This window comes from Strongylocentrotus purpuratus, unplaced genomic scaffold (assembly GCF_000002235.5).
Source record: "Strongylocentrotus purpuratus isolate Spur 01 unplaced genomic scaffold, Spur_5.0 spur5_scaffold_5, whole genome shotgun sequence".
Taxonomy (NCBI): domain Eukaryota; kingdom Metazoa; phylum Echinodermata; class Echinoidea; order Camarodonta; family Strongylocentrotidae; genus Strongylocentrotus; species Strongylocentrotus purpuratus.
Window position 1 is genome coordinate 37,905,522 of NW_022145611.1, and position 144,179 is coordinate 38,049,700.

General features: G+C 37.5%; 2 protein-coding genes and 1 long non-coding RNA gene across 3 annotated transcripts; all 3 read right to left on the reverse strand.

The window, feature by feature from the left end:
• Nucleotides 1–11,947: 11,947 nt before the first annotated feature.
• Nucleotides 11,948–13,629, reverse strand: LOC115929565. The gene is made up of 3 exons (XR_004066547.1): nucleotides 13,530–13,629; nucleotides 12,736–12,846; nucleotides 11,948–12,052 (listed from the first exon to the last, which is right to left on the reverse strand). It is a non-coding gene; the product is annotated as an uncharacterized LOC115929565 (long non-coding RNA).
• A 1,591-nt stretch (nucleotides 13,630–15,220) lies between these two features.
• On the reverse strand, nucleotides 15,221–20,266 carry LOC105436524 (fibropellin-3-like). The gene is made up of 4 exons (XM_030999192.1): nucleotides 20,159–20,266; nucleotides 17,248–17,358; nucleotides 15,600–15,704; nucleotides 15,221–15,279 (listed from the first exon to the last, which is right to left on the reverse strand). Exons 1-4 carry the CDS (start codon nucleotides 20,238–20,240, stop codon nucleotides 15,221–15,223), a joined length of 357 nt encoding a protein of 118 aa, XP_030855052.1. The 5' UTR covers nucleotides 20,241–20,266.
• Nucleotides 20,267–54,632: 34,366 nt separating this feature from the next.
• Nucleotides 54,633–99,854, reverse strand: LOC105436526 (neurogenic locus notch homolog protein 1-like). Its single transcript, XM_030999194.1, has 46 exons — nucleotides 99,840–99,854; nucleotides 96,125–96,342; nucleotides 95,718–96,060; nucleotides 94,956–94,989; nucleotides 94,261–94,362; nucleotides 93,868–93,969; nucleotides 92,665–92,766; nucleotides 92,272–92,373; nucleotides 91,879–91,980; nucleotides 90,677–90,778; nucleotides 90,284–90,385; nucleotides 89,891–89,992; nucleotides 88,689–88,790; nucleotides 88,296–88,397; nucleotides 87,103–87,204; nucleotides 86,710–86,811; nucleotides 85,517–85,618; nucleotides 85,124–85,225; nucleotides 83,922–84,023; nucleotides 83,529–83,630; nucleotides 82,336–82,437; nucleotides 81,943–82,044; nucleotides 80,742–80,843; nucleotides 80,349–80,450; nucleotides 79,148–79,249; nucleotides 78,755–78,856; nucleotides 77,553–77,654; nucleotides 77,160–77,261; nucleotides 75,967–76,068; nucleotides 75,574–75,675; nucleotides 74,373–74,474; nucleotides 73,980–74,081; nucleotides 72,779–72,880; nucleotides 72,386–72,487; nucleotides 70,797–70,898; nucleotides 69,597–69,698; nucleotides 69,204–69,305; nucleotides 67,611–67,712; nucleotides 66,411–66,512; nucleotides 66,018–66,119; nucleotides 64,833–64,934; nucleotides 64,443–64,544; nucleotides 63,175–63,276; nucleotides 58,103–58,131; nucleotides 57,483–57,602; nucleotides 54,633–56,938 (listed from the first exon to the last, which is right to left on the reverse strand). The coding sequence occupies exons 1-46, from the start codon at nucleotides 99,852–99,854 to the stop codon at nucleotides 56,687–56,689; spliced, it is 4,989 nt and encodes a 1,662-aa protein (XP_030855054.1). The 3' UTR covers nucleotides 54,633–56,686.
• Between the last annotated feature and the right edge of the window lie 44,325 nt (nucleotides 99,855–144,179).

A 144,179-nucleotide genomic window follows, 5' to 3' on the forward strand; every position in this document is an offset into this window, starting at 1 on the left:
ACTGTTTGCCACAGAGTGCGCATACATTAGTCCAAACAGAAACTGGGAGAATTCACCCCAATGCAACAAACTGTTCTTGCTTGCTTGCTTGCAGATTATCATGAAATCGATACAAGCAAGAGGCCTTCCGGAATCAGCTCAATCCATTATATTGGTGTCATGGAGGTAATCTACCGGAAAACAGTACATCTCCTATATTAGGCGATGGATTTACTTTTGTCACAGACGTTCGACTGATCCGTTGCAGACGTATGTCGGTGAGGTGTTAGATTTTCTTAACAAATGTGATGGAGAGAGGAATTGGATATAGTGCTATAAACACCGCTAAAATTGTGATATTGGTAGTTATATGCTCTTTTTCAAGGAGGGCAATCATTGAAGGACAACCTAATGGTGGCAAGGTTCTTGAGGGAAGTGTTTAAACTAAAATCCTGTATGCCGATATTTTTGTTATCAGCACAGCGCGTACAGACGCTTTACCTCTTGAGAACAGACAACTTAGCTTGCAAGAAGGTAGTGCAAGACTGTAACAGATTTGAAGGAATACCCGCTTAACAAGCGACTATGTGTAGTACAGACTTTAAGGCTGTATTTGACAAAGATAGGATCGCTTCGGGGAGAAGAAAAACGCCTCTTCAAAAGTTACAAGAGACCTCACTGTGCAGTATCAAAAGACACGATTCCCGTTGGGCAAGAGAGGTTTTGTCGCGTTCAGGATTTGAAGCTTCAACGTCCGCAGCCGAAGCGAGACATGTGCCCATCTGTGATATTATGTTGATGGCCTGATGGTCGTCAGAGAACACCTTTGTACTTACTATAACAAGCATATAGTGTACAAACATGTTGATAGTTTCCAAAGGGCTGCATTGGAAGCTTGACTTTGTCGTTCATTGAGCAAGGTTAAGAATCCGGATATACAAATTTGGGCCTCAGATTGGGCCAATTTATGCAACTAATACTTGGTTAAGTGAATTATTCTACCTTTCTAGCATGAAATTCTATTTTCTAAGATTTATTACTGGTAGGCCAAAGTGGCTAAGTTTTCGTTTTCATGCTTTTTTGATATGTTTACAGAAACGGGATAGTTTTTCCGAGTGCCCGTCTTTTAAAACAGTTCACACTGGCAAGTATTTTATGTTCATACACACTGGTGCAGTTTTTCTAAATGAAATGTTCTGTTTTCTTGAAGAAATCATGTTTTTCTTCGTGGCAAATGTCAATCTGTGCAAAAGCACATAAAATTGTTGACCTATGATATCTTCTTTCATATATGAGTATATTATGTTTACTAGTGGATCCAGAGTGGCTTTCAATATCTCACAGAATCCCGCAACTTGGAGTTACGAGATAAAATGTATAGATTAAACGAGAACTTACCTAAGTTTGAAGTTTGATCTTCATTTTATGAAGTAACGGAGAATCTAGGGATTATGTGCCCTACCCACCCTCCCGTTGCTTCGAGAATTAAACCAACTTAAGGCGTATTACATTATTCTGGATGAGGTGAAGGACAGAATCTCTGTTTAATCATATAGTTTTCACTCTGGCCTCACTATTTTTTCAAGACTGATTGGCGCACGCGCAGCTCGTGTCTCACATAATCCCTACTCTCTCCGTTACTTCATAAAATGAAGATCAAACTTCAAACTTAGGTAAGTTCTCGTTTAATCTATCAACATGACATAAATTCCATGTCACAGTGTTAACCCCTTGAAAGCGAGCCCGCGCATTGCGATTGTTACCCCTGTGACGGAGCGATTTCGGTTACATCGCCATAGTAATGGAAAATTTGGCGGTGCTTTATACTTTCATTGCTTATTGCGCCTCATTCGGTCATTTTCATGATATTTTGTAAATATAAAAATGAAAGATCAGCAAATAGCTCCGTTTAGTCTTATTTCACAACGCCCCCTATCGTCAGAGTCAGCAGCCATACATGTTAGCCTATGGACGTTTTTTTAAAAAAATCGTTAAAAATTCATTTTTTGTTTAAACGAAAAGCACATCCACCCGACGTACGTTATCACTAGCTCTTTCATTGGAGCCCTCATGTTTCATTGACTTTTGAAAGTTCACCCACCGTAATTTTTCAAAATAGGTGGCAAGCTCGCCATTGCCTATAATACACATGTGAATCAAGTCGAACTTTGGACCCAGTCTGCCAAGTGATTGTGAGATTATAGGTCAAGCACACGAAGGATAAGAAGCATGAATTATCAATTATCACTTCTGCTATGTTCATTATGTCCATTTCATCCAACCCCCACCGTAAATTTGTCCATTTAGTAAAAGCAAACATTTTGCCGAGTTTAGCAAAAACATATATATATTAATGAACGGTCAGACAATACAGCCTTTTAGTACGTAACGTATAGTGAATGGGAACGGGCGATGATCCACCCAGGAGGTAGAGGTCAGTGTTTTGTGCTGGCAATGTTCACGCGAGCGAAAATAAGACAATCGGAGCAATAAGACTTTTTTTTTCTTCAAAAATATAAGTTTTGTTCATCAATACGACGTAATTTCGTACCATTTTTTTATGCAATACAGTGTAGTTTCTAGCTCGGATATTTACCGTGCTATTATGTTCTTATTATTTCATTTCTTCAGTACTCACTTCTTGATTTTCTTCTATTTCCATAGTGCTTAAAGACTCATTTGTAATTTACGCTATATAAAAACTGAATATTATTCTATAAATATCTTACTTGTGTCAGCGCATGTAGCTCCATAATACCCCGAAGCACATGTACATACATTGTTGTCACAGGTACCTGTGTTCATACACGGGATGTCCGCAGAACAGACCACGACTGAAAGTAGAGAAAATATACTAAAATAAATAACGAATTTCACATTTATCGTTAAGGACCAAACTGCTCCAAAAGCGTGGAATTTAAGAATGGTGTACTTAAAATTGTTAATTTAGAAAGTGGGTATTAACTTGTTTACCTTCTTAATGGAAATCTTGGGGGAGGGGGTAAATTACAATGAAGACCATGCAATGTTTATTAAAGGTTAGAGTCAGGATATGTGTCATCAATGTAGGTTCTTTATTCATAGGATTATCGCATATGTTCTATCTCAATTAAATATGATTTTGTTGTTGTTGCATATATGGCTTGTAACAGGTGGGTGTTCTGAAGAGATAGGATATTCTAAAAACAAGGGTAACTTTCATTTGAAGCAAAAAGAAAACTTCCGGTAAGGTTGTTGGAGTATTTCCTGTAAGGTAAGACGGCGTACGCTGGTCAAATATCACAGTTGTACTGTGTAAGAGTTGTTGAGATTACCCCTGACAAGATAGCTTTATTCACATATCAGGTGAAGGAAATAGCTTACATTAATAAAGGTTCATTTAACCTAATATTATTATCTGTGTAAATTAGTAAGATCCCAGTCTAAGGTGTTTCTCGATTCCCGCCTTGTGACAATATGCACTTGGTTTTCGTATGTGAGCAAAGATTATTCGAAGAAAAGAAAAAATCAGCTGGCAGTCTCACCTTTTTCAGAGTTAATTTCGTACCATTCTTTATGCAATACAATGTAGTTTTTAGTTTGGATATTTACCGTGCTACTATGTTCTTATTATTTCATTTCTTGATTTTCTTCTATTTCCATAGCGCTTAGAGACTCAATTGTAAATTACAATGAAGACCATGCAATGTTTATTAAAGGTTAAAGTCACGATATATGTCATCAAAGCAGGTTCTTTATTCATAGGATTATCGCATATTTTCTATCTCAAATACATATGATTTTGTTGTTGTTCCATATATAGCTTGTAACAGGTGGGTGTTCTGAAGAGATAGGATATTCTTTTCATAACATGCAGGGGCGAATCTAGCTTTTTGCTAAGGGGGGGGGGGTTTGACCAAAATAATGACGATGCGGAGCATCGTCCACGAGCCGCGAAGCGGCAAGCCGATTTTTTTTGGGGTGTTTATTTGAACCCCGTAAGTGATGTTTTCCTGGCATCTATTAACACAATGGAGACCATAAAAAGCAGTGCATGATAACGTCTTTTTAAATCAAGTAACAGTTTAATACACAGTTATATCCAGAGTTATCATGTGTTTGGTTAAGTTACCAGATGAGTTGAATATCTTCTCACAATATTTGCACTTGAAAGGGTTTCTCTCCAGCGTGCGTTCTTTTTTCTTTCTTTTTTTCTTTCTTCTTTTTCTTTCTTTTTTTCTTTTTTTTCCCTTTTTTTCTTCTTTTTTTTCTGGGCCGCCCAAGGGGGGGGGGGGGGGGGTTTAAACCCCCTAAACCCCCCCCCCCCGTAGATCCGCGCCTGACATGAACTAACTATCTCTTTAAAATAATGTTTAATGTGTTCTCTATTTTGTAATAGGAATATTAATTTTCATTCGTCAGGTGAAACAAAACTATATTCTAGTCTGGATATTGTGAAGAAACACAGTGTTTTGGACAACATCAACACGGTGTTTGGAGACTTGATAACGAATACTTGGTATGTATTACAATATCATTGAACATCGAAACATAGTAAACAGTCACCTACTAATCTTGTTTCACTGAAAGGGTATCTATTCTAAACTAATTAGCAAGTACCATCAATTTTAAAAGTATCGTATAATAAAAATGAAAGCTTTGTTTTGCACGTTTGTTGCAATAAACGAAAATAAGGGTTCATTTTTTCAAAATTGTTCATAAAGTTATGGATGTAGATTGTTAATAAATTGCAGTTTGGAGTACGTTTTCAGCGACTTGTCTCATGAAAATCAAGGTGCCGGTGTGACCGCGTAGAATGTAACCCGCACCGATCGTCCGACTATTAGAGATCGATCGAGAGCGGACGATCGGTGCGGATTTTATCCGCGCAGAATGTCCGTGTCGGACATTCCGTGCGCGCCTCAAATGTCTGACAGACGATCCGTGCGGAAGAGGTCTCGCACCAGTAGTCCGCCTGCCGCACCGAATGTCCGTACTCTAGTCCACACATATATATAGTCAATATAGTGGAGGCTGTTAGGGCTAAATAGGGGTTGTTTGGTGCAGATTCTTCTAAAAGCACCAAATTTGGCCCAGAGGTAGATTATACCATACTTTTACGATTTCTTCCGGCCGCCAAGAGGGCACCCTCTGGGTATGCCATATTGGGCAAATCCAAAATGGCCGCCATCTGAGTTAAAGGTCAAGCGTAGTTCCAAAAGGAAAAGCGGTTGTATGATAATAGTTTACATATTTATGGGGTTTTGGGGGTCAGAGAATCTGATTTTGATGTTCTTTCATCGATTTGAGGTCTCCTAGGGTCTGCCATACTGGTCATATTTGTCAAATCCAAAATGGCCGCCATCTGATAGTTACACATCAAGTGTAGTTACGAAAGGAAATGGGCTAGTATGATAAAAGTTTATATATCTACGGGGTTTTTGGGGTCAGAGAATCTGATTATGATAATTCTTTCATCAATTTGAGATCTCCTTGGGGCTGCCATACTGGTCATATTGGTCAAATCCAAAATGGCCGCCATCTGATAGTTACAGGTCAAGTGTAGTTACGAAAGAAAATGGAAAATGATAAAAGTTGATGAATTCATGGGGTTTCCGGGGTCGGATAATCTGATTATGATGTTCTTTTTATCAATTTTATTTCACCATCCTGTCCTAAGGCTACAATGAAGTCCATTTCCTGGTTGAAGAAGATGAGGGAAGATGCGCCAAATTCATACTTGAGTGGGTTTAAATCTTGGCCTGTGCCCATATGTTTCATCAATATGCAAACTTTCCTCTGTGAATTTTGTTTTTTATCATTCTTCTTTACATTTCGAAGCGTTACATGGGATCATAATCATTTTTTTCTACATACATCAATGCCCCCATTTAAGCATACTTTCAATCTGGTCACGCTTCGAAAAGTTCGTGGCCTAGCATTTTGCTTCTGTTGATGATCAAATAGAGAAAGCACCCTTTATAGAACAGGAAGAGTGTGAACAAAGCACGAAATAGGAGCAGTGCAATTTAAATATCAAGGGATGGATTAGAGTTTATTTCTAAAATGAAATGAAAGGGCTATTTTATTTTCAAGATTCCTTTCACTTCACTGAAGAAATAATCTCTCTTTATATCCTAGAGACACTAGCTCTTTAAAGTCAAATTAACTCTAGAGTATCCTGGGGCTCCGCCCCGGAACCCCCGGTGGGGGCTCTCCCAGGCCCATAAAGCTGTGCCATATTTTACGGATCCATTAGAAAGCATAGTTCTCCTATGCAAACTTCCTCTGTGAAATGCATAATAAATTCGTTTTCGATGGTTGGCAATTAAAATAGATAAACAGTAGAAACAAACCATGAATAAAGAAATAAACAGCTTGTTCGATTTGTTTTGAAGCATTATCTTTAAAAACCCAGACAGCTTTATCTTTATTATCCTTAAAAAATAACGTCTATAATCACTCTGAGATGGAATAAAATACCAATACGAATTGCATTATGCAACGTCTAGACATAAAGGTCGAGTCCCTGGGGACTTGGATCACGATAATGCCGATAATACTTTACCGATGACCAGATTTCAAGTAAAGTTTACTAAAAAGAACCAATTCCGACATTCAGAAATGATTTTCGGTGACTGATGTGATCATTCACAAAGGAAAGGCCAGCACACACAAAAAAATACAGTTCCTCTCTCAGCTCTCTTTATGTTCATGTGACCTTTGTAAAAGTTCGTTCCCGATTTTGGCGCATGCGGAATGTGCAATTACGAACTCGCTTATGGATAAAAGAACATCATAATCAGATTATTCAGATGTTGCCTCACCCCCCCGCAAAACAAGAGAGAAGGAAGGAAAGGGTAAGAAACAAAAGAAGAAAAGAAAAGAAGGGATATCAGTTGCAATTTTTCTGCAAACAAGATGTGGATCGCGGAGAAAGGCCTTTGTCTCTGCCCCCCTCCCCGACCACCCCACCACCTCCCCGCCAAAAAAAGAGAGAAAGAAGGGAAAGGGAAAGAGGAGAGCTAAAATGGAACACAAAAGAGGAAGAAGAAAAGAAAAGGGTAAAAAGAAGCAGAGATCAGTTGCGATTAATCCCACCAAAATCGTGTGGATCGGGGGGAGGGGGCGAAAGGCCCCTGCCTCCCTCAGCAAACTTAAATGTGTGTGAGAGAGAGAGAGAGAGAGAGAGAAGTGAGGGAAGGGAAAGGGGGGGAAAAGAGGAAGAAGAAAGGTAGGGGAGATCAGTTGCAATTTGTCCCGATTTGTACCCCTCCCCCCCCCCCTTAGCAAAGAGAGAGAGAGAAGGAAGGAAAAGAAGGGAAAGGGAAAGAAGAGAAAAGGAAGAAGAAGAGAAAAAGGCGAAAAGAATGAGATTGGGGGGCCGGAAGGGCCTTGCCGCCCATGCTGTTGCCCCCCCCCGCGCAAAACAAGAGAGAAGGAAGGAAAGGGAAAGAAACAAAAGAGGAAAAGAAAAGAAGGAATATCAGTTGCAATTTTTCTGCAAACAAGATGTGGATCGCGGAGAAAGGCCTTTGCCTCTGCCCCCTCCCCGACTTCCCCACCCTTCCCCGCAAAAAAAAGAAAGAAAGAAGGGAAAGGGAAAGAGGAGAGCTAAAATGGAACACAAAAGAGGAAGAAGAAAAGAAAAGGGTGAAAAGAAGCAGAGATCAGTTGCGATTAATCTCACCAAAGTCGCGTGGATCGGCGGGAGGGGGCGAAGGGCCCCTGCCACCCTCAGCAAACTTAAATGAGAAAGAGAGAGAGAGAGAGAGAGAGAAGTAAGGGAAGTGAAAGGGAAAGAGGAGAGAAAGGGACAGAAAACAAAGAGGAAGAAAAGAAAAGGAATTAGGGAAGATCAGTTGCGATTTTCATTGGTTCTTCTATCATCATTTTACAATTATCATTGTACAAATGTATTTATATATTCATTTATTTATTCCTGTTTGATAACAAAAATATGAATATAAACTCATAAACTCATAACAGCAACAAAATTAAATGTAGGAGGAAACTATCTTTCTGGGAGCAAGAAGCGCAAAAATGATCATGCATTTGCATGTACATGTAAGTGTGTCATTAATATAATTCATATTGTTTAATTACATCTTGTGAAATAGTATGCATTCAAGCTTTAGGGATTTTTTGTTGGTGTATTTGTATGAAAGAAAGCGTTTGGAGCTTACAATGCACATGTTGCAATTTCAGGTGCAACTTAATGTTCAAATATGGAACACGCACGACCAGGCACTAGTGTAGGAAATCTTCAAATGTTAATCAGGTATATGACTAAATTACTTGTCTGTTGCCTTACGAAAAAGTTTATATTTAGTCAGGCCTGAATTGAGTCGCAAAACAATTATTATGTTGAAAGGAAAAAAACATATTTGATGACATTCGAAATTCCCCAATAACCAATACGATTGGAGAGCGAGTACTCGTTTTTGTTTTTCTTCAAAACTTACTCAACTATAAATAGCTGGCCCGGATACTTGAGCCTCTCACAAAACGCAAGTATAGGCCTGATGTGTCGTCAGTGGCGTCGCTAGTCCTTTTTCATTGTGGGGGGGGGGGGGGGGGGTATAGAGGCCAACGATTCCCGACAAAACAAGCCACCAATTAATTACCAACAAAATTAAATGTTCCAATATCTACAAATTTAACCCTATAAATCCGGGGCCAAAGGCTAAATTGTTATGCGCAAATGATCATTTTCGTCGACGACATAGATATACAAATTATTTCGTCAACTTAGTAAGCATCATAGCTATATATTTTAATGCAGGCGCGTAGCTAGGATCTTATTTTAGGGAGGGGCGGTATTGAGCAAGCGAATCACTTAAAGCGCTCCCTAGGTGGGGGAGGGGACGTTTCATTAAATTATTAGAAAAAGAAGACGATTCATTGAACCGGACATATTTAAAAACTGAAATGTGGCACCACCCAAAAATATAATTCTGAGATCCTTCTTTGTCTTTAATTTGCACCTGAAAATAAATTCTTTGTTCCTCGTCTATGTCATCGCGGCGAAAAATTTCAGACTTTTCTTCTTTTCATGCATCCTCAGACAAATGTGCCAAAGAAGTTTTGTCTTCTTGTGTTCCTGGAAACAAAGTTTGGGCACTAGTTTTCAAGTTCAGTTTATCTTTACGAGATGTGTAATGTTAAGCTTTGGTTGAGCTTTCTTTGGGTCATTGTACTTATCAGAGAAGTTTTGATCCGTTTTAAGACAGAGAATGTTCTCTCGCAATTTGCCGTTGTAACCGGGATTGTAAGGTAAATGAGAAGAAGGATGTGCACCTCTGAGAATGATCTCTTATAGACTGTTATGGACTGTTGTTGAAAATCTCACAGATTGTTTTAATGTATATTTGATAGGTTTACTCTCATCGTCACACACGTCTTGGAGGCTTGTTAGCTGCCGAGTTAATGCTACAAAGTCAATATCTCCGGCATACACTTCCCTCAACTCATCAGCACGAACAAAATATTGGGGAGGGGGCTCATGATAACCGAGCCCGGCCGAAATATTTTTTTTTTGGGGGGTGGCTCAATGATATCCGTGCCCCTCAAAAATATCGGGGGGCTCCATGATGTTATCTGAGCCCCACATAAATATCGGGGGGGGGGGGGGGGGGCTACGTGATGTTATCCGAGCCCCACCAAAAACACTTGAGGGGGGGGGGGCTTATGATATCTGAGCCCCACCAACAAATGTGGCTCAATGATATCAGAGTCCCTCCAAAATATTTGGGGGTTTAATATATTTTGTGGGTCAATGATATGCGAGATCCGATGTCTGAGCCCCCCTCCCTCCTCCCTAAGTAAATATTTATAAAATGTTTATATTTGAATGGTACGTCTGTAGATTATAGGTATACATGAGTTTCATGCCTAGAATATAATCATTGGGGAGGAGGGCGGCTCAATGATATCTGAGCCCCTAAGGACTCAATTATCTAAGCCCCACCAAAAGATTGAGGGGCTCAATTAATGATATCTATAAGCCCCGCCAAAAATATTGGGGGGGGGGGGGGGCTCAATGATCTCTGAGCCCCCCTAATATATATATATATATATATTTTTTTTTGGGGGGGGGCTGTGTCCCCCAATCCCCCTCCCCGGTTCCTAAGCCTAATTACAGTTCAATGAAGTCTACTTTTTTAAACTTAAAGGGATTGGGTAACTTTGCCTTAGGTTCTGAAACAAATGATAGTTAGGGCTAGTTCTGATCGGAAAACGACCCAAATATCGGAGTATGGCTAGCTGCCCCAGGGCCTTGTCCTATATACGGATCAAAGAAAAATACTTAAAACATTTCGGGGGTTACTTTTATGACTTTCGGGGGCTCTTTTTGGCATTTCGGGGGCTAATTCACCCCGAGCCCCCGTGTATTTTTCCTCCTTATACGGATAAGTGAGTGCCCTGATGGGTCTTCTTCTAACTCGTGTTTTTAGCCCTTCTTTCTTTACTTTTTCCTTTTCTTTCTTTTTTCTTTCCTTTCCTTTCTTATTTTTTCAAAGAGGGGGGGGGGGGGGGCGGGAGCGGCGGCTCCATCGCCCCCCGTATATCTGCGCCTGAGTGACACCCACACAAACTAAGCTTATTTACATTACAAAAAAATGAAGAAAGAGCCCCTCGACACCATAGGTGTAAGTATTCAGCCAGTTCCTACCCCCCCCCCACCAATATAAACTTTAAAAGTTTTTTTTTTCTAATTTGATACCAGTGATATACAGATCTTGCTGAAATGGCCTAATTTTCCGGGATTTTTCCTCGCTTTTTAGTAAATTATACTTTTTATGCGTTTGTTGGAGAATGACATATATCACAATTTACAGTCATGTAAGAAATGTGCTTATTTACTATTTAGAGGCCGTCATGTCAGGTCCCCCTCCCACCCCCACACTTTTGAAAAAGTATATTAAAGAAAATTAAATAGAAAGAAATAGAAAAGAAAGTATGCTCATGTAACCGTAATTAAATGCCCATACCCCTGAGCTAATTCCGGGGGCTCTGCCCCCCTGGACCCCATCTTTGGCCCTAAGGCTGGCTCCTGGATGCTAATCTGACCTTAATTGTAATGCCTAAAACCCAGGCGCTTCCGGGGGCTCCGCCCCTTGGAGCATACGCCAATTAGTGACCTGCCAGTGTCATGATATGCTCATCTGACCGTAAGTACGAAGCCACGTACAATCGATTACAACAGTAATTGTGGGGCCGATATCACGTGTATGCCTTCATAGAATAAAGGTTTTAAAGAAAATACTCACTTCTTCTTTCAAAAAGACTGGCCCATTTGCTTTAAAAAATTGTAGAGAGTTATTATTATGTAATTTCTAGAAAAAATGCCAACCACATGATTTACAACAGGCCTAACTACATTGATTTGCCGAGTTTCTTCCTTTTATCAAATATACACGTAAAACAATGGGGGGACAGACTGCGCGGATAGCAATTCGCACGGATCGTCCCTCGGACGATACGTGCGAGCAGAAAACCCGTATATTATGTCCGACGGACAAACGAAACTGGTAGGACAAACGGCGCGGTCACACCGGAATAATAGTGCTGATTTCATTGAATAGCGCCATCTTGTGTTGTAAAAGAAAGAGTGAAAAATAATTTTGTGACGGAATGGACTATTTTTAGCGAAAGGACCCGGGGTAGCCTAACAATTTGTCAACCTTCTCATTTATGTTTGACACTGTAGCTTGATTCACACTTTTGTAATTTTGGAAGATAAAATGATTCATTAACTTTTTACGTCAGGCCGTCGCTGGGTCAACTAAAAAAAAGCTATTTAAATTAATTAACATTGTGACTTTTCACTGTTGATTGAGTGGAGATGCAAACCGTGAATTAAATTTGACTCTGATACGAAGCATGAAAGCCTAGGTATCTATAATGTCTTGATGAGAAAGGAGCATTTGCTTTATGTAATAGGTGTTTGTATGTAATCTGGTTAGACTTGATATCTTACCTGCACACGGAGTCCCAGTATAACCAGCAGAGCACGCACAAGTATACATGTTCACTGCATCAATACAATCTTCATTAGCCATACACGGAGTGGAAGCACATTCGTCGATATCTGTGCAAATTGAGTTTCAGTGATAATCATTGGAATGAAAGTGACAAGAAAAATAATTCCCCTTTTGACCACTTTATCTTTTTTTGACGGATGAAAGGGAAATTAATATAAAACTGGCATTTTAAATAAGACAGTTAATGAATTGACAACCTCATTCGTAAAACTACAACAATTCATAACTTAAACAAAGTAAATGAACTAAATATCTCTTTTAATGTTTAATGTGTATATATTATTTTGTAATGGGAATATTAATGTTCAGTCGTCAGGTGAAAAATAAAACTATATTCTAGTCTGGATATTGTGAAGAAACACAGTGTTTTGGACAAAAACAACACGGTATTTGGAGACTAGATAACAAATACTTGGTATGGATTACAATATCGTTGAACATCGAACTATAGTTACAGTCAACTACTTAAACATTTGTTTCACTGAAAGGTTTATATTCTAAACAAATTAGTAAGTAGCCGTCGCAGGTAATCAAATAAAAAAGGTCATTAAAATGAATTAACATTGTGACATTTTACTGTTGATCGAGAGGAGATGCAAACTGTGAGTTGAATTTGACTCTGATACGAAGCATGAAAGCCTAGGTATATATATAATGTCTTGATGAGAAAAAAGCATTTGATTTATGTAATAGGTGTTTGTGTGTAATCTGCTTTGACTTGATAGCTTACCTGCACACGGAGTCCCAGCATAACCAGCAGAGCACGTACAAGTATACATGTTCACTGCATCAATACAATCTTCATTAGCCATACACGGAGTGGAAGCACATTCGTCGATATCTGTGCAAATTGAGTTTCAATGATAATCATTGGAATGAAAGTGACAAGAAAAATAATTCCCCTTTTGACCACTTTATCTTGTTTTGACGGATGATAGGAAAATTAATTTAAAACTGGCATTTTAAATAAGACAGTCAAGGAATGCACAACCTCCTTCGTAAAACTACATCATTACATAACTTAAACGAAATAAATGAACTAAATATCTCTTTTAATGTTTAATGTGTTTTCTATTATTTTTATAATGGGAATATTAATGTTCAGTCGTCAGGTGAAAAAAACAGGACTATATTCTAGTCTGGATATTGTGAAGAAACACAGTGTTTTGGACAATAACAACACGGTGCTTGAAGACTAGATAACACATACTTGGTATGGATTACAATGTCATTGAACATCGAAATATAGTTACAGTCAACTACTTAAACATTTGTTTCACTGAAAGGTTTATATTCTAAACAAATTAGTAAGTAGCCGTCGCCGGTAAACAAATAAAAAAGGCCGGAAACTAAATTAACATTGTGACTTTCACTGTTGATCGAGTGGAGATGCAAACCGTGAGTTGAATTCGACTCTGATACGAAGCATGAACGCCTAGGTATCTATAATGTCTTGATGAGAAAGGAGCATTTGCTGTATGTAATAGGTGTTTGTATGTAATCTGCTTTGACTTGATAGCTTACCTGCACACGGAGTCCCAGCATAACCAGCAGAGCACGCACAAGTATACATGTTCACTGCATCAATACAATCTTCATTAGCCATACACGGAGTGGAAGCACATTCGTTGATATCTGTGCAAATTGAGTTTCAGTGATAATCATTGGAATAAAAGCGACTAGAAAATAATTTCACTTTTGACCACATTATCTTTTTTTTGACGGATCATAGGAAAATTAATTTAAAACTGGCATTTTAAATAACACAGTTAAGGAATAGATAACCTCCTTCGTAAAACTACATCAATACATAACTTAAACGAATTAAATGAACTAAATATCTCTTTTAATGTTTAATGTGTTTTCTATTATTTTTATAATGGGAATATTAATGTTCAGTCGTCAGGTGAAAAAAACAGAACTATATTCTAGTCTGGATATTGTGAAGAAACACAGTGTTTTGGACAACAACAACACGGTGTTTGAAGTCTATATAACAAATACTTGGTATGGATTACAATATCATTGAACATAGAAATATAGTTACAGTCAACTACTTAAACATTTGTTTCACTGAAAGGTTTATATTCTAAACAAATTAGTAAGTAGCCGTCGCAGGTAATCAAATAAAAAAGGCCGCAAAATAAATTAACATTGTGACTTTTCAATGTTGATCGAGTGGAGATGCAAACCGTGAGTTGAATTCGACTCTGATACGAAGCATGAAAGCCTAGGTATCTATAATGTCTTGATGAGAAAGGAGCATTTGCTTTATGTAATAGGTGTTTGTATGTAATCTGCTTTGACTTGATAGCTTACCTACACACGGAGTCCCAGCATAACCAGCAGAGCACGCACAAGTATACATGTTCACTGCATCAATACAATCTTCATTAGCCATACACGGAGTGGAAGCACATTCGTCGATATCTGTGCAAATTGAGTTCCAAAGACAATGAATGAAATAAAAGCGATTAGAAAAATAATTCCCCTTTTGACCACTTTATCTTCTTTTGACGGATGAAAGGGAAATTAATTTAAAACTGGCATTTTAAATAAGACAGTAAAGGAATGGACAACCTCCTTCGTAAAACTACATCATTACATAACTTAAACGAAGTAAATGAACTAAATATCTCTTTTAATGTTTAATGTGTTTTCTATTATTTTTATAATGGGAATATTAATGTTCAGTCGTCAGGTGAAAAAAACAGAACTATATTCTAGTCTGGGTATTGTGAAGAAACACAGTGTTTTGGACAACAACAACACGGTGTTTGGAGACTAGATAACAAATACTTGGTATGGATTACAATATCGTTGAAGATCGAAATATAGTTACAGTCAACTACTTAAACATTTGTTTCACTGAAAGGTTTATATTCTAAACAAATCAGTAAGTAGCCGTCGCCAGTAATCAACTAAAAAAAGGCCGCAAACTAAATTAACATTGTGACTTCGTCGATGTCTGTGCAAATTGAGTTTCAATGATAATCATTGGAATGAAAGTAACAAGAAAATAATTTCCATGTTGCCAGATTTGTCTATATTTAGCGATTAACAGGAAAATCAATTACAAATTGTTTTTAAATGCAAATTAATGACAATTGAGAACAAATCTACTTAATTTATAAAACTATTAATCAAAAAATAAAATAAAGTAAACAAACTAACTCTATCTTGAATTCGTCCGATTTTTTTCCGAATTCATGGACTTAGAAGAAGTAAAAATCTCGAAAACAAGTTTCGTTGTCTGACAATCCTTGAAGAGGCCCTCGAAGAAAAAGAGAATAACAGGAAAATTAAGTAAAAACTGACATTTTAAATAATGACAGGTAGGTTTTTTAGGTAGGCTTTCCCCAAACTTTAGCCCACTCCATTTTCGGGAAGAAGGGGGGGGGGGGGGGGGGGGGGGGGTGGCAGTGTATGAAAGTTAAAATGTTGATTTTGACATAATTATATGAAGGGGTTAAGTGCACGATATTAGCGTATATCATGGCTTAAATCATCGTTATCATTAAGTGTTAATTAATTTCCTTTAAAACCAAAAGATTTCTCGACGTTAAATTTTGATGTTACAATATATCTTCATACCTGTACCACACAAATCTCCAGTATATCCCGCATCACATATACATGCATCGCCAGTGGCATGACAGGTACCTCCGTTCATACATGTGTTGGTAACAGAACAATCAACTGCAGAGAGAAGAGAAAATATCCTTAAATGAACTAATCTTTAAAGTCACCGTTCACTAGGAAATGCATGAGTGACGAGTATACAGACGCTTATAAATTCAGAACCTTCATGATACTCGTCTTCAATTTGCTTTAAAAAAGTGTTTCCATCCCTTGAAAATTTCACTGCCCCTATTGGTTTATACTGTTGTGAAGCAATTCTCTGTCACACATACATACACACTCTCTCCTAAGGACAATTTTATAGAATTAAGGTTTGTCGTGGGAACGATTTCTATCTTTTCGCTCAAGGTCCAGGACTCCAAAACTCCAAATAATGGCCCAGAGGGCCCCTGTCGTGTTGCAGGGGCAGAGGCCTAAGTTGGCAGTTGTCCAGGAGAAGGAGCCACCGGATGCTCTTAATTAAGTCTAACAATTAATCTAGAACCTTCAAGAATTCCCTCCCGACGAGTAGAAAATTATTATTTTTGAAATTCAAACAGCCCCACATTCATTTCATTAGAAATCGTATTTTTTTCTCTTTCATAGAACTGCATTCAATTTTTTGTTTTACTGTTCTACTTTCATCTGAAGCCTTCGTCGGCACACGTCGAACCTATTGCAACTCATCTGCAATGTAATCTATATGTTTAGATTTGGGTTTCATGTTCTTCTTTTTATTTTCCGTCTCGCTCCCTCCCAATTTCCTTTCTCCCTCTATCTTTTTTTCTTTGTCATATCTTCGTTTCTTTTTACCCTTTTCTCCCTTTTTTCAGGACCCCGCTAAAGAAGGGGGATGACCGCGGTCGATTCACCCTTCCCCGATCCACCATAGCTTTATACATTCATTGCATATATTTCAACAAATGGCGGTGGGTTGAGGTTTTCATCCCATCTAAACAGTTAACTACTTGAACATTTGTTTCACTGAAAGGGTATATTCTAAACTAATTAGCAAGTACCATCAATTTTAAAAGTATCGTATGATAAGACTGAAAGCTTTGTTTTGCACGTTTGTTGCAATAAACGAAAAAAGTGTTCATTTTTTCAAAATTGTTCATAAAGTTATGGATGTAGATTGTTAATAAATTGTAGTTTGGAGTACATTTTCAGCGACTTGTCTCATGAAAATTAAGGGGCCGGAATAATAGTGCTGATTTCATTGAATAGCGTCATCTTGTGTTATAAACAAAAGAGTGAAAATAATTTTGTGACGGATTGGACTATTTTTAGCGATAGGACCCGGGGTAGCCTAACACTTTGTCAACCTTTTCATTTATGTTCGACACTGTAGCTTGATTCACACTTTTGTAATTTGGGAAGATAAAATGATTCATTAACTTTTTACGTCAGGCCGTCGCTGGGTCAACTAAAAAAAGGCCATTAAAATAAATTAACATTGTGACTTTTCAATGTTGATCGAGTGGAGATGCAAACCGTGAGTTGAATTTGACTCTGATACGAAGCATGAAAGCCTAGGTATCTATAGTGTCTTGATGAGAAAGAAGCATTTGCTTTATGTAATAGGTGTTTGTATGTAATCTGCTTTGACTTGATAGCTTACCTGCACACGGAGTCCCAGCATAACCAGCAGAGCACGCACAAGTATACATGTTCACTGCATCAATACAATCTTCATTAGCCATACACGGAGTGGAAGCACATTCGTCGATATCTGTGCAAATTGAGTTCCAAAGACAATGAATGAAATAAAAGCGATTAGAAAAATAATTCCCCTTTTGACCACTTTATCTTCTTTTGACGGATGAAAGGGAAATTAATTTAAAACTGGCATTTTAAATAAGACAGTAAAGGAATTGACAACCTCCTTCGTAAAACTACATCATTACATAACTTAAACGAAGTAAATGAACTAAATATCTCTTTTAATGTTTAATGTGTTTTCTATTATTTTTATAATGGGAATATTAATGTTCAGTCTTCAGGTGAAAAAAACAGAACTATATTCTAGTCTGGGTATTGTGAAGAAACACAGTGTTTTGGACAACAACAACACGGTGTTTGGAGACTAGATAACAAATACTTGGTATGGATTACAATATCGTTGAAGATCGAAATATAGTTACAGTCAACTACTTAAACATTTGTTTCACTGAAAGGTTTATATTCTAAACAAATCAGTAAGTAGCCGTCGCCAGTAATCAACTAAAAAAAGGCCGCAAACTAAATTAACATTGTGACTTCGTCGATGTCTGTGCAAATTGAGTTTCAATGATAATCATTGGAATGAAAGTAACAAGAAAATAATTTCCATGTTGCCAGATTTGTCTATATTTAGCGATTAACAGGAAAATCAATTACAAATTGTTTTTAAATGCAAATTAATGACAATTGAGAACAAATCTACTTAATTTATAAAACTATTAATCAAAAAATAAAATAAAGTAAACAAACTAACTCTATCTTGAATTCGTCCGATTTTTTTCCGAATTCATGGACTTAGAAGAAGTAAAAATCTCGAAAACAAGTTTCGTTGTCTGACAATCCTTGAAGAGGCCCTCGAAGAAAAAGAGAATAACAGGAAAATTAAGTAAAAACTGACATTTTAAATAATGACAGGTAGGTTTTTTAGGTAGGCTTTCCCCAAACTTTAGCCCACTCCATTTTCGGGAAGAAGGGGGGGGGGGGGTGGCAGTGTATGAAAGTTAAAATGTTGATTTTGACATAATTATATGAAGGGGTTAAGTGCACGATATTAGCGTATATCATGGCTTAAATCATCGTTATCATTAAGTGTTAATTAATTTCCTTTAAAACCAAAAGATTTCTCGACGTTAAATTTTGATGTTACAATATATCTTCATACCTGTACCACACAAATCTCCAGTATATCCCGCATCACATATACATGCATCGCCAGTGGCATGACAGGTACCTCCGTTCATACATGTGTTGGTAACAGAACAATCAACTGCAGAGAGAAGAGAAAATATCCTTAAATGAACTAATCTTTAAAGTCACCGTTCACTAGGAAATGCATGAGTGACGAGTATACAGACGCTTATAAATTCAGAACCTTCATGATACTCGTCTTCAATTTGCTTTAAAAAAGTGTTTCCATCCCTTGAAAATTTCACTGCCCCTATTGGTTTATACTGTTGTGAAGCAATTCTCTGTCACACATACATACACACTCTCTCCTAAGGACAATTTTATAGAATTAAGGTTTGTCGTGGGAACGATTTCTATCTTTTCGCTCAAGGTCCAGGACTCCAAAACTCCAAATAATGGCCCAGAGGGCCCCTGTCGTGTTGCAGGGGCAGAGGCCTAAGTTGGCAGTTGTCCAGGAGAAGGAGCCACCGGATGCTCTTAATTAAGTCTAACAATTAATCTAGAACCTTCAAGAATTCCCTCCCGACGAGTAGAAAATTATTATTTTTGAAATTCAAACAGCCCCACATTCATTTCATTAGAAATCGTATTTTTTTCTCTTTCATAGAACTGCATTCAATTTTTTGTTTTACTGTTCTACTTTCATCTGAAGCCTTCGTCGGCACACGTCGAACCTATTGCAACTCATCTGCAATGTAATCTATATGTTTAGATTTGGGTTTCATGTTCTTCTTTTTATTTTCCGTCTCGCTCCCTCCCAATTTCCTTTCTCCCTCTATCTTTTTTTCTTTGTCATATCTTCGTTTCTTTTTACCCTTTTCTCCCTTTTTTCAGGACCCCGCTAAAGAAGGGGGATGACCGCGGTCGATTCACCCTTCCCCGATCCACCATAGCTTTATACATTCATTGCATATATTTCAACAAATGGCGGTGGGTTGAGGTTTTCATCCCATCTAAACAGTTAACTACTTGAACATTTGTTTCACTGAAAGGGTATATTCTAAACTAATTAGCAAGTACCATCAATTTTAAAAGTATCGTATGATAAGACTGAAAGCTTTGTTTTGCACGTTTGTTGCAATAAACGAAAAAAGTGTTCATTTTTTCAAAATTGTTCATAAAGTTATGGATGTAGATTGTTAATAAATTGTAGTTTGGAGTACATTTTCAGCGACTTGTCTCATGAAAATTAAGGGGCCGGAATAATAGTGCTGATTTCATTGAATAGCGTCATCTTGTGTTATAAACAAAAGAGTGAAAATAATTTTGTGACGGATTGGACTATTTTTAGCGATAGGACCCGGGGTAGCCTAACACTTTGTCAACCTTTTCATTTATGTTCGACACTGTAGCTTGATTCACACTTTTGTAATTTGGGAAGATAAAATGATTCATTAACTTTTTACGTCAGGCCGTCGCTGGGTCAACTAAAAAAAGGCCATTAAAATAAATTAACATTGTGACTTTTCACTGTTGATCGAGTGGAGATGCAAACCGTGAGTTGAATTTGACTCTGATACGAAGCATGAAAGCCTGGGTATCTATAATGTCTTGATGAGAAAGGAGCATTTGCTTTATGTAATAGGTGTTTGTATGTAATCTGCTTTGACTTGATAGCTTACCTGCACACGGAGTCCCAGCATAACCAGCAGAGCACGTACAAGTATACATGTTCACTGCATCAATACAATCTTCATTAGCCATACACGGAGTGGAAGCACATTCGTCGATATCTGTGCAAATTGAGTTTCGGTGATAATCTTTGGATTAAAAGGGACTAGAAAATAATTTCACTTTTGACCACTTTATCTTTTTTGACGGATGATAGGAAAATTAATTTAAAACTGGCATTTTAAATAACATAGTTAAGGAATAGATAACCTCCTTCGTAAAACTACATCAATACATAACTTAAACGATGTAAATGAACTAAATATCTATTTTAATGTTTAATGTGTATCTATTATTTTTGTTATGGGAATATTAATGTTCAGTCGTCTGGTAAAAAATAAAACTATATTCTAATCTGGATATTGTGAAGAAACACAGTGTTTTGGACAACAACAACACGGTGTTTGGAGACTAGATAACGAATACTTGGTATGGATTACAATATCGCTGAACATCGAAATATAGTTACAGTCAACTACTTAAACATTTGTTTCACTGCAAAGTTTATATTGTAAACGGCAAATTAGCAAGTAGCCGTCGCCGGTAATCAAATAAAAAAGGCCATTAAACTAAATTAACATTGTGACTTTTCACTGTTGATCGAGTGGAGATGGGGGAGATGCAAACGGTGAGTTGAATTTGACTCTGAAACGAAGCATGAAAGCCTAGGTATCTATAATGTCTTGATGAGAAAGGAGCATTTGCTTTATGTAATAGGTGTTTGCAGGCGCGTACGCAGGATTTTTTCAAGGGGGGGGTTTTAACATTTATAAATCGGTCCGAAAATTTCGCAACGACTCAGCCAGCCGCTGAATAAGCGGGGGGGGGGGGGGGGGGGGGGGGGGGGGGGGGGGGGGGGGGTCTCGAAATTTGGAAATTTGACATTTTGCTCCGTTGGGGGGGGGGGGTAAGGTCACCTTTTTTAGGTCGGCCATGGGAATAATTTTTTTTTTTTTTTTTTTTTTAATAATTAAAAAAAAAAAAAAAAAAAAAAAAAAAAAAAATCCAAAAAGGGGGGGGGGGGGGGGGGGGGGGGGGGGGAGGGGGGGGGGGGGGTTTAGGTTTTTTTTAGGGGGGTTTACACACAAAAAATTTCCAAAGGGGGGGGGTTTAACCCCCCAAACCCCCCCCCCCCCCCTGCGTACGCGCCTGGGTGTTTGTATGTAATCTGCTTTGACTTGATAGCTTACCTACACACGGATTCCCAGCATAACCAGCAGAGCACGGACAAGTATACATGTTCACTGCATCAATACAATCTTCATTAGCCATACACGGAGTGGAAGCACATTCGTCGATATCTGTGCAAATTGAGTTTCAATGATAATCATTGGAATGAATGTGACAAGAAAATTATTTCTATGTTGTTAGATTTTTCTATATTTAGCGATTAACAGGAAAATCAAGTAAAAATTGTTTTTTTAAATGCAAATTAATGACAATTGAGACAAAATCTACTTAATTTGTAAAACTATTAATCAAAATAAATTTATCTTAATTCGTCCGATTTTTTCCAAACTCGTGGACTTAGAAAAAGAAAAAAATCTCTAAAACAAGTTATTGTCTGACAATACTTAATGTGGCCCTCGTAGATAAAGACAATAACTTTTCACTGTTGATCGAGTGGAGATGCAAACCGTGAGTTGAATTTGACTCTGATACGAAGCATGAACGCCTAGGTATCTATAATGTCTTGATGAGAAAGGAGCATTTGCTTTATGTAATAGGTGTTTGTATGTAATCTGCTTTGACTTGATAGCTTACCTGCACACGGAGTCCCAGCATAACCAGCAGAGCACGAACAAGTATACATGTTCACTGCATCAATACAATCTTCATTATCCATACACGGACCGGAAGCACATTCGTCGATATCTGTGCAAATTGAGTTTCAATGATAATCATTGGAATGAAAGTGACAGGAAATTTTTTTCCATCTTGTCAGATTTGTCTAAATTTAGCGATTTAAAGGAAAATCAAGTAAAAATTGTTTTTAAATGCAAATTAATGACAATTGAGACAAAATCTACTTATTTGTAAAACTATTAATCAAAACAAATTTATCTTAATTCGTCCGATTTTTTCCAAACTCGTGGACTTAGAAAAAGAAAAAAGAATCTCTAAAACAAGTTTCGTTGTTTGACAATACTTAATGTGGCCCTCGTAGATAAAGAGAATAACAGGACAATTAAGTCAAAACTTGCATTTTAGATAATGAGAGTTAGGAAATAAATAACCTCCTTCGTAGAATTATCAATGCATAACATGAACTAAATATCTCTTTGAATGTTTAATGTGTTCTCTATTTTGTAATAGGAATAGTAATGTTCATTCGTCAGGTGAAACACAACTATATTCTAGTGTGGATATTGTGAAGAAACACAGCGTTTTGGACAACAAAAATACGGTGTTTGGAGACTTGATAACGAATACTTGGTATGTATTACAATATCATTAAACATCGAAACATAGTAAACAATCACCTACTAATTTTGTTTCACTGAAAGGGTATATTCTAAACTAATTAGCTAGTACCATCAATTTTAAAAGTATCGTATGATAAGAATGAAAGCTTTGTTTTGCACGTTTGTTGCAATAAACGAAAATAAGTGTTCATTTTTCTCAAAATTGTTAATAAAGTTATGGATGTAGATTGTTAATAAATTGTAGTTTGGAGTACGTTTTCAGCGACTTGTCTCATGAAAAACAAGGGGCCGGAATAATAGTGCTGATTTCATTGAATAGCGCCATCTTGTGTTATAAACAAAAGAGTGAAAAAATAATTTTGTGACGGAATGGACTATTTTTAACGATAGGACCCGGGGTAGCCTATGAACAATTTGTCAACCTTCTCATTTATGTTCGACACTGTAGCTTGATTCGCACTTTTGTAATTTGGGAAGATAAAATGATTCATTAACTTTTTACGTCAGGCCGTCGCTGGGAATCAACTAAAAAAAGGCCATTAAACTAAATTAACATTGTGACTTTTCACTGTTGATCGAGGGGAGATGCAAACGGTGGGTTGAATTTGACTCTGATACGAAGCATGAACGCCTAGGTATCTATAATGTCTTGATGAGAAAGGAGCATTTGCTTTATGTAATAGGTGTTTGTATGTAATCTGCTTTGACTTGATAGCTTACCTGCACACGGAGTCCCAGCATAACCAGCAGAGCACGTACAAGTATACATGTTCACTGCATCAATACAATCTTCATTAGCCATACACGGAGTGGAAGCACATTCGTCGATATCTGTGCAAATTGAGTTTCGGTGATAATCTTTGGATTAAAAGGGACTAGAAAATAATTTCACTTTTGACCACTTTATCTTTTTTTGACGGATGATAGGAAAATTAATTTAAAACTGGCATTTTAAATAACATAGTTAAGGAATAGATAACCTCCTTCGTAAAACTACGTCAATACATAACTTAAACGATGTAAATGAACTAAATATCTATTTTAATGTTTAATGTGTATCTATTATTTTTGTTATGGGAATATTAATGTTCAGTCGTCTGGTAAAAAATAAAACTATATTCTAATCTGGATATTGTGAAGAAACACAGTGTTTTGGACAACAACAACACGGTGTTTGGAGACTAGATAACGAATACTTGGTATGGATTACAATATCGCTGAACATCGAAATATAGTTACAGTCAACTGCTTAAACATTTGTTTCACTGCAAAGTTTATATTGTAAACGGCAAATTAGCAAGTAGCCGTCGCCGGTAATCAAATAAAAAAGGCCATTAAACTAAATTAACATTGTGACTTTTCACTGTTGATCGAGTGGAGATGGGGGAGATGCAAACGGTGAGTTGAATTTGACTCTGAAACGAAGCATGAAAGCCTAGGTATCTATAATGTCTTGATGAGAAAGGAGCATTTGCTTTATGTAATAGGTGTTTGTATGTAATCTGCTTTGACTTGATAGCTTACCTACACACGGATTCCCAGCATAACCAGCAGAGCACGGACAAGTATACATGTTCACTGCATCAATACAATCTTCATTAGCCATACACGGAGTGGAAGCACATTCGTCGATATCTGTGCAAATTGAGTTTCAATTATAATCATTGGAATGAATGTGACAAGAAAATTATTTCTATGTTGTTAGATTTTTCTATATTTAGCGATTAACAGGAAAATCAAGTAAAAATTGTTTTTTTAAATGCAAATTAATGACAATTGAGACAAAATCTACTTAATTTGTAAAACTATTAATCAAAATAAATTTATCTTAATTCGTCCGATTTTTTCCAAACTCGTGGACTTAGAAAAAGAAAAAAATCTCTAAAACAAGTTATTGTCTGACAATACTTAATGTGGCCCTCGTAGATAAAGACAATAACTTTTCACTGTTGATCGAGTGGAGATGCAAACCGTGAGTTGAATTTGACTCTGATACGAAGCATGAACGCCTAGGTATCTATAATGTCTTGATGAGAAAGGAGCATTTGCTTTATGTAATAGGTGTTTGTATGTAATCTGCTTTGACTTGATAGCTTACCTGCACACGGAGTCCCAGCATAACCAGCAGAGCACGCACAAGTATACATGTTCACTGCATCAATACAATCTTCATTAGCCATACACGGAGTGGAAGCACATTCGTCGATATCTGTGCAAATTGAGTTTCAGTGATAATCATTGGAATAAAAGCGACTAGAAAATAATTTCACTTTTGACCACTTTATCTTTTTTTTGACGGATGATAGGAAAATTAATTTAAAACTGGCATTTTCATACCGGAGTGTTGGCTCAGTCAGTAGAGCGTCCGCCTCACAACCGGGAGGTCGTGGGTTCGAACCCCGGCCGCGTCATACCAAAAGACGTTAAAAGATGGGAGTTGTTGCTACCTTGTTTGGCGTTCAACAATAAGGGGATAGAGCAACGTCGATCTGGCGCTGCTCAGTGGCTGCCGGGCTCACGATCAATTGGGCAAAAAGAATTTCCGTTTCGGTTTAATAAAATTTGGATTGGACTATTAGATTATTATTATTATATTATTATTATTAAATAACACAGTTAAGGAATACATAACCTCCTTCGTAAAACTACATCAATACATAACTTAAACGAAGTAAATGAACTAAATATCTCTTTTAAAGTTTAATGTGTTTTCTATTATTTTGTAATGGGAATATTAATGTTCAGTCGTCAGGTGAAAAAAACAGAACTATATTCTAGTCTGGATATTGTGAAGAAACACAGTGTTTTGGACAATAACAACACGGTGTTTGGAGACTAGATAACACATACTTGGTATGGATTACAATGTCATTGAACATCGAAATATAGTTACAGTCAACTACTTAAACATTTGTTTCACTGAAAGGTTTACATTCTAAACAAATTAGTAAGTAGCCGTCGCCGGTAATCAAATAAAAAAGGCCGCAAACTAAATTAACATTGTGACTTTCACTGTTGATCGAGTGGAGATGCAAACCGTGAGTTGAATTTGACTCTGATACGAAGCATGAAAGCCTAGGTATCTATAATGTCTTGATGAGAAAGGAGCATTTGCTGTATGTAATAGGTGTTTGTGTGTAATCTGCTTTGACTTGATAGCTTACCTGCACACGGAGACCCAGCATAACCAGCAGAGCACGCACAAGTATACATGTTCACTGCATCAATACAATCTTCATTAGCCATACACGGAATGGAAGCACATTCGTCGATATCTGTGCAAATTGAGTTTCAGTGATAATCATTGGAATAAAAGCGACTAGAAAATAATTTCACTTTTGACCACTTTATCTTTTTTTTGACGGATGATAGGAAAATTAATTTAAAACTGGCATTTTAAATAACACAGTTAAGGAATAGATATCCTCCTTCGTAAAACTACATCAATACATAACTTAAACGAAGTAAATGAACTAAATATCTCTTTTAATGTTTAATGTGTTTTCTATTATTTTGTAATGGGAATATTAATGTTCCGTCGTCAGGTGAAAAATTAAACTATATTCTAGTCTGGATATTGTGAAGAAACACAAATCTTAACATTTTTCCTCGCTCGCATATGAATATTCAGACCATCATTCCCAACTGCAAAGTATGATGCTTGAACAATATCTTATATGATGTACAAAGAGAAATAAATATTAAGAGCATCCCTGTTAATGTAACCACAATATATATGGGTACATACCAATGTCTAACAATTTGTATATTTTCGATTTGAGATTTCCATTTGTAGGTACCCTTTTTCCAGAAAGTGCCCCTTTTTGTTGGTCCCGTCCCCAAATTTGGAAGTCGCTCCGACGCCCCTGCTCTGAGCATCATTAATTTCCGATCAGCAATTGAATTTCCCACCGTCGGTCGAAGGTTTTATATCATCGAGAGGTCATGTGACGCCTTCGTGACCTAGTCGGAACGCATCGTACTCTCAATACGACGTCGTCTAGCCATCGTGTGGCCTTCGTGTGGCCTGCGGGTCCATTTCTTATTACAAATTCACATCTTCGTGTTGCCTTCGCGTTTGGTTCGGGTGCCATCAGGTGCCATCGTGTGACCTTCTGTAGGCATCGTACTTGCTTCGGCTGTTAGTTGGCTGTTGACCAACTTCGGGGCTAACTTCGTGTGAAGTTCAATTTTCCTGCATCGTGTGTCCATTCTCTGTCAACTTCGGGACAGTGTGATGCGGGCATAATAAGAAGTGTACCCGCAGGCCACACGAAGGCCACACGATGGCTACACGACGTTGTATCGAGAGTACGATGCGTTCTAACTAGGTCACGAAGGCGTCACGTGACCTCCCGATGGTATAAAACCTTCGGCCGACGCTGGGAATTTTAATTGCTGATCGGAGATTTACGATGCTCAGAGCAGGGGCGTCGGAGCGACTTCCAAAGTAGGGAACGGGACCAACAAAAAAGGGCACTATCTGGAAAAAGGGTACAAACAAAGGGAAATCTCAAAGCCAAAATATACAATTTGTTAGACATTGGTATATACCCTACATTGTAATTACATTAACTGGGATGCTTACAATATTTATTTACCTTTAAACATCATGCAAGATATTGTTTAAGCATCATACTTTGCAGTTGAGTGTAATAGTCTGAATATTTATATGTGAGCGAGGAGAATTTTAAAGATTTGTGAGGTCGCAGTGCGAAAAAATTACATCTTATAATAAAAGAGAAAAAACCCAATCCTGATGGGGTTTTACTACCATTCTCATAACGGAAGACTGAAAAGACCTTTGATATTAAAGTGACATAATTATGTCATCTATAAATAGCGAGTGAGTGTAGCGAGCGAGCTTTGGGGGAAATTGCCCTTAGTCACTTTAAATTAGGGGCACGTTTAAAAAGAGAAGAAAGGGGGAAACTTATCGAAAGGAATAAGCCACATATTATAAAAGAAAAGGAACACGTTTTAAAGTACAAAGGGTAATTATCACAGCTGAAGGGAGCACTTATCAAAAGTGAAATGGGGCACTTCTCGTACCTCAAATGGGGCACTTACTAGAGATTAAAAAGAGCACTAATGAGAATTAAAAATGGACACATATTGCAAATGAAATAGGGATTTGTCGAAGGAAAAGAGGCACGTGTCAAAATAAAAGGGATACTTTTCATAGGGAGAAAAGAAATAGGGGCACTTTTTATGAAGTTATAGGGGCACCTTTCTTATGTAAGAAGGGGCACTTTGGGGGTACTTGACAAATCTGTGGCTCTGAGGCTAGCTTTTTCATGGAAAACGTTTGATCTACTTAAATTCGGCTGTCTTCGCCGACACCGTGGACCCATCTCGATGTCATCGTACTATAATGCGATGCCTACACGATGGCATTGCGAGGGCTTCACATAGTCGTGTTGTCTTCCGAAGACAATCGGGCTGCTTCTTGTTTCCTTCGTATTGTCTTCGTGAGGCGATAAATGCCCGATGACACCGATGATCACACGAAGTAAAGACGAAGATGACACGATTTGACAAGATGCCCTCACGATGGCCTTACGGAGGGCAACATGGACACACGAAATTTAACACGAAAATGAACCTTCGTAAGGTCTTCGGACATTTTTTTGACACGCCAAAGATTTTGGCATCGCTCACGAAGTTGCTCCCGGAGCCTGAAAAATCCACCGGCGGTCATGCGATTGCTTCAGATGCCCTCACGAATGGCCCGATGTGGCCCGATGTGTTTACGATCAGAGCCGAATTTGGAATTTTTCTTCATCGTGTGTCCATCTTATGTCAACTTCGGGACAGTGTGACGCGGGCATTATCGTTAAGCAGAGAAATTTGAAGGATGCTGTACAAAATTTTATGCTATGAATCTATAATGTTTCACAGGTAACTAGAATACTTGATTTACGCTCCAAACATCTAATTGGTATCCACATACCTGTTGGAGCAATGTGCAATCTAAGATACATGTTTAACCTATACTGTTTGTCACCTGTGATATCGACACAGCAATAGTTAAGATCAATCCAAACAAACAACCAACCACACAATCCATCCACCCATCCATCAATCGGTCATCAAGTTAATAAATAAATACTTATTTAGGAGGATTTAAAAGTGTTGTCTTTTGAACTAGCCTCCTAATACAAATAGTGGTAAAGGATGATTGTTACTAGTATTCAAATCTAAAACATACACAATTTTAAAATACATGTAAAATGTCTCATTCTCGGGATGTACAATGGATAAGATTCCCTTATTTCTTATTACTTTAATTGCTGGGATACTTCTATATAGTTTTATTTAAGAAAAAAGATTTTTCAATATTTGCTGACATACATGTATGTGTAGGTGATATTATTGCATGACACACTGTATAATTTAAGGCAAATTGTAACATCGTGTAAAATCCAAAAACAAACTATAGCATACATTGTACACTGTTGTTCATAATGTGCAAAAGAGAGTATGTTTGTAAGTAAATTTTCTAAGGAATTTTGATGACTGCAATTGCTATTAGCTTCATATTTCGCTCTGTTAAATCACATAAGCATTTATAACTAAACGTTCTTGAAATGAACAGTATACCTTACATAAATTGGGTAGTCGAAGACAAACTAGGTATATGTGTTAAACTAATAAAAACTGCACAATTCTTTTCATAAATGTTAAAAAAGTATATTTCTGCAAACAATTGATGTAACTTAGGTCAATAATACCTAAAGAAAGCAACTAACATGAATAAAGTTATGATGTTAAGAATTGTTAACAGTGTGTGACGACCGAAACATCAGTGGTGTGACATATGGAAATTATTAGGCAATGCACTGGTTCTCAATTTGTTGGTATGTATTTATCTTATATCATCAGTTCTTATAATAAGATAAGTTTGACCTAAGAAAAAGCACTTGACCTATCTAAATAAAAACTTGTTATTGTCAAAACCCTAATTTAGAGCTATTTTTCACTTTCAAGCGATACAAAATCTGTATTTTTCAAGATAGAAACTAAAAAATTTGCATGAATAATCTCTGAAACATATTCTTAAAGGGATCGTTTAACAATGTTAAATCTTAGATACACGGTCCTACATGTTACCAGTGTCTGTGATATGGTGTAATATTGAAGCCCTAAAAAAATCGCGCTTCAAAATGATCAAGAAGTGCCTCAAAAAAGTAAAAATCTTTGAGTGACCGGTTTTACCATACTCGTTTTCCCCAATAGAGCAGGGGCGTAAATCCGTACCGAGGAGTGGGGGGGGGGGGGGGGGGGGGGGGGATGATCGGCGATAGCCATCACATACTAGCACGAGCACACGCCCACACTAATTTACGCAAGCGCGCGCGATCGCGCACGCACAAACACACACCACCACACACACACACACACACGCACACACACAAACGAACAAACAACAAACACTAGAGAAAGAAGACGATTCGTTGTACCGTTCTCGAAAATAATCCTCGTCTGAATTCAGTTCCCCCCCCCTCCCGCGCGAAGCGCTGAAGCTTTTACGTTTCATAAAATCATTAGAGAAAGAAGACGATTCGTTGTACCGTTCTCGACTCTCAATCCTCGTCTGAATTCAGTTCCCCCCTCCCTCCCGCGCGAAGCGCTGAAGCTTTTACGTTTCATAAAATCATTAGAGAAAGAAGACGATTCGTTGTACCGTTCTCGACTCTCAATCCTCGTCTGAATTCAGTTCCCCCCTCCCTCCCGCGCGAAGCGCTGAAGCTTTTACGTTTCATAAAATCATTAGAGAAAGAAGACGATTCGTTGTACCGTTCTCGACTCTCAATCCTCGTCTGAATTCAGTTCCCCCCTCCCTCCCGCGCGAAGCGCGGAAGCTTTTACGTTTCATTAAATCATTAGAAAAAGAAGACGATTCGTTGTACTGTTCTCGACTCTTAATCCTCGTCCTAATTCAGTTCCCCCCTCCCTTCCCGCGCGAAGCGCGGGGCTTTTACGTTTCATAAAATCATTAGAGAAAGAAGACGATTCGTTGTACCGTTCTCGACACTTAATCCTCGTACGAATTCAGTCCCCCCCACCCCTTCCCGCGCGAAGCGCGGAAGCTTTTACGTTTCATTAAATCATTAGAGAAAGAAGACGATTCGTTGTTCCGTTCTCGACTCTTAATCCTCGTCTGAAGACGAAGACTCTTAATCCTCGTCTGAATTCAGTCCCCCCATCCCCCTCCCGCGCGAAGCGCGGAAGCTTTTACGTTTCATTAAATCATTAGAGAAAGAAGACGATTCGTTGTTCCCTTCTCGACTCTTAATCCTCGTCTGAATTCAGTTCCCCCCACCCCCCTCCCGCGCGAAGCGCGGAAGCTTTTACGTTTCATTAAATCATTAGAGAAAGAAGACGATTCGTTGTTCCGTTCTCGACTCTTAATCCTCGTCTGAAGACGAAGACTCTTAATCCTCGTCTGAATTCAGTCCCCCCATCCCCCTCCCGCGCGAAGCGCGGAAGCTTTTACGTTTCATTAAATCATTAGAGAAAGAAGACGATTCGTTGTTCCGTTCTCGACTCTTAATCCTCGTCTGAATTCAGTTCCCCCCTCATCTCCCGCGCGAAGCGCGGAAGCTTTTACGTTTCATTAAATCATTAGATAAAGAAGACGATTCGTTGTACCGTTATCGACTTTTAATCCTCATCTGAATTCAGTTTTTCCCTTCCCCCGCCCGCGCGAAGCGCGGAAGCTTTTACGTTTCATTAAATCATTAGAGAAAGAAGACGTTTCGTTGTACCATTCTCGACTCTTAATTTCTTTTAAAAGGGGTTGGGTTTTTTTTCTCTCTCTCTTTGGACTCCTGAGAAATGTAAAAAAGGAGGTTATAAAATATCTTGAATATCATAGAAAAATTGATCAAATCCCGGGATCAAATTCCTGAAATTCCTGCTAGCTTTGAAAGCTCATTCAGGATTATTTCATTTTGAAAAGTAAAAGCATTGGCCCCCAGTTCCCCTCGATCGACTAGAGCTCACCTGAATTTGGGGGGGGGGGGGGGGGGGTGGTACATTTACCAGTGTTCCGGATTTTTTTTTTTTTTTTTTTTTTTTTTTTGGGGGGGGGGGGGGGGGGGGTCTCCAAGGCAGGAAAAGCCAGCGAAAAGCCGGCGAAAGGGGGCTTCAGAAATGTTGGCAGTCCTGAGATAGGGTGGGGGTGCTTTCAAAGGGAAGGAACAAGCATACGCGTACCCTAAATAACACTAAGTGGGGGGAGCCGGGCATCTACTGTACATGATTGCACTTTACGTCTAGGCTATAATAATACCTTGCAAAATAACGAAAGATTATTCTGAAGTTTATGAAGTGCTTGTTCGCGCACGTCGCGAAACTACTCTTAATGATCGTGACATACTGTATACGTGTAGGCTATACAGTTATACATACATAAAAAAGAAAACACTAATTTCTCATGCATTATGCTGAAATTGAAACAATCACATTTTTTTTCTTCTTCTTCCTTTTTTCTCTCTTTGTTTTGTAATATCAGGGGGATGATTGTACAGGCCACCCCCCTACTTTCAGCCAGGGGGGATGCAGCCCCCATCCCCCCCGGGATTTACGCCCTTGCAATAAAGTGTAGTGTTATGAAAACCGTTCGACGAACGGTTTTCAAAATGTGTAATTCCAATCATTAATATCTTGATAATCAGACAGGCGATCGGCTTGTAAAAGTCATGGAGTTCCCGACTGACCTAAAGGTTTATTACTATCCTTGCAACATGAGCTAAATCAAGGATTATTTCTAAAGGATCTAAGACAAAGTTACCGGATCCCTTTAAAGACCAACATATTTGTTGGTGTAGTTAATAGCAAATGAGTTTTATATCACAGTCATTAGAAATGCTATAGTTCACAATAAAATTGTAAGAACCTAAATTATTCATATCTGTTGAATAAATAGGGAGATTGATTAAGCTCCGAAATTTGCATTTCTCAAAAATATGAATAGTCCTGATCCTAAAAATACACGTTTAAAGTAACTAAATATAATTTTATTTTTTTTACCCAAATGTGGACACATTTAGTATATGTTAAAAAAAAACAGTGCCATAATCTATTGCCTCACTCTAAACCTCGCGCATGGTTTTATTTTGATGACAAATGCAGCGATACAAAAATAAAGGAATCTGCCGCTTGTAAACAAAATAAGACGCCATTGTATATTCAGCTGTACACACCGCGGTATGTTCGGAGTTTCAAGAGGGAACAATTGCCGTCCTTAATATCATTCCGGGGGTTTTTCACTTTGAAGGTCTGGTTTATTTGATTGTTAATTAACCACTATCCTGTGTATTTACAAATAAAAGATTTTAGTTATCAGAATCGGTTTCAAATCCCCTTTTGAATGGTTTGAAATGCCATCACATTTATATGCACTAAACGCATTATAATTTGACAAACAATAGCTAATTGCAATTATGTTCATTCTTTATGGGATGTCGTTTGCTTGGGCAGTTTTGGTCCATACTGTGACGTTATTAAAACATCGTTAATTTTCTGGCGAATCTTTCGTATATACCAGCTGCTATGGAGGTGGTTGTATTTGTATTTTTATAAATCACCCGATATGTAGTTGACCTAAAACTTGTACGATGGCCATCTGTTAGCTTACCAGTTTCTAGTGATACATTAGTTGACATATTTGCGATTTTCTTTGAATTTCCACTTCAATGGGGTATATCTTAAATCCAGTCAGACTAAGTATTGTTATTGAACAACTCACAAAATAGTTTGCATTTTCTTAAAAAAACCAAGTAAACCTCGGTCTATAGGTACACAGACTAATATTACTAAACATGATGCCTGGCTGGATGGCGCTGGTGCCCGGTTCAATAGTGTAGGTTTTCAAAGGCTATATGACCTGTAAAATGTGTACAATATATTGAGATATATTTCGAATTAATTCAGATTGAGTGATGTTATCGAATGGCCTAACAATATTAGTTTTGCATTTTCTAAATAAACGAAGGAAACCTCGGTCTATAGATACACAGATATGAGGTGAAGGATTATTTTTTAAAGGTAATACCAAGTTTTTGAAAATTGGGTGGATAGTGATTCTTTAAAATTTTGAGATATATGGATGCCCATGTGGATGTACACTGTCGCTCATAAAGTTGGAAAATGCAATTAATTATCAATAATTCATTGCATTTCACCCCGGTCCCCAACATAAAAAAGCCTCTGTACGGCCATGCATTCTGGCTCAAGGCATGGGCACACAAAATATATTTTTCTGTCGGGGACCGGGGGAATTCAATGAATTTTTGATAATTTATTGCATTTTCTTTCTTTTTTTATCTGTGGGAACTGCCCCCTACCCTAGCCCCCGCTGCGTACAGTCATAGTCATGGTACTACATATATTTTTTTGTTTGTAACGAAGTGCATGGTTAAAGATATAGTTAGGTTCTGATTTTGCGATTTCATTGAAAAAGAAATTGTGTGGGAGCAATGATTGGTGTATACAGTGAGCTTTTGGAATCATCAAAATGATAATAAATTGGCTAAGTCTTGCAAGGAGCCACATGTACACACAGAAATATGTAAATGAGTATAATGGGAATACACAAGCATGTTTAATGGAAATGGGGTCCACAACCTCAAGTTAGCCGTTACTTGTCGAATATGAGGCATTTAAAGAGCCATCCTTGTCAGGGAAAATTTTCTGATGATACCCTTCCACATTGATATGAAGACTGTGAAAAAAACTCAAAAAAAATATTTTACACCTTTTCCAGAACTAAACTTTCTCGTAAACCGTAGGAAGTTTGTAGAAATCTTACCTTCATCACAGATTGAACCATCGTACCCAGGTGCAGTTGAGCAGTCGCATGTACCCGCAGGACAAGTTCCTCCGTTTATGCAATCCGAGTCATCGGTACAATTACCTATAACGATACATTTATAATTGTGAAGACTTATGTGAGGATCTATATTAAAAAGTTCTTTCAATGACAATGAAGACGTCAACTTACCCATGTAAACGGGAAGATATGAAAGACCAGGAAAAACGTCCCCGATTCTACGATTCTGTGAAGACTGCAATATGAATCTTTTAGGAGATGAATCCATATAATTATGAAATGTGACAAGTATAAAGATTTACGAGTAGATTTTATTGAAAGAATTAGCAATTTTGGAAGAAAATTTCAGTATTAACTTAGAATGTCAAGAAAAATTCATATTTATAATGAGATTAGGCAATAAAGATGTTATCGATATTTTCTCTTCGTTCACCAAAAACACAACAACAATAAGGGGTAACTGTTAGATACTATGTAATAGAAAAGTAAAATTTTACAATCTTCTGTTTTTGGTTTAATATTATAGTATTGGTCGCATATATGTATAAATGCTATTACGTCATTTATTTTAGGCATTCCATTTACCTTATTTACCTATTTTGTATAACATGATTTGTAATTTATTTAGAAAATTGCTATATTAGGTTTTATATATCTTCGGATGTATCATGGTACATTTATATATTATTTACTTTATGCATTATATGTCATGTTATTACAAGAAGAAGAAAGAATATTTCTGTTGTACATAATTTTCCTTCTGTTTTGCTATAAACACTGCTTTGTAAATTGATTAATATAAGATATATGTTCACAAAGAGAATATTGATTTGTTACATTGCATTGAAAATTGATGTATTTGGTTATAAACAGAATATTGATGTGCATCAATGAAGTTTAATAAACACAATACAATACACGATGATGATGATGATGATAATCATAAAGATAACTGTATTGATAACGACTATGATGATGATGATGATGATGGTGATGAGAAATAATGATGACTATAATTTCATTATACCGGGTTTATTATTCTGTTCTAATTTTCAACTTCATTCACCGTGCCGTTTTTTGAGATATGGACATAACGTTCAAAGTTTTAACGCTCTGCTGACGCAACGTTGAGCTGACGTCATTGACATTCATTGAGTTGATTCGGAATATTTGAGGCGATAAGAGCACCAAGCCTCAAAGGGATTGACCGTGCCGTTTTAATATGTATTTAACCTTTTGTGTGTAATTGAATTATTAAAGGTCCTCACATTTCGGAAGCAATTTGGAAACCATCCTTTGATATTTACCTTTTTATTGAAAGAAATAGTAACGGTGTTTATTCAAAATAACGCATATGGGCTCAAAACAATACGCACGTGAATTTTTTTTTCTTCAAATTTCCATATCAACTCGACCACGACACCTTTACCCTTTTCACCCTTTTTATAAAGGCTTTCCCGACATAACAAAAAGTAATTATGTGCAGACTGAATTTGAAGTATTGTAGTCCATTCATTAAAGGTAATACAAAGCTTTGGGAAATTTTGAAAATTGGGTCGATAGTGAATATTTACAATTTTGACATATATGGATGTGGATGTGGATGTATTATAAGCACTAGAAAATTTAGCCCCTAAAACACTTCTGCTTTCGAGAAAAATTGAATTAAAAAATTTACCGGTGTATTATAAATAGCGCCTACGGGCGTACAATGGTAACTGCGACCATGAAAATCTCAGAATATGTAGTTGTGATATATAATTTCCAAACAGGAATAGCTGATCGGTCAAATTTAGTCAAGAAACATTGTTTTATAGCTCAATTAATATCTTCACCTTGAGAGGGAGATAAACAACATAAAGAGTTTGTTATTTACAATTTCATAACTTTAGACTCGATTTCAACCGCGACAACGATCATTGAATATTGTAGGACCGAATATGCTTCCAATGTGTTCATTTGAACTAAATTCATGACCCCTTACCAAAACTTTGTATTACCTTTAATACAATTTTAATGAAATAACTCGTCTCTAGGTCCCAGGAAAGTAAACCGGTTAGCAAACCGGTCTATTGTATTCAGCACATACACCCACACTCCTAAGGACGATTTAATAAAACAAAGGATTGTCTTGGGAACGTCTTTAATCTTTACGGATTGACTGAAAAGGAGTCCAGAAGCCCACCTTATGGACCACGGCCCCCTGTGGTATAGCGTCACCTTGTGTTAAGCAAACGTGCAGAAATATGACTCCCAAACCTGGATCAGTGTGTTATCTTTGTTGTGTCCAAAGCCTTCTTAATGAGGTACAGACACAGTATAAGCTAACAAGTGTAAGTCATTAATGAAAACAAAAACTTACTGCAAATAGAAGTGAAAATCGGCAGTCTTGAGGTGATGTGAACCGTGTAGCCCATATATTAAATTTTGTGTCAGCTAAAGTGACTGTGAATGGGCACGTTGTGAAAATGGCGTCAACAACGGTTATTTCTAATTCTACGTCGGTACTATAACGTAAATGTTGAAAAGTCTGGCAAGGTGCTCTTGTGCAGTGCAGTCAATTGGTGTAATATGTACAGAGTGCAAGTAAAAACAATTATCAGCCATCAATGACGTTTCTGAAATAGGGCTCCATGGAAGGTTTCTGCTGTTGTGGAATCTGGAGGGAGCATATGTACCATGCTGCAACTGTCCGTGTGACATAAGCTCAGTACGGGCAGTGATTAGCTTGAATTTATTTGGGTGGAATTGTCTGGCGTTGCTCTGAGTCATAGGTGTGACAAATTGACGTGGATTTATTGCTACGAGGCCATGTTGAATCTTGTACAGTAGGATGAGGCATGCAGCCTGTCAACGTTTCTCCGGGGTATCCCACTTAGGGTCATTGATCATGGCAGACACACTTTCAGTATGGTGGTATCTCTGAAGGAATCATCGTGCTGCACGTCTTTAAACAATTTCAATTTTGGCTGTGTCTTTCTTCGTTGATGGAGGCTGTAGCACAATACTCAACATGGGGCCAGACGATGGATGCGTAAGCTTGTTGCCGTAAATTTTTGGAGGATCTTCTGAGATTTCGGGTGATGAGACCAAGCATTTGATTTGCTTTTGACGTCATCACATTGATGTGCTTTTGACAGGAAAGGTTGCTGGTCAGTAGAAAGTTGAACATTTCCAAGATGGCAGTTTCCTTCCAGGTTGTTAATTGCGCTTGAGTGAGAACCGAAGGAGGTGGCATTTATAATGTTGAACTTCATCTGCCAGGTTTCTGACCACTGCATGGTAAAGAAGCTCAAGGTCCTGATGCAAGGTTTGACGATCATGCAAGTCACGAATGGGACGATAGATGAGACAATCGTCTGCAAACAGCTTCAGATTGGAGGAGATTCCATTAGGGATGTCATTGATGAATGTGATAAAGAGGAGCCGACCAAGTACTCTTCCTTAGGGACACCTGATGAAACGTGAGACCAATCAGATGTATGACCATCCACGACTTCCCGTTGAGATCTCTCGGTAAGGAAAGTCTGAATCCATTCCGGTATGTGGCCTCAGATGCCAAAGTGGTGGAGTTTAAGCAAGAGGCGTTCGTGAGGGACTCTGTCGAAAGCCTTAATGAAGTCTAATACGATAGAATCTACTTGTTCTCTCAGGTCGATGGATCTTGTTAGCTTATCAACAGTTGTTACCAGCTGTGTCTCACAAGAGCGCCCGGGACGGAATCCATGTTGGCAATGATGTAACATTTGTTGTCATCATAGTGGTCATCACTTGACTAAAGATGACGTGTTCCATGATCTTGCTGCATATAGCTGTGATAGACACTGAGCGGTAGTTGGAGGGGGTACATCGGTCTCCCTATTTGAAGATGGGTGCTACATTTGCTAGCATCCAATCAGAGGGGACACATCCTCAGGTCAGGGATTGCTAAAACATGTAGGTCAGAATAGGTGCTAACTCCTGGGCAAAACGCAAAGGAAGCAGCCAAGGATGCGCTGTCCGGTCCAGTTGCCTTGCTGATGTTGATAGATTCAAGAAGCTCTGGACTCCATCCGATGTAACATGCATGTCTTCCATTAGTGGGTAGGGTGGTCCTCCAGGTTATGGAATATCTGTCACATCTTATATAATTCCAAAAGGCTTTTTTTTTTCCATGCTATCCCTTGTGAACATGTTGTTTTGGTGTGTCCAGTAATTATGTCTGATTTCTTTCCGCAGCAGTTTCTAGTACTTCTTATAGGTCGTCCACTCTCCAGATTGCTTGGCTGCATTATAGAGCCTTTGCGTCATTCTGATCATTCTCCGTATCTTGTTGGTGATCTAATGGTTAGATCTGTCTGGTTTTGACGTTTTAGCTGGTATGTGTGTATCCATTAGGAAAAATGATTTTCGATCTGAAGATATCCCAATTTTCTTGCACTGATCTTGAGCTGGGGTCGCTGTTAAAGAAATATACCTGAAAGGTCCTAATATCAGATAGCAGGTCAGCAACATTAGCCTTACTGAAAATGTAAATCTTCTGTGGTGCCTTCTTTGCTAATATGGGTTTGGAATTGATCTCAAAGGTAACTGCATCATGATCACTAAAATATGCATTGACTTTGCAGTTACGGATGAAGTTTGGATGACTTGTTAAAACTATATCCAGAATATTCTTAGTGGATCCAGATATCCTGATGGGGGTCCCTCATCATCTGTTCCAAAAAGAAATCATTGCAGATGTCAAGCAACATTGAACATTTCGCTGCTACAGTGGCATATGGCTTAACTGTTCTATTGGTCCAGTCAACATCAGCCAGATTGAAGTCTTCCCTCTAAGTCTTAGTCTTAGTCTAAGGATCGGATCTTTGAACTGTGCACATATCACTATGAACATGACGGACAAAGAAAGCGGACAAAATATACAGAACATCCCTTCACTGCTATATGTAAAAATGTGTAGAACAGGTGTCACATGCATATTCACCTGTTTTACTCAGTTTTACATAATAGCAGTGAAGGGATATTCCTTTGTGTACCTGAGGAACTGTATATTTTGTCCTCCTACTTTGTCCGTCATTTTCATAGTGTATATATGTCAGACAGGCTTTGTGCAAGATTACGGAGGTTAGCAAGATCAGAATTTGGTGGTATGTAGAAGGAGCCTATTATTAGTGTCTTGAAGCCTTGGATGTTCAGTTCTATGAAAAGCACTTCTGCCCCTGATTATACGAACTTCCACTCTGTTGTGATGAGATCATATTTCACCATAACAAACACACTTCCTTTTCCTTGCATGGATTCTGTCTTTCCTGAATGTTGTAAACCCTGGTGGGGTTGTTTCAGCTGTCAAAATATTCGGTTCAAAATATGATTCAGTTCCTATTATCACATCTGAATTAAGGCTATTAATCATGGCTTCCAAAAGTGGTAGCTTGTTAACCAGACCATGACAGTTGACAAGTAGACTTTTCAGGATTTTAGTCCGCTGTCTGTTGTTCGTAGAATTCTTTCCAGCTTGTCTCTATGATCTGGTTGGTGATGATGTAGCCTTTGGTGATCCAATGTGGAAACCAACACTTGCTGATGGTATTGTGTCACTGGAAGCATTATCTATGCTGACTTCAGGGGTGTTGTTCGGGCAACTTAATGAGTTATCTGTTTGTGTATCATTCGAAGTGCAGAAGAGGGATGGACTAATAATTGGAAGCCCAAAATGGCAACAAATCCATGTTAGACAAGAATTGGCATAGGCATTGAAGATTAAATTTTGACCCCATTATGCGTTTTTTTAAATTTTTTTTAAATATTTTTTTATACAGATGAGACATGTATATTTGACAAGACGGGGCCTGGGTTGACTTTTGCATCCCCCGCAATCAAGAGAAGAACCAAAAGATATCCATAATTTTGTTGGATGAATCGTACATCTAATTTGTGAGACTGATGTTTCAAGGAAAATATAGGTCGGTGTCTTTTCCACAACCTAGAACAGGTGCTTTCTGCATAGTTGTAGTTAAGACCACTAATCCTAATCACGTATAGAAGAAGGCTGGATGTATGAATAGATCCGGGGTGGCATCTGTCTTCAGTCTTCATGTTCTGGTCATCTCAATTGTAGGCACAAGTTGATTTTGCATTCAGATTTGCGTGTACAGTGTGATGGCAGAGAGTCATGATCAGTGCATGCCGCACTAAATAATATTCTAAATGGATGCATTTTTTCTTTTCCTTTTCTTAGCCTTAAAGCAGAATAAGTGAGTCCTGATCTGCGATTTCCTTAAGGTCGCTCGATAAAATCTCCAAAAACAAATGTTACACAGAACTAAGTCTTTACATGTAACATTAGGCTCAAAGCTTTAAAGGTGGGCTGAGCAGTATCAGTAATTGGCCAGTCTAATGTTGAATACAGGAATATACAGTTGTAAGCCTCTTCATTTCCAATTATAAAGCTGACATCTAGTCTTGAAATTTGAAGCCTGGTTGCTTGTACAAATTTACACAACCGTGTCAATCGGTACAGCACGATATAACCATCTAAAATCATTTATGATTCTAGATCTTAGTGTGTCTTAGGGCGTGTTTATGCTTCACTTTTTCTGGCCAGAATCAGGCATCTGTTACGCGTTTACTTTAAAACACGGTTGCGTCCATGCTCACTTTTGTAGAATCACCGAAAAACGGCGATCACGATCGCCGATCGTAAACTCACAAAAAGATGCGTTTACAATTTTTAAACGCGTTTAAATGGGGTCAACGCACTGACCTCTAGTTGGTCTACGTAGCATGCACAGTGAAGGTTTGCGAATCCAGCTGGAAGACCAATTAAGGCCACACAGGGAGAATTGCCTGGAGGAGCCTGAGAAGTGAGCATAAACAGTACACCGTGGAACTGCGATTACGATGAGCGTTTACGATGAGCGTTACAAATCGCTCATTCTGCCTTCAAAAGTGAAGCATAAACACGCCCTTAAACACACAATTTAGTCACGTAAAATAACACAAGAATATCAAGTAAAAATATGGGTAGATTTCACCGGACCATGTTTCTTGTGAAAAGATTCTTTGGTTGTTGGAATATTGGCCACATCAGATTAATATCCAGTAGAATATAGATCCAGAACAAAAGACTGCTTCCCAGAAAAAGGCGGGAAAATCTTGAGTACACTACACCTATGTGTAGGACTACACAAAAATCGACCCAACATCAGCTGCCTGTCTGCACACTAGAACCTGCCAATGTAGAGCTGAAGTTACGATCCAGACATTGAGCAATATGAGTCATATAGAGAAAGAATGGATTATTACTATGTGGCTAATGACATAAGTGATGAAAGTAAGAAGTTGCTGTAATTTTGTCAGTAATGTATTTTACATAGTCGGACAAAGAGGTGTATGTTCAGTGCGCAGTGTCTTATACATTCTCACAGTGAAGTAACCAAGCATAAACTTAAAAAAAAGCCCCAAAACAAAAAACAAACAACAACAACAACACTATCAAACAAGGTTTCTTTGTGAAGAAATTAAGACCAAACTCTATTTTTTTGTTAATCGATACATATCTATGCAAACTTGCGAATACATGTATACTGGAACACGACATGTGGTGATACTAATACAAAGACACTCTGTAACTCTGTGTGGAAGGACCGAGAGGAGATGTGGTTTAGCGCCACATTTTGTTAATAAAACATGTAGAAGTATGACTACCAAACCTTGCCCACTGTGTTATCTTTTGGGGGTCTAAAGTGTAGTAACGTGGTACAGAAACGGCAACCCCCCCCCCTCCGGGGTCGGAGGGACCGCGTGCGTGTTCCCAAAATCTCCGGCAAAGGGGTAATTTTCGCGAGACATAATCCGGCCCGAGAAGTGTAAAAAAAAAAGGGGTGTATTTTTTTCTTTTCTCTCTCTCTCTCTCTCTCTCTCTCTCTCTTTGGACTCCAGAGAAATTTAAAAAATCTTAGAAAAATTGATTTAGGGGGGGGGGGGGGGGGTCTCCAAGGCGGAAAAAGCTTGCGGAAAGCCAGCAATAGGGGTCTCAGAAATTTGGACAGTCCTGAGATAGGGGGTGCTTTCAAAGGGAGGGAATGAGCATTCACGTCCCCTTAATAACAAAAGCAGAGCGAATTTATTTCATTTTGCACATAATATAAACAATGATAAGAACAATAAACATAATGATAAACAGAAAATTAGCATTGAAATATCGATTTAAAATAAAAATTAGTCTTGTAATGCAAAATTATTAAGTTACAGGAAATGAAAAACAAACATACTTGAAAGCAATGCTTGTTAGGTGTAGGTTAAGTTCCATGTTAAATTTCATGTTTCTCCTTTTTTTAACCCTCTCTCTCTCTCCTTTTCATTTCTCCAATCTTTTTTTTCATTTTCCCTTTTTTTAAGGCCGCCACAAAACTGGGGAAGGACCGCAGCCGATTCGCCTTTCCCCGATCGGCCTGCATTGATGTATGCATATATTTATACAAATTGCGGTGGGTTGAGGTTTCAATCCAATCCAAAACGTTGTTGACCTGTTACCCAGTGGCGGATCCAGGGGGGGGGGGGGAGACCCTTGAGAAAAAAAAATCATGTAAAATCACATGATTTTTACCTTTTTGGGGGTTGGGCCCCCCTAGCTCTCAAGGGGGGGGGGGGGGGGGTGCAAATTGTATAATTTTGGAGGACAAAAAAAAAAAAAAAATTGCTCACTACCCCCCCCCCCCCCCCCCCCCCCCCCCCCTCACTGAGCGACTTTTCGGGCGGTGCGATTTTCAAATTTTCGGGAGCAAAAAAAAGAAAAAAGTTGGGCTCCCTCCCCTGAGAAATCCTGGACCCGCGCCTGCTGTTACCCAGGCTAGCTATACAAACAAAATGGTTTGCCTTTCTTCTTATCTTTTACCTTCATTTCTCTTTATTTACTCCTTTTTTCTTCCTTCGCTCTCCCATTTTTTAAGCTGCCAAACGCTGCGGATTGATTGGCGACGTTCTTTGTAATTTTAATAAATTTGTATACACTATAAAGAAACGATAAAATCAAAGTATTCTTACCTCTGGTTCCTTTGAATCCTGCTGACCAAGGTTGATAATCAAGGGAAGAATCCCGAAAATAGATAAAGAAAGAAATAAGTGTTGAATGAATATAAATGTAAATTTCCACATTAGATCTCTTATCTCTTTTTTTTTTTTTTTTTTACTTATTACCCCCGTCCCCCCGAAACAATTGTCTTGAAGGTCAAAGCAAGTGAATAATGATATATTGTTAAGTTAATAATGTTTGAATTTTCCTTACTGAGACCTGTGTAGAATGTCATTATTATCAGATATGTAGTTTGTAATGTCTTTATGTTATGCACTGTATAAAAATAGTAAATAAATAAACTTGAACTTCTTTTTTTCTTCTTCTTCTTTTTTTATAACTTCTTATGGTCTGCGAATCAACCTCACACCCCTCCAGTTTAATTTCTACCCTACAAAAATGATGGGTTCACCCTGTTCAGCATTTTGCTCTGTTTCTGCCAAGTTATAATGATAATTTTCCGCTTTTATATAGCGCCCAATACATCGTTACAACGATATGCCTAAGCGTTTTATAGATATATTATTACTCCGGCCATTGGATTCAGGCTAACCCGCACACAATGTATGCACATTTTCCACTTCCTGGGGAGCATTCCAGCCAGTCGCCATTTTACAAGCGCACACTTGCACATACAATCACATGAACGTTTGCATCCTACGGGTACCCATTTACCACCTGGTTCGAGAGTAGCAAGTGCAGGTAAATATCTTGCAAAAAGATATTAGTGCCATGTCGGGATTCGAACCCTCGACCTTCGCATCTCCAGTCAAGCGCCTTAAACCACTCGACCGCGACACTCCTAAGTATAAAATATGTAGATATTTAGGAGACAAACCTTGAGAAATGGATAGGTTCGTCAACTATTCTACAACTAATGTCCGACCATTCGGCGTATTTGGAAACTATTCTGTTATAATTCCACAACTACTCTTCTTACTATTCTGAAAGGAGCGAATGTCTGAAAATGAGATATACCTCCGTTACACCCGTGAGACCTATCTTAAACCGACCCAACCCCGAACTAAAATTACATGACTCCGAACGACGAAGAACCGATTAATTTGGAGTTGGTTTGAACTCAATTTGGTGGTGTGACCGAGATATAAGAGTGCGGCCAGATTTTTTATAATGTATAAATGTATATATATAATATAGGGCAGTGGCGTACGCAGGATTTTTTCAAGGGGGGGGGGGGGGGGGGAGAAGAGAACATTTTTTTTTTGTCCCGAAATTTGAAAATTTGCTAGATCGACATTCCATTCCGTTGGGGGGGGGGTTAGGTCATCCCTTAGGATTTTTTAAAATTTTAATTATACAAAAAAAAAATCAACACTCAAAAGGGGGGGGGGGGGGTTTCACGAAAAACATACACATACAAAAAACTCAAGGGGGGGGGGTTTACCCCATCCCCCCCCCCCCCTGCGTACGCGCCTGATGTAGGTCCCTGTTTCTGAAGATGCTTGGCCCTTTGTTTACAACTGTTGACTGTTTCAACAAACTTGCCATTAGACGGTCCTATACAAAATCTCATATTCGAAATTGAGTTAGTCGATTACAGTATTTGATTTGAGGTTGTGAAACAGGAACGAATCTCATTATCTCTATGGAACAAGAAAGCTCTCAAAAACGAAACGTGCCTAACACCCGTAGTAAATCGAATTGCAACGTGTGTCCATTTAACTCACAACACGACGTAAATGTAATAAACTGAAATGCATTATCTGTAATCATTCTTGCATAGAGCCAATATGTATCATTATACTATAGCACTCAATACACTATTTAAAATACATAAATCATTTTAATGCTTTAGTTACAAGGATATAGTATCATTCAAAAGGTTATCTGCATTTAATTGTTACACACGTCAGAAACGGCTTTCTTACTGAATTTATATTTGGACATTGCATTTTATTACTGGTTTCATAAACATAAACACTTATTTTAGTATCAATCACGTTTCCTTCTTCTTTTTTTTCCTGTCATTCTTCTCCTCCTATTTTTCTATTCCTTCTTGTGTCCTGTCATTATATCAAATTCACTACTGCATGTCTTAATTATGTATTTGCCTATTATACATCGTACTATTTGCATGTATTTATATGAAACAGTTTTATTTCTAAATTTAAGATGTATCACCATTTAGCTGTAACTTGAATTTGTATTAATACACCTTGTCAATTAACTTCAATTCAATTCAATAAATGTGTCACGTCACAACACGACGTTAATAATTTGGTGCATTTTAAAGGCCCACTGCACTACTTGTAGCTACTTGCGCCCTCTATATAACAAACAATGCCTAATCGGTGACCATTGGTCCCCCATGATCCTCTTTTTTTTATGTTAACTGAGAGCTGAGTTGATGAGATAACCACCTGTCCAGTGACCTTGCAGAGCGCTCTAATCCCTCCTGTAAACTATGGCAGATAAGCTTTAATTCGAATTGCAACACGACCTTAGGTAGACAGTTTTGTGAAGTCATGTTAAAATTCGAATTAATACGTGTCTTAAATATTTTCGTCGTGCTGTAAATTTTACAGTACATGATGAACGACCAACAAAGAAGCTCATTACACCAACTAGCCTTGCCCTTTTCCGGTCGTAGACATGAAGCCTTACCAGTAACAATTGCCAAAATATAGTTCATATCTAAACGAAAACTTAAACACTAGGGCACATAAGGTTATTTCAAACGTTCCCCAAAATAAGGAGATGGTAAATAATTACTTACCTATAATGATTAACATCAGGACCAAGGCAATTGTTTTGTAATTCTCCATTCTTGTTTATTGCTTGAAATCCTGGAATAGAATAAATACATCTCAAATATGTCAATATAGAAACATCTCCCTCTCTCGTTTGTTTCGTTCTTGTCTATAATTCTGTGCTCCTCTGTTTCTATTTTAAAGAATTACTAAGAGTATTATCATCAAACGTTTCTTTAGTGAGAAAGACATTTCGATGCAAATTCTCGTCAAAATATTGATTCATGATTTAGTGGTTATCGTTTAATTTACAAGTACGAATTGTATAAAATGTATGTACTTTGGTTGTTACGCTGTAAATCTATGACAAATTCGAACACAGAGGAGGCGCGATTGCTCAGTCGGTAGAGCAGTGGTCTCGTAATCCGGTGACCCGGGTTCGAAATAAAATATATTTATAACTAACTTGCAATCATGGAATATAAATAATGTGCTAAGTAACAAAGTAATGTTCTTATTACATGGGGGAAATGCATATAATATATGCCTGACTGATTTTCTTCCACTTAGTGAAGGTTTTTTTTTCGGTCTTTAAGATTATTAACATCTTGATGGCCATGTTGTTCAAATGTATCAATTTTCTCGGTGTTTTTCTTAACACAAGTAGTGAATACGTATAAATAGATATTGAAGTAGATTGCGAAATAGTATATATACTTTATACCTATGCATCTGAATTATTGAAAGCATTACGATGGAAACATGACGGGAACTCCAAGAAAGGCCAAGTACCTATCATAGTGCCTACAATTATTTTACTTTACGAGAGTTTATTGATTAAACAAAAATAAAAAAATTGAATGATAGATATTTTGACAAGGGCTGAACACAACCAAGTATAAGAAGAAATTTCGTACAACGCCCTCTATCGTCGATACGGTGAATAAAACAATTTTCATATTCAGTTATTATTACATTTTTTTCTCTGCACAGACAGTAACGAGACACAAGTCATCACAGTTGCCAACAGCATGGGGAGAAGCCTGCTTACTTAGTGTTTAAAGATAAAGACCAGTTATGGTCATGCGATTGCATTGCGAAAGAAACGTTGTGGAATCGATCAGAAAAGGTTGATCATGGAGCATAAAAGTATTGGTGTGTACTGCAAGGTTCTGGAATCATCAAAATGATAAGAAATTTGGCCGAGTCTTGGTAAAGTTACAAGCACTGTACACAGAAAGATGTATATGGGACTACGCGGCACGTGCACGACACGTGCGCGATATCTATCAGGTCCAAATAGATATAATAATTTTTAGTAGGCGGCTTCCTGGCAAAATGTGGATCATCACATAATTATAGTGATAAGAGCTTCCATTTCATTTTTTGAGAGGGGGGCGTGTCCAAAACTGATCCTTACCTTTAAGAAATTGAACTCCAAGTAAAATCATTTTGTATGTAATCTGAGCAGTTTTATTTGTATGGTATAAGAAATGTTACAATTTCGGAATGTATAGAGGATTTGTTTCGTTTAAAAACATTAACATCTTGATATATATATATATATATATATTTGTTGAACACTTTTGTAATTTAGATGAGTGACAATAACAAAAGACGTTTGCCAACGCACGTTCACTGAAGAAAATAGGGACTGAATCGGAATTGTGTGATGGAGAAAGACAGAAATAATTGCCAATTGGATTCAATAAGAAAAGTATGGACATCGAACACTGTTATTGATTTTAAGTATCATTATTCAGGGATATAGTTCAGAACCTAATCCCAGTGAAGTGAGTTATGTGTGAGACATAAATAGGGAAGCTAGAGATGTGTGGGAATATAGGCCAATTACGGGACCAAGTTCCAGCCGAGAGTCAAAGAAGGAGTGAATGAGTAAGAGATACAGCAAGACTGCAGGTCTTGAGTTGAGAATCTGAATTCGATATTATTTGAAGTGTGCCCCTATACGTTAACTTTTTATGACATTTAAATTTGTGTGTTGGGTCTCTTTTATCTTTCTCTTGTTGAAATATAAGAACTTTTTGTCTTTGCTTGCAACAGGGAATGGTGTAGAATGATGTTTAAACCCGAAATATAGTAGAGGGTATTGCTGTATGGTAAATGGCACGTCTGTAAATGCAATTCTAGTTTTAACCATGTGACACCGAGCGAGGCAATTTTGAGTTTGGAAGATTAAAATTTGTGCTTTAAAGACAAAGAAAGCTTGCTAAACATAACATCGTTAAAGGAATAGTTGAGTTCTGTTGCAGAGGGTGCTACACAAAATAATTTTTTTTGTTAGATAATGAAAAACTGACTGTCAAATTTGAAAGAACAAAGAACTTAAATGATAAAATCATCTTTGTTTGATCAAAATCGGTTCAGAGACGGCTGAAATATCCATAAATATAACAATTTCTAATACTTGTGAACCACCACACATATTAGCTAAGTTGAACCAGCCGTTGAAAGCCGTTGAAAAATACGAAATAGCGCCTTTTACATTGTATTTCAGCCAATGCCGATGTTGGCATTTTTGTTGGCTTTTTCGTGTTGGTTATATTACGCACAATCAGCCGGCCAATGTATTATTATTATTAATTAATTAATGAATTAACGGCCACCGTATTTTTTTTAAAGTGGAGCTAAATTGGTATGATCGTATTGGCTACATTTCACAGATTTTGGGTCTAAAATTACCTTCTTAACAATTTTAGGTCCTAAAAGGGCACTAGAAATATCATAGATAAGAATATTAAAGAGCAATAACCATGCACTTAGAAGGCATTTGCGATCTGAAAACAGAACTCAACTATCCCTTTAAACATAAAAATCATTTCACATCCTTTTCTCGATTTTTCTGTTCTAGTATGATAATCTGTCATTATAGGACCAAGGCAATTGTTTATCCCCAATTTTTTTTTTTAAAATTACAAATACTGAAATAGAATAAATACACCTCAAATAGGTCAATATAGAAATATCTCCCTCCCCGCTCTCTCTTTCTGTCTCTCTTTCTGTCTCTCTTTCTCTCTCTCTCTGTCTCTCTCTCTGTCTCTCTCTATCTTTTTGTTTCTTTGTTTCGTTCTCGTCTATAATTATATGCTATAATGTTTCTATTTTAAAGAATTACTTAAAGCATTATTACCAAACGTTTCTTTAGTTAAAAATTTACTTCGATGAAAAATCGTGTCAAAATATTGCTTTATGATTCAGTGTTCAAGATTCAGTGTTAAAGATTTACATGTCTGAATTTTATGGAATGTATATTAGTAGTTACGCTGTAAGTCTATGATAACTTCGATCAGATAAATACATAACAGTGTAATTGTCTTAGGGAATTAGAAGAAAAAACAAATAAAGCTTACACTAATATTTTTCTCATTAAAAACGTAAATTAAGACTTGATTTTATTTTATTTGATTTCATCACTTTCCCGCTCATGGATTGGATTGCCCCTGTCAGCTGTTTTTCAAAAGGGGTCCAAGCCAACAAAAAAAGGAAGATATGAAAAAATATATATTACTAACAATCAATCATATAATATAAATAATGTGCAAAATAACAAAGTGACGGTCATATTACAGGGGCAAATGCATATGATATATACCTGACTGTTAGATGGATTTTCTTCAAATAAAGGCTTGTTTACGTTATTTAAAATTATGAACGTGTTGATTGCCACGCTGTTCAAACATATCGATTTTCTCGGTATTTTTCGTAACAGAAGTAGTGACTATGTCTAAAATATGATATTGAAGTGGTCTAAGATTAACAAAATCGTATTATGCATAATACTTAAGCACCTAAATCATCGGAAGCATAACGGGAACTCTAAGAAAGACCAAATACCTACCATAGTGCCTGATATTATTATAATTGAATGACGAGGGCTGAACTCAACTAAGTATAAGAAAATAAATTATACAGCGCCCTCTATTGTCGATACGGTAAATAAAACATGTACATATTCCAGTCAGTTAGTAGCCTCTTGGCGATGGCCCTCGCGTTGTTGGAGTCCGTAATTCTGGCGAGCGAAGTGACCCAGAGAAACCGAGCGCTAGCTTGGTTTCTCTGGGTCGCTTCGCTTGCAAGAATTTACGCGAGGGCCATCGACAAGGGCTAGTCATTTTATTAGGTTTTCTTCTCCGCAGTCCGCACAGACAGAAACAAGACAAAATTCATTACAGTTGATACCAGCATGGGGAGAAGCCTGCTTACATATTTTTTTTCAATTCAGTGTTTAAGAAATCGAGCTCCAAGAAAAAACATTCTTATGTAATCTGAGCAGCTTTATATCTACAGTATAAGAAATGTAACAATTTCTGCATACATTGGGGAATTTGTTTCTTTTTTAGAAATTTTGAGATTTAATTTAATCATCCTGTAGAGTTCAGATGAGTGATGATAACAAAAGATGATTGCCAACGTACGTTCACTTATGAATATAGGTTCTGAATCGGGATTTTGTGATGGAGAAAGAAATAGGCTTCACGATTGAATAAAACAAGTATGGATATATCGAACACTGTATTGATTTTAAGTACTTTTATAAAACCTGAAGAGACACAAAGCCTGTATTCACTGATCACAGTTAGCCTAAATTTGTCAAAATCGAGTGTTATTTTTTGTTATAAGTTTGCAAATAACTTTAAAGAGAACTGTCCAACCGTTGCTATGGTCATTACAAGGCAACTACTTGCACGTGTAAATGAGAAACCAATACAACTGGAAATGATAACGGTAATAATACTGAATTGCACTTACCTCTATTTGACTCTGGTATGTATGTTATCCTAATAGAATCTGTCCTTAGAAGTTCCTAACAGGTTGAAATATGTGATTATGAGCAAAGATATGATTTTGCACAATTTATATATCACTTCTACCAAAGCCACGCCCCCTGTTTTCTCATTGCCATGAATACAACGTGGGCAACCTATCGATAGCCAATCAGAGGCGCGCTTTCTTACCAAAAACGAATGAAATATTGGACAATCATTGGCCAGTAATATTGTCCAATGGGTTTACAGTGCGTTAAAGCAGTGTTTTATTCCTTCTGGTTCATGATACTCGTGTGTGTGTATAGGTGAGATTGGGTGACCTGATTGATTCATTCATTCGTACAAAATGCATGGAGATAAATATAGGGATATGGGATGTCTGTGCCATATACAAAAACATGAACGCGTTACTACCCATGTATAGACATTGAAAAGGGATCATAACAGGAACACGTATGCATGTTATACACTGTCTTGAGAGGTTCTGGTTAAAACTATGGGCAAGAGGTGACTCCACTATTTGCTGAGAAAATAGGAGTTTGTAGTCACTGAGGCCCATAGTTTACCCAGTACCTCGAAAAGAAAGCATGGCATATATGTTTTATATCCTGCAACATTTTGTTAACATTTTTTTTTAAAGAGGAAATAATTGTATTTTTATACATTTTAACTTTTCAAAAATTTAATGAAATTGAAAATTTAAAGAATAATTTTTTAAACTCCCTCAAAATACCCACAAATACTAATTCTTCTACCATACATAATAATGATGATAATAGCAACCTAAAAATAGTTGAAATATTTCTGGTACAGAGCACGAAAAAGGGATAGTTTCACTATAAATTTGAGAGCGTGAGAAAATTTACTATTTGGCGTGGTATAGTAAATTCCGGAATCCACGTTTTCCACCTATCACCGATATTTCTGGGATCTACATTTCTTCAATGTTTAGAGTGCAACAAGCGCGCAAGCAAAATCTCCGGCTTGAAGTTTCTTCAGCCGGTATCGTGTACATAGCCATCGGAAGAGTTTCGGCGCCGCGTGCGCGTAGGATAGCTCATTGAGAAAAGCAGCTGAAAAACATAGTTCGACAAATTGGCTGCAGACTATCCCCGTATTCACCTGTTAAATGTTGAAGCATTGTTGAATTTTAATGAAAGAAGTGACAGCAAAATCATGAAGAAACAGATCAGGTACGGACTTCTGTATTTCAGGATTTTTGTAAGGAAATAAAAGCCGATTTTGATGATGATCCTGTGGATAACGAAGCCAGTTAGACCTCCTTCTCTCGCAGAGCTACGCTGCGGAGCTCGGAATCGAAACGGTGAATACTACAGCAAGAAAACAATGCAGGCCTTGTAATAGTTTTTTAAATAGTAAGATGCTCATGAAGGATATAAAACATATAAACAATGCATTTCTTTGCTCTAGCAATTATGAGCTTTCAGAGGCATAATTATTAACTTTTCCTCGAGGTAATGTTGATATAAATTTACCCTCGGGAAAGTTACTATTTATGCCTCTTCATTTGCTCATTTTTTTTTGCTAGACTCTCGAATGGTATTGTTTATTTGTATAATATATGTATCACCTAAGATCCAGAACGTGAACAATAATATCACCAAACATCTTACAAGTAAAGGAAATTCTCACTCAGGGCTCCGATGGGCCAATCAAGCAAGGGGTCCAATGTATCTCAGAATGATTATATGATTACAAAACAGCCAATACAAAGGCACAAATTAATACCAAAAGTATAACATTATTTAACAAAAACACAACAAACAATGATTCTCTGTACAAGACGAAAGTATTTCAAATAATTTTGACCTCAAGCCCTTCTTTTCAAATAATTATTTTATTTGACGTTGAATACGGGTAAAAAAAAATGCGCAAAATAGTACCCAGTGACTCGGCTCGGGGGATTGAACACGCGAGCCGTTGCTCAACCCGGCAATTTTATGTCATATAAACGGGAGCTTAGTGATCCGTGAGCCGTGTAGAACCCGCCATTGTGGATCCGTCAGAATGGCAGTTCAACCCGCGAGCCGTGCTCAACGCGGCAATTTTATGTCATGTAAACGGGATCACTGATGTAGGTTAATGACCTACGCAAATTTTGAGTGTCAAATTCCCCGCATTGTGACGTCATTGTGACCCGCGGGCCGTGTTGAACTCGCCTTTTTTGTCCGTATCAATATCTTATTATACCTTTTCAATACTAAATTTGTATGTCTAACATATAACATGGACCAGATTGCACAGGCGCGGATCCAGGATTTCTTAGGGGAGGGGGCCCAACTTTTTTTTTTTTGCTCCCCAAAATTTGAAAATCGCTCCGGCCGAAAAGTCGCTCAGTTGGGGGGGGGGGGGGGGGGGGGGGGGGGAGGGATGTTGGGTAAGCGGAAACTTTTTTTTTTGGGGGGGGGGGGGGTAGTGAGCACATTTTTTTTTTGGGTCCTCGAAAATTTTAAAATTTGCACCCCCCCCCCCTTGAGCGCCAAGGGGGGGGGGGGGGGGGGCCAACCCCCCAAAAAGGTAAAAATCGCGTGATTTTGCATGAATTTTTTCTCAAGGGGGGGGGGGGGGGCTCGGGCCCCCCGCCCCCCCCCCCCCCCCTGGATCCGCCACTGAGATTGCATTACAATCGAACTAGAAGCTCAAATACTAAGTTTTAGATGCTTACGTTTGTTTTTATGGCGTGCAATTACAAAATATTTGGTATTTATAAATTCAGTGCTTTCTTGATGTGTAAATAATTACTAAACATCATATTGGCAATGGTGGTCACATCCACAACAAAACTTTAAGACGAAACGAGCAGGTTATGACAGCTTAGAGTACTAGATGAAATATTTATATCATTTTATATGACTCATATTTTGCTCTTTTGTATTTTGTGTCGATCGCTGCATTTCTTTTTTTGGTTCACAGAAGCTGATGTCAACTTCTTTCCATGGAACGGCCATTTGTTTTTGCTAGAGTAAGATCCTCATGTCCCTGTATCCTTCAGATTGTGCTATTCGTGACATGCTTGATGAGCTCTTGACATTTCCTGTACGACTATAATTGAACATGAGTCCCTCGATTCTTTAAGACGGTCATCCTGTCACTGATCGGTCGTCTACAATGCATGTTCAAGATGACAAAGACATTCATCCTGTGACTGATCGGACATTTCAAGGAACCATCAATTCGGTCAAATTTTTTTTGCATGGGCATCAATCTTAACTTGACAATTTGTTGGTCTCTTAGGTTGTCAGCTACATGACCTCTCGGTCTCTTTGGTCATATTGGGGCCATCCCAGTAGACAGACAGCCCATAAGACCAACAAAGAATATCAGTCTCGTCGTGCGTCAGTCTGGTGAACCCTTGAAACGTTGTCAGAAGGTCCACGAGACTGACATTGTCGGTATAATGGTCTGTTGGTTTAGTGATTCCTCAAAAAAGATGTCAAAAGGCCTGTGAGACCGACATTGTTGGTCTTGGGGGCTCTCATCCCTAAGACCAATTACATTCTAGGATCACGGACTTGTTCATATAAGTGGATAAAGTAAGAACATTTGGTTTCATTATTCTAAAGAAATAAGTCCACGTTAACTATGCTTAATGACACCTCAATCCAAACTTTATTTAGAACATTAAAGGAAAATGAATTGACAATACATTCATACGTAACAATTTAATGTATATTTTAGATTATGTACATCCATTGCAATGTGAAAGCTCTAGTGGTTTCAGCATTATGACATATTATCAAAAACATGTACAACCCGAATGAAATACACTCTTCCCCATCGTTAAATTTGTATCAAATTATTAAGAAAATAGCTCTGCATCAAAAACATCAATAACTTCATACTTGTTTGTACAGATAAGCAGCTTTTTAACAGAGAACAACAAAGTCAAAGTTGAGACGAATCAATCAAGGTGATCGAGCATACCATAGAAAATGTTAGGAAGATACATAACAAATTTGACACTGTTAACACTAAACATAACTATACAATAGAAGACTGAACTACAACTTTCTAGTATATGGTATAGTAACTTTAGTTTGTAGGCATATTTCATATCTCTCTTCTTAATGAACTCAATTCGCTACCAGTTGGTATTCCCCTAACCTCGCGGACTTGCACAAATAATTGATTTTTTTTAAGCGCTCTTATAGTTTAAAAGTACAATTATCCTTGGTCATGTTGAATGGAGAAAATACGATGAAAAACATCTGTTTGTTTCATTTCGTCAATGTCTTCCTTTATGTATTAAATCAATAACGATTACAGATGTAAAGTGCTGAAGGCAGTTTTCCCCCAATACGTTTATGTAGTGCAATATGACAACAATTGTGTTCATCTTACCAGCTCCTCATAAATATCATGTATGAAGCTTCCTCCCGATTCCAAGACTACAAAATACATTTCCATTCCCAGCTGTTAAACAGTTTTATCAGGCAATGAATACAATTCATTCATAAGTGTTCTACCTGTGTATTGGTTGATAAAGTGAAAAGCGAATATTTTTACAACATCCATGTGTCTGTTTGTGAGTAGTTTTCATACCTTTCAGGTCTACATAAACGTACTGGCAAAAGTGGCAATCATTAGCTGATTGATACATACACTACATTGATATAAGAGAAAACACATCATGGAAGCAAGCTATAAAAGCCTGATACCCAGGTCATTTGTGTCATTCAAATTTTAATGTAATTAGAATATTAAACAGTGTTCTATCAAATTTGTTGAAACTCACATAAAAACAATGTCACATTGTTTTTTCCAATAATACAAAATTTAATTTAATCAAATACTTTCCACTCATTGTTTATATAACATTTGGTAAGGGCACAAAATCTACCAAAAATTTGAAAACTTCATGGTACTATCAATCGTTTTTGAACGTCTTTATTCTGTATTTTAATGTATTTTTAAGAATATGTCCATGCAGAAAATTCAGGACGGATTAAGACTTGTTTAACGTGAATAGTACATTAAAGCTATTCTATACTTTTCTAATGATAAATATGTACAATAGAAGAAATCTTACCAAATCTAAAATTGATTTCATTTATTTTCAATTCAATGCTTTATTCAATCAATACCTATTTATAAAACAAAAGTCTGTTACTTACTTTTGCAAACACTGATGGTTTGGTTGTAAGAAATAGTTGCTTCCTTTTTAAAGTGTTATTATTTGAATTTGTACATCGCAATATTGCTAATTTTTCTGATTTATTAACATGCTTAGTGGCCAATAATAAATAATAAATATGATTTTGCGTTATCGTGCGTTTATCTGACAAGACTATCCTGGTTGTTGTTAGTATCGTTATTATTATTATGAGTAGTAGTAGTAGTAGTAGTAGTAGTATAGTTATTGATATAATTATTACTTTAATCATTAGAAATACATTTCATTGAGTACATAAGTGCTTGCCATATTTGAATTTTAAAAATTCATATTTCAAATTTCACATTGAGAATCTTATTGTCTGTATAATTTATCAAAATGAGCTAGTCTGTTCAACCATTAGTCTTTCATCAATTACAAAAGTCAATATACAATGTATTAACATTATGATTGTGAATGGAGTTGGCATATTTTGGCCTGTTATAATAAATGGTAATATGAGAACAGCTTTTGACATTTGAGTTCATTTAGGTTCTATAAGTGATGAGCATGATGACCACTGAGAAAAGAGATGTCAGCCATGTCACACAGCTACAAGTGAGACCCTCAGAGTTGGATTTGTTGTCGTTGCATTTTGATTCAGTACAACAGGATGTGCAAATGGTAACACCATTAGCCATAGTGCAGTAAGGTCCACCACCTTCATGATATGTATTGCATTGGTCATCTGTGCATCCACGCGACACAACCGTGTGTGATGAGTTCTCATAATGATCAGTCTGCAAAAGATGAAGAAGTTTTATGATAGCTATGTAACTTGATCGTTCGTACCTAGTTGAGTTTTTGGTAGTATTTTTTTTAACGATATTGTAACATTTTTATTTTCATCTTTTGATTTCTTGAAAATACGAATCGCACAGCTTTTTCCCTCATCCAGTTAACTAATGTTTTTGTCCATTGTTTTTTATAGACATCCCACTGAAAAATTGTTCTCTTGCTTTGTAATGTATTTCATTATTTTTTTCTTTGATAAAAAAAATTAAAGCAAAAGAGAGAAGAAAAAAAATTAAAACCCCCCCAAAATGGACAAAACTATCACTTACCCTGAGTTTACATGTATGAGGACGAAATAAATAAACAGATGAGACACAACATAAGCTTAGGTGAAAATTAATGTTTACTTTGTATCAATTTGTGTCTTCTGTTTCACACCATCAGTTTAGAAATATATCCTCATTGTATTTTCTGTTATAATACCAAACTATATACACATGCCAGATCAAACCTGTGAAGAAAAATATAAATTTCAAAGTATTTGAATACCCAACAACGCTGTCCTTCATAGCATGTAGGAGTTAGTACTCCGGAACCGCTTGCAAGGTCATCAGCAGTAGAGCAAACATCCGTTGTGGAGTTAGTCAAACAAGAATAACATTGAAGAGTCTGCAAGGAACAGTTAAATGCCCATGTTATTAGTTTCAAGAATGGATTATCTAATTAATTATACTTGGAGACGTGGTCAGCATGTATCGCTAAAAATTAACAAATGCCCTCTCTTCCATGTTCCACATCAAAGGTAAACCCAAACTATATTAATACAAAAATTGTATTTGGTGACAAAAAAATGTAAACAATTCAAAAAAATGTAACAAAATTGTAAAATATTTTCTAAGCAATGAATTTCTGTTTTTCTTAAAAACAAAAAATGCTTTCGTTCAGAATATCAATCAAATGTATTCTGTAGGCAACAAGACAATGCCTTATACAAGCACGAAGGTAAAAGGTTCTTTCATAACTAATCACTTTCATAGACCTTCCTAAAAAATAATTATACATTTTTAGATCATTATTATTGGTAAACGCAAATACATAGCCAAAAGAAACGTGTATAATAATGAAAAAGCTTCTCCCCATCAAGCATGAGAAAATTTCATTTCACTTACCCCTTGCATTCTTGTGGCCGGGGTAGTCGCTGTAGTGATGGAAGTTTGATAAGGTATCATTATTGATATGATGTAAAGACATGAGGTGTTAACTATACATAATTATGTTGCCATACCTTGCTCGGTGATTCAGGAGGGGGGAAGGAAGTGTTGCTGCTTAACGTTTCCAATATCCTTTGGAAAATAGGGCAGAGTCTTGAAGGGTTAGTAAGATGTTAAATTTGTGAGTGAATATTTTTAAAGTATCCCAGAAATATTGTTATAAAATAAATATGTTAAAATTAGGATGAGTACTCCCAAACGAGTCTGATCTTTGGAATTTTCTTTTTTTTTCCTTCGTTCTCACTTCTGACAATTCTAGATAAATTGTGCTTTAAAAAAAAGCGTTGCCACAATGCTAACATGTTCTCTAAAAAAATTATATGCATTATCCTGGGGAGTGGGCGCAAAATTCAAATAGATCTTGATGAAATCCGTATTCTTTGAAACACTGTATACGGCGAGTTAGAAGTTAAACCCTTCAAACACTATAGTAAGACACTACATTCCACATTATGGGTCCAGAATTACCAGATCCTAAAGTATCATAGGCCTATAATAATATGCGAGGGAGCAAACCGACAGAGCTATACACAATTTTCCTATTTTATGAAAGCGCTGTTTCTTATACACTTTATCCTGGATTGGGGGTATATATACCTTACAAATACAGGCTCTCCTAATTTTATTCATTTCTTCACTTTCTCCTTTCTTTTGCATATTTGCGCCCCCCGCAAGCGAGACTCGGGACCCTTGCTTCTTCTCTGCACCCCGTATATACGCTACTGATAACGAGAATGATGTATTTAAATTTGTCCAAATGCGGTAGTTTTATCCTTTTTTTTCATGAGTATAGGCCTTTTTTTTTACCTTTACACGATCAAGACTTTCGAAAAATTATTTTAGGGAAATTCCAGTAGCTTTGTCGATAACCAACATTTTGGTCTTCTGGTTGTTTACTAACAAGCATTCATGATTTCTTAGCAGTCAGGTAAAATAACCACCACCACTGATGAACTGTTACGTTATTGCAACATAATCTTTATCGGATAAACAAGAAGATACTTCAAGAACCCTTGAGTTGATTACTCTAAGGACTTTGCAATAGTGTTCACTCTATTGTTTTCTTCTTGTTGATGAGGTAAGAGTTAGAAGAATGTTTCGATACATTAAACATAATCAAGATCCCAGAGTACCATGACAATGAGTTTTTATCAATTCCCTACCCCTGAAAACCCAAATCCTATTTAACCAATACGATGAATCCTTTAAAAAAAACGGATGGAGAAAAATACAGGAATAATAAAAGGAATTCATTTCAAAATATGAACAAAAAAGTAATTACCATTATGCATAACTTAACTGTGCTACCCTTTCTCTCTCTCCATAATTCAGATCATCACCAGACGGCTTAAAGACAAAACCGCTCCAGGAAATATTATTCTTTTAGACATAGCAAATATAAAGTGTTCTTCTCTTCCGCCCACAGCTTGACTTTACATCAATTATGGCCCACAATTGTTCATGAAATACTATCATTCTTTTATTAAGGGATTATGTAAAATTAGTTTTAATTAGAGGAATGTTGAATATTCCCGGCTGTGGGACAATCAATACAGCACTAATATTTCACCTTGAATGATACATATGAAATATTTTACTGCATCAGATTTTTTAAAACAAAGCAACACATTTGGTATTCAAGCAATGAGACAAGGCTACAAAAAATAAAAAAAACAAGAATTTGAATTCGTCACTAAAGACCGTTGAGGTAGTCTGTGTTTTGGTATGGGGTCATGAATTTGGTTCAAATGAACATATTAGAAGCATGTGGGATCTTGCAATATTCAGTGATCGTTGTCGCGGTTGAAGTCGAGTCTAAAGTGATGAAATTGTGAATAATTAGGTGATATGTACTTAGTTATATGTATCACCTATTGATTTCGTCTAGATTTGTATTATTTATTTATTTATTTATCAGGTGGGCTTTATATAATACAGACCACCTTATACTTTTCGTTTAAATTGCCTTTATTATTATTTATTTATTTATTTTTCTTATTTCGACCCACTTTTTTGTGGACAAGAAAATGGCTAAATCAAATGCCTTGAAATTTGGCACAAATATGTATAGGCATATGGACAAATCACAATAACATTTTTAACCTTGCTCTTGAATGATGACGTCATCTAGGCGCCATTTCGTGAAATTTTCTGAAAAACAACTCATGATCATATCTTCATAACCAAAAGTCATTTCTCATTTATATTTATCATGATCTAGGTCAATATTCGTCAAGTCAATTTCAGGTCAATAAACGCGCACGTAAAAATGCTCTAAATCTTCTAAAATTCATTTGCATACATTTTAGGCCATTTTAAGTATTTATTAAAAAAACGCGCACACGCGTATGCGTGCGCGTTTTAGTTCATCGTGACCGTACGCAACATAGAATCGCCGTTTTTGTTTCTTTCATAATATTCCACATTTTTTTACAAACAAATTGATACCATGTATATCTCTTTATGACCATTAATAACGGAATGAGCGTCTGTTTAACATAAATGTCCGTACGTGCGAGCTCTTGTAATACATAGCAGATATGGGCAAAAACATGCCTATACAAAATCCATTATTGCTCTTTAGGATGCACCTCCTATTTTTAATATTTGGATAGATATGAGTCGGAGACATGATTTTATGTCTCATTTGGCCATTAAGTGTATCGAGACATCATCAGACAATGGAAAAAGGAGATTCGTACGAAATTATCGTTCGTACGAATCTATGTGACCGTAGCATAAGACAATTCTCTACAAGCTCAGAAGCCAATATTTTTCATTTTGATGACATCATCATAGTGAAAATTTCGACTAAAGGCCACATGTCAGAATTTATTTAATTTGCGTGTTATGCCTATGGAACGTGAATTTCGTTCACATCATGAATCTACATGACATTGTTTTTATAGAAATATCTCGCTTATTTTTGCTCTATTTTGTCACAAATTGTTCCAAACAAGTATTACATGTCTAGTTATTCCATGAATTTGTTCCCAGGATATCTCAAGAATTAATGAAGCCATTGTCATGAAACTTGCCACGATGATAGAGTTTAGTCTACCTTAGAACTGCGTAACATTTCTACTGACTCAAAATCATTGTGACGTCATCCAGGCGCCATTTTGTGAAAATCAACTCATGATCATATATTGATAACGAAAAGTCTTTTTCATTCATATTTATCGTTATCAAGGTCAATATCCGTCCGCTCAATTTCAGGTCAATAAACGCGCGCGTACGTCCGCGGGCAAAATTTCAAAATGCTCTGAATCGTCTCAAATTCATTTTGCATACGTTTCAGGCCATTTTGAGCATTTGTCAAAAAATCGCACATACGCGGATGCGCGCGCGTTTCCGTTCGTCATGGCCGTACGCAATATAGAATCGCCATTTTTGTTTCTTATTTAATATTTCCCATATTTTTCCCAACAATTTGATACCGTGTTTATCTCTTTATGACTAATAATAACAGAATGAGCGTTCAAGATGAAAGTCTGTGTGCGGGAGCTTTTGTAATACAAAGCATATATGGGCAAAAACATGCCCATACAAAATCCATTATAGCTCTTAAGGATGCCTGGAGACTCCCAATTTTTTTCCGAGTATGAGTCGGAGATATGATTTCATGTCTACTTTGGCCATTAAGTACATCGTGACGTCATGATAATGGCCTTGAAACTCAAATAACGAATTTGCATATTATGACGTCAGCATATTTATGGAAAATTGATGTCAGAATTTTCTTTATTTGGGTGTTATGCCTATTGAAGGTGAACACGATGATGATGGTAATTATATAGATAACCGTATTGATAACGACGACCATTTCGTTTACACATGACATTGTTCTTTGAGCAGTATCTCGCTTATTTCTGCTCTATTTACTCCCACATTTGGGTGTGTCATAGCTAAAGCTACGGTCACAAATCTGAGCAGTGACCGACCGATCAGTAGCCTGCTCGGTCGCTGCTGGAATTTAAGGAATCGCACATACGCGCCCAGCAATTAGGTCGGTGCCGGGCGGCGACCGCCCAGGCACCGAGCGTATTTTTAGCCCAAATTTTAACTCCGCGCTAAAACTTCAGCGGCGACCGACCGATGCCCTAAAAGCGGTGCCTGGGCGGCTGCCGCTCGGTGGCCAGGCAGCCGCCGGGCAGAATTGGTTAAAAACTCGCCAATCGGCCGCCGAGCAGGCTACTTTTGGGTAATGTGACAATAGCATTAGACTGTGGGCTAAAAGAACATGTCTTTTGTTTTTTGATAAAATATTGTAACCATGTCAAAATCTTCAATTGAAAGTTGAAATTACGACTATGCAAAGGCCGTGTGTCAGCTTTGCATGTAAATTCCATGAGAAATATTTTGGTCTATTGGTTAAATCACTTGCCACCCATTCCGGCGATAGTACAGGGTCGATGGTCATATTGTCTCAATATACCTTCAATAGATCCACAATGATCAATGATACACAGTTGAAACTTGACACATTGATTTCAAAAGATAAGATGAAATCGTAAAAAATGCGTTCTTCATGTAAATTAGAATACGTATCACCTAATTTGTCAAGTGACATATTCAAGTCTACCGGTAGTTAATTCTTTATGTTGTATAGTTCCCTGAGGTCAAATATTAATTTAACTATAAAACAATATTTCTTGACTATAATCGACCTAATGGCTATTCCCGTTTGGAAATTATATATCACAACTACATATTCTGAGATTTTCATGGTCGAAGCTACCAGTTTATGGCCGTAGGCACTATCCAGGCAATTGTTAAAATTTTCCGAAATATTATTATTATTTTTTTGGAAAATTGGATGATTCTTAGAGCAAATTTTGTTCGTCAGTTGGTCCCTGGGAATCATCTAATCAAGGCCATTGAACTAAACTAACATTATGACTGCTCATTGGTTATCGATACAGACGCGAGGCCTGAGTTGAAAGATAGGGGATGTGAAGAAATCTTACCTTGTTCACAGTTTGAACCAGTGTACCCAGGTGCACAGTTGCACATATTCGAATCACAAGTTCCTCCGTTCTGGCACTCCGGGTCCGTGGCACAGATAGGATCTTTAAATGACAATAAGAACGACGATAAAGAACCTGAACACGATGATGATGATAATTATATATATAACCGTATTGATAACGACGACGAATCTTTCGATACTGTAGCTTGATTCACACTTTTGTCATTTGTGAAGATAGATGTTAGAGAAAAGTTTGTTCATATGGAAACGTTGTATCATCCGCGTAATCTAACCTGCGTGCACAATAAGCATTTTTGCCTGCAAAAGTGAATTTTTCTAAATAGTGCGTTTAATAATAATAATAATAATATTCAATTTTTATAGAGGATTAATACAAATGTCTCTAAACGCTTTACATATATTCTTTTCAGCATTAGGGACAGCGGGAGGCATTTGGCTAAATTTTCAAAAAGTATTAAATTAAAAAATAATATGCAAATTTTCTCTATTTTTTGTCGGATAAAACATACAAATCCAGCTAGATGTCGTCTCTTTTTGCATTGGAGAAGAACAAAATAGCGAGTTTCAATCACACTACGGCCGTTTTCGCAAGCTCTCACTCATTCAATTGTGGTCAGACGGCTTTAGGGTGAGCGGCTAATGAATAATCTAATCGTTAGCTTTCTTCTGGTATTAAGCTTGCTTTGATTGATTGTATATTATTGTCGGAATTAACTCATTCGCATAATGGAACTACCTGGCCGATAAAGCCAGTGGCTGTGACCACAGAACTGTAAATATACGTAGAAGGCTCATAGTGGTTCGAAAAATGTGGCCAGCGCTCGTACGTGATAACATGATATCCGCCACCTTACGTCAGTCCTCTGTAGCGTTCGTCGCTTTATTCTCAACGACAAGCCAGGCTGGAATTCTTGAAATTTGTGAGCTGAAAAGATCGAGGGGTAAGCAAAATAATGGGGAGTGCACTCGGGCGTATCTCCCGGCCGGCACGTTCAACGGCCACACGTCGATCTGTGCATTGTAAATTGGGATGAGCGTCCTACATATTTTACAGTTCTGTGCCTGTGACCCCTACACTCAACGCTGTGTGTTGTGTTCAACTTCTTTTATGAGACAAATCCAAGCAAAATTTACAATATGCGTCTGTTGGTCGCTGGGAATCAACTAACGTTGTGACTGTTCATTGGTAATCGAATGGAGACGCCAGCCCTGAGTTAAAAGATAGGAGGTGTGAAGTTATCTTACCTTGTTCACAGTTTAAACCAGTGTACCCAGGTGCACAGTTGCACGTATTCGAATCACAAGTTCCTCCGTTCTGGCACTCCGGGTCCGTAGCACAGATAGGACCTTTAAATGACAATAAGAACGACGATAAAGAACCTGAACACGATGATGATGGTAATTATATAGATAACTGTACTGATAACGACGACGAATTTTCCGATACTGTAGCTTGATTTACACATTTGCCATTTTGGAAGGTAGGATGATTATTAGAGCAAACTTTTTTCGTCAGTTTGTCGCTGAAAAACTAATAAAGGCCATTGAACTAAACAAACATTATGACTGCTCATTGGGGATCGAATGGAGACGCGAGGCCTGAGTTGAAAGATAGAAGGTATGAACAAATCTTACCTTGTTCACAGTTTAAACCAGTGTACCCAGGTGCACAGTTGCACGTATTCGAATCACAAGTTCCTCCGTTCTGGCACTCCGGGTCCGTAGCACAGATAGGACCTTTAAATGACAATAAGAACGACGATAAGGCACCTGAACACGATGATGATGGTAATTATATAGATAACCGTATTGATAACGACGACGAATCTTTTAGACACACTTTAGCTTGATTCCCACTTTTGTCATTTGTGAAGATAGATGTTAGAGCAAAGTTTGTTCATATGGAAATGTTGTATCATCCGCTCAATCTTACCTGCGTGCATATAACGAATAAGCAATTTTGCTTGAAAAAGTGAAGTTTTCTAAAAAAAAAGTGCGTTTCTTTTCAGCATTGGGATGAGCGGGAGGCACTTGGGTTTTTTCAAAAAGTATAAAATAAACAAATAATATGCAATTTCTCTGTACTTTTGTCTGATAAAACATACAAATCCAGCTAGATGTCGTCTCTTTTTGCATTGGAGAAGAACACAATAGCGAGTTTAAATACACTACGGCCGTTCTCGCAACCTCTAATGCCATTGTGGTCAGACGGCTTTAGGGTGAGCAGCTAATGAATAATCTAATCGTTAGCTTTCTTCTGGTATTAAGCTTGCTTTGATTGATTGTATATTATTGTCGGAATTAACTCATTCATATAATGGAACTACCTGCCCGATAAAGCCAGTGGCCGTGACCACAGAACTGTAAATACACGTAGAAGGCTCATAGTGGTTCGAAAAATGTGGCCAGCGCTCGTACGTGATAACATGATATCCGCCACCTAACGTCAGTCCTCTGTAACGTTCGTCGCTTTATTCTCAACGACAGGCCATGCTGGAATTCTTGAAATTTGTGAGCTGAAAAGATCGAGGGGTAAGCAAAATTACGGGGAGTGCACTTAGGCGTATCTCCCGGCCACACGTCGATCTGTGCATTGTAAATTGGGATGAGCGTTCTACATATTTTACAGTTCTGTGCCCTTGACCCCTACACTCAACGCTGTTTGTTGTGTTCAACTTCTTTTATGAGACAAATCCAAGCAAAATTTACAATATGCGTCAGTTGGTCGCTGGGAATCAACTAACGTTGTGACTGTTCATTGGTAATCGAATGGAGACGCGAGGCCTGAGTTGAAAGATAGGAGGTGTGAAGTTATCTTACCTTGTTCACAGTTTAAACCAGTGTACCCAGGTGCACAGTTGCACGTATTCGAATCACAAGTTCCTCCGTTCTGGCACTCCGGGTCCGTAGCACAGATAGGACCTTTAAATGACAATAAGAACGACGATAAAGAACCTGAACACGATGATGATGGTAATTATATAGATAACTGTATTGATAACGACGACGAATTTTCCGATACTGTAGCTTGATTTACACATTTGTCATTTTGGAAGGTAGGATGATTATTAGAGCAAACTTTTTTCGTCGGTTTGTCGCTGGGAATCAACTAATAAAGGCCATTGAACTAAACAAACATTATGACTGCTCATTGGGGATCGAATAGAGACGCGAGGCTTGAGTTGAAAGATAGAAGGTGTGAACAAATCTTACCTTGTTCACAGTTTGAACCAGTGTAACCAGGTGCACAGTTGCATGTAGTCGAATCACAAGTTCCTCCGTTCTGGCACTCCGGGTCCGTGGCACAGATAGGATCTTTAAATGACAATAAGAACGACGATAAAGCACCTGAACACGATGATGATGGTAATTATATAGATAACCGTATTGATAACGACGACGAATCTTTTAGACACACTTTAGCTTGATTCCCACTTTTGTTATTTGTGAAGATAGATGTTAGAGCAAAGTTTGTTCATATGGAAATGTTGTATCATCCGCTCAATCTTACCTGCGTGCATATAACAAATAAGCAATTTTGCTTGAAAATGTGAAGTTTTCTAAAAAAAAGTGCGTTTCTTTTCAGCATTGGGATGAGCGGGAGGCACTTGGGTTTTTTCAAAAAGTATAAAATAAACAAATAATATGCAATTTCTCTGTACTTTTGTCTGATAAAACATACAAATCCAGCTAGATGTCGTCTCTTTTTGCATTGGAGAAGAACACAATAGCGAGTTTAAATACACTACGGCCGTTCTCGCAACCTCTAATGCCATTGTGGTCAGACGGCTTTAGGGTGAGCAGCTAATGAATAATCTAATCGTTAGCTTTCTTCTGGTATTAAGCTTGCTTTGATTGATTGTATATTATTGTCGGAATTAACTCATTCACATAATGGAACTACCTGCCCGATAAAGCCAGTGGTCGTGACCACAGAACTGTAAATACACGTAGAAGGCTCATAGTGGTTCGAAAAATGTGGCCAGCGCTCGTACGTGATTACATGATATCCGCCACCTAACGTCAGTCCTCTGTAGCGTTCGTCGCTTTATTCTCAACGACAAGCCAGGCTGGAATTCTTGAAATTTGTGAGCTGAAAAGATCGAGGGGTAAGCAAAATGACGGGGAGGGCACTCGGGCGTATCTCCCGGCTGGCACGTTCAACGGCCACTCGTCGATCTGTGCATTGTAAATTGGGATGAGCGTTCTACATATTTTACAGTTCTGTGCCCGTGACCCCTACACTCAACGCTGTTTGTTGTGTTCAACTTCTTTTATGAGACAAATCCAAGCAAAATTTACAATATGCGTCAGTTGGTCGCTGGGAATCAACTAACGTTGTGACTGTTCATTGGTAATCGAATGGAGACGCGAGGCCTGAGTTGAAAGATAGGAGGTGTGAAGTTATCTTACCTTGTTCACAGTTTAAACCAGTGTACCCAGGTGCACAGTTGCACGTATTCGAATCACAAGTTCCTCCGTTCTGGCACTCCGGGTCCGTAGCACAGATAGGACCTTTAAATGACAATAAGAACGACGATAAACAACCTGAACACGATGATGATGGTAATTATATAGATAACTGTATTGATAACGACGACGAATTTTCCGATACTGTAGCTTGATTTACACATTTGTCATTTTGGAAGGTAGGATGATTATTAGAGCAAACTTTTTTCGTCGGTTTGTCGCTGGGAATCAACTAATAAAGGCCATTGAACTAAACAAACATTATGACTGCTCATTGGGGATCGAATGGAGACGCGAGGCTTGAGTTGAAAGATAGAAGGTATGAACAAATCTTACCTTGTTCACAGTTTGAACCAGTGTAACCAGGTGCACAGTTGCATGTATTCGAATCACAAGTTCCTCCGTTCTGGCACTCCGGGTCCGTGGCACAGATTGGATCTTTAAATGACAATAAGAACGACGATAAAGCACCTGAACACGATGATGATGGTAATTATATAGATAACCGTATTGATAACGACGACGAATCTTTTAGACACACTTTAGCTTGATTCCGACTTTTGTCATTTGTGAAGATAGATGTTAGAGCAAAGTTTGTTCATATGGAAATGTTGTATCATCCGCTCAATCTTACCTGCGTGCATATAACAAATAAGCAATTTTGCTTGAAAAAGTGAAGTTTTCTAAAAAAAAGTGCGTTTCTTTTCAGCATTTGGATGAGCGGGAGGCAATTGGGTTTTTTCAAAAAGTATAAAATAAACAAATAATATGCAATTTCTCTGTACTTTTGTCTGATAAAACATACAAATCCAGCTAGATGTCGTCTCTTTTTGCATTGGAGAAGAACACAATAGCGAGTTTAAATACACTACGGCCGTTCTCGCAACCTCTAATGCCATTGTGGTCAGACTGCTTTAGGGTGAGCAGCTAATGAATAATCTCATCGTTAGCTTTCTTCTGGTATTAAGCTTGCTTTGATTGATTGTATATTATTGTCGGAATTAACTCATTCACATAATGGAAATACATGCCCGATAAAGCCAGTGGTCGTGACCACAGAACTGTAAATACACGTAGAAGGCTCATAGTGGTTCGAAAAATGTGGCCAGCGCTCGTACGTGATTACATGATATCCGCCACCTAACGTCAGTCCTCTGTAGCGTTCGTCGCTTTATTCTCAACGACAAGCCAGGCTGGAATTCTTGAAATTTGTGAGCTGAAAAGATCGAGGGGTAAGCAAAATGACGGGGAGGGCACTCGGGCGTATCTCCCGGCCTGCACGTTCAACGGCCACGCGTCGATCTGTGCATTGTAAATTGGGATGAGCGTTCTACATATTTTACAGTTCTGTGCCCTTGACCCCTACACTCAACGCTGTTTGTTGTGTTCAACTTCTTTTATGAGACAAATCCAAGCAAAATTTACAATATGCGTCAGTTGGTCGCTGGGAATCAACTAACGTTGTGCCTGTTCATTGGTAATCGAATGGAGACGCGAGGCCTGAGTTGAAAGATAGGAGGTGTGAAGTTATCTTACCTTGTTCACAGTTTAAACCAGTGTACCCAGGTGCACAGTTGCACGTATTCGAATCACAAGTTCCTCCGTTCTGGCACTCCGGGTCCGTAGCACAGATAGGACCTTTAAATGACAATAAGAACGACGATAAAGAACCTGAACACGATGATGATGGTAATTATATAGATAACTGTATTGATAACGACGACGAATTTTCCGATACTGTAGCTTGATTTACACATTTGTCATTTTGGAAGGTAGGATGATTATTAGAGCAAACTTTTTTCGTCGGTTTGTCGCTGGGAATCAACTAATAAAGGCCATTGAACTAAACAAACATTATGACTGCTCATTGGGGATCGAATAGAGACGCGAGGCATGAGTTGAAAGATAGAAGGTGTGAACAAATCTTACCTTGTTCACAGTTTGAACCAGTGTAACCAGGTGCACAGTTGCATGTAGTCGAATCACAAGTTCCTCCGTTCTGGCACTCCGGGTCCGTGGCACAGATAGGATCTTTAAATGACAATAAGAACGACGATAAAGCACCTGAACACGATGATGATGGTAATTATATAGATAACCGTATTGATAACGACGACGAATCTTTTAGACACACTTTAGCTTGATTCCCACTTTTGTTATTTGTGAAGATAGATGTTAGAGCAAAGTTTGTTCATATGGAAATGTTGTATCATCCGCTCAATCTTACCTGCGTGCATATAACAAATAAGCAATTTTGCTTGAAAAAGTGAAGTTTTCTAAAAAAAAGTGCGTTTCTTTTCAGCATTGGGATGAGCGGGAGGCACTTGGGTTTTTTCAAAAAGTATAAAATAAACAAATAATATGCAATTTCTCTGTACTTTTGTCTGATAAAACATACAAATCCAGCTAGATGTCGTCTCTTTTTGCATTGGAGAAGAACACAATAGCGAGTTTAAATACACTACGGCCGTTCTCGCAACCTCTAATGCCATTGTGGTCAGACGGCTTTAGGGTGAGCAGCTAATGAATAATCTAATCGTTAGCTTTCTTCTGGTATTAAGCTTGCTTTGATTGATTGTATATTATTGTCGGAATTAACTCATTCACATAATGGAACTACCTGCCCGATAAAGCCAGTGGTCGTGACCACAGAACTGTAAATACACGTAGAAGGCTCATAGTGGTTCGAAAAATGTGGCCAGCGCTCGTACGTGATTACATGATATCCGCCACCTAACGTCAGTCCTCTGTAGCGTTCGTCGCTTTATTCTCAACGACAAGCCAGGCTGGAATTCTTGAAATTTGTGAGCTGAAAAGATCGAGGGGTAAGCAAAATGACGGGGAGGGCACTCGGGCGTATCTCCCGGCTGGCACGTTCAACGGCCACTCGTCGATCTGTGCATTGTAAATTGGGATGAGCGTTCTACATATTTTACAGTTCTGTGCCCGTGACCCCTACACTCAACGCTGTTTGTTGTGTTCAACTTCTTTCATGAGACAAATCCAAGCAAAATTTACAATATGCGTCAGTTGGTCGCTGGGAATCAACTAACGTTGTGACTGTTCATTGGTAATCGAATGGAGACGCGAGGCCTGAGTTGAAAGATAGGAGGTGTGAAGTTATCTTACCTTGTTCACAGTTTAAACCAGTGTACCCAGGTGCACAGTTGCACGTATTCGAATCACAAGTTCCTCCGTTCTGGCACTCCGGGTCCGTAGCACAGATAGGACCTTTAAATGACAATAAGAACGACGATAAAGAACCTGAACACGATGATGATGGTAATTATATAGATAACTGTATTGATAACGACGACGAATTTTCCGATACTGTAGCTTGATTTACACATTTGTCATTTTGGAAGGTAGGATGATTATTAGAGCAAACTTTTTTCGTCGGTTTGTCGCTGGGAATCAACTAATAAAGGCCATTGAACTAAACAAACATTATGACTGCTCATTGGGGATCGAATGGAGACGCGAGGCTTGAGCTGAAAGATAGAAGGTATGAACAAATCTTACCTTGTTCACAGTTTGAACCAGTGTAACCAGGTGCACAGTTGCATGTATTCGAATCACAAGTTCCTCCGTTCTGGCACTCCGGGTCCGTGGCACAGATTGGATCTTTAAATGACAATAAGAACGACGATAAAGCACCTGAACACGATGATGATGGTAATTATATAGATAACCGTATTGATAACGACGACGAATCTTTTAGACACACTTTAGCTTGATTCCCACTTTTGTCATTTGTGAAGATAGATGTTAGAGCAAAGTTTGTTCATATGGAAATGTTGTATCATCCGCTCAATCTTACCTGCGTGCATATAACAAATAAGCAATTTTGCTTGAAAAAGTGAAGTTTTCTAAAAAAAAGTGCGTTTCTTTTCAGCATTTGGATGAGCGGGAGGCAATTGGGTTTTTTCAAAAAGTATAAAATAAACAAATAATATGCAATTTCTCTGTACTTTGGTCAGACATACAAATCCAGCTAGATGTCGTCTCTTTTTGCATTGGAGAAGAACACAATAGCGAGTTTAAATACACTACTGCCGTTCTCGCAACCTCTAATGCCATTGTGGTCAGATGGCTTTAGGGTGAGCAGCTAATGAATAATCTAATCGTTAGCTTTCTTCTGGTATTAAGCTTGCTTTGATTGATTGTATATTATTGTCGGAATTAACTCATTCACATAATGGAACTACCTGCCCGATAAAGCCAGTGGTCGTGACCACAGAACTGTAAATACACGTAGAAGGCTCATAGTGGTTCGAAAAATGTGGCCAGCACTCGTACGTGATTACATGATATCCGCCACCTTACGTCAGTCCTCTGTAGCGTTCGTCGCTTTATTCTCAACGACAAGCCAGGCTGGAATTCTTGAAATTTGTGAGCTGAAAAGATCGAGGGGTAAGCAAAATGACGGGGAGTGCACTCGGGCGTATCTCCCGTGCCGGCACGTTCAACGGCCACGCGTCGATCTGTGCATTGTAAATTGGGATGAGCGTTCTACATATGTTACAGTTCTGTGCCCGTGACCCCTACACTCAACGCTGTTTGTTGTGTTCAACTTCTTTTATGAGACAAATCCAAGCAAAATTTACAATATGCGTCAGTTGGTCGCTGAGAATCAACTAACGTTGTGACTGTTCATTGGTAATCGAACTGAGACGCGAGGCCTGAGTGGAAAGATAGGAGGTGTGAACAAATCTTACCTTGTTCACAGTTTAAACCAGTGTACCCAGGTGCACAGTTGCACGTATTCGAATCACAAGTTCCTCCGTTCTGGCACTCCGGGTCCGTAGCACAGATAGGACCTTTAAATGACAATAAGAACGACGATAAAGAACCTAAACACGATGATGATGGTAATTATATAGATAACTGTATTGATAATGACGACGAATTTTTCGATACTGTAGCTTGATTTACACATTTGTCATTTTGGAAGGTAGGATGATTATAAGAGCAAACTTTTTTCGTCAGTTTGTCGCTGGGAATCAACTAATAAAGGCCATCGAACTAAACAAACATTATGACTGATCATTGGGGATCGACTGGAGACGCGAGGCCTGAGTTGAAAGATAGAAGGTGTGAAGTTATCTTACCTTGTTCACAGTTTGAACCAGTGTACCCAGGTGCACAGTTGCATGTATTCGAATCACAAGTTCCTCCGTTCTGGCACTCCAGGTCCGTGGCACAGATAGGATCTTTAAATGACAATAAGAACGACGATAAAGCACCTGAACACGATGATGATGGTAATTATATAGATAACCGTATTGATAACGACGACGAATCTTTTAGACACACTTTAGCTTGATTCCGACTTTTGTCATTTGTGAAGATAGATGTTAGAGCAAAGTTTGTTCATATGGAAATGTTGTATCATCCGCTCAATCTTACCTGCGTGCATATAACAAATAAGCAATTTTGCTTGAAAAAGTGAAGTTTTCTAAAAAAAAGTGCGTTTCTTTTCAGCATTGGGATGAGCGGGAGGCACTTGGGTTTTTTCAAAAAGTATAAAATAAACAAATAATATGCAATTTCTCTGTACTTTTGTCTGATAAAACATACAAATCCAGCTAGATGTCGTCTCTTTTTGCATTGGAGAAGAACACAATAGCGAGTTTAAATCACACTACGGCCGTTCTCGCAACCTCTAATGCCATTGTGGTCAGACGGCTTTAGGGTGAGCAGCTAATGAATAATCTAATCGTTAGCTTTCTCCTGGTATTAAGCTTTCTTTGATTGATTGTATATTATTGTCGGAATTAACTCATTCACATAATGGAACTACCTGGCCGATAAAACCAGTGGCCGTGACCACAGAACTGTAAATATACGTAGAAGGCTCATAGTGGTTCGAAAAATGTGGCCAGCGCTCGTACGTGATAACATGATATCCGCCACATAACGTCAGTCCTCTGTAGCGTTCGTCACTTTATTCTCAACGACAAGCCAGGCTGGAATTCTTGAAATTTGTGAGCTGAAAAGATCGAGGGGTAAGCAAAATGACGGGGAGTGCACTCGGGCGTATCTCCCGGCCGGCACGTTCAACGGCCACACGTCGATCTGTGCATTGTAAATTGGAATGAGCGTTCTACATATTTTACAGTTCTGTGCCCGTGACCCCTACACTCAACGCTGTGTGTTGTGTTCAACTTCTTTTATGAGACAAATCCAAGCAAAATTTACAATATGCGTCAGTTGGTCGCTGGGAATTAACTAACGTTGTGACTGTTCATTGGTAATCGAATGGAGACGCGAGCCCTGAGTTAAAAGATAGGAGGTGTGAAGTTATCTTACCTTGTTCACAGTTTAAACCAGTGTACCCAGGTGCACAGTTGCACGTATTCGAATCACAAGTTCCTCCGTTCTGGCACTCCGGGTCCGTAGCACAGATAGGACCTTTAAATGACAATAAGAACGACGATAAAGAACCTGAACACGATGATGATGGTAATTATATAGATAACTGTATTGATAATGACGACGAATTTTCCGATACTGTAGCTTGATTTACACATTTGTCATTTTGGAAGGTAGGATGATTATTAGAGCAAACTTTTTTCGTCAGTTTGTCGCTGGGAATCAACTAATAAAGGCCATTGAACTAAACAAACATTATGACTGCTCATTGGGGATCGAATGGAGACGCGAGGCCTGAGTTGAAAGATAGAAGGTATGAACAAATCTTACCTTGTTCACAGTTTGAACCAGTGTACCCAGGTTCACAGTTGCACGTATTCGAATCACAAGTTCCTCCGTTCTGGCACTCCGGGTCCGTGGCACAGATAGGATCTTTAAATGACAATAAGAACGACGATAAAGCACCTGAACACGATGATGATGGTAATTATATAGATAACCGTATTGATAACGACGACGAATCTTTTAGACACACTTTAGCTTGATTCCCACTTTTGTCATTTGTGAAGATAGATGTTAGAGCAAATTTTGTTCATATGGAAATGTTGTATCGTCCGCTCAATCTTACCTGCGTGCATATAACAAATAAGCAATTTTGCTTGAAAAAGTGAAGTTTTCTAAAAAAAAGTGCGTTTCTTTTCAGCATTGGGATGAGCGGGAGGCACTTGGGTTTTTTCAAAAAGTATAAAATAAACAAATAATATGCAATTTCTCTGTACTTTTGTCTGATAAAACATACAAATCGAGCTAGATGTCGTCTCTTTTTGCATTGGAGAAGAACACAATAGCGAGTTTAAATCACACTACGGCCGTTCTCGAAACCTCTAATGCCATTGTGGTCAGACGGCTTTAGGGTGAGCGGCTAATGAATAATCTAATCGTTAGCTTTCTTCTGGTATTAAGCTTGCTTTGATTGATTGTATATTATTGTCGGAATTGACTCATTCACATAATGGAACTACCTGGCCGATAAAGCCAGTAGCCGTGACCACGGAACTGTCAATATACGTAGAAGGCTCATAGTGGTTCGAAAAATGTGGCCAGCGCTCGTACGTGATAACATGATATCCGCCACCTAACGTCAGTCCTCTGTAGCGTTCGTCGCTTTATTCTCAACGACAAGCCAGGCTGGAATTCTTGAAATTTGTGAGCTGAAAAGATCGAGGGGTATGCAAAATGACGGGGAGTGCACTCCGGCGTATCTCCCGGCCGGCACGTTCAACGGCCACACGTCGATCTGTGCATTGTAAATTGGGACGAGCGTTCTACATATTTTACAGTTCTGTGCCCATGACCCCTACACTCAACGCTGTTTATTGCGTTCAACTTCTTTTATGAGACAAATCCAAGCAAAATTTACAATATGCGTCAGTTGGTCGCTGAGAATCAACTAACGTTGTGACTGTTCATTGGTAATCGAACTGAGACGCGAGGCCTGAGTTGAAAGATAGGAGGTGTGAAGTTATCTTACCTTGTTCACAGTTTAAACCAGTGTACCCAGGTGCACAGTTGCACGTATTCGAAAAACAAGTTCCTCCGTTCTGGCACTCCGGGTCCGTAGCACAGATAGGACCTTTAAATGACAATAAGAACGACGATAAAGAACCTGAACACGATGATGATGGTAATTATATAGATAACTGTATTGATAACGACGACGAATTTTCCGATACTGTAGCTTGATTTACACATTTGTCATTTTGGAAGGTAGGATGATTATTAGAGCAAACTTTTTTCGTCAGTTTGTCGCTGGGAATCAACTAATAAAGGCCATTGAACTAAACAAACATTATGACTGCTCATTGGGGATCGAATGGAGACGCGAGGCCTGAGTTGAAAGATAGAAGGTATGAACAAATCTTACCTTGTTCACAGTTTGAACCAGTGTACCCAGGTGCACAGTTGCACGTATTCGAATCACAAGTTCCTCCGTTCTGGCACTCCGGGTCCGTGGCACAGATAGAATCTTTAAATGACAATAAGAACGACGATAAAGCACCTGAACACGATGATGATGGTAATTATATAGATAACCGTATTGATAACGACGACAAATCTTTTAGACACACTTTAGCTTGATTCCCACTTTTGTCATTTGTGAAGATAGATGTTAGAGCAAATTTTGTTCATATGGAAATGTTGTATCGTCCGCTCAATCTTACCTGCGTGCATATAACAAATAAGCAATTTTGCTTGAAAAAGTGAAGTTTTCTAAAAAAAAAAAAAGTACATTTCTTTTCAGCATTTGGATGAGCGGGAGGCACTTGGGTTTTTTCAAAAAGCATAAAATAATCAAATAATATGCAATTTCTCTGTACTTTTGTCTGATAAAACATACAAATCGAGCTAGATGTCGTCTCTTTTTGCATTGGAGAAGAACACAATAGCGAGTTTAAATCACACTACGGCCGTTCTCGAAACCTCTAATGCCATTGTGGTCAGACGGCTTTAGGGTGAGCGGCTAATGAATAATCTAATCGTTAGCTTTCTTCTGGTATTAAGCTTGCTTTGATTGATTGTATATTATTGTCGGAATTAACTCATTCACATAATGGAACTACCTGGCCGATAAAGCCAGTAGCCGTGACCACAGAACTGTCAATATACGTAGAAGGCTCATAGTGGTTCGAAAAATGTGGCCAGCGCTCGTACGTGATAACATGATATCCGCCACCTAACGTCAGTCCTCTGTAGCGTTCGTCGCTTTATTCTCAACGACAAGCCAGGCTGGAATTCTTGAAATTTGTGAGCTGAAAAGATCGAGGGGTATGCAAAATGACGGGGAGTGCACTCCGGCGTATCTCCCGGCCGGCACGTTCAACGGCCACACGTCGATCTGTGCATTGTAAATTGGGACGAGCGTTCTACATATTTTACAGTTCTGTGCCCATGACCCCTACACTCAACGCTGTTTATTGCGTTCAACTTCTTTTATGAGACAAATCCAATATGCGTCAGTTGGTCGCTGAGAATCAACTAACGTTGTGACTGTTCATTGGTAATCGAACTGAGACGCGAGGCCTGAGTTGAAAGATAGGAGGTGTGAAGTTATCTTACCTTGTTCACAGTTTAAACCAGTGTACCCAGGTGCACAGTTGCACGTATTCGAAAAACAAGTTCCTCCGTTCTGGCACTCCGGGTCCGTAGCACAGATAGGACCTTTAAATGACAATAAGAACGACGATAAAGAACCTGAACACGATGATGATGGTAATTATATAGATAACTGTATTGATAACGACGACGAATTTTCCGATACTGTAGCTTGATTTACACATTTGTCATTTTGGAAGGTAGGATGATTATTAGAGCAAACTTTTTTCGTCAGTTTGTCGCTGGGAATCAACTAATAAAGGCCATTGAACTAAACAAACATTATGACTGCTCATTGGGGATCGAATGGAGACGCGAGGCCTGAGTTGAAAGATAGAAGGTATGAACAAATCTTACCTTGTTCACAGTTTGAACCAGTGTACCCAGGTGCACAGTTGCACGTATTCGAATCACAAGTTCCTCCGTTCTGGCACTCCGGGTCCGTGGCACAGATAGAATCTTTAAATGACAATAAGAACGACGATAAAGCACCTGAACACGATGATGATGGTAATTATATAGATAACCGTATTGATAACGACGACAAATCTTTTAGACACACTTTAGCTTGATTCCCACTTTTGTCATTTGTGAAGATAGATGTTAGAGCAAAGTTTGTTCATATGGAAATGTTGTATCATCCGCTCAATCTTACCTGCGTGCAAATAACAAATAAGCAATTGTGCTTGAAAAAGTGAAGTTTTCTAAAAAAAAAGTGCGTTTCTTTTCAGCATTGGGATGAGCGGGAGGCACTTGGGTTTTTTCAAAAAGCATAAAATAATCAAATAATATGCAATTTCTCTGTACTTTTGTCTGATAAAACATACAAATCGAGCTAGATGTCGTCTCTTTTTGCATTGGAGAAGAACACAATAGCGGGTTTAAATCACACTACGGCCGTTCTCGAAACCTCTAATGCCATTGTGGTCAGACGGCTTTAGGGTGAGCGGCTAATGAATAATCTAATCGTTAGCTTTCTTCTGGTATTAAGCTTGCTTTGATTGATTGTATATTATTGTCGGAATTAACTCATTCACATAATGGAACTACCTGGCCGATAAAGCCAGTAGCCGTGACCACAGAACTGTCAATATACGTAGAAGGCTCATAGTGGTTCGAAAAATGTGGCCAGCGCTCGTACGTGATAACATGATATCCGCCACCTAACGTCAGTCCTCTGTAGCGTTCGTCGCTTTATTCTCAACGACAAGCCAGGCTGGAATTCTTGAAATTTGTGAGCTGAAAAGATCGAGGGGTATGCAAAATGACGGGGAGTGCACTCCGGCGTATCTCCCGGCCGGCACGTTCAACGGCCACACGTCGATCTGTGCATTGTAAATTGGGACGAGCGTTCTACATATTTTACAGTTCTGTGCCCATGACCCCTACACTCAACGCTGTTTATTGCGTTCAACTTCTTTTATGAGACAAATCCAAGCAAAATTTACAATATGCGTCAGTTGGTCGCTGAGAATCAACTAACGTTGTGACTGTTCATTGGTAATCGAACTGAGACGCGAGGCCTGAGTTGAAAGATAGGAGGTGTGAAGTTATCTTACCTTGTTCACAGTTTAAACCAGTGTACCCAGGTGCACAGTTGCACGTATTCGAAAAACAAGTTCCTCCGTTCTGGCACTCCGGGTCCGTAGCACAGATAGGACCTTTAAATGACAATAAGAACGACGATAAAGAACCTGAACACGATGATGATGGTAATTATATAGATAACTGTATTGATAACGACGACGAATTTTCCGATACTGTAGCTTGATTTACACATTTGTCATTTTGGAAGGTAGGATGATTATTAGAGCAAACTTTTTTCGTCAGTTTGTCGCTGGGAATCAACTAATAAAGGCCATTGAACTAAACAAACATTATGACTGCTCATTGGGGATCGAATGGAGACGCGAGGCCTGAGTTGAAAGATAGAAGGTATGAACAAATCTTACCTTGTTCACAGTTTGAACCAGTGTACCCAGGTGCACAGTTGCACGTATTCGAATCACAAGTTCCTCCGTTCTGGCACTCCGGGTCCGTGGCACAGATAGAATCTTTAAATGACAATAAGAACGACGATAAAGCACCTGAACACGATGATGATGGTAATTATATAGATAACCGTATTGATAACGACGACGAATCTTTTAGACACACTTTAGCTTGATTCCGACTTTTGTCATTTGTGAAGATAGATGTTAGAGCAAAGTTTGTTCATATGGAAATGTTGTATCATCCGCTCAATCTTACCTGCGTGCATATAACAAATAAGCAATTTTGCTTGAAAAAGTGAAGTTTTCTAAAAAAAAGTGCGTTTCTTTTCAGCATTGGGATGAGCGGGAGGCACTTGGGTTTTTTCAAAAAGTATAAAATAAACAAATAATATGCAATTTCTCTGTACTTTTGTCTGATAAAACATACAAATCCAGCTAGATGTCGTCTCTTTTTGCATTGGAGAAGAACACAATAGCGAGTTTAAATCACACTACGGCCGTTCTCGCAACCTCTAATGCCATTGTGGTCAGACGGCTTTAGGGTGAGCAGCTAATGAATAATCTAATCGTTAGCTTTCTCCTGGTATTAAGCTTTCTTTGATTGATTGTATATTATTGTCGGAATTAACTCATTCACATAATGGAACTACCTGGCCGATAAAACCAGTGGCCGTGACCACAGAACTGTAAATATACGTAGAAGGCTCATAGTGGTTCGAAAAATGTGGCCAGCGCTCGTACGTGATAACATGATATCCGCCACATAACGTCAGTCCTCTGTAGCGTTCGTCACTTTATTCTCAACGACAAGCCAGGCTGGAATTCTTGAAATTTGTGAGCTGAAAAGATCGAGGGGTAAGCAAAATGACGGGGAGTGCACTCGGGCGTATCTCCCGGCCGGCACGTTCAACGGCCACACGTCGATCTGTGCATTGTAAATTGGAATGAGCGTTCTACATATTTTACAGTTCTGTGCCCGTGACCCCTACACTCAACGCTGTGTGTTGTGTTCAACTTCTTTTATGAGACAAATCCAAGCAAAATTTACAATATGCGTCAGTTGGTCGCTGGGAATTAACTAACGTTGTGACTGTTCATTGGTAATCGAATGGAGACGCGAGCCCTGAGTTAAAAGATAGGAGGTGTGAAGTTATCTTACCTTGTTCACAGTTTAAACCAGTGTACCCAGGTGCACAGTTGCACGTATTCGAATCACAAGTTCCTCCGTTCTGGCACTCCGGGTCCGTAGCACAGATAGGACCTTTAAATGACAATAAGAACGACGATAAAGAACCTGAACACGATGATGATGGTAATTATATAGATAACTGTATTGATAATGACGACGAATTTTCCGATACTGTAGCTTGATTTACACATTTGTCATTTTGGAAGGTAGGATGATTATTAGAGCAAACTTTTTTCGTCAGTTTGTCGCTGGGAATCAACTAATAAAGGCCATTGAACTAAACAAACATTATGACTGCTCATTGGGGATCGAATGGAGACGCGAGGCCTGAGTTGAAAGATAGAAGGTATGAACAAATCTTACCTTGTTCACAGTTTGAACCAGTGTACCCAGGTTCACAGTTGCACGTATTCGAATCACAAGTTCCTCCGTTCTGGCACTCCGGGTCCGTGGCACAGATAGGATCTTTAAATGACAATAAGAACGACGATAAAGCACCTGAACACGATGATGATGGTAATTATATAGATAACCGTATTGATAACGACGACGAATCTTTTAGACACACTTTAGCTTGATTCCCACTTTTGTCATTTGTGAAGATAGATGTTAGAGCAAATTTTGTTCATATGGAAATGTTGTATCGTCCGCTCAATCTTACCTGCGTGCATATAACAAATAAGCAATTTTGCTTGAAAAAGTGAAGTTTTCTAAAAAAAAGTGCGTTTCTTTTCAGCATTGGGATGAGCGGGAGGCACTTGGGTTTTTTCAAAAAGTATAAAATAAACAAATAATATGCAATTTCTCTGTACTTTTGTCTGATAAAACATACAAATCGAGCTAGATGTCGTCTCTTTTTGCATTGGAGAAGAACACAATAGCGAGTTTAAATCACACTACGGCCGTTCTCGAAACCTCTAATGCCATTGTGGTCAGACGGCTTTAGGGTGAGCGGCTAATGAATAATCTAATCGTTAGCTTTCTTCTGGTATTAAGCTTGCTTTGATTGATTGTATATTATTGTCGGAATTGACTCATTCACATAATGGAACTACCTGGCCGATAAAGCCAGTAGCCGTGACCACGGAACTGTCAATATACGTAGAAGGCTCATAGTGGTTCGAAAAATGTGGCCAGCGCTCGTACGTGATAACATGATATCCGCCACCTAACGTCAGTCCTCTGTAGCGTTCGTCGCTTTATTCTCAACGACAAGCCAGGCTGGAATTCTTGAAATTTGTGAGCTGAAAAGATCGAGGGGTATGCAAAATGACGGGGAGTGCACTCCGGCGTATCTCCCGGCCGGCACGTTCAACGGCCACACGTCGATCTGTGCATTGTAAATTGGGACGAGCGTTCTACATATTTTACAGTTCTGTGCCCATGACCCCTACACTCAACGCTGTTTATTGCGTTCAACTTCTTTTATGAGACAAATCCAAGCAAAATTTACAATATGCGTCAGTTGGTCGCTGAGAATCAACTAACGTTGTGACTGTTCATTGGTAATCGAACTGAGACGCGAGGCCTGAGTTGAAAGATAGGAGGTGTGAAGTTATCTTACCTTGTTCACAGTTTAAACCAGTGTACCCAGGTGCACAGTTGCACGTATTCGAAAAACAAGTTCCTCCGTTCTGGCACTCCGGGTCCGTAGCACAGATAGGACCTTTAAATGACAATAAGAACGACGATAAAGAACCTGAACACGATGATGATGGTAATTATATAGATAACTGTATTGATAACGACGACGAATTTTCCGATACTGTAGCTTGATTTACACATTTGTCATTTTGGAAGGTAGGATGATTATTAGAGCAAACTTTTTTCGTCAGTTTGTCGCTGGGAATCAACTAATAAAGGCCATTGAACTAAACAAACATTATGACTGCTCATTGGGGATCGAATGGAGACGCGAGGCCTGAGTTGAAAGATAGAAGGTATGAACAAATCTTACCTTGTTCACAGTTTGAACCAGTGTACCCAGGTGCACAGTTGCACGTATTCGAATCACAAGTTCCTCCGTTCTGGCACTCCGGGTCCGTGGCACAGATAGAATCTTTAAATGACAATAAGAACGACGATAAAGCACCTGAACACGATGATGATGGTAATTATATAGATAACCGTATTGATAACGACGACAAATCTTTTAGACACACTTTAGCTTGATTCCCACTTTTGTCATTTGTGAAGATAGATGTTAGAGCAAATTTTGTTCATATGGAAATGTTGTATCGTCCGCTCAATCTTACCTGCGTGCATATAACAAATAAGCAATTTTGCTTGAAAAAGTGAAGTTTTCTAAAAAAAAAAAAAGTACATTTCTTTTCAGCATTTGGATGAGCGGGAGGCACTTGGGTTTTTTCAAAAAGCATAAAATAATCAAATAATATGCAATTTCTCTGTACTTTTGTCTGATAAAACATACAAATCGAGCTAGATGTCGTCTCTTTTTGCATTGGAGAAGAACACAATAGCGAGTTTAAATCACACTACGGCCGTTCTCGAAACCTCTAATGCCATTGTGGTCAGACGGCTTTAGGGTGAGCGGCTAATGAATAATCTAATCGTTAGCTTTCTTCTGGTATTAAGCTTGCTTTGATTGATTGTATATTATTGTCGGAATTAACTCATTCACATAATGGAACTACCTGGCCGATAAAGCCAGTAGCCGTGACCACAGAACTGTCAATATACGTAGAAGGCTCATAGTGGTTCGAAAAATGTGGCCAGCGCTCGTACGTGATAACATGATATCCGCCACCTAACGTCAGTCCTCTGTAGCGTTCGTCGCTTTATTCTCAACGACAAGCCAGGCTGGAATTCTTGAAATTTGTGAGCTGAAAAGATCGAGGGGTATGCAAAATGACGGGGAGTGCACTCCGGCGTATCTCCCGGCCGGCACGTTCAACGGCCACACGTCGATCTGTGCATTGTAAATTGGGACGAGCGTTCTACATATTTTACAGTTCTGTGCCCATGACCCCTACACTCAACGCTGTTTATTGCGTTCAACTTCTTTTATGAGACAAATCCAATATGCGTCAGTTGGTCGCTGAGAATCAACTAACGTTGTGACTGTTCATTGGTAATCGAACTGAGACGCGAGGCCTGAGTTGAAAGATAGGAGGTGTGAAGTTATCTTACCTTGTTCACAGTTTAAACCAGTGTACCCAGGTGCACAGTTGCACGTATTCGAAAAACAAGTTCCTCCGTTCTGGCACTCCGGGTCCGTAGCACAGATAGGACCTTTAAATGACAATAAGAACGACGATAAAGAACCTGAACACGATGATGATGGTAATTATATAGATAACTGTATTGATAACGACGACGAATTTTCCGATACTGTAGCTTGATTTACACATTTGTCATTTTGGAAGGTAGGATGATTATTAGAGCAAACTTTTTTCGTCAGTTTGTCGCTGGGAATCAACTAATAAAGGCCATTGAACTAAACAAACATTATGACTGCTCATTGGGGATCGAATGGAGACGCGAGGCCTGAGTTGAAAGATAGAAGGTATGAACAAATCTTACCTTGTTCACAGTTTGAACCAGTGTACCCAGGTGCACAGTTGCACGTATTCGAATCACAAGTTCCTCCGTTCTGGCACTCCGGGTCCGTGGCACAGATAGAATCTTTAAATGACAATAAGAACGACGATAAAGCACCTGAACACGATGATGATGGTAATTATATAGATAACCGTATTGATAACGACGACAAATCTTTTAGACACACTTTAGCTTGATTCCCACTTTTGTCATTTGTGAAGATAGATGTTAGAGCAAAGTTTGTTCATATGGAAATGTTGTATCATCCGCTCAATCTTACCTGCGTGCAAATAACAAATAAGCAATTGTGCTTGAAAAAGTGAAGTTTTCTAAAAAAAAAGTGCGTTTCTTTTCAGCATTGGGATGAGCGGGAGGCACTTGGGTTTTTTCAAAAAGCATAAAATAATCAAATAATATGCAATTTCTCTGTACTTTTGTCTGATAAAACATACAAATCGAGCTAGATGTCGTCTCTTTTTGCATTGGAGAAGAACACAATAGCGGGTTTAAATCACACTACGGCCGTTCTCGAAACCTCTAATGCCATTGTGGTCAGACGGCTTTAGGGTGAGCGGCTAATGAATAATCTAATCGTTAGCTTTCTTCTGGTATTAAGCTTGCTTTGATTGATTGTATATTATTGTCGGAATTAACTCATTCACATAATGGAACTACCTGGCCGATAAAGCCAGTAGCCGTGACCACAGAACTGTCAATATACGTAGAAGGCTCATAGTGGTTCGAAAAATGTGGCCAGCGCTCGTACGTGATAACATGATATCCGCCACCTAACGTCAGTCCTCTGTAGCGTTCGTCGCTTTATTCTCAACGACAAGCCAGGCTGGAATTCTTGAAATTTGTGAGCTGAAAAGATCGAGGGGTATGCAAAATGACGGGGAGTGCACTCCGGCGTATCTCCCGGCCGGCACGTTCAACGGCCACACGTCGATCTGTGCATTGTAAATTGGGACGAGCGTTCTACATATTTTACAGTTCTGTGCCCATGACCCCTACACTCAACGCTGTTTATTGCGTTCAACTTCTTTTATGAGACAAATCCAAGCAAAATTTACAATATGCGTCAGTTGGTCGCTGAGAATCAACTAACGTTGTGACTGTTCATTGGTAATCGAACTGAGACGCGAGGCCTGAGTTGAAAGATAGGAGGTGTGAAGTTATCTTACCTTGTTCACAGTTTAAACCAGTGTACCCAGGTGCACAGTTGCACGTATTCGAAAAACAAGTTCCTCCGTTCTGGCACTCCGGGTCCGTAGCACAGATAGGACCTTTAAATGACAATAAGAACGACGATAAAGAACCTGAACACGATGATGATGGTAATTATATAGATAACTGTATTGATAACGACGACGAATTTTCCGATACTGTAGCTTGATTTACACATTTGTCATTTTGGAAGGTAGGATGATTATTAGAGCAAACTTTTTTCGTCAGTTTGTCGCTGGGAATCAACTAATAAAGGCCATTGAACTAAACAAACATTATGACTGCTCATTGGGGATCGAATGGAGACGCGAGGCCTGAGTTGAAAGATAGAAGGTATGAACAAATCTTACCTTGTTCACAGTTTGAACCAGTGTACCCAGGTGCACAGTTGCACGTATTCGAATCACAAGTTCCTCCGTTCTGGCACTCCGGGTCCGTGGCACAGATAGAATCTTTAAATGACAATAAGAACGACGATAAAGCACCTGAACACGATGATGATGGTAATTATATAGATAACCGTATTGATAACGACGACAAATCTTTTAGACACACTTTAGCTTGATTCCCACTTTTGTCATTTGTGAAGATAGATGTTAGAGCAAATTTTGTTCATATGGAAATGTTGTATCGTCCGCTCAATCTTACCTGCGTGCATATAACAAATAAGCAATTTTGCTTGAAAAAGTGAAGTTTTCTAAAAAAAAAAAAAGTACATTTCTTTTCAGCATTTGGATGAGCGGGAGGCACTTGGGTTTTTTCAAAAAGCATAAAATAATCAAATAATATGCAATTTCTCTGTACTTTTGTCTGATAAAACATACAAATCGAGCTAGATGTCGTCTCTTTTTGCATTGGAGAAGAACACAATAGCGAGTTTAAATCACACTACGGCCGTTCTCGAAACCTCTAATGCCATTGTGGTCAGACGGCTTTAGGGTGAGCGGCTAATGAATAATCTAATCGTTAGCTTTCTTCTGGTATTAAGCTTGCTTTGATTGATTGTATATTATTGTCGGAATTAACTCATTCACATAATGGAACTACCTGGCCGATAAAGCCAGTAGCCGTGACCACAGAACTGTCAATATACGTAGAAGGCTCATAGTGGTTCGAAAAATGTGGCCAGCGCTCGTACGTGATAACATGATATCCGCCACCTAACGTCAGTCCTCTGTAGCGTTCGTCGCTTTATTCTCAACGACAAGCCAGGCTGGAATTCTTGAAATTTGTGAGCTGAAAAGATCGAGGGGTATGCAAAATGACGGGGAGTGCACTCCGGCGTATCTCCCGGCCGGCACGTTCAACGGCCACACGTCGATCTGTGCATTGTAAATTGGGACGAGCGTTCTACATATTTTACAGTTCTGTGCCCATGACCCCTACACTCAACGCTGTTTATTGCGTTCAACTTCTTTGATGAGACAAATCCAATATGCGTCAGTTGGTCGCTGAGAATCAACTAACGTTGTGACTGTTCATTGGTAATCGAACTGAGACGCGAGGCCTGAGTTGAAAGATAGGAGGTGTGAAGTTATCTTACCTTGTTCACAGTTTAAACCAGTGTACCCAGGTGCACAGTTGCACGTATTCGAAAAACAAGTTCCTCCGTTCTGGCACTCCGGGTCCGTAGCACAGATAGGACCTTTAAATGACAATAAGAACGACGATAAAGAACCTGAACACGATGATGATGGTAATTATATAGATAACTGTATTGATAACGACGACGAATTTTCCGATACTGTAGCTTGATTTACACATTTGTCATTTTGGAAGGTAGGATGATTATTAGAGCAAACTTTTTTCGTCAGTTTGTCGCTGGGAATCAACTAATAAAGGCCATTGAACTAAACAAACATTATGACTGCTCATTGGGGATCGAATGGAGACGCGATGCCTGAGTTGAAAGATAGAAGGTATGAACAAATCTTACCTTGTTCACAGTTTGAACCAGTGTACCCAGGTGCACAGTTGCACGTATTCGAATCACAAGTTCCTCCGTTCTGGCACTCCGGGTCCGTGGCACAGATAGAATCTTTAAATGACAATAAGAACGACGATAAAGCACCTGAACACGATGATGATGGTAATTATATAGATAACCGTATTGATAACGACGACAAATCTTTTAGACACACTTTAGCTTGATTCCCACTTTTGTCATTTGTGAAGATAGATGTTAGAGCAAATTTTGTTCATATGGAAATGTTGTATCGTCCGCTCAATCTTACCTGCGTGCATATAACAAATAAGCAATTTTGCTTGAAAAAGTGAAGTTTTCTAAAAAAAAAAAAAGTACATTTCTTTTCAGCATTTGGATGAGCGGGAGGCACTTGGGTTTTTTCAAAAAGCATAAAATAATCAAATAATATGCAATTTCTCTTTACTTTTGTCTGATAAAACATACAAATCGAGCTAGATGTCGTCTCTTTTTGCATTGGAGAAGAACACAATAGCGAGTTTAAATCACACTACGGCCGTTCTCGAAACCTCTAATGCCATTGTGGTCAGACGGCTTTAGGGTGAGCGGCTAATGAATAATCTAATCGTTAGCTTTCTTCTGGTATTAAGCTTGCTTTGATTGATTGTATATTATTGTCGGAATTAACTCATTCACATAATGGAACTACCTGGCCGATAAAGCCAGTAGCCGTGACCACAGAACTGTCAATATACGTAGAAGGCTCATAGTGGTTCGAAAAATGTGGCCAGCGCTCGTACGTGATAACATGATATCCGCCACCTAACGTCAGTCCTCTGTAGCGTTCGTCGCTTTATTCTCAACGACAAGCCAGGCTGGAATTCTTGAAATTTGTGAGCTGAAAAGATCGAGGGGTATGCAAAATGACGGGGAGTGCACTCCGGCGTATCTCCCGGCCGGCACGTTCAACGGCCACACGTCGATCTGTGCATTGTAAATTGGGACGAGCGTTCTACATATTTTACAGTTCTGTGCCCATGACCCCTACACTCAACGCTGTTTATTGCGTTCAACTTCTTTGATGAGACAAATCCAATATGCGTCAGTTGGTCGCTGAGAATCAACTAACGTTGTGACTGTTCATTGGTAATCGAACTGAGACGCGAGGCCTGAGTTGAAAGATAGGAGGTGTGAAGTTATCTTACCTTGTTCACAGTTTAAACCAGTGTACCCAGGTGCACAGTTGCACGTATTCGAAAAACAAGTTCCTCCGTTCTGGCACTCCGGGTCCGTAGCACAGATAGGACCTTTAAATGACAATAAGAACGATGATAAAGAACCTGAACACGATGATGATGGTAATTATATAGATAACTGTATTGATAACGACGACGAATTTTCCGATACTGTAGCTTGATTTACACATTTGTCATTTTGGAAGGTAGGATGATTATTAGAGCAAACTTTTTTCGTCAGTTTGTCGCTGGGAATCAACTAATAAAGGCCATTGAACTAAACAAACATTATGACTGCTCATTGGGGATCGAATGGAGACGCGATGCCTGAGTTGAAAGATAGAAGGTATGAACAAATCTTACCTTGTTCACAGTTTGAACCAGTGTACCCAGGTGCACAGTTGCACGTATTCGAATCACAAGTTCCTCCGTTCTGGCACTCCGGGTCCGTGGCACAGATAGAATCTTTAAATGACAATAAGAACGACGATAAAGCACCTGAACACGATGATGATGGTAATTATATAGATAACCGTATTGATAACGACGACAAATCTTTTAGACACACTTTAGCTTGATTCCCACTTTTGTCATTTGTGAAGATAGATGTTAGAGCAAAGTTTGTTCATATGGAAATGTTGTATCATCCGCTCAATCTTACCTGCGTGCAAATAACAAATAAGCAATTGTGCTTGAAAAAGTGAAGTTTTCTAAAAAAAAAGTGCGTTTCTTTTCAGCATTGGGATGAGCGGGAGGCACTTGGGTTTTTTCAAAAAGCATAAAATAATCAAATAATATGCAATTTCTCTGTACTTTTGTCTGATAAAACATACAAATCGAGCTAGATGTCGTCTCTTTTTGCATTGGAGAAGAACACAATAGCGGGTTTAAATCACACTACGGCCGTTCTCGAAACCTCTAATGCCATTGTGGTCAGACGGCTTTAGGGTGAGCGGCTAATGAATAATCTAATCGTTAGCTTTCTTCTGGTATTAAGCTTGCTTTGATTGATTGTATATTATTGTCGGAATTAACTCATTCACATAATGGAACTACCTGGCCGATAAAGCCAGTAGCCGTGACCACAGAACTGTCAATATACGTAGAAGGCTCTTAGTGGTTCGAAAAATGTGGCCAGCGCTCGTACGTGATAACATGATATCCGCCACCTAACGTCAGTCCTCTGTAGCGTTCGTCGCTTTATTCTCAACGACAAGCCAGGCTGGAATTCTTGAAATTTGTGAGCTGAAAAGATCGAGGGGTATGCAAAATGACAGGGAGTGCACTCCGGCGTATCTCCCGGCCGGCACGTTCAACGGCCACACGTCGATCTGTGCATTGTAAATTGGGACGAGCGTTCTACATATTTTACAGTTCTGTGCCCATGACCCCTACACTCAACGCTGTTTATTGCGTTCAACTTCTTTTATGAGACAAATCCAAGCAAAATTTACAATATGCGTCAGTTGGTCGCTGAGAATCAACTAACGTTGTGACTGTTCATTGGTAATCGAACTGAGACGCGAGGCCTGAGTTGAAAGATAGGAGGTGTGAAGTTATCTTACCTTGTTCACAGTTTAAACCAGTGTACCCAGGTGCACAGTTGCACGTATTCGAAAAACAAGTTCCTCCGTTCTGGCACTCCGGGTCCGTAGCACAGATAGGACCTTTAAATGACAATAAGAACGACGATAAAGAACCTGAACACGATGATGATGGTAATTATATAGATAACTGTATTGATAACGACGACGAATTTTCCGATACTGTAGCTTGATTTACACATTTGTCATGTTGGAAGGTAGGATGATTATTAGAGCAAACTTTTTTCGTCAGTTTGTCGCTGGGAATCAACTAATAAAGGCCATTGAACTAAACAAACATTATGACTGCTCATTGGGGATCGAATGGAGACGCGATGCCTGAGTTGAAAGATAGAAGGTATGAACAAATCTTACCTTGTTCACAGTTTGAACCAGTGTACCCAGGTGCACAGTTGCACGTATTCGAAAAACAAGTTCCTCCGTTCTGGCACTCCGGGTCCGTAGCACAGATAGGACCTTTAAATGACAATAAGAACGACGATAAAGAACCTGAACACGATGATGATGGTAATTATATAGATAACTGTATTGATAACGACGACGAATTTTCCGATACTGTAGCTTGATTTACACATTTGTCATTTTGGAAGGTAGGATGATTATTAGAGCAAACTTTTTTCGTCAGTTTGTCGCTGGGAATCAACTAATAAAGGCCATTGAACTAAACAAACATTATGACTGCTCATTGGGGATCGAATGGAGACGCGAGGCCTGAGTTGAAAGATAGAAGGTATGAACAAATCTTACCTTGTTCACAGTTTGAACCAGTGTACCCAGGTGCACAGTTGCACGTATTCGAATCACAAGTTCCTCCGTTCTGGCACTCCGGGTCCGTGGCACAGATAGAATCTTTAAATGACAATAAGAACGACGATAAAGCACCTGAACACGATGATGATGGTAATTATATAGATAACCGTATTGATAACGACGACAAATCTTTTAGACACACTTTAGCTTGATTCCCACTTTTGTCATTTGTGAAGATAGATGTTAGAGCAAAGTTTGTTCATATGGAAATGTTGTATCATCCGCTCAATCTTACCTGCGTGCAAATAACAAATAAGCAATTGTGCTTGAAAAAGTGAAGTTTTCTAAAAAAAAAGTGCGTTTCTTTTCAGCATTGGGATGAGCGGGAGGCACTTGGGTTTTTTCAAAAAGCATAAAATAATCAAATAATATGCAATTTCTCTGTACTTTTGTCTGATAAAACATACAAATCGAGCTAGATGTCGTCTCTTTTTGCATTGGAGAAGAACACAATAGCGGGTTTAAATCACACTACGGCCGTTCTCGAAACCTCTAATGCCATTGTGGTCAGACGGCTTTAGGGTGAGCGGCTAATGAATAATCTAATCGTTAGCTTTCTTCTGGTATTAAGCTTGCTTTGACTGATTGTATATTATTGTCGGAATTAACTCATTCACATAATGGAACTACCTGGCCGATAAAGCCAGTAGCCGTGACCACAGAACTGTCAATATACGTAGAAGGCTCATAGTGGTTCGAAAAATGTGGCCAGCGCTCGTACGTGATAACATGATATCCGCCACCTAACGTCAGTCCTCTGTAGCGTTCGTCGCTTTATTCTCAACGACAAGCCAGGCTGGAATTCTTGAAATTTGTGAGCTGAAAAGATCGAGGGGTATGCAAAATGACGGGGAGTGCACTCCGGCGTATCTCCCGGCCGGCACGTTCAACGGCCACACGTCGATCTGTGCATTGTAAATTGGGACGAGCGTTCTACATATTTTACAGTTCTGTGCCCATGACCCCTACACTCAACGCTGTTTATTGCGTTCAACTTCTTTTATGAGACAAATCCAAGCAAAATTTACAATATGCGTCAGTTGGTCGCTGAGAATCAACTAACGTTGTGACTGTTCATTGGTAATCGAACTGAGACGCGAGGCCTGAGTTGAAAGATAGGAGGTGTGAAGTTATCTTACCTTGTTCACAGTTTAAACCAGTGTACCCAGGTGCACAGTTGCACGTATTCGAAAAACAAGTTCCTCCGTTCTGGCACTCCGGGTCCGTAGCACAGATAGGACCTTTAAATGACAATAAGAACGACGATAAAGAACCTGAACACGATGATGATGGTAATTATATAGATAACTGTATTGATAACGACGACGAATTTTCCGATACTGTAGCTTGATTTACACATTTGTCATTTTGGAAGGTAGGATGATTATTAGAGCAAACTTTTTTCGTCAGTTTGTCGCTGGGAATCAACTAATAAAGGCCATTGAACTAAACAAACATTATGACTGCTCATTGGGGATCGAATGGAGACGCGAGGCCTGAGTTGAAAGATAGAAGGTATGAACAAATCTTACCTTGTTCACAGTTTGAACCAGTGTACCCAGGTGCACAGTTGCACGTATTCGAAAAACAAGTTCCTCCGTTCTGGCACTCCGGGTCCGTAGCACAGATAGGACCTTTAAATGACAATAAGAACGACGATAAAGAACCTGAACACGATGATGATGGTAATTATATAGATAACTGTATTGATAACGACGACGAATTTTCCGATACTGTAGCTTGATTTACACATTTGTCATTTTGGAAGGTAGGATGATTATTAGAGCAAACTTTTTTCGTCAGTTTGTCGCTGGGAATCAACTAATAAAGGCCATTGAACTAAACAAACATTATGACTGCTCATTGGGGATCGAATTGAGACGCGAGGCCTGAGTTGAAAGATAGAAGGTATGAACAAATCTTACCTTGTTCACAGTTTGAACCAGTGTACCCAGGTGCACAGTTGCACGTATTCGAATCACAAGTTCCTCCGTTCTGGCACTCCGGGTCCGTGGCACAGATAGAATCTTTAAATGACAATAAGAACGACGATAAAGCACCTGAACACGATGATGATGGTAATTATATAGATAACCGTATTGATAACGACGACAAATCTTTTAGACACACTTTAGCTTGATTCCCACTTTTGTCATTTGTGAAGATAGATGTTAGAGCAAAGTTTGTTCATATGGAAATGTTGTATCATCCGCTCAATCTTACCTGCGTGCAAATAACAAATAAGCAATTGTGCTTGAAAAAGTGAAGTTTTCTAAAAAAAAAAGTGCGTTTCTTTTCAGCATTGGGATGAGCGGGAGGCACTTGGGTTTTTTCAAAAAGCATAAAATAATCAAATAATATGCAATTTCTCTGTACTTTTGTCTGATAAAACATACAAATCGAGCTAGATGTCGTCTCTTTTTGCATTGGAGAAGAACACAATAGCGGGTTTAAATCACACTACGGCCGTTCTCGAAACCTCTAATGCCATTGTGGTCAGACGGCTTTAGGGTGAGCGGCTAATGAATAATCTAATCGTTAGCTTTCTTCTGGTATTAAGCTTGCTTTGATTGATTGTATATTATTGTCGGAATTAACTCATTCACATAATGGAACTACCTGGCCGATAAAGCCAGTAGCCGTGACCACAGAACTGTCAATATACGTAGAAGGCTCATAGTGGTTCGAAAAATGTGGCCAGCGCTCGTACGTGATAACATGATATCCGCCACCTAACGTCAGTCCTCTGTAGCGTTCGTCGCTTTATTCTCAACGACAAGCCAGGCTGGAATTCTTGAAATTTGTGAGCTGAAAAGATCGAGGGGTATGCAAAATGACGGGGAGTGCACTCCGGCGTATCTCCCGGCCGGCACGTTCAACGGCCACACGTCGATCTGTGCATTGTAAATTGGGACGAGCGTTCTACATATTTTACAGTTCTGTGCCCATGACCCCTACACTCAACGCTGTTTATTGCGTTCAACTTCTTTTATGAGACAAATCCAAGCAAAATTTACAATATGCGTCAGTTGGTCGCTGAGAATCAACTAACGTTGTGACTGTTCATTGGTAATCGAACTGAGACGCGAGGCCTGAGTTGAAAGATAGGAGGTGTGAAGTTATCTTACCTTGTTCACAGTTTAAACCAGTGTACCCAGGTGCACAGTTGCACGTATTCGAAAAACAAGTTCCTCCGTTCTGGCACTCCGGGTCCGTAGCACAGATAGGACCTTTAAATGACAATAAGAACGACGATAAAGAACCTGAACACGATGATGATGGTAATTATATAGATAACTGTATTGATAACGACGACGAATTTTCCGATACTGTAGCTTGATTTACACATTTGTCATGTTGGAAGGTAGGATGATTATTAGAGCAAACTTTTTTCGTCAGTTTGTCGCTGGGAATCAACTAATAAAGGCCATTGAACTAAACAAACATTATGACTGCTCATTGGGGATCGAATGGAGACGCGATGCCTGAGTTGAAAGATAGAAGGTATGAACAAATCTTACCTTGTTCACAGTTTGAACCAGTGTACCCAGGTGCACAGTTGCACGTATTCGAATCACAAGTTCCTCCGTTCTGGCACTCCGGGTCCGTGGCACAGATAGAATCTTTAAATGACAATAAGAACGACGATAAAGTACCTGAACACGATGATGATGGTAATTATATAGATAACCGTATTGATAACGACGACAAATCTTTTAGACACACTTTAGCTTGATTCCCACTTTTGTCATTTGTGAAGATAGATGTTAGAGCAAAGTTTGTTCATATGGAAATGTTGTATCATCCGCTCAATCTTACCTGCGTGCAAATAACAAATAAGCAATTGTGCTTGAAAAAGTGAAGTTTTCTAAAAAAAAAAAGTGCGTTTCTTTTCAGCATTGGGATGAGCGGGAGGCACTTGGGTTTTTTCAAAAAGCATAAAATAATCAAATAATATGCAATTTCTCTGTACTTTTGTCTGATAAAACATACAAATCCAGCTAGATGTCGTCTCTTTTTGCATTGGAGAAGAACACAATAGCGAGTTTAAATCACACTACGGCCGTTCTCGAAACCTCTAATGTCATTGTGGTCAGACGGCTTTAGGGCGAGCGGCTAATGAATAATCTAATCGTTAGCTTTCTTCTGGTATTAAGCTTGCTTTGATTGATTGTATATTATTGTCGGAATTAACTCATTCACATAATGGAACTACCTGGCCGATAAAGCCAGTAGCCGTGACCACATAACTGTCAATATACGTAGAAGGCTCATAGTGGTTCGAAAAATGTGGCCAGCGCTCGTAAGTGATAACATGATATCCGCCACCGTACGTCAGTCCTCTGTAGCGTTCGCCGCTTTATTCTTATCGACAAGCCAAGCTGGAATTCTTGAAATTTGTGAGCTGAAAAGATCGAGGGGTAAGCAAAATGACGGGGAGTGCACTCGGCCGTATCTCCCGGCACGCTCGCGGTTCGAGTCCCGCCGCGGCACTAATGTCCTTTGGTGAGACATTGATCTACATTTGCCACTGTCCACCCAGGTCTTAAATGGGTACCCGGTTGGATGCGAAAGCCAATGTGGTATGCTTAGCAATTTTAGTCTAGTATTTCTTGTTCCTTTGTCTTCCTGAGGAACTGTATATTTTATGCGCACGCGGCATATACTATTACCGTACTAGATTTAGGAAAATCAAGGTTGACGCATTCTCGATCGCCGACTGAGACGACGTGACGCATGCGCAGTGCCTTAAAATGACGTCACACGTTGCAGTCAAAGCTGTCGACGTGCAAATCTAAAAGTCCCTACTGTCTGTGGCTGAACAGACCAATGCGTGAGTGGCAGTCTTTGTCACACAAGTTGCACTTGTGGATGGTCTCTGTACCGTATGACTAACAGCGTTCTTTTCTGCGAGTCTGCTTCTCTTCTGTTGCACTCTTCAGTTGGTCTTCCCCTGCGTATTCCCCTCTGTGTTAACCTTCAGAGCCTTCAAGTCCCTCTTGATAACATCTCTGAAGCGCAGCTGAGGGCGGCCAGTGTCTTTCTTGCCGGTTGCCATTTGACCATAGAGGATGTCCTTAGGGATACGGCCATCCTCAATACGATGGACATGGCCTAGCCAGCGGAGTCTGCGTTGTCTGAGGAGGGTGAACATGCTAGGAAGGCCAGCACGAGATCGGACTTCGGTGTTCGGCAATTTGTCCTTCCTTAAAATGCCGAGCATGCGGCGGATACAGTGGATACATCTCAAGTGGAAGGCATTCAGTCTCTTCTCTTGCTTGGCATAGGTCGTCCAGGACTCACTCCCGTCCAACAGTGTGCTAAGGACGCAGGCATTGTATACAGCCGTCTTTGTCTTGACAGCGAGTTTGGTGTTTCCCCCACACCGGTGTGGTGAGATGAGCGAGTGTTGTTGCTTCCTTTCCTATTCTCTTGTTGAGCTCTGCGTCTAGGGAGAGGTTTCTGCAAACGGTGGACCCAAGGTATGTGAACTGGTTCGCAGCTTCCAGCTCGTAGTCATCAATGGTGATAGATGGCGGCGCTTCTACACCTTGTCCCAGGACGTTCGTCTTCTTGTGTGCGGCCAAGCCAGAAACCGATGACTGGGGTAATAATGTACAGCGCTTAGAAACTCGGACATTCCCGACGTATTAAGCGCTATATAAGCAAAAATATTATCAATATTATTATTACTGACATCATTGACATTCATTGAGCTGGTTCGGACTATTTGAGGCGATAAGTGTACCAATTAAGCTTGAAAGGAATGGACCGTGCCGTTTTTATATGTATAATCGTTTGTGTGTTATTGAATTACTAAAGGTCCAAAAGATTTAAAAGAAATTGGGAAACCATCATTTGATATATACACTTGCATTTGAAAGAAATAATGACGGTGTTTAAGAAAAACAGTGAGGTGAAAGAAAAGGAGGCGAAACTCTTGCAATTTATTCAAACGCATTCTTGAGTTCTAAAGCGTAACAATGGGATGTGTAACATTCCACTTGGCTTTGAAGTTCCATGCTCCGAACCGCGCTTCCACTGCGGGGACTTTCGGAAGCCAGGCACCAGTTTTACATTTATTACAAATTATTAAATTACCGGCAAAATTTCAGTGTAAATCAAAAACTTTATATGGGGATTTTATTGGGAATAGTGCATCAAACAAATTTTTAAATTTAGAACTCCGTCCTTCCTTTAATTTGTGTGCCAGAGTTGGTAAAAGAAAAATTACATCCTGTCAAAAACTCAATATTTTAGGATGATGCGCTAATTTGTGCATGCTTTAATGTCCCGTTATTTGATCCATGATTTACAAACTTCAATAACATTAAGTTTGCTAATGCGTGTTTTCGCGTGTTTTTTGTATTTTTCAAGTTTAAAAAAGGATGAAAGTACACAAGTTTGTGTTCGCTTGTTCTACTCTTTACACATTCAATAATGGATGAGAAATCATTGGAAGGGACAGCGAACAGTTGCAGTGATACCATTTTCTGATGTAGGAATTCTAACTCCTGAAATTTCATGCGCTCTTTTATCTCACCACCTGGTCAACAGTTGCAGATTAGCGCATAACTTTTCGGCGGCTTGGAGCATGGGGTCAAAGGAGAGCGGCTTGATTCCAGTCCTTCTCTATCACGTCCCTGGGATAAAATAATAAGGAATATGTGCTCCAAAAAAAAAAACAATCGCGCGCGAATTTTTGAAAGATGTTCCCCATCCCACGCGAAGCGCGGAAGCTTAGACGTTTCATCAACTTATTAGAGAAAGAAGACGATTTGTTGTATACCGTTCTCTACTCTTAACCCTAATTGTCTGAATTCAGTTTTCCCCCTTTCGCGCGAAGCGCGGGAGCTTCGACGTTTCATTAAATTATCAGAAAAAGAAGACGATTCATTGTACCGACTCTAAATCATTGTCTGAATTTACAAAAAAATGTTTCTTTGTCCGATAAAAAGTCACAGTTCGAAGGGGAAAAAATTGCTGGCCGACCGACATAAAAAAAAATCCCACCGGCTTCAACCTCACACCCCCCCCCCCCTTCCCCCTCAGCGACGCCCCTGAATGTAGGGTGGCATGAGCGGGTAGGCACAGGGCGTGGTTCTAAACTTACAGAGACACTTCGATGAAGACACCCTTATTTCATGATTGCGTGTGTTGAACTGCCCTGGGCTTTACAACTTTAAATCTCCAGGATTTATTTTGCATATATAGGTATTTACACGTTCATTTTATATATAATAAAAGGAAATAATGAATATTCAAATATCATAGGTAGCAAATAAAGGATGACTAACAGAGGAATGACAACAAACAGATAGGAGAGGATGATCAAGCATAATGATGTGCACCAATCTATAAATGTGAATTACTAAGTAGCCTGTTCACACTACAGCTCTACAATAACAAAGCATTTGTAGCCTTAATTTAAGGCAGTTGAAGAAATTAATAAAAGTAGGCCTACTTGAAGAAATCGTTGAATTGTATGATATTCAGTTTATTTTTATTAAGTAAGACAAAGTACTAAGTGTTAAAATGACACACATTTAAAACCTTTGGAAAGAATAATACCCCAGGAACGTGAAAAACAAAACTTTTATTATAATGCCTATAATCGGACATATTTAAAAACTGAAATGTGGCACCACCCAAAAAAAATAATTCTGAGATCCTCCTTTGTTTTAATTTGCACCTGGAAATAAATTCCTCGTCTATGTCATCGCGGCGAAAAATTTCAGACTTTTCTTCTTTTGAGGTGCACATGCAGCCTCAGACAAATGTGCCAAAGAAGTTTTGTCTTCTTGTGTTCCTGGAAGCAAAGTTTTGGGTAATATTTTTCAAGTCCAGTTTATCTGTAGGACATTTATATATGAGTAATATTAAGCTTTGGTTGAGCTTTCTTTGGTTCATTGTACTTATCAGATAAGTTTTGATCCCTTTCAAGAAAGAGAATGTTCTCTCGCAAGTTGCCGTTGTAACCGGGATGGGAAGGTAAATGAGAAGAAGAATGTGCACCTCTGAGAATGATCTCTTATAGATTGGACTGTTGTTGAAAATCTCACAGATTGTTTTAATGTATTTGATAGGTTTCCTCTCATCGTCATACACGTCTTGGAGTTTTGTTAGCTGCCGAGTTAATGCTACAAAGTCAATATCTCCGGCATTCACTTCCCTCATCTCATCAGCACGAACAAAATATTGGGGAGGGGGAGGGGGGGGGGGGGCTCAATGATATCTGAGCCCCCCAATATATATATATATTTTTTTTTTTGGGGGGGGGCACAGCGCCCCCCGTATATCCGCCCCCCGTATATCCGCACCTGAGTGAAACCCACATAAACTTACCTTATTTATTACCGAACAAAAATAAAGAAAGAGCCCCTCGACACCATAGGTCTAAGTATTCAGCCAGTTGCTACCCCCCCCCCACCAAAATAAACTTTAAAAGTGAATTTTTTGTTCTAATTCGATACCAGTGATTTACAGATGCTGCTGAAACGGCCTAATTTTCCGGGATTTTTCCTCACTTTTTAGTAAATAATACTTTTTATGCGTTTGTGGGAGAATGATAAATATCAAAATTTACAGTCAGGCAAGAAATTTGCTTATTTACTATTTAGAGGCCTACTACTGCGGGCTAGGGGGCTCAAGCCCCCCCCCCACACTTTTGAAAAAGTATATTAAAGAGAATTAAATTGAAAGAAATAGAAAAGAAAGTATGCTCATGTGACCGTAATTAAATACCCATACCCCTGAGCTTCCGGAGGCTCTGCCCCCTGGACCCCACCTTGGGACCTAAGGCTGGCCCCTGGATGCTAATCTGACCTTAATTTTAATGCCTAAAACCCCTGCGCTTCCAGGGATTCCGCCCCTTGGACCATACGCCAATTAGTAACCTGCCAGTGTCATGAATAAGGTATTAAAATATGCTCATCTGACCGTAATTAAATGCCCCTACCCCCTGAGCATCCGCCAATTTGTGCTACGCTCTACCTCATCTTAAATACTCTAGCCTCCCCTACTCACTTTCAACCCCATTTTTAATCACTTTTATTTCCCAATTAACTCCTTCATTAAACGTCGAAACGCCCCCAAATACTTGGAGCGGGGCCATCACGAGTATATACTAGTAGTGAGTTGGTTGAAGTACGAAGCCACGTACAAAAGTATAATCGATTACAACAGTTGTGGGGCCGATATCACGAGTATGCCTTCATAAAAAAAAAGGTTTTAAAGAAAATATTCACTTCTACTTTCAAAAGGACTGGCCCATTTGCTTTAAAAAAATTGTAGAGTTATTATTATGTAATTTCTAGAAAAAATGTCAACCACATGATTTACAATAAGTCTAAATACATTGATTTGCCGAGTTGCTTCCTTTTATCAAATATACACGTAAAACAATGGGGGGGGGGGGGGGGGGGGGGGCGGGGGGACAAAATGTGCGGATAGCAAACCGCACGGATTATCCCTCGGACGATCCGTGCGAGTCATGAACGATCCGTGCGAGCAGAAAACCCGCATATTATGTCCGACGGACAAACGAAACTGGTAGGACAAACGGCGCGGTCACAACCAGAGGAAACACCATCAAGCGAGTGATTCGTAGCAAAGAAGAATTAAAGTGGTTATAAAGAAAGACAATGAATGACCGAATGAGAGAAACTGATGAAAATAAAATGGACAGTGAATGTATTAGTATGGACAATGAAAATATGTTAATGAACAATTTTGACACTGGGGAAGAGACAAATTAATGAACAAATACTAGTATACAATCATTTTCACTGATGCATTTTCATATGCATTCAATTTCATATTTTCCGTTTTGTTTTTGCCCGATATATTATATATATACATATATATATATATAGAAATATACATATATTAATTTGGACTACTCAATAGACCTGTTTAATTTTGTAGTTTACGTAGTTTTTTTATGAATATTTTGTTCCCGTATTTTGCTTGTCTATGAATTTGTGTCCTGTCTTTCCATTATTTTCTGTCAACAATGATGAATACCTTAACTGTGTTGCACAAGTAAACAAAATACGTATAACTTACGATGATTTAAATGACATGAGTGAAGATGTAAGATTAAACGATTCTATTCCAATTCTTGATTCTGACTTTGATCAACAATATGTAAATGAATGCAAAAATTATTTGGAAGATGAATTCAAAGAGTCTATAGATCCAAATTTAGTACAATTTAGTGCTATACACTTTAACTCGAGGAGTATGGCCAAAAATTGTGATCAAATTTCTGCCTATCTTAGCAGCCTTTCTTTAAATGTTACGGCTATTGGTATAACAGAGACGTGGCTGAATTCAGAAAACGAAAATTGTTACATGTTGGATGGATATAATTTAATTAATAATAACAGAAAAGTTGGTAGAAGAAGGAGGCGTGGGAATATTTTTAGACGAAAAGATGTGTTAATGATTACGGGATGATTTGAATCCCACGTGAAATGAATATACCTCGATTAAAAGTATAGTACACTGTCGCTTATAAAGGTGGAATATTTAGTTTTACCCCAATTAATGGAATTATTTTAAAAATTATTTAAAAATAATAGATCTAGATAATAGTATACATTCTCAGATTTTATTGAATAATAATTTGCCAATGTGTGTTTTTGCGGGACTGCTAAAGCATGTGTATGCTACTATGCTTATTAACTAGGGGACCTACGCCCTCAAGTCATAAATGACAGTAATGATCAAAACCGTGTCGATGTGCTATATTAGTGCCCTTTTGTGGGGCATTAATCCTCATTATTTTCCCTTATTTGAAATATTGTAATATTGAATGGGCCACTAATGCAACACAAACTGAATTAAACTCACTATCTAAACTTCAAAAGAAATGTTTAAGAATAGCTACCAATTCTCATTATCTACCACCATCCGCACCTTTGTTTAAGAAGCTATCGTTATTGAATATATATGATATAAATAAGCAAGAAATCGCAACGTTCATGTACAAATATAAAAACAAGTTGTTACCTGCCCCCTTTTCAGACCTCTTTCAATATAATAGTCAAATTCATAATTATAATACACGGCTTTCCAACAAATTTCATTTATGGTCTGTTAAGTCTAGTTATGAAGCTAAATCAATGAGTCATTTAGGTCCTAAACTGTGGAATATGATTCCCCAAGTAATAACGAAATCGCAATTCATATCTTCCTTTAGAAAACAATATAAAATCTTACTACTAAATAATTATTAATCAGCACAGTTGTTGGCTTTTTTTCTTCTTTCTAATTTTATATCTAAATCCTCTTTCATTGTTATCTTGTTTTCCTTTCCTTTCTTTTCCCCCTTTATATATTGTTTTTCTTCTCTCTATTTTACTTTCTCTTGTCTTATAGAGAGTTGAAGTGTTTGTACTTTGCTTATTTTACTTAACTTATTGTTGTGTGCTTATAATATGTAATATTTATTAGGTGATACGTAACGAAGTCTACGTATCACCTTTTGATTTCGTCAAGATTTTTATTATTTATTTATTAGGTGGTCTGTCAACGACAGATCACCTATTGTTTTCGTCAGAATTTTCTTTCTTTCTTTATTTATTTATTTATTTATCATTAGGTGGTCTGTCAACGACAGATCACCTATTGTTTTCGTCAGAATTTTCTTTATCAGGTGGGCTGTATCTAATACAGACCACCTTATATTTTTGTTAAAATCGCCTTTATTATTTATTATTAGGTGGGCTGTATCTAATACAGACCACCTTATATTTTTGTTAAAATTGCCTTTATTTATCAGGTGGGCTGTATCTAATACAGACCACCTTATATTTTTGTTAAAATTGCCTTTATTATTTATTATTTATTTATTAGGTGGGCTGTATCTAATACAGACCACCTTATATTTTTGTTAAAATTGCCTTTATTATTTATTTATTTATTATCAGGTGGGCTGTATCTAATACAGACCACCTTATATTTTTGTTAAAATCGCCTTTATTATTTATCAGGTGGGCTGTATCTGATACAGACCACCTTATATTTTTGTTAAAATCGCCTTTATTTATTATCAGGTGGGCTGTATAACGTACAGACCACCTTATAATTTCGTTAGAATTGCCTTTATTTATTTATTATTTATTATATATTTTTCTTATTTCTAACCACTTTTTTTGTTGGCAAGATAACTTGGAAATGGCTCAATCAAATAATTTGAAATTTGGCACACATATGTATAGGCATATGTACAAAGCACAATAACGTTTTCAACATTGACCTTCACTGATGACGTCATCTAGGCGCCATTTTGTAAAATTTTACGAAAATCAACTCCTGATCATATCTTCATAACCAAAAGGTATTTCTGATTCATATTTATCATGATCAGGGTCAATATCCGTCCGGTCAATTTCAGGTCAAATAACGCGCGCGTGCGCGTACGTCCGCGCGTCAATGCGCGCGCAAAATTTTGAAATGCTCAAAATCGTCTCAAAATCATTTTGCATACGTTTTAGGCCATTCTAAGCATTTTTTAAAAAAATCGCGCACACGCGCATGCGCGCGCGTTTTCGCGCGTAAAACTATTAGACACCATAGAATCGACATTTTTTTTCTTTCATAATATTCCACATATTCTTACAAACAAATTGATACCATGTTTGTCTCTTTATGACTATAAATAATTGAATAATCGACCGTTTAACATAAATTTCAATGCGCGCGAGCTCTTGTAATACATAGCATATATGGGCAAAAACATGCCTATGCAAAATCCATTATAGCTCTTTAGGATGCAAGGTGACCCCAATTTTTTTTCATATTTTGAGCGAGTATAAATCAGAGATATGATTTCATGTCTCATTTGACCCTCAATTAACTCATGACGTCATCATAATGGCCTCCGAACTCAAAATTTCAATTTGCCTATTATGACGTCAGCATTTTTTTGGAAAATTGATTGTATCTTTCTAAAAATTGATTAATTTTCTTCAAAATTTTGATATGTTCTAGCTGAGACAATTCTCTACAAATCCAATTGTCACAATTTTTCATTTTGACAAAGGCATCATGGCGTATTTTTGCGATTAAAGGAGGCATGCCAATTTTTTCACATTTTGCGTGTATTCTCTATGGGACATGACTTTTTCTCAAAACTTGATTCTACATTCCCGTCTTTCGCGAGCAATATCTACGTCGTGTTAGCTTCATTTACGCTGAACTCCGAATATGTTGTAGCTGAGACAAAAAGCTATTTCAAATGTACCCTTTACTTTGTCTCAATTTTTTGTTGGATCAGCCCACCTATACTTGTTCCAAACAAGTATTACAAATCTAGTTTATTTTTCTTATTTCGACCCACTTTTTGTTAGCAAAATAACTTGAAAATGGCTAAATCAAATAACTTGAAATTTGGCACACATATGTATAGGCATATGGAGAAAACACGGTAAGGTTTTAAACCTTGACCTTGACTGATGACGTCATCTAGGCGCCATTTTGTGAAATTTTCTGAAAATTTACTCATGATCATATTTTCATAACGGTAATTTATTTTTCATTCATATTTATCATGATCAAGGTAAATATCAGTCCGGTCAATTTCATGTCAAAAAGCGCGCGCGTGCGCGAACATCCGCGCGTCAGTGCGCGCGCAAAAATTTAAAATGCTCAAAATCGTCTCAAATTTTTTTTGCATACGTTTCAGGTCATTTTAAGCATTTTATAAAAAATCGCGCGTACGAGCATGCGCGCGCGTTTTCGCGCGTAACAACATTACAAAACATAGAATCGCCATTTTTTTTTCTTTCATGATATTTCTCATATTTTTTCGAGGAATTTGATACCATGTTTATCTCTTTATGACCATTAATAACAAGATGAGCGTCAATTCAAGATAAACGTCTGTGCGCGCGAGCTCTATTAATACATAGCATATATGGGCAAAAACATGCCTATACAAAATCCATTATAGCTCTTTGGAATGAGCCGTGACCTTCAATTTGTTTTCATATTTAGATAGAGTATGAGTCGGAGAAATGATTCCATGTCTCATTTGACCATTAAGTGTATCGTGACATCATCATAATGGCCTTGGAACTCAAAATACGAATTTGCATATAATGACGTCAGCATATTTATGGAAAATTGATTGCATCTCTGTAAATATTGATCGATTTTCTTCCAAATTTCGATATGTTGTAGCAAAGACAATTCTCTACAAGCTCAGTCATCACCATTTTTCATTTTGATCACGACATCATAGTGAAATTTACGATGAAAGGCACATATCAGAAATTTCTTAAGTTGCGTGTTATGCCTATGGAACGTGAATTTCGTTCACATCATTAATCTACATGACATTGTTTTTTAGCAGTATCTCGCTTATTTTTGCTCTATTTTGTCTCAAATTTTAGTTGACCAGCCCACCTATACTTGTTCCAAACAAGTATTATGTCTAGTTTATTATCAGGTGGGCTGTATAACGTACAGACCACCTTATAATTTCGTTAGAATTGCCTTTATTTATTTATTATTTATTATTTATCAGGTGGGCTGTATAACGTACAGACCACCTTATAATTTCGTTAGAATTGCCTTTATTTATTTATTATATATTTTTCTTATTTCTAATCATTCTGACAAAGGCATCAGGGAGTATTTTCGCGATTAAAAGAGGCATGTCAATTTTTCACATTTTGCGTGTATTCTCTATGAGACATGAGTTTTTCTCCAACTGGATTCTACACTCCCGTCTTTCGCGAGCAATATCTTTGTCGTTTTAGCTTCGTTTACGCTGAACTTCGAGTATGTTGTAGCTGAGACAATGAGCTATCTCAAATGTGCCCTTTATTTTGTCTCAAATTTTAGTTCGACCAGCCCACCTATACTTGTTCCAAACAAGTATTACAAATCTAGTTTATCAGGTGGGCTGTATCTATACAGACCACCTTATAATTTTGTTAAAATTGCCTTTATTATTATCAGGTGGGCTGTATAACGTACAGACCACCTTATAATTTCGTTAGAATTGCCTTTATTTATTTATTTATTTATTATTTATTTTTCTTATTTCTAACCACTTTTTTGTTGGCAGGATAACTTGAAAATGGCTCAATCAAAAGCCTTGAAATTTAGCACACATATGTAAAGGCATATGTACAAAGCACAATAACGTTTTCAACATTAAACATTACTGATGACGTCATCTAGGCGCCATTTTGTAAAATTTTACGAAAATCAACTTATGATCATATCTTCATAACCAAAAGTTATTTCTCATTCATATTTATCATGATCAAGGTCAATATCCGTCCGGTCAATTTCAGGTCAAAGAACGCGCGCGTGCGCGTACGTCCGTGCGTCAATGCGCGCGCAAAATTTTAAAATGCTCAAAATCGTCTCAAAATCATTTTGCATGCGTTTGAGGCCATTTTAAGCATTTTATAAAAAATCGCGCACACGCACATGCGCGCGCGTTTTCGCGCGTAAAACTATTACACAACATAGAATCGCCATTTTTTTTTCTTCATAATATTCTACATATTTTTACAAACAAATAGATGCCATGGTTGTTTCTTTATGACTATTAAAAACGGAATGATCGACCGTTAAACAAAATTTCCGTGCGCGCGAGCTCTTGTAATACATAGCATATATGGGCAAAAACATGCCTATACAAAATACATTGTAGCTCTTTAGAATGCAAGGTGACGCCAATTTTTTTCATATTTTAATAGAGTATGATTCGGAGATATTTGTTCATGTCTCATTTGATCCTCAATTAACTCATGACGTCATCATAATGGCCTCCGAACTCAAAATTCCAATTTGCATATTATGACGTCAGCATATTTATAGAAAATTGATTGTATCTCTGTAAATATTGATCGATTTTCTTCCAAATTTTGATACGTTCTAGCTGAGACAATTTTCTACAGATGCAGTTCTAATTATTCTTTATTTTGACAAAGGCATCATGGCGTATTTTTGCGATTAAAGGAGGCATGTCAATTTTTCACATTTAGCGTGTATTCTCTATGGGACATGACTTTTTTTCAAAACTCGATTCTACATTCCCGTCTTTCGCGAGCAATATCTACGTCGTTTTAGCTTCGTTTACGCTGTACTTCGAGTTTGTTGTAGCTGAGACGATAAGATATCTCAAATGTGCCCTTCATTTTGTCTCAAATTTTAGTTGGACCAGCCCACCTATACTTGTTCCAAACAAGTATTACAAATCTAGTTTATTTATTTTATTTCTAACCACTTTTTTGTTAACAAGATAACTTTGAAATTGTTCAATCAAATGCTTTGATATTTGGCACACATATGTATAGGCATATGGACAAGACACGGTAAGGTTTTCAACCTTGACCTTGACTGATGAAGTCATCTAGGCGCCATTTTGTGAAATTTTCTGAAAATCATCTCATGATCATATCTTCATAACCAAAAGGTATTTTTCATTCATATTTATCATGATTAAGGTCAATATCAGTCCGGTTAATTTCAGGTCAAATAACGCGCGCGTGCGCGTACGTCCGCGCGTCAGTGCGCGCGCAAAATTTTTAAATGCTCAAAATCGTCTAAAATTTATTTTGCATACGTTTCAGGTCATATTAAGCATTTTATACAAAATCGCGCGTACGAGCATGCGCGCGCGTTTTCGCGCGTAACACCATTACAAAACATAGAATCGCCATTTTTTTTTCTTTCATGATATTTCTCATATTTTTTCAAGGAATTTGATACCATGTTTATCTCTTTATGACCATTATTAACAAGATGAGCGTAAATTCAAGATAAATGTCAGTGCGCGCGAGCTCTTGTAATACATAACATACATGGGCAAAAAAATGCCTATACACAATCCATTATAGCTCTTTGGGATGCACCTGGACCCCAATTCTGTTTTAATATTTGAAAAGAGTATGAGTCAGAAATATGATTACATGTCTCATTTGGCCATTAAGTGTATCGTGACATCATCTTAATGGCCTTGGAACTCAAAATACGAATTTGCATATTATGACGTCAGCATATTTATGGAAAATTGATTGTATCTCTGTATATATTGATTGATTTTCTTCAAAATTTCAATATGTTGTAGCTAAGATAATTCTCTACAAGTTCAACACTAACTTTTTTTCATTTTGATGACGTCATCAGAGTGAAAATTTTGATTAAAGGCCTCATGTCAGAAATTTCATAATTTGCGTGTTATGACTATAGAAGGTGAATTTCGTTCACGTAATGAATCTACATGATAGTGTTTTTTAAGAATTTGCAAGCAGTATCTCGCTTCATTTTGCTCTATTTTGTTTTCAAATTTAAGTTGACCAGCCCACCTATACTTGTTCCAAACAAGTATTATGTCTAGTTTTTCTTATTTCGACCCACTTTTTTGTTAGCAAGATAACTTAAAAGAGGTTTAATGAAATACCTTGAAATTTAGCACATATATGTTTAGGCATATGGAGAAAACACAGTAAGGTTTTCAACCTTGACCTTGACTGATGACGTCATCTAGGCGCCTTTTTGTGAAATTTTCTGAAAATAAACTCATGATCATATCTTCATAACCAAAAGGTATTTCTCATTCATATCTATCAAGATCAAGGTCAATATCAGTCCAGTCAATTTCAGATCAAAAAACGCGCGCGTGCGCGTACGTCCGCGCGTCACTGCGCGCGCAAAATTTTTAAATGCTCAAAATCGTCTCAAATTTATTTTGCATACGTTTCAGGTCATTTTAAGCATTTTATAAAAAATCGCGCGTACGAGCATGCGCGCGCGTTTTCGCGCGTAACACCATTAAAAGACATAGAATCGCCATTTTTTTTTCTTTCATGATATTTCTCATATTTTTTCAAGGAATTTGATTCCATGTTTATCTCTTTATGACCATTATTAACAAGATGAGCGTAAATTGAAGATAAATGTCAGTGCGCGCGAGGGCTTTTAATACATAGCATATATGGGCAAAAACATGCCTATACAAAATCCGTTATAGCTCTTTGGAATGCACCGGGATCCTCAATTTTTTTTCATATTAAGATAGAGTATGACTCGGAAATATGATTCCATGTCTCATTTGGCCATTAAGTGTATCGTGACATCATCACAATGGCCTTGGAACTCAAAATACGAATTTGCATATTATGACGTCAGCATATTTATGTAAAATTGATTGTATCTCTGTAAATATTGATCAATTTTCTTCAAAATTTCGATATGTTGTAGCTAAGACAATTCTCTACAAGCGCAGTAATAACCATTTTTCATTTTGATGACGTCATCATAGTGAAAATTTTGATTAAAGGCCTCATGTCAAAAACTTCATAATTTGCGTGTTATGCCTATAGAAGGTGAATTTAGTTCACGTTATGAATCTACATGATATTGTCTTTTAAGAATTTGTAAGCAGTATGTCGCTTATTTTTGCTCTATTTTGTCTCAAATGTTAGTTGATCAGCCCACCTATACTTGTTCCAAACAAGTATTATATGTCTAGTTTATTCTTTCTTATATTTCCTACACTTTTTTGTTAACAGGATAACTCAAGATCAGTTTGGTCAATTTCATTCAATTTTAGCACAGTCATAGGTCATTGCCATAAGACATTCCAGTAACCTTTTCAAGGTCATCGGGTCATCGTGACGTCATCCAGGCGCCATTTTGTGAAATCACGTTATTCATCATATCTTCATGATGCAAAAGCAAAGGTCATTCATATTCATATCACATATATTTCAGGTCAAGGGTCAACAGGTCATGTCATCAAAGGTCACATAAAGGTCACGACGCGCGTCAAAATTTTAAAATGCTCAAAATTACTTAACTATTAAAGGAGAGTACGAATCAGGTCATTTTAAGCATTTCAAAATTTTCCGTCCGTACGTGTCAACGCGCGCGTTGCGCGCGCTCACAACGCGCGGAAAAGGTTAAATTCATTTTTTTTACATGATTTAGATTCCTCTTACCGTAAATGACAATTTACATTAATTTCAGCGCGCGTCAAAGTTTAAAATCCGCACTGCTATGGGCAATATAATGCAAATTTGATCAAAAACATCCCATTTTAAAAATCAAAATAGCTCTTCAGATAGTCAATTGACCCCAACTTTTATATCATGGTTGGAAAAAGCAACTCATGACGTCATCTTAATGGCCTCCGAACTCAAAATTTCAATTTGCATATTATGACGTCAGCGGATTTTTGGAAAATTGATTGTATCTCTGTAAATATTGATTAATTTTCTTTCAAAATTTGATATGTTCTACCTGAGACAATTCTCTACAAATGCAGTCGCCACGATATTTCATTTTGACAATGGCATCATGGCGTATTTTTGCGATTAAAGGAGGCATGTCAATTTTTCACATTTTGCGTGTATTCTCTATGGGACATGACTTTTTCTCAAAACTGGATTCTACATCCTGTCTTTTGCGAGCAATATCTCCGTCGTTTTAGCTTTGTTTACGCTGAACTTTGAGTATGTTGTAGCTGAGACAATAAGCTATCACAAGTGTGCCCTTTATTTTTCGATCAGATGCCGGGATGCGTTATTTTTTTATGCGGCACAGATTGGGGCTTTTTTTAAAAGGGGTCTTGATTTACAGACTAATACTGGTCGTGTGCGTACTAGACAGTATAGTAGTAGAGGTCTGTTTTTAATAGTGTTACATTTAATCCACTACCGCATGGAAAATCATTACATCAACAATTAAAATCAAATTGGAAATCTGAAGAGGAGGCAGCACGTCAATAAGGAGAACATCACAATAATTAGTCAATAAAACTTAACTAATTTAAACAAAGAGGAATGTCATCTAAACACAGTTCGCGATGGATATACAAACTTCTTCGCAGCGCTAATGCGCTAGCTATAAACATGACTAGTCTCACGTACGTGCAGACACTATTCAGAAGGGAAAGAACGTACTTCCCATAGGTTTAACACGCGCCATGCCCCAATCTGTGCCGCATAAAAAAATAACGCTGCCGGGATCATGCTCATATTTCAATAACAAAGTGGGATTTGTGCATTCCATTTTCCGTTTACGTGTAATCTCTATGGGAAATGTTTTGGTATATCGGTAACGCACTTGACTTCCGACCTCGAGGTCCCTGGTTCGAGTCCGGGCGTCTCCAACAATTTTTTTTCTTCACTTTTTTTTCTTTTTGACCATTCACTCTACCATCTCCTTTGAATATTAAAACACGTACAATCGCAAATAATGTAATAAACAACCATATTTACTTTATTATTACCCTATTATCAATAGATCCATTACTTTTTGCGTGTAATCCTTATGGGAGATGACTTTTTCTCAAATCTGGATTCTACATTCTTGTCTTTTGCGAGCAATATCGCCGTTATTTCGGCTTGATTTTTGTTGATTTTTGAGTACGTTGTAGCTGAGACTATATACTATCTAAATGTTCTCTCATTTTTTTCAGTCTGATGTCATCGTGGTCTGTTGATGATAATCATCAACATCATCATGATCATCATCATCATCATCATCGTCATCACCATTACTATCAAGATCATCATCATCATCATCATCATCATGATCATCATTGTTTACATGTCTATATAACTTCTCCCTTTCTCAATATAGTAAATATTATAATCTATCATAAGACTTGAAGACAGACCACCTAATTCGTCCCCATGACGAATTAAATGTCTAGTTATTCTTTATTTTTATTTATTTCTTCACACTTTTTTGTTCACAGGATAACTCAAGATCGGTTCAATCATTTTCCTTCAATTTTGGCACAGTCATAGGTCATTGTCATGAGACGTGACAGTAACATTTTCAAGGTCATCAAATCTTCATGACGTCATCAAGGCGCCATTTTGTGTTTTTTTTTGTACTTTTTACTCATGATCATATCTTCATAACGGAAAAGCATTTCTCATTCATATTTATCACGATTAAGGTCAATATCCGTCCGGTCAATTTCAGGTCAGAAAACGCGCGCGCAAAAAATAAAAATGCTCCAAATCGTCTTAAATTCATTTTGCATACGTTTCAGGCCATTTTAAGCATTTTGCAAAAATCGCGCGCACGCACATGCGCGCGCGTTTTCGCGCGTAATTGCATCTTCCAACATAGAATCGCCAATTTTTTCTGTCATCATATTTGGCACATTTTTCCAAGCATTTCGATACCTTGTTCACCTTTTTCTGACCATTAATAACGGAATGAGAGTCCGTTTAAGATAATTTCCGTGCGTGCGAGCTCTTGTAATACATAGCATACATGGGCAAAAACATGCCTGTACAAAATCCATTGTAGCGCTTTAGGATGCAAGGTGAACCTAATTTGTTTTCCATATTTTGATAGAGTATGAATTGGAGATATGATTTCATGTCTCATTTGACCCTCAATTAATTCATGACGTCATCATAATGTTCTCCCAACTCAAAATTTAAATTTGCATATTATGACGTCAGCATATTTCTGGAAAATTGACTGTATCTCTGTAAATTTTGATTGATTTTCTTCCAAATTTTGATATGATCTAGCTGAGACAATTCTCTACAAATGCAGTCGCCACGATATTTCATTTTGACAATGGCATCATGGCGTATTTTTGCGATTAAAGGAGGCATGTCAATTTTTCACATTTTGCGTGTATTCTCTTTGGGACATGACTTTTTCTCAAAACTGGATTCTACATCCTGTCTTTTGCGAGCAATATCTCCGTCGTTTTAGCTTTGTTTACGCTGAACTTTGAGTATGTTGTAGCTGAGACAATAAGCTATCACAAGTGTGCCCTTTATTTTTCGATCAGATGCCGGGATCATGCTCATATTTCAATTACAAAGTGGGATTTGTGCATTCCATTTTCCGTTTACGTGTAATCTCTATGGGAAATGTTTTGGTATATCGGTAACGCACTTGACTTCCGACCTCGAGGTCCCTGGTTCGAGTCCGGGCGTCTCCAACAATTTTTTTTCTTCACTTTTTTTTTCTTTTTGACCATTCACTCTACCATCTCCTTTGAATATTAAAACACGTACAATCGCAAATAATGTAATAAACAACCATATTTACTTTATTATTACCCTATTATCACTAGATCCATTACTTTTTGCGTGTAATCCTTATGGGGGATGACTTTTTCTCAAATCTGGATTCTACATTCTTGTCTTTTGCGAGCAATATCGCCGTTATTTCGGCTTGATTTTTGTTGATTTTTGAGTATGTTGTAGCTGAGACTATATACTATCTAAATGTTCTCTCATTTTTTTCAGTCTGATGTCATCGTGGTCTGTTGATGATAATCATCAACATCATCATCATCATCATCATCGTCATCACCATTACTATCAAGATCATCATCATCATCATCATGATGATCATCATTGTTTACATGTCTATATAACTTCTCCCTTTCTAAATATAGTAAATATTTAGGTGATACGTAACGAAGTCTACGTATCACCTATTGATTTCGTCAAGATTTTCTTTTTAGGTGATACGTAACGAAGTCAACGTATCACCTTTTGATTTCGTCAAGATTTTTCTTTATTATTAGGTGATACGTACGTAGACGTATCACCTTTTGATTTCGTCAAGATTTTTATTATTTATTTATTTATTTATTAGGTGATACGTAACGAAGTCTACGTATCACCTATTGATTTCGTCAAGATTTTTCTTTATTATTTATTTATTCTTCCTCGAATTTGTTCGCAGGATATCTCAAGACTCAATAACGCCATTATCATGAAACTGTTAATGATGATAGATCTTAGTCTAACTTAGAACTGCGTGAATTTTTAGAGACCCAAAATCATCGTGACGTCATCTAGACGCCATTTTGTGAAAATCAACTTATGATCATATCTTCATAACGGAAAGTAATTTTACATTCATATTTATCAAGATCAAGATCAATATCCGTCGGGTCAATTTGAGGTCAATAAATGCGCGCAAAAATGCGCGTACGCGTAGGCGCGCGCGTTAATGCGCGCGTAAAATTTTTAATTGCTCAAAATCGTCTTAAATTGTTTTTGCATACGTTTCAGGCCATTATAAGCATTTCATAAAAAATCACGCAAAACACGCATTTTTGCACGTTTTCGTTCGTCACGGCCGAACGAAAAATAATTTCTCCGCAAAAGCTTTTGACCGAATATTCCTCATATTTTTCCGGATAATTTGATACCATGTTTAGCTCTTTATCACTATTAAAAACGGAATGAGCGTCCGTTCAAGATAACCGTCCGTACGCGCGATTTTTGTAATACATTGCATATATGGGCAAAAACATGCCTATAAAAAGTCCATTGGGATGAATAGGGATTGCCAATTGTTTTTTCATATTTAGATAGAGTATGAGTCGGAGGTATGATTTCATATCTCATTTGGCCATTAAGTACATCTTAACGTCATCATAATGGCCTTGGAAGTCAAAAATACAAAATTGCATATTATGACGTCATTGTATTTATGGAAAATGTAGTGTATTTCTCTCAATATTCATCGATTCTCTTTGAAATGTCGATATGCTGTAGATAAGGCAATTCTCTACAAGATCACTTTTCACTAAGTTTCATTTTAATGAGGTCATCATAGTACAAAATTCAATTAAAGGCCACATGTCAGAATTTTCGTCATTTGCGTGTTATGTCTATGGAAGGTGAATTTCGTTCACATCATGAATCTACATGGCATTCATCTATGAGCACTATCTATCTTATGTGTGCTCTGTTTTCTCCCAAATTGGGGTATGTTATAGCTGAGACCATGGGCTATAAAAACGGTGTACTTTGTTTTTCGATCAGATGTTGGGATCATATCGAAATTTTCAATCGAAAGTTGAAATTGCAAATTTTGAAGGAATCATTAGGTGATGTGTACGAAGTATACGTATCATTAGGTGATACGTAACGAAGTCTACGTATCACCTATTGATTTCGTCAAGATTTTTCTTTATTATTTATTTATTCTTCCTCGAATTTGTTCGCAGGATATCTCAAGACTCAATAACGCCATTATCATGAAACTGTTAATGATGATAGATCTTAGTCTAACTTAGAACTGCGTGAATTTTTAGAGACCCAAAATCATCGTGACGTCATCTAGACGCCATTTTGTGAAAATCAACTTATGATCATATCTTCATAACGGAAAGTAATTTTACATTCATATTTATCAAGATCAAGATCAATATCCGTCGGGTCAATTTGAGGTCAATAAATGCGCGCAAAAATGCGCGTACGCGTAGGCGCGCGCGTTAATGCGCGCGTAAAATTTTTAATTGCTCAAAATCGTCTTAAATTGTTTTTGCATACGTTTCAGGCCATTATAAGCATTTCATAAAAAATCACGCAAAACACGCATTTTTGCACGTTTTCGTTCGTCACGGCCGAACGAAAAATAATTTCTCCGCAAAAGCTTTTGACCGAATATTCCTCATATTTTTCCGGATAATTTGATACCATGTTTAGCTCTTTATCACTATTAAAAACGGAATGAGCGTCCGTTCAAGATAACCGTCCGTACGCGCGATTTTTGTAATACATTGCATATATGGGCAAAAACATGCCTATAAAAAGTCCATTGGGATGAATAGGGATTGCCAATTGTTTTTTCATATTTAGATAGAGTATGAGTCGGAGGTATGATTTCATATCTCATTTGGCCATTAAGTACATCTTAACGTCATCATAATGGCCTTGGAAGTCAAAAATACAAAATTGCATATTATGACGTCATTGTATTTATGGAAAATGTAGTGTATTTCTCTCAATATTCATCGATTCTCTTTGAAATGTCGATATGCTGTAGATAAGGCAATTCTCTACAAGATCACTTTTCACTAAGTTTCATTTTAATGAGGTCATCATAGTACAAAATTCAATTAAAGGCCACATGTCAGAATTTTCGTCATTTGCGTGTTATGTCTATGGAAGGTGAATTTCGTTCACATCATGAATCTACATGGCATTCATCTATGAGCACTATCTATCTTATGTGTGCTCTGTTTTCTCCCAAATTGGGGTATGTTATAGCTGAGACCATGGGCTATAAAAACGGTGTACTTTGTTTTTCGATCAGATGTTGGGATCATATCGAAATTTTCAATCGAAAGTTGAAATTGCAAATTTTGAAGGAATCATTAGGTGATGTGTACGAAGTATACGTATCATTAGGTGATACGTAACGAAGTCTACGTATCACCTATTGATTTCGTCAAGATTTTTCTTTATTATTTATTTATTCTTCCTCGAATTTGTTCGCAGGATATCTCAAGACTCAATAACGCCATTATCATGAAACTGTTAATGATGATAGATCTTAGTCTAACTTAGAACTGCGTGAATTTTTAGAGACCCAAAATCATCGTGACGTCATCTAGACGCCATTTTGTGAAAATCAACTTATGATCATATCTTCATAACGGAAAGTAATTTTACATTCATATTTATCAAGATCAAGATCAATATCCGTCGGGTCAATTTGAGGTCAATAAATGCGCGCAAAAATGCGCGTACGCGTAGGCGCGCGCGTTAATGCGCGCGTAAAATTTTTAATTGCTCAAAATCGTCTTAAATTGTTTTTGCATACGTTTCAGGCCATTATAAGCATTTCATAAAAAATCACGCAAAACACGCATTTTTGCACGTTTTCGTTCGTCACGGCCGAACGAAAAATAATTTCTCCGCAAAAGCTTTTGACCGAATATTCCTCATATTTTTCCGGATAATTTGATACCATGTTTAGCTCTTTATCACTATTAAAAACGGAATGAGCGTCCGTTCAAGATAACCGTCCGTACGCGCGATTTTTGTAATACATTGCATATATGGGCAAAAACATGCCTATAAAAAGTCCATTGGGATGAATAGGGATTGCCAATTGTTTTTTCATATTTAGATAGAGTATGAGTCGGAGGTATGATTTCATATCTCATTTGGCCATTAAGTACATCTTAACGTCATCATAATGGCCTTGGAAGTCAAAAATACAAAATTGCATATTATGACGTCATTGTATTTATGGAAAATGTAGTGTATTTCTCTCAATATTCATCGATTCTCTTTGAAATGTCGATATGCTGTAGATAAGGCAATTCTCTACAAGATCACTTTTCACTAAGTTTCATTTTAATGAGGTCATCATAGTACAAAATTCAATTAAAGGCCACATGTCAGAATTTTCGTCATTTGCGTGTTATGTCTATGGAAGGTGAATTTCGTTCACATCATGAATCTACATGGCATTCATCTATGAGCACTATCTATCTTATGTGTGCTCTGTTTTCTCCCAAATTGGGGTATGTTATAGCTGAGACCATGGGCTATAAAAACGGTGTACTTTGTTTTTCGATCAGATGTTGGGATCATATCGAAATTTTCAATCGAAAGTTGAAATTGCAAATTTTGAAGGAATCATTAGGTGATGTGTACGAAGTATACGTATCATTAGGTGATACGTAACGAAGTCTACGTATCACCTATTGATTTCGTCAAGATTTTTCTTTATTATTTATTTATTCTTCCTCGAATTTGTTCGCAGGATATCTCAAGACTCAATAACGCCATTATCATGAAACTGTTAATGATGATAGATCTTAGTCTAACTTAGAACTGCGTGAATTTTTAGAGACCCAAAATCATCGTGACGTCATCTAGACGCCATTTTGTGAAAATCAACTTATGATCATATCTTCATAACGGAAAGTAATTTTACATTCATATTTATCAAGATCAAGATCAATATCCGTCGGGTCAATTTGAGGTCAATAAATGCGCGCAAAAATGCGCGTACGCGTAGGCGCGCGCGTTAATGCGCGCGTAAAATTTTAAATTGCTCAAAATCGTCTTAAATTGTTTTTGCATACGTTTCAGGCCATTATAAGCATTTCATAAAAAATCACGCAAAACACGCATTTTTGCACGTTTTCGTTCGTCACGGCCGAACGAAAAATAATTTCTCCGCAAAAGCTTTTGACCGAATATTCCTCATATTTTTCCGGATAATTTGATACCATGTTTAGCTCTTTATCACTATTAAAAACGGAATGAGCGTCCGTTCAAGATAACCGTCCGTACGCGCGATTTTTGTAATACATTGCATATATGGGCAAAAACATGCCTATAAAAAGTCCATTGGGATGAATAGGGATTGCCAATTGTTTTTTCATATTTAGATAGAGTATGAGTCGGAGGTATGATTTCATATCTCATTTGGCCATTAAGTACATCTTAACGTCATCATAATGGCCTTGGAAGTCAAAAATACAAAATTGCATATTATGACGTCATTGTATTTATGGAAAATGTAGTGTATTTCTCTCAATATTCATCGATTCTCTTTGAAATGTCGATATGCTGTAGATAAGGCAATTCTCTACAAGATCACTTTTCACTAAGTTTCATTTTAATGAGGTCATCATAGTACAAAATTCAATTAAAGGCCACATGTCAGAATTTTCGTCATTTGCGTGTTATGTCTATGGAAGGTGAATTTCGTTCACATCATGAATCTACATGGCATTCATCTATGAGCACTATCTATCTTATGTGTGCTCTGTTTTCTCCCAAATTGGGGTATGTTATAGCTGAGACCATGGGCTATAAAAACGGTGTACTTTGTTTTTCGATCAGATGTTGGGATCATATCGAAATTTTCAATCGAAAGTTGAAATTGCAAATTTTGAAGGAATCATTAGGTGATGTGTACGAAGTATACGTATCATTAGGTGATACATAACGAAGTCTACGTATCACCTATTGATTTCGTCAAGATTTTTCTTTATTAGGTGATACGGTGATACGTACGTAGCTGAGACCATGGGCTATAAAAACGGTGTACTTTGTTTTTCGATCAGATGTTGGGATCATATCGAAATTTTCAATCGAAAGTTGAAATTGCAAATTTTGAAGGAATCATTAGGTGATGTGTACGAAGTATACGTATCATTAGGTGATACGTAACGAAGTCTACGTATCACCTATTGATTTCGTCAAGATTTTTCTTTATTATTTATTTATTCTTCCTCGAATTTGTTCGCAGGATATCTCAAGACTCAATAACGCCATTATCATGAAACTGTTAATGATGATAGATCTTAGTCTAACTTAGAACTGCGTGAATTTTTAGAGACCCAAAATCATCGTGACGTCATCTAGACGCCATTTTGTGAAAATCAACTTATGATCATATCTTCATAACGGAAAGTAATTTTACATTCATATTTATCAAGATCAAGATCAATATCCGTCGGGTCAATTTGAGGTCAATAAATGCGCGCAAAAATGCGCGTACGCGTAGGCGCGCGCGTTAATGCGCGCGTAAAATTTTAAATTGCTCAAAATCGTCTTAAATTGTTTTTGCATACGTTTCAGGCCATTAAAAGCATTTCATAAAAAATCACGCAAAACACGCATTTTTGCACGTTTTCGTTCGTCACGGCCGAACGAAAAATAATTTCTCCGCAAAAGCTTTTGACCGAATATTCCTCATATTTTTCCGGATAATTTGATACCATGTTTAGCTCTTTATCACTATTAAAAACGGAATGAGCGTCCGTTCAAGATAACCGTCCGTACGCGCGATTTTTGTAATACATTGCATATATGGGCAAAAACATGCCTATAAAAAGTCCATTGGGATGAATAGGGATTGCCAATTGTTTTTTCATATTTAGATAGAGTATGAGTCGGAGGTATGATTTCATATCTCATTTGGCCATTAAGTACATCTTAACGTCATCATAATGGCCTTGGAAGTCAAAAATACAAAATTGCATATTATGACGTCATTGTATTTATGGAAAATGTAGTGTATTTCTCTCAATATTCATCGATTCTCTTTGAAATGTCGATATGCTGTAGATAAGGCAATTCTCTACAAGATCACTTTTCACTAAGTTTCATTTTAATGAGGTCATCATAGTACAAAATTCAATTAAAGGCCACATGTCAGAATTTTCGTCATTTGCGTGTTATGTCTATGGAAGGTGAATTTCGTTCACATCATGAATCTACATGGCATTCATCTATGAGCACTATCTATCTTATGTGTGCTCTGTTTTCTCCCAAATTGGGGTATGTTATAGCTGAGACCATGGGCTATAAAAACGGTGTACTTTGTTTTTCGATCAGATGTTGGGATCATATCGAAATTTTCAATCGAAAGTTGAAATTGCAAATTTTGAAGGAATCATTAGGTGATGTGTACGAAGTATACGTATCATTAGGTGATACGTAACGAAGTCTACGTATCACCTATTGATTTCGTCAAGATTTTTCTTTATTAGGTGATACGTACGTAGACGTATCACCTTTTGATTTCGTCAAGATTTTTATTATTTATTTATTTATTATTATTTATTATTATTCTTCCTCGAATTTGTTCGCAGGATATATCAAGACTGAATAAAGCCATTATCATGAAACTTGCCATGATGATAGATCTTAGTCTAACTTAGAACTGCGTGACTTTTTAGAGAGTCACAATTATCGTGACGTCATCCAGGCGCCATTTTGTAAAAATCAACTAATGATCATATCTTCATAACAGAAAAGTATTTCTCATTCATAATTATCACGATTAGAATAAATATCCGTCCGGTCAAGTTGAGGTCAATAAAAATGCGCAAATGCGCGCGTGCGCGTTCGTCCGCGCGTTTACGCGCGCGCAAAAATTTAAAATGCTCCTAATCATCCCAATTTTTTTTTGCATACGTTTCAGGCCATATGGAGCATTTGATAAAAAAATTGCGCACACGCGCATGCGCGCGCGTTTTCGCGCGTACTGGCATTTTGCAACATAGAATCGCCGATTTGTTTCTGTCATCATATTCGGTACATTTTTCCAAGCATTTTGATAATTTGTTCACCTTTTATTAACGTAATGAGCGTCCGTCAAAGTTGACAGCACGCGCGGATTTGCGTTATCTTTATCCACAATACATGGGCAAAAACATGCCTATATAAAATTCATTGTAACTCTTCAGAATAGATAGAAACCCCTAATATTTTTTCATATTTGGATAGATTATGAGTTGGAGATATGATTTCATGTTTCATTTTATCCTCAATTAACTCATTACGTCATCATAATGGCCTCCAAACTCAAAATTTTAATTTGCATATTATGACGTTTGCATATTTTTGGAAAATTGATTGTATCTCTGTAAATATGGATCAATTTTCTTTCTTTTTTTGATATGTTCTAGCTGAGACAATTTTCTACAAATGTAGTATTCACAATTTTTTTTTTGACAATAGTATCATGGTGTATTTTTGCGATTAAAGGAGGCATGTCAATTTTTCGCATTTTGCGTGTATTCTCTATGGGACATGACTTTTTCTCAAAACTGGATACTACACTCCTGTCTTTTGCGAGCAAAATCTCCGTTGTCTTAGCTTAGTTTTCGCTGAGCTTTGGATATGTTGTAGCTGAGACAATGAGCTAACAAAAGTGTGCCTTTTATTTTTTGATTAGATGCCGGGATCATGCTCATATTTCACTTGCAAAGTAGGATTTCTGAATTCCATTTCCCCTTTACGTGTAATCGCTATGGGAGATGTTTTGGTATATCGGTAACGCACTTGACTTCCAACCTCGAGATCCCTGGTTCGAGTCCGGGTGTCTCCAACACTTTTTTTCCCACTTTTTTTTTTCCTTTTGACCTTCACTGTACCATCTCCTTTGATTATTTAAACACGTAGATTCGCAAATAATGTCATAAATAACCCTTTTTACTTCATTATTACCCTATTTTCACTTAATCCATTACTTTTTGCGTGTAATCCCTATGGGAGATGACTTTTTCTAAAATCTGGAGTCTACATTCCTGTCTTTTGCGAGCAATATCGCCGTTATTTCGGCTTGGATTTTGTTGATTTTTGAGTATGTTGTAGCTGAGACTATATACTATCTAAATCAACCCTCATTTTTTCACTAAGATGTCATGATCGCGCTCATGATCATGATCATCATGATCATCATTATCATAATGATGATAATCATTTATCAATTACATTTTCATTTCTTTGAATAAGATAAAAATCGTCGAAAGGTGTTCTTCATGATGTAAATTAGAGTCAAATGTGTAACTGGTTACTGCACAGGGTCAAAGGTCATATATTGTTTCAATCTATCTTCCCTAGATCCATGATGATCAAGGAGACACAATTTAATTTTGACATATGAATAGATCATAATGGGAGAAGCATATGAATGGGAGAAGCATTTTACAAAATAATATATCGTGTAATGCATTATTCGTTATATAGACCATTATCATACGTATCACCTAATTCGTCTAAGTGACGAATTAAAGTCTAGTTAGGTGATACGTAACGAAGTCAACGTATCACCTTTTGATTTCGTCAAGATTTTTATTATTATTTATTTATTTATTTATTTATTATTATTCTTCCTCGAATTTGTTCGCAGGATATCTCAAGACTGAATAAAGCCATTATCATGAAACTTGCCATGATGATAGATCTTAGTCTAACTTAGAACTGCGTGACTTTTTAAAGAGTCAAAATTATCGTGACGTCATCCAGGCGCCATTTTGTGAAAATCAACTAATGATCATATCTTCATAACGGAAAAGTATTTCTCATTCATAATTATCAGGATTAAGATAAATATTCGTCCGGTCAAGTTGAGGTCAATAAAAGTGCGCAAATGCGCGCGTGCGCGTTCGTCCGCGCGTTTACGCGCGCGCAAAAATTTAAAATGCTCCAAATCATCCCAAATTTTTTTTGCATACGTTTCAGGCCATATGGAGCATTTGATAAAAAAATTACGCACACGCGCATGCGCGCGCGTTTTCGCGCGTACTGGCATTTTGCAACATAGAATCGCCGATTTTTTTCCGTCATCATATTTGGTACATTTTTCCAAGCATTTTGATAATTTGTTCACCTTTTATTAACGCAATGAGCGTCCGTCAAAGTTGACAGCACGCGCGGATTTGCGTTATCTTTATCCACAATACATGGGCAAAAACATGCCTATATACAATTCATTGTAACTCTTTAGAATAGATAGAAACTCCTAATATTTTTTCATATTTGGATAGATTATGAGTCGGAGATATGATTTCATGTCTCATTTTATCCTCAATTAACTCATGACGTCATCATAATGGCCTCCAAACTCAAAATTTTAATTTGTATATTATGACGTCAGCATATTTTTGGAAAATTGATTGTATCTCTGTAAATATTGATCAATTTTCTTTTTAAATTTGATATGTTCTAGCTGAGACAATTTTCTACAAATGTAGTATTCACAATTTTTATTTTTGACAAAAGTATCATGGTGTATTTTTGCGATTAAAGGAGGCATGTCAATGTTTTGCATTTTGCGTGTATTCTCTATGGGACATGACTTTTTCTCAAAACTGGATTCAACACTCCTGTCTTTCGCGAGCAAAATCTCCGTTGTTTTAGCTTTGTTTTCGCTGAGCTTTGGATATGTTGTAGCTGAGACAAAGAGCTATCAAAAATGTGCCTTTTATTTTTCGATTAGATGCCGGGATCATGCTTATATTTCACTTGCAAAGTAGGATTTCTGAATTCCATTTTCCGTTTACGTGTAATCGCTATGGGAGATGTTTTGGTATATCGGTAACGCACTTGACTTCCAACCTCGAGATCCCTGGTTCGAGTCCGGGTGTCTCCAACACTTTTTTTTTCTTCACTTTTTTTTCCTTTTGACCTTCACTGTACCATCTCCTTTGATTATTTAAACACGTAGATTCGCAATGAATGTCATAAACAACACTTTTTACTTTATTATTACCCTATTTACACTTAATCCATTAATTTTTGCGTGTAATCCCTATGGGAGATGACTTTTTCTCAAATCTGGAGTCTACATTCCTGTCTTTTGCGAGCAATATCGCCGTTATTTCGGCTTGGATTTTGTTGATTTTTGAGTATGTTGTAGCTGAGACTATATGCTATCTAAATCAACCCTCATTTGTTCAATAAGATGTCATGATCATGATCATTATCATCATGATCATCATTATCATAATGATGATAATTATTTATCAATTACATTTTCATTTCTTTGAATAAGATAAAATCGTCAAAATGTGTTCTTCATGATGTAAATTAGAGTCAAATGTGTAACTGGTTACTGCACAGGGTCAAAGGTCATATATTGTTTCAATCTATCTTCCCTAGATCCATGATGATCAAGGAGACACAATTTAATCTTGACATATGAATAGATCATAATGGGAGAAGCATATAAATGGGAGAAGCATTTTACAAAATAATATATCGTGTAATGCATTATTCGTTATGTAAACCATTATCATACGTATCACCTAATTCGTCTAAGTGACAAATTAAAGTCTAGTATTTATTTTGTGTCTGTATAGAAGAAATTATTATTATTCTTCCTCAATTTTGTTCGCAGGATATCTCAAGAATGGCAAAAGCCATAATCATGAAACTTGCCATGATGATAGATCTTAGTCTAACTTAGAACTGCGTGACTTTTCATGGACTCAGCACCATCGTGACGTCATCTAGGCGCCATTTTGTAAAAATCAACTTATGATCATATCTTCATAACGGAAAGTTATTTCTCATTCATATTTATCATGAATAAGATCAATATCCTTCCGGTCAATTTCAGATAAAAAAACGTGCGCAAATCCGCGTTTGTGTACGCGTTTGTGCGCGCGTTTACGTGCGCGCAAAAATTTAAAATGCTCCAAATCATTTCCAATTTTTTTTGCACACGTTTCAAGCCATATGGAGCATTTGACAACAAAAACCCTCAAACGCGCATGCGCGCGTGTTTTTTGCGCGTTCTGGCATTTTGCAACATATTATCGCCAAATTTTCTCTCTCATCATGTTTGGCACATTTTTCCAAGCATTTTGATACCATGTTCATCCCTTTATCACTATTAATAACGGAATGAGCGTCCGTTCAAGATAAATATCCTTGTGTGCGAGCTCATGTATTACATAGTATATATGGGCAAAAACATGCCTATAAAACGTCCATTGGGATGAACAAGGAATGCCAAGTTTTTTTCATATTTTGATAGAGTATGAGTCGGAGATATGATTTCATAGCTTATTTGGCCATTAAATACATCTTGACGTCATCATAATGGCCTTGGAAGTCAAAATACAAAATTGCATATTATGACGTCATTATATTTTTTGAAAATTTAGTGTATTTCTCATAATATTGACTGATTTTCTTCCAAATTGCGGTATCTTGTAGCTTAGGAAATTACCTACAAGATCAATACACACTGCTTTTTATTTTATTGACGTCATTATAGTACAAAATTCAATTAAAGGCCACATGTCAGAATTTTCTCAATTTGCGTGTTATGCCTAAGGAAGGTGAATTCGTTCACATCATGAATCTTCATGACATTGATCTTTGAGCACTATCTAGCTTATTTGTATTCTATGTTCTCCCAAATTTTGATACGTTGTAGCTAATAAATTATCTACAATATAGACGTATATCATTTATCATTTCGATGACATCATCATAGTGAAAATTTCAATTAAAGGTGACATGTCAGAATTTTCTTAGTTTGCGTGTTAGGCGACTTTTTCTGAAATCCTAATTCTACAAATCTCTTTCGAATACCTGAAGGGGGCGCTATACCACTCTTAATCATGGTCTTTATCGTATTTATGATCATTATCATTAGATCATCATCGGCACACTTTCATGATAACAAAATAGCACGTATCACCTAATTCGTCAAAGTGACGAATTAAAGTCTATTATTTATTTTGTGTCTGTATGGAAGAATTTATTATTATTCTTCTATAAACTTGTTCGCAGGATATCTCAATAATGGAATAAGCCTTTGTCATGAAACTTGGCCTGAAGATAGATCTTAGTCCAACTAAGAATTGCCTGACTTTACGGTGACGCCAGCTCATCGTGATGACATCATGACGTCAGTATGTGAAATGTCATTAATGGTCGTACCTCAGCCATGCAATATCAATTTCAATTCAAATTTGGCATAAAATCATGCTCAGGTCATGCGTCAGAATTTTAGCCCACGCACATGCGCCTTCCATTTCAAACGTGCGCGTACGCGCGCGTCAAAAAGAAATAAAAATTTAAAGTGCTTAAAACCCCAAACCAAGTAATTTTCTATACGTTTCAGACAATTTTAAGCGGTTCAAAAATTTCCGCGCGTGCGGGTCGGTGCGCGCGTATTTGTGCGCATAACGTACGTGGAACGGAGAAATTCCCTTTTTTGCATTTTTTGATTTCTGATACTTTTCTCAACAATACCTGTAAATTTCAGTCAATTTTGAGACATAATGATGGAATAAGCGGGCGTCAAAGATAACAACACGCGCGCGCGCACATTTGCAATTTTAAAACAAAAACATGCCTATGTTTAATAGGTCATAATTTCTATAAGTGCCCGGATAATCCAATTTCTTTTAATAAGTGGATTAAGTATGAGTTGTATATATTATTCCATACATCTTTTTGGCTTATCGGGTTTTCCGATATCATCACATTGCTCGTTCAAGTCAAAACTTTTAATCTTAATTGATTAAGTAATTAATGACAATGCAAGTTGGACCATATATCGTTCATCTTTATTCGAATTTCACCAAAAAAATTATTGTGTTGTTGCTGAGGTAATTTTTTTAATTACTTGTGACATTTATTTTCCATTTTCTTGACGGGATCATGACGAAATTTGTGGTCAAAGACGACGAGTCCAAATCAAACTTCAGTTTTTACATGCACTTGTGATGACGATCGAACTCAAATGATCGCAGTACAATTTTAAACGTCACACAGAAGTCTGTCGTCACTATAAACGCGTCTTAGATTGGTCTTCAATTGTGCTCGTCATTAATTGTCTTACCGCTGGAGACTTGGAGATGTCGTTTCTCTTACTGCTTTTGATTTTTTTTTATGCTTCAAATTTGTCAGATCAAAATTGGATAAAATGACCCTTCGCAGGTCTGATCTTAAATTTATCGACCTTTGATACTCCAGACCTACAGGCAAACGATTTAGATCACATATTTTATGATCCCACGGGCAGTGGAAACTACCTCGCACTTTTGGTCATCTTAAAGTGTATTCTTTGCTCAAGGCCCCAATTCAATTCCACATTTCCAACGTTATTTAAATTACCCGAGGGTTTGTATCTTTCTACAAAATACACGATAAACAATTAGCCTGAATGAATGCGGGTATTATTCGATGGTCAAAAGTTTGTAAAACGACTTTGAATTAAAGGGAGACATAATCTTTTCTCAAAGTTTGTTTGTTGATTCAGGGAAGCAGGGTGCGATCCAGCCGGGGGCGATTCTCAACAACATGAAGCAAATAGTAAGAATCTAAAAACTTCAGATGCCTGTTTGATTATAATTTAAATTTGAGTGTATGCCTCAATCATAATTATATAGAGAATATATCCACTAATTTCGCTGAAACGATTCTCCTCCTCCCCGTTCTTCTTCATCTTCTACTTCCTAGTAGTAGAAGTTGGAGTAGTAATAGCAGCAGTATCATAATAATCATTGTTATATTTATAATTATAGTAAATATCGTAATTATAATCATTATTATAAAGCTTATTTTTTATTATCATTCTTATAGTTATTTGTATGCTTTTTCTTCTGATCATAATTATCGTATAAACAATTCGTCATGTGCCAAGAATTTATTGCTATGATACATCCATGATGTCTACCAAAAATGTCAATTCGTTGGTGAAATATTATCAAGCCAAAAGAAGGAACATTAGAATTTCTATTTTAAATTGAAATAAATAGAGAATACAATCATGATTTTGGAACTAGGGGATTAACATGGACATAATGCACTTGTTTACATGACCACATTATCTCTTATTCATTCTACCTCCAATTTTTCAGACTGTTTTCAAAACAATATCATGTTTGTCGATCATAGTTCTATGAAGCTTGATGTCTCATGGTAATTTAAGCAATCTAAGCAACAATTTCTGAATTTTAGCGACAATCGTTCGCCTTTGCTGCTGTTTAATACTATTATGACTTGCAGTAACAAATTGAAATTTCAGAACTCAATGATAAATTCGTTTAACAGTTGAATCCACTTGGTTGACTCCATTGTTCGGGTTATTTAGCAGAACGAGATAGAAATTGATATTCTCATGGCTAACGACTTTGCGTTAGTAGTTATTCATCGTCTCTACAATGCTATTTGAACAATATTTGGTGACAAAAGACGGCATTTCTATGTAGCGTCAAAAGCCGTCAAATAACGAAAACATGGCACATAAAAAGATTCTCAGTACTGGGTCTGATTTAAAGGAAACTTAATTTGAACCCGGCCATATTCTGTCTCTCTCTCTCTCTCTGTCGCTCTCGTTTGTCATTTCCTTCAATTTGCCTCGCTTTCTTCATTCTTACCACGGAATATGTAATGTGTATGCACGTGTATGCCTCAATCATTGAGAATATACTCACTAATATCGCTGAAATGATTCTTCTCCTACCCCTTTTTCTTCATTTACTTCTTCTTAGTAGTTGTAGTTGTAGTTGTAGTAATATCAGCAGTATCATAATAATCATTATTATTGTCATTGTTATATTTATTATTATAGTAAATATCGTAATTATAATCATTATTATAGTAAGTATGTGTTATTATTATTCTTATAGTTATTTGTATGCTTCTTCTTTTTATCATTTTTATCGTATACACCATACGTCATGTGCCAAGAATTTATTGCTATGATACATCCAAGATGTCTACCAAAAATGTCAATTCGTTGGTGAAATATTATCAAGCCAAAAGAAGGAACATTAGAATTTCTATTTTAAATTGAAATAAATAGAGAATACAATCATGATTTTGGAACTAGGGGATTAACATGGACATAATGCACTTGTTTACATGACCACATTATCTCTTATTCATTCTACCTCCAATTTTTCAGACTGTTTTCAAAACAATATCATGTGTATCGATCATAGTTCTATGTAGCTTGATGTCTCATGGTAATTTAAGCAATCTAAGCAACAATTTCTGAATTTTAGCCACAATCGTTCGCCTTTGCTGCTCTTTAATACTATTATGACGTGCAGTAACAAATTGAAATTTCAGAACTCAATGATAAATTTGTTTAACAGTTGATTCCACTTGGTTGACTCCATTGTTCGGGTTATTTAGCAGAACGAGATAGAAATTGATATTCTCATGGCTAACGACTTTGCGTTAGTAGTTATTCATCGTCTCTACAATGCTATTTAAACAATATTTGGTGACAAAAGACGGCATTCCTATGTAGCGTCAAAAGCCATCAAATAACGAAAACATGAAAAGATTCTCAGTACTGCATGGGTCTGAATTAAAGGAAACTTAATTTGAACCCGGCCATATTCTGTCTATCTCTCTCTGTCGCTCTCGTTTGTCATTGCCTCCATTTTCCTTCGCTTACTTCATTCTTACCACGGAATATGTAATGTGTATGTGTAGGCCTAATTATGTTAATTAGGGTCAATGGTCAAATTGTCTCAATATATCTTCCATACATCCATAATGATCAAGGCTAAACAGTAGAAACTTGACATATGGATAGATCATAATGGGAGAAGCATTTTATATAACAATATGACATCGCGAAAATGCATTCTTCATTATGTAAATCATTAGCATACGTATCACCTAATTCGTCAAAGTGACGAATTAAAGTCTAGTTTATTTATTATTATTCTTCCTCGAATTTGTTCGCAGGATATCTCAAGACTGAATAAAGCCATTATCATGAAACTTGCCATGATGATAGATCTTAGTCTAACTTAGAACTGCGTGACTTTTCAAAGACTCAAAATTATCGTGACGTCATCCAGGCGCCATTTTGTGAAAATAAACTTATGATCATATCTTCATAACGGAAAGGAATTTTTCATTCATATTTATCAGGAAGAAGATCAATATCCATCCGGTCAATTTCAGATCAATAAACGTGCGCAAATGCGCGCGTGCGCGTTCGTACGCGCGTTTACGCGCGCGAAAAAAATTAAAATGCTCCAAATCATCCCAAATTTTTTTTGCATACGTTTCAGGCCATATGGAGCATTTGACAAAAAATCACGCAAACGCGCATGCGCGCGCGTTTTTTGCGCGTACTAGCATTTTGCAACATAGAATCGCCGAATGTTCTCTATCATCATATTTGGTACATCTTTCCAAGCATTTTGATAACTTGTTCACCTTTTAATAACGCAATGAGCGTCCGTCAAAGTTGACAGCGCGCGCGGACCTGCGTTATCTTTATCCACAATACATGAGCAAAAACATGTCTATACAAAATTCTTTGTAACTCTTCAGAAAAGATAGAAACTCCCAATATTTTTTCATATTTAGATAGGTTATAAGTTGGAGATATGATTTCATGTCTCATTTGACCCTCAATTAACTCATAACGTCATCATAATGGCCTCCAAACTCAAAATTTCAATTTGCATATTATGACGTCAGCATAATTTTGGAAAATTGATTGTATCTCTGTAAATATTGATTGATTTTCTTTTAAATTTTGATATGTTCTACCTGAGACAATTTTCTACAAATAAATAATCCACAATTTTCCATTTTGACAAAGGCATCATGGCGTATTTTTGCAATTAAAGAAGGCATGTCAATTTTTCACATTTTACGTGTATTCTCTATGGGACATGACTTTTTCTCAAAACTGGATTCTACACTCCTGTCTTTCGCGAGCAAAATCTCTGTTGTTTTAGCTTCGTTTTCGCTGAACTTCGGATATGTTGTAGCTGAGACAATGAGCTATCACAAGTGCGCCCTTTATTTTTCGATTAGATGCCGGGATCATGCTCATATTTCACTTGCAAAGTAGGATTTCAGAATTCCATTTCCCGTTTACGTGTAATCGCTATGGGAAATGTTTTGGTATATCGGTAACGCACTTGACTTCCAATCTCGAGATCCCTGGTTCGAGTCCGGGTGTCTCCAACAATTTTTTTCTTCACTTTTTTTCCTTTTGACCTTCACTGTACCATCTCCTTTGATTATTAAAACACGTAGAATCGCAAATAATGTCACAAACAACCCTTTTTACTTTATTATTACCCTATTTTCACTTAATCCATTACTTTTTGCGTGTAATATCTATGGGAGATGACTTTTTCTCAAATCTGGAGTCTACATTCCTGTCTTTTGCGAGCAATATCGCCGTTATTTCTGCTTGGATTTTGTTGACTTTTGAGTAAGTTGTAGCTGAGACTATATGCTATCTAAATCAACCCTCATTTTTTCAATAAGATGTCATGATCGCGCTCATGATCATGATCATTATCATCATGATCATCATTATCATAATGATGATAATCATTTATCAATTACATTTTCATTTCTTTGAATAAGATAAAATCGTCAAAAGGTGTTCTTCATGATGTAAATTAGAGTCAAATGTGTAACTGGTTACTGCACAGGGTCAAAGGTCATATATTGTTTCAATCTATCTTCCCTAGATCCATGATGATCAAGGAGACACAATTTAATCTTGACATATGAATAGATCATAATGGGAGAAGCATATAAATGGGAGAAGCATTTTACAAAATAATATATCGTGTAATGCATTATTCGTTATGTAAACCATTATCATACGTATCACCTAATTCGTCTAAGTGACGAATTAAAGTCTAGTATTTGTATTGTTATTTCACAGTGTTAAATTGACAAATTCAAACTGATTGTAAACTTCTCCAATACCCCAATGTGGGTGACATGAGAGTAAATTGGCATTGTCATTGTCATTAGGTGATACGTACGTAGACGTATCACCTTTTGATTTCGTCAAGATTTTTATTATTATTTATTTATTTATTATTATTCTTCCTCGAATTTGTTCGCAGGATATCTCAAGACTGAATAAAGCCATTGTCATGAAACTTTCCATGATGATAGATCTTAGTCTAACTTAGAACTGCGTGACTTTTCATAGACTCGACGTTATCGTGACGTCATCCATGCGCCATTTTGTGAAAATAAACTTATGATCATATCTTCATAACGGAAAGTTTTTTCTCATTCATAATTATCATGATTAATATCAATATCGGTCCGGTCAATTTTGGGTCAATAAACATGCGCAAATGCGCGCGTGCGCGCTCATCCGCGCGTTTACGCGCGCGCAAAAATTTAAAATGCTCTAAATCATTCCAAATTTTTTTTACATACGTTTCAGGCCATATGGAGCATTTGATAAAAAAATTACGCGCACGCGCATGCGCGCGCGTTTTCGCGCGCACTAGCATTTTGCAACATAGAATCGCCGAATTTTCTTTATCATCATATTTGGCACATTTTTCCAAGCATTTTGATAACTTGTTCATCTTTTAATAACGCAATGAGCGTCCGCCAAAGTTGACAGCGCGCGCGGATCTGCGTTATCTTTATCCACAATACATGGGCAAAATCATGCCTAAACAAAATTCATTGTAACTCTTCAGAATAGATAGGAACTCCCAATATTTTTTTCATATTTAGATAGATTTTGAGTCGGAGATATGATTTCATGTCTCATTTTATCCTCAATTAACTCATGACGTCATCATAATGGCCTCCAAACTCAAAATTGTAATTTGCATATTATGACGTCAGCATATTTTTGGAAAATTGATTGTATCTCTGTAAATATGGATCAATTTTCTTTCAAATTTTGATATGTTCTAGCTGAGACAATTTTCTACAAATGCAGTATCCACAATTTTCCAGTTTGACAAAGGTATCATGGCATATTTCTGCGATTAAAGGAGGCATGTCATTTTTTCGCATTTTGCGTGTATTCTCTATGGGACATGACTTTTTCTCAGAACTGGATTCTACACTCCTGTCTTTCGTGAGCAAAATCTCCGTTGTTTTAGCTTTTTTTTCGCTGAGCTTTGGATATGTTGTAGCTGAGACAATGAGCTATCAAAAGTGTGCCTTTTATTTTTCGATTAGATGCCGGGATCATGCTCATATTTCACTTGCAAAGTAGGATTTCTGAATTCCATTTCCCGTTTACGTGTAATCGCTATGGGAGATGTTTTGGTATATCGGTAACGCACTTGACTTCCAACCTCGAGATCCCTGGTTCGAGTCCGGGTGTCTCCAACACTTTTTTTTTTCACTTTTTTTTCCTTTTGACCTTCACTGTACCATCGCTTTTGATTTTTTAAACACGTAGATTCGCAAATAATGTCATAAATAACCCTTTTTACTTTATTATTACCCTATTTTCACTTAATCCATTACTTTTTGCGTGTAATCCCTATGGGAGATGACTTTTTCTAAAATCTGGATTCTACATTCCTGTCTTTTGCGAGCAATATCGCCGTTATCAGGTGGGCTGTATAACGTACAGACCACCTTATAATTTCGTTAGAATTGCCTTTATTTATTTATCAGGTGGGCTGTATATCGTACAGACCACCTTATAATTTCGTTAGAATTGCCTTTATTTATCAGGTGGGCTGTATCTAATACAGACCACCTTATATTTTTGTTAAAATCGCCTTTATTATTTATTTATTTATTATTTATTTTTCTTATTTCGACCCACTTTTTGTTAGCAAAATAACTTGAAAATGGCTAAATCAAATAACTTGAAATGTGGCACACATATGTATAGGCATATGGAGAAAACACGGTAAGGTTTTAAACCTTGACCTTGACTGATGACGTCATCTAGGCGCCATTTTGTGAAATTTTCTGAAAATTTACTCATGATCATATTTTCATAACGGTAAGTTATTTCTCATTCATATTTATCATGATCAAGGTCAATATCAGTCCGGTCAATTTCATGTCAAAAAGCGCGCGCGTGCGCGTACGTCCGCGCGTCAGTGCGCGCGCAAAAATTTAAAATGCTCAAAATCGTCTTAAATTTTTTTTGCATACGTTTCAGGTCATTTTAAGCATTTTATAAAAAATCGCGCGTACGAGCATGCGCGCGCGTTTTCGCGCGTAACAACATTACAAAACATAGAATCGCCATTTTTTTTTCTTTCATGATATTTCTCATATTTTTTCGAGGAATTTGATACCATGTTTATCTCTTTATGACCATAAATAACAAGATGAGCGTCAATTCAAGATAAACGTCTGTGCGCGCGAGCTCTTTTAATACATGGCATATATGGGCAAAAACATGCCTATACAAAATCCATTATAGCTCTTTGGAATGAGCCGTGACCTTCAATTTGTTTTCATATTTAGATAATGTATGAGTCGGAGAAATGATTCCAGGTCTCATTTGGCCATTAAGTGTATCGTGACATCATCATAATGGCCTTGGAACTCAAAATACGAATTTGCATATAATGACGTCAGCATATTTATGGAAAATTGATTGCATCTCTGTAAATATTGATCGATTTTCTTCCAAATTTCGATATGATGTAGCTAAGACAATTCTCTACAAGCTCAGTCAACACCCTTTTTCATTTTGATCACTTCATAATAGTGAAAATTATGATTAAAGGGCACATATCAGAAATTTCTTACGTTGCGTGTTTTGCCTATGGAAGGTGAATTTCGTTTACATCATTACATCAATGACATTGTTTTTTAGCAGTATCTCGCTTATTTTTGCTCTATTTTGTCTCAAATTTTAGTTGACCAGCCCACCTATACTTGTTCCAAACAAGTATTATGTCTAGTTTATTAAATATTTTTCTTATTTCTAACCACTTTTTTGTGAACAAGATAACTTGAAACTGGCTCAATGAAATGCCTTAGAATTTGGCACACATATGTATAGGCATATGTACAAAGCACAATAAAATTTTCAACATTGACCTTTACTGATGACGTCATCTAGGCGCCATTTTGTAAAATTTTACGAAAATCAACTCATGATCATATTTTCATAACCAAAAGCTATTTCTCATTCATATTTATCATGATCAAGGTCAATATCCGTCCGGTTAATTTTAGGTCGAAAAACGTGGGCGTGCACGTATGTCCGCGCGTCAATGCGCGCGCAAAATTTTAAAATGCTCAAAATCGTCTCAAAATCATTTTGCATACGTTTTAGGCCATTCTAAGCATTTGATAAAAAAATCGCGCACACGCACATGCGCGCGCGTTGCGCGCGCGTTTTCGCGCGTTAAACTATTACACAACATAGAATCTCAATTTTTTTTCTTTCATAATATTCCACATATTTTTAAGAACAAATTGATACCATGTTTGTCTCTTTATGACTATTAATAACGGAATGATCGACCGTTTAACATAAATTTCCGTGCGCGCGAGCTCTTGTAATACATAGCATATATGGGCAAAAACATGCCCATACAAAATCCATTGTAGCTCTTTAGGATGCAAGGTGACCCCAATTTGTTTTCATATTTTGATAGAGTATGATTCGGAGATATTTTTTCATGTCTCATTTGACCCTCAATTAACTCATGACGTCTGCATAATGGCCTCCGAACTCAACATTCCAATTTGCATATTATGACGTCAGCATATTTACGGAAAATTGATTGTTTCTCTGTAGATATTGATCGATTTTCTTTAAAATTTGTATATGTTTTAGCTGAGACAATTCTCTACAAATAAAGTGACTACGATCCTTTATTTTGGCATAGGCATCATGGCGTATTTTTTGCGATTAATGGAGGCATGTCAATTTTTCACATTTTGCGTGTTTTCTCTATGGGACATGACTTTTTCACAAAACTGGATTCTACATTCCCGTCTTTCGCGAGCAATATCTCCGTCGTTTTAGCTTCGTTTACGCCTAACTTTGAGTATGATGTAGCTGAGACAATTAGCTATCTCAAATGTGCCCTTTATTTTGTCTAAAATTTTAGCTGGACCAGCCCACCTATACTTGTACCAAACAAGTATTACAAATCTAGTTATATATTTTTCTTATTTCTAACCACTTTTTTGTGAACAAGATCACTTGGAAATGGCTCAATCAAATGCCTAGAAATTTGGCACACATATGTATAGACATATGTACAAAGCACAATAACGTTTTCAACATTGACCTTCACTGATGACGTCATCTAGGCGCCATTTTGTAAAATTTTACGAAAATCAACTCATGATCATATCTTCATAACCAAAAGGTATTTCTCGTTCATATTTATCATGATCAAGGTCAATATCCGTCCGGTCAATTTCAGGTCAAATAACGCGCGCGTGCGCGTACGTCCGCGCGTCAATGCGCGCGCAAAATTTTGAAATGCTCAAAATCGTCTGAAAATCATTTTGCATACGTTTTAGGCCATTCTAAGCATTTTATAAAAAATCGCGCGTACGAGCATGCGCGCGCGTTTTCGCGCGTAAAACTTTTGCACAACATTGAATTGCCTTTTTTTTTTCTTTCATAATATACCACATATATTTACAAACATATTGATACCATGTTTGTCTCTTTATGACTATTAATAACGGAATGATCGACCGTTTAACATAAATCTCCATGCGCGCGAGCTCTTGTAATACATAGCATATAAGGGCAAAAACACGCCTATACAAAATCCATTGTAGCTCTTTAGGATGCAAGGTGACCCCAATTTGTTTTCATATTTTAAAAGAGTATGATTCGGAAATATTGTTTCATGTCTCATTTGACCCTCAATTAACTCATGACGTCATCATAATGGCCTCCGAACTCAAAATTCCAATTTGCATATTATGACGTCAGCATATTTATGGAAAATTGATTGTATCTCTGTAAATATTGATCAATTTTCTTCCAAATTTTAATATGTTCTAGCTGAGACAAATTTCTACAAATGCAGTCAGTACTATTCTTCATTTTGACAAAGGTATCATGGCGTATTTTTGCGATTAAAGGAGGCATGTCAATTTTTCACATTTTGCGTGTATTCTCTATGGGACATGACTTTTTCTCAAAACTCGATTCTACATTCCCGTCTTTCGCGGGCAACATCTACGTCATTTTAGCTTCATTTACGCTGAACTTCGAGTATGATGTAGCTGAGACAAAAAGCTTTCTCAAATGTGCCCTTCATTTTGTCTAAAATGTTAGCTGGACCAGCCCACCTATACTTGTACCAAACAAGTATTACAAATCTAGTTTCGGCTTGGATTTTGTTGATTTTTGAGTATGTTGTAGCTGAGACTATATGCTATCTAAATCAACCCTCATTTTTTCAATAAGATGTCATGATCGCGCTCATGATCATGATCATGATCATCATGATCATCATTATCATAATGATGATAATCATTTATCAATTACATTTTCATTTCTTTGAATAAGATAAAATCGTCAAAAAGTGTTCTTCATGATGTAAATTAGAGTCAAATGTGTAACTGGTTACTGCAAAGGGTCAAAGGTCATATATTGTTTCAATCTATCTTCCCTAGATCCATGATGATCAAGGAGACACAATTTAATCTTGACATATGAAAAGATCATAATGGGAGAAGCATATGAATGGGAGAAGCATTTTACAAAATAATATATCGTGTAATGCATTATTCGTTATGTAGACCATTATCATACGTATCACCTAATTCGTCTAAGTGACGAATTAAAGTCTAGTTTATTTTTATTATTCTTCCTCGAATTTGTTCGCAGGATATCTCAAGACTGAATAAAGCCATTGTCATGAAACTTTCAATGATGATAGATCTTAGTCTAACTTAGAACTGCGTGACTTTTCAAAGACTCAAAGTCATCGTGACGTCATCCAGGCGCCATTTTGTGAAAATCAACTAATGATCATATCTTCATAACGGATAGTAATTTTTCATTCATATTTATCATGATTAAGATCAATATCCGACCGGTCAATTTCAGGTCAATAAATGCACGCAAAAATGCGCGTACGCGTTTGTGCGCGCGTTAACGCGCGCGAAAAATTTTAAATTGCTCAAAATCGTCTTAAATTTTTTTTGCATACGTTTCAGGTCATATGGAGCATTTTAAAAAAAAATTACGCACACGCGCATGCGCGCGCGTTTTCGCGCGTACTGGCATTTTGCAACATAGAATCGCCGATTTTTTTCTGTCATCATATTCGGTACATTTTTCCAAGCATTTTGATAATTTGTTCACCTTTTATTAACGCAATGAGCGTCCGTCAAAGTTGACAGCACGCGCGGATTTGCGTTATCTTTATCCACAATACATGGGCAAAAACATGCCTATATAAAATTCATTGTAACTCTTTAGGATAGATAGAAACTCCTAATATTTTTTCATATTTGGATAGATTATGAGTTGCAGATATGATTTCATGTCTCATTTTATCCTCAATTAACTCATGACGTCATCATAATGGCCTTCAAACTCAAAATTTCAATTTGCATATTATGACGTCAGCATATTTTTGGAAAATTGATTGTATCTCTGTAAATATGGATCAATTTTCTTTTTAATTTTGATATGTTCTAGCTGAGACAATTTTCTACAAATGTAGTATTCACAATTTTTATTTTTGACAAAAGTATCATGGTGTATTTTTGCGATTAAAGGAGGCATGTCAATTTTTCGCATTTTGCGTGTATTCTCTATGGGACATGACTTTTTCTCAAAACTGGATTCTACACTCCTGTCTTTCGCGAGCAAAATCTCCGTTGTTTTAGCTTCGTTTTCGCTGAGCTTCGGATATGTTGTAGCTGAGACAATAAGCTATCACAAGTGTGCCCCTTATTTTTTCGATTAGATGCCGGGATCATGCTGATATTTCACTTGCAAAGTAGGATTTCTGAATTCCATTTCCCGTTTACGTGTAATCGCTATGGGAGATGTTTTGGTATATCGGTAACGCACTTGACTTCCAACCTCGAGATCCCTGGTTCGAGTCCGGGTGTCTCAAACAATTTTTTGCTCCACTTTTTTTTCCTTTTGACCTTCACTGTACCATCTCCTTTGATTGTTTAAACATGTAGATTCGCAAATAATGTCATAAATAACCCTTTTTACTTTATTATTACCCTATTTTCACTTAATCCATTAATTTCTGGGTGTAATCCCTATGGGAAATGACTTTTTCTCAAATCTGGAGTCTACATTCCTGTCTTTTGCGAGCAATATCGCCGTTATTTCTGCTTGGATTTTGTTGATTTTTGAATATGTTGTAGCTGAGACTATATGCTATCTAAATCAACCCTCTTTTTTTCAATAAGATGTCATGATCGCGCTCATGATCATGATCATGATCATCATTATCATAATGATGATAATCATTTATCAATTACATTTTCATTTCTTTGAATAAGATAAAATCGTCAAAAGGTGTTCTTCATGATGTATTTTAGAGTCAAATGTGTAACTGGTTACTGCACAGGGTCAAAGGTCATATATTGTTTCAATCTATCTTTCCTAGATCCATGATGATCAAGGAGACACAATCTAATCTTGACATTTGAATAGATCATAATGGGAGAAGCATATAAATGGGAGAAGCATTTTACAAAATAATATATCGTGTAATGCATTATTCGTTATGTAAACCATTATCATACGTATCACCTAATTCGTCTAAGTGACGAATTAAAGTCTAGTTTTTTTTTATTATTATTCTTCCTCGAAATTGTTCGCAGGATATCTCAAGACTCAATAAAGCCATTGTTATAAATCTTTCACTGATGATAGATCTTAGTCTAACTTAGAACTGCGTGACTTTTCAAAGACTCAAAGTCATCGTGACGTCATCCAGGCGCCATTTTGTAAAAATCAACTTATGATCATATCTTCATAACGGAAAGTAATTTTACATTCATATTTATCAAGATTAAGATCAATATCCGTAGGGTCAATATGAGGTCAATAAATGCGCGCAAAAATGCGCGTACGCGTAGGCGCGCGCGTTAATGCGCGCGTAAAATTTTAAATTGCTCAAAATCGTCTTAAATTTTTTTTGCATACGTTTCAGGCCATTATAAGCATTTCATAAAAAATCACGCAAAACACGCACTTTTGCACGTTTTCGTTCGTCACGGCCGAACGAAAAATAATTTCTCCGCAAAAGCTTTTGACCGAATATTCCGAATATTTTTCCGGAAAATTTGATACCATGTTTAGCTCTTTATCACTATTAAAAACGGAATGAGCGTCCGTTCAAGATAACCGTCCGTACGCGCGATTTTTGTAATACATTGCATATATGGGCAAAAACATGCCTATAAAAAGTCCATTGGGATGAATAGGGATTGCCAATTTTTTTTTTTCATATTTAGATAGAGTATGAGTCGGAGGTATGATTTCATATCTCATTTGGCCATTAAGTACATGTTAACGGCATCATAATGGCCTTGGAAGTCAAAAATACAAAATTGCATATTATGACGTCATTGTATTTGTGGAAAATGTAGTGTATTTCTCTCAATATTCATCGATTCTCTTTGAAATGTCGATATGTTGTAGATAAGGCAATTCTCTACAAGGTCAATTTTCACTAAGTTTCATTTTAATGAGGTCATCATAGTACAAAATTCAATTAAAGGCCACATGTCAAAATTTTCGTCATTTGCGTGTTATGTCTATGGAAGGTGAATTTCGTTCACATCGTGAATCTACATGGCATTCATCTATGAGCACTATCTATCTTATGTGTGCTCTGTTTTCTCCCAAATTGGGGTATGTTATAGCTGAGACCATGGGCTATAAAAACGGTGCTTTTAGTTTTTCGGTCAGATGATGGTATCATGTCACAATTTTCAATTGAAAGTCGAATTTGCAAATTCCGTAGAACTTTGCAGTAATTATGATGTCACGTATGTCCTATTTGTGAAATTTTAACGTTAGCAGTGTTCTAGTATTGAGTTTAATTGATGATGGTTTGATTGAGAATAAAAATAAAAGAACAACAATGCATTGCGGCATAAACGGATGAATTAGGAAATGTTTTACAAATTTAAAATACAATATATTCAAACATTCATATCAAATAACATCGAAATTAAAGAATTGAACCTGAATGAGTAAATTGTTAAAAACAATATTCAACTTCGAAATTTGTATTTCATTTTTGATCTTCCGAAATCATTTGATATAAAAAGGAGATACACAAAGTGAAGAAGAACATGATGATGATGTAAAGCAAAGAAAGAAAAGAAAAGTTGATGGTAAGATGGTAAGAGGATAGACAGAGGGTATAGTAACACTATCCTAAGGTATCGATATCAATATTCAAGCATTACACATTATACAAATTACAAATGATAGAGGCGAAGTTATTATGCGAATACTTATATGACAAATTGTACACATTTATATTTTCCTCTAGGTAATAGCTACTACAAGAAAAAGGTTATGTTTTATCCAAACTGTAAAAAAAGGGGAATTATTAGAAGAAGTAAAAGTAGAAGAAGAAAGAGGGAAAAGAGAATTGAGAAAAAAGGAGATGGGTGAGATGCCTTGCTGCCTTCCTCTTTATCTCTTGTTCTGTCTCGATCTGCCTCTCTATTTCTGTATAGTCTCCCCCTTTCTCTCTGCATCATCCTAGTGTCTCATTTATTAGTGTATTACATGTATACAAATCAAATCAAAGGAAATTTGAGGCAATTTCAATCGTTTAGCCATTCACTGCCATGCATACTAACAATCATTTCTAGAATTAACATCTTATAGATGTTGGTTTATGGATGGGTAAAATATAAATATCTTACTCATATTTTATATTGAATCAGGACTAAATAAATCACTGTGTTCATGTTTAATTGATAAAAAAAGGGCTTACAAACTTTATTTGCATGTTATCTCAAGACTTGACAGATGGCACACGGAAACATTCACATCCTTAGTGCGTTAAAACGTTATTCAAACGGTAGATCTTTCTTTCCAATACGGAACGGTCAATAAGCAGCATGAAACTTAGTTAAGATATAGTCCTTATTAGTCATAATCAGCTCTATTGACGTCATTGTTGCGTATTTAGTGCGTCGAAATATCACTTCAATGATTGGTATAAGTATATCTCTGCAATGTTTAGTAATAGCAGGGCACTCTCCCTGGTAATAGTTAACGATCCTCAATCGAAAACATGAAGGGGGCGCTGTGCCACTTTCAATCATGGTCATCATTTTAATATCGTCATCATCGTATTCATGAACATAATCGTTTTTTGATTATCGGCAACACTTTCATGACCAGTATTCAAAAGAGCTTATTTATGCTAGAAATATGGAAGGCATTGTTCTCAATTGCATCTCTCTCTCTCCTCTCTCTTGCTGTGTTTCCCTTCTCCCCTCATGTTCTGCCCCTCTCCTTTATTTGGTCTGTCTCTGCATCTCTCTCTCACTCTCTATCTCTCTTTCCCTCTCTACACTTTTATCCTCTCCCCCTCTCTCTCTCTCTCTTTCTCTTGCCTTGCCTTCTTCTTATTATATTGCTCTGTCTCCCTCTGTTCTACACAGTTGAAACTTGACTCATGGATATACCATAATGGAAGTAGTATTTAATAACGAAAGATGAAATCGTGAAAATGCGTTCTTCATTATGTTACACACGTATCACCTAATTCGTCAAAGTGACGAATTAAAGTCTAGTTATTTATTATTATTCTTCCTCGAGGTGTCGTGGTCGAGTGGATATGTCACCGGACTGTGGATCACAAGGTCCGCGGTTCAAGTCCCGCCGCGGCACTAATGTCCTTTGGCAAGACATTGATCTACATTTGCCACTCTCCACCCAGGTGTTAAAATGGGTACCCGGTAGGATGCGAAAGCTAATGTGGTTTGATTAGCAAGTGGCGCTTGTAAAATGGCGACTGGCTGGAATGCTCCCCAGGGAGTGGAGAATGTGCACACCTTGTATGCGGGTAAGCCTGAATCCGATGACCGGGGTAATAATATGTTCCGCGCCTAGAAACGTAGTATTAGGCGCATTATAAATGTGAGCTATTATTATTATTATTATTTTGTTCGCAGGATATCTCAAGACTGAATAAAGCCATTGTCATGAAACTTTCAATGATGATAGATCTTAGTCTAACTTAGAACTGCGTGACTTTTCAAAGACTCAAAATTATCGTGACGTCATCTAGACGCCATTTTGTTAAAATCAACTTATGATCATATCTTCATAACGGAAAGCCATTTCTCATTCATATTCGTCATGATCAAGGTCAATATCCGTCCGGTCAATTTGAGGTCAATATATGCGCGTAAAAATGCGCGTACGCGTAGGTGCGCGCGTTTACGCGCGCTCAAAAATTTAAAATGATCCAAATCATCCCAAATTTTTTTTGCATACGTTTCAGGCCATATAGAGCATTTGACAAAAAATCGCGCTCACGCGCATGCGCGCGCGTTTTTTGCGCGTACTAGCATTTTGCAACATAGAATAGCCGTATTTTCTCCGTCATCGTATTTTGTACATTTTTCCAAGCATTTTGATAATTTGTTCACCTTTTAATAACGCAATGAGCGTCCGTCAAAGTTGACAGCACGCGCGGATTTGCGTGATCTTTATCCACAATACATGGGCAAAAAAATGCCTATACAAAATTCATTGTAACTCTTCAGAATAGATAGAAACTCCCAATATTCTTTCATATGTGGATAGATTATGAAATGAAATATGATTTCATGTCTCATTTGACTCTCAATTAACTCATAATGTCATCATAATGGCCTCCGAACTCGAAATTTAAATTTGCATATTATGACGGATGCATATTTTTGGAAAATTGATTGTATCTCTGTAAATATTGATTTTTTTTCTTCCAAATTTTGATATGTTCTAGCTGAGACAATTTTCTACAAATGCAGTGTACATAATTGTCCTGTTTGACAAAGGTATCATGGCGTATTTTTGCGATTAAAGGAGGCATGTCAATTTTTCACATTTTGCGTGTATTGTCTAAGGGACATGACTATTTCTCAAAACTGCATTCTACATTTCCGTCTTTCGCGAGCAACATCTCCGTTTTTTTGACTTTGTTTTCCGTGAGCTTCGGATATGTTGTAGCTGAGACAATGAGCTATCTCCAATGTGTACTTCATTTTTCGATCATATGCCGGGATCATGCTCATATTTTACTTGCAAAGTGGGATTTTAGAATTCCATTTTCGTTTTACGTGTAATCGCTATGGGAAATGTTTTGGTATATCGGTAACGCACTTGACTTCCGACCTTGAGATCCCGGGTTCGAGTCCGGGTGTCTCCAACAATTTTTTCTCCACTTTTTTTTTCCTTTTGACCTTTCACTTTACCATCTCCTTTGATTATTTAAACACGTAGAATCGCAAATAATGTAATAAACAACCCTATTTACTTTAGTGTTTCCCTATTTTCACTTAATCCATTACTTTTTGCGTGTAATCCCTGTGGGAGATAATTTTTTCTCAAATCTGGATTCTACATTCCTGTCTTTTGCGAGCAATATCGCCGTTATTTCTGCTTGGATTTTGTTGATTTTTGAGTGTGCTATAGCTAAGACTATGTGCTATCTAAATCATCCCTCATTTTTTCAATA

Excerpts from the sequence above, each read along its gene's own strand:
- LOC105436526 (XM_030999194.1), bottom strand. Across the intron at positions 85,226-85,516 it reads TGGTTCAAACTGTGAACAAG|GTCCTATCTGTGCTACGGAC; the intron begins GTAAGATTTGTT and ends TGTCATTTAAAG. Across the intron at positions 58,132-63,174 it reads TGGTTCAAACTGTGAACAAG|CGACTACCCCGGCCACAAGA; the intron begins GTAAGATTTCTT and ends CCATCACTACAG.
- LOC105436524 (XM_030999192.1), bottom strand. The coding sequence starts at position 20,240 with ATGGCTAATGAAGATTGTATTGATGCAGTGAACATGTATACTTGTACG. Across the intron at positions 15,705-17,247 it reads TGCTGGGACTCCGTGTGCAG|TTGATTGTTCTGTTACCAAC; the intron begins GTAAGCTATCAA and ends TTCTCTCTGCAG. Across the intron at positions 15,280-15,599 it reads TGGAGATTTGTGTGGTACAG|GGCCTCTTCAAGGATTGTCA; the intron begins GTATGAAGATAT and ends TTTTTCTTCGAG.